Genomic DNA, 144,179 nt, shown 5'->3' with positions numbered 1-144,179 from the left:
CTAACCCTAGGTCCAATCGTAACCCTAACCGGATCTCTAACCCTAGCCCTCAACATAACCCTAACCCTAGGTCCAATCGTAACCCTAACCGGATCTCTAACCCTAGCCCTCAACATAACCCTAACCCTAGGTCCAATCGTAACCCTAACCTGATCTCTAACCCTAGCCCTCAACATAACCCTAACCCTAGGTCAAATCGTAACCCTAACCGGGTCTCTATCCCTAGCCCTCAACATAACCCTAACCCTAGGTCCAATCGTAACCCTAACCGGATCTCTAACCCTAGCCCTCAACATAACCCTAACCCTAGGTCCAATCGTAACCCTAACCGGATCTCTAACCCTAGCCCTCAACATAACATTAACCCTAGGTCCAATCGTAACCCTAACCGGATCTCTAACCCTAGCCCTCAACATAACCCTAACCCTAGGTCCAATCGTAACCCTAACCGGATCTCTAACCCTAGCCCTCAACATAACCCTAACCCTAGGTCCAATCGCGACCCTAACCGGATCTCTAACCCTAGCCCTCAACATAACCCTAAGCCTAGGTCCGATCGTAACCCTAACCGGATCTCTAACCCTAGCCCTCAACATAACCCTAATCCTAGGTCCAATCGTAACCCTAACCGGATCTCTAACCCTAGCCCTCAACATAACCCTAACCCTAGGTCCAATCGTAACCCTAACCGGATCTCTAACCCTAGCCCTCAACATAACCCTAACCCTAGGTCCAATCGTAACCCTAACCGGATCTCTAACCCTAGCCCTCAACATAACCCTAACCCGAGGTCCAATCGTAACCCTAACCGGATGTCTAAGCCTAGCCCTCAACATAACCCTAACCCGAGGTCCAATCGTAACCCTAACCGGATCTCTAACCCTAGCCCTCAACATAACCCTAACCCGAGGTCCAATCGTAACCCTAACCGGATCTCTAACCCTAGCCCTCAACATAACCCTAACCCTAGGTCCAATCGTAACCCTAACCGGATCTCTAACCCTAGCCCTCAACATAACCCTAACCCTAGGACCAATCTTAACCCTAACCGGATCTCTAACCCTAGCCCTCAACATAACCCTAACCCTAGGTCCAATCGTAACCCTAACCGGATCTCTAACCCTAGCCCTCAACATAACCCTAACCCTAGGTCCAATCGTAACCCTAAAAGGGTCTCTAACCCTAGCCCTCAACATAACCCTAACCCTAGGTCCAATCGCGACCCTAACCGGATCTCTAACCCTAGCCCTCAACATAACCCTAACCCTAGGTCCAATCGTAACCCTAAAAGGGTCTCTAACCCTAGCCCTCAACATAACCCTAACGCTAGGTCCAATCGCGACCCTAACCGGATCTCTAACCCTAGCCCTCAACATAACCCTAACCCTAGGTCCAATCGTAACCCTAACCGGGTCTCTATCCCTAGCCCTCAACATAACCCTAACCCTAGGTCCAATCGTAACCCTAACCGGATCTCTAACCCTAGCCCTCAACATAACCCTAACCCTAGGTCCAATCGTAACCCTAACCGGATCTCTAACCCTAGCCCTCAACATAACATTAACCCTAGGTCCAATCGTAACCCTAACCGGATCTCTAACCCTAGCCCTCAACATAACCCTAACCCTAGGTCCAATCGTAACCCTAACCGGATCTCTAACCCTAGCCCTCAACATAACCCTAACCCTAGGTCCAATCGTAACCCTAACCGGATCTCTAACCCTAGCCCTCAACATAACCCTAACCCTAGGTCCAATTGTAACCCTAACCGGATCTCTAACCCTAGCCCTCAACATAACCCTAACCCTAGGTCCTATCGTAACCCTAACCGGATCTCTAACCCTAGCCCTCAACATAACCCTAACCCTAGGTCCAATCGCGACCCTAACCGGATCTCTAACCCTAGCCCTCATCATAACGCTAACCCTAGGTCTAATCGTATCCCTAACCGGATCTCTAAACCTAGCCCTCAACATAACCCTAACCCTAGGTCCAATCGTAACCCTAACCGGATCTCTAACCCTAGCCCTCAACATAACCCTAACCCTAGGTCCAATCGTAACCCTAACCGGATCTCTAAACCTAGCCCTCAACATAACCCTAACCCTAGGTCCAATCGTAACCCTAACCGGGTCTCTAACCCTAGCCCTCAACATAACCCTAACCCTAGGTCCAATCGTAACCCTAAACAGATCTCTAACCCTAGCCCTCAACATAACCCTAACCCTAGGTCCAATCGTAACCCTAACCGGATCTCTAACCCTAGCCCTCAACATAACCCTAACCCTAGGTCCAATCGTAACCCTAACCGGATCTCTAACCCTAGCCCTCAACATAACCCTAACCCTAGGTCCAATTGTAACCCTAACCGGATCTCTAACCCTAGCCCTCAACATAACCCTAACCCTAGGTCCTATCGTAACCCTAACCGGATCTCTAACCCTAGCCCTCAACATAACCCTAACCCTAGGTCCAATCGCGACCCTAACCGGATCTCTAACCCTAGTCCTCAACATAACCCTAACCCTAGATCCAATCGTAACCCAAACCGGATCTCTAACCCTAGCCCTCAACATAACCCTAACCCTAGGTCCAATCGTAACCCTAACCGGATCTCTAACCCTAGCCCTCAACATAACCCTAACCCTAGGTCCAATCGTAACCCTAACCGGATCTGTAACCCTAACCCTCAACATAACCCTTACCCTAGGTCCAATCGTAACCCTAACCTGATCTCTAACCCTAGCCCTCAACATAACCCTAACCATAGGTCCAATCGTAACCCTAACAGGGTCTCTATCCCTAGCCCTCAACATAACCCTAACCCTAGGTCCAATCGTAACCCTAACCGGATCTCTAACCCTAGCCCTCAACATAACCCTAACCCTAGGTCCAATCGTAACCCTAACCGGATCTCTAACCCTAGCCCTCAACATAACATTAACCCTAGGTCCAATCGTAACCCTAACCGGATCTCTAACCCTAGCCCTCAACATAACCCTAACCCTAGGTCCAATCGTAACCCTAACCGGATCTCAAACCCTAGCCTTCAACATAACCCTAACCCTAGGTCCAATCGCGACCCTAACCGGATCTCTAACCCTAGCCCTCAACATAACCCTAAGCCTAGGTCCGATCGTAACCCTAACCGGATCTCTAACCCTAGCCCTCAACATAACCCTAACCCTAGGTCCAATCGTAACCCTAACCGGATCTCTAACCCTAGCCCTCAACATAACCCTAACGCTAGGTCCAATCGTAACACTAACCGGATCTCTAACCCTAGCCCTCAACATAACCCTAACCCTAGGTCCAATCGTAACCCTAACCGGATCTCTAACCCTAGCCCTCAACATAACCCTAACCCGAGGTCCAATCGTAACCCTAACCGGATTTCCAAGCCTAGCCCTCAACATAACCCTAACCCGAGGTCCAATCGTAACCCTAACCGGATCTCTAACCCTAGCCCTCAACATAACCCTAACCCGAGGTCCAATCGTAACCCTAACCGGATCTCTAACCCTAGCCCTCAACATAACCCTAACCCTAGGTCCAATCGTAACCCTAACCGGATCTCTAACCCTAGCCCTCAACATAACCCTAACCCTAGGACCAATCTTAACCCTAACCGGATCTCTAAACCTAGCCCTCAACATAACCCTAACCCTAGGTCCAATCGTAACCCTAACCGGAACTCTAACCCTAGCCCTCAACATAACCCTAACCCTAGGTCCAATCGTAACCCTAAAAGGGTCTCTAACCCTAGCCCTCAACATAACCCTAACGCTAGGTCCAATCGCGACCCTAACCGGATCTCTAACCCTAGCCCTCAACATAACCCTAACCCTAGGTCCAATCGTAACCCTAACCGGATCTCTAACCCTAGCCCTCAACATAACCCTAACCCTAGGTCCGATCGTAACCCTAACCGGATCTCTAACCCTAGCCCTCAACATAACCCTAACCCTAGGTCCAATCGTAACCCTAACCGGATCTCTAACCCTAGCCCTCAACATAACCCTAACCCTAGGTCCAATCGTAACCCTAACCGGATCTCTAACCCTAGCCCTCAACATAACCCTAACCCTAGGTCCAGTCGTAACCCTAACCGGATCTCTAACCCTAGCCCTCAACATAACCCTAACCCGAGGTCCAATCGTAACCCTAACCGGATGTCTAAGCCTAGCCCTCAACATAACCCTAACCCGAGGTCCAATCGTAACCCTAACCGGATCTCTAACCCTAGCCCTCAACATAACCCTAACCCGAGGTCCAATCGTAACCCTAACCGGATCTCTAAACCTAGCCCTCAACATAACCCTAACCCTAGGTCCAATCGTAACCCTAACCGGATCTCTAACCCTAGCCCTCAACATAACCCTAACCCTAGGACCAATCTTAACCCTAACCGGATCTCTAACCCTAGCCCTCAACATAACCCTAACCCTAGGTCCAATCGTAACCCTAACCGGATCTCTAACCCTAGCCCTCAACATAACCCTAACCCTAGGTCCAATCGTAACCCTAACCGGATCTCTAACCCTAGCCCTCAACATAACCCTAACCCTAGGTCCAATCGTAACCCTAACCTGATCTCTAACACTAGCCCTCAACATAACCCTAACCCTAGGTCAAATCGTAACCCTAACCGGGTCTCTATCCCTAGCCCTCAACATAACCCTAACCCTAGGTCCAATCGTAACCCTAACCGGATCTCTAACCCTAGCCCTCAACATAACCCTAACCCTAGGTCCAATCGTAACCCTAACCGGATCTCTAACCCTAGCCCTCAACATAACATTAACCCTAGGTCCAATCGTAACCCTAACCGGATCTCTAACCCTAGCCCTCAACATAACCCTAACCCTAGGTCCAATCGTAACCCTAACCGGATCTCTAACCCTAGCCCTCAACATAACCCTAACCCTAGGTCCAATCGCGACCCTAACCGGATCTCTAACCCTAGCCCTCAACATAACCCTAAGCCTAGGTCCGATCGTAACCCTAACCGGATCTCTAACCCTAGCCCTCAACATAACCCTAATCCTAGGTCCAATCGTAACCCTAACCGGATCTCTAACCCTAGCCCTCAACATAACCCTAACCCTAGGTCCAATCGTAACCCTAACCGGATCTCTAACCCTAGCCCTCAACATAACCCTAACCCTAGGTCCAATCGTAACCCTAACCGGATCTCTAACCCTAGCCCTCAACATAACCCTAACCCGAGGTCCAATCGTAACCCTAACCGGATGTCTAAGCCTAGCCCTCAACATAACCCTAACCCGAGGTCCAATCGTAACCCTAACCGGATCTCTAACCCTAGCCCTCAACATAACCCTAACCTGAGGTCCAATCGTAACCCTAACCGGATCTCTAACCCTAGCCCTCAACATAACCCTAACCCTAGGTCCAATCGTAACCCTAACCGGATCTCTAACCCTAGCCCTCAACATAACCCTAACCCTAGGACCAATCTTAACCCTAACCGGATCTCTAACCCTAGCCCTCAACATAACCCTAACCCTAGGTCCAATCGTAACCCTAACCGGATCTCTAACCCTAGCCCTCAACATAACCCTAACCCTAGGTCCAATCGTAACCCTAAAAGGGTCTCTAACCCTAGCCCTCAACATAACCCTAACCCTAGGTCCAATCGCGACCCTAACCGGATCTCTAACCCTAGCCCTCAACATAACCCTAACCCTAGGTCCAATCGTAACCCTAAAAGGGTCTCTAACCCTAGCCCTCAACATAACCCTAACGCTAGGTCCAATCGCGACCCTAACCGGATCTCTAACCCTAGCCCTCAACATAACCCTAACCCTAGGTCCAATCGTAACCCTAACCGGGTCTCTATCCCTAGCCCTCAACATAACCCTAACCCTAGGTCCAATCGTAACCCTAACCGGATCTCTAACCCTAGCCCTCAACATAACATTAACCCTAGGTCCAATCGTAACCCTAACCGGATCTCTAACCCTAGCCCTCAACATAACCCTAACCCTAGGTCCAATCGTAACCCTAACCGGATCTCTAACCCTAGCCCTCAACATAACCCTAACCCTAGGTCCAATCGCGACCCTAACCGGATCTCTAACCCTAACCCTCAACATAACCCTAACCCTAGGTCCGATCGTAACCCTAACCGGATCTCTAACCCTAGCCCTCAACATAACCCTAACCCTAGGTCCAATCGTAACCCAAACCGGATCTCTAACCCTAGCCCTCAACATAACCCTAACCCTAGGTCCAATCGTAACCCTAACCGGATCTCTAACCCTAGCCCTCAACATAACCCTAACCCTAGGTCCAATCGTAACCCTAACCGGATCTCTAACCCTAGCCCTCAACATAACCCTAACCCTAGGTCCAATCGTAACCCTAACCGGATCTCTAACCCTAGCCCTCAACATAACCCTAACCCTAGGTCCAATTGTAACCCTAACCGGATCTCTAACCCTAGCCCTCAACATAACCCTAACCCTAGGTCCTATCGTAACCCTAACCGGATCTCTAACCCTAGCCCTCAACATAACCCTAACCCTAGGTCCAATCGCGACCCTAACCGGATCTCTAACCCTAGTCCTCAACATAACCCTAACCCTAGATCCAATCGTAACCCAAACCGGATCTCTAACCCTAGCCCTCAACATAACCCTAACCCTAGGTCCAATCGTAACCCTAACCGGATCTCTAACCCTAGCCCTCAACATAACCCTAACCCTAGGTCCAATCGTAACCCTAACCGGATCTGTAACCCTAACCCTCAACATAACCCTTACCCTAGGTCCAATCGTAACCCTAACCTGATCTCTAACCCTAGCCCTCAACATAACCCTAACCATAGGTCCAATCGTAACCCTAACAGGGTCTCTATCCCTAGCCCTCAACATAACCCTAACCCTAGGTCCAATCGTAACCCTAACCGGATCTCTAACCCTAGCCCTCAACATAACCCTAACCCTAGGTCCAATCGTAACCCTAACCGGATCTCTAACCCTAGCCCTCAACATAACATTAACCCTAGGTCCAATCGTAACCCTAACCGGATCTCTAACCCTAGCCCTCAACATAACCCTAACCCTAGGTCCAATCGTAACCCTAACCGGATCTCAAACCCTAGCCTTCAACATAACCCTAACCCTAGGTCCAATCGCGACCCTAACCGGATCTCTAACCCTAGCCCTCAACATAACCCTAAGCCTAGGTCCGATCGTAACCCTAACCGGATCTCTAACCCTAGCCCTCAACATAACCCTAACCCTAGGTCCAATCGTAACCCTAACCGGATCTCTAACCCTAGCCCTCAACATAACCCTAACGCTAGGTCCAATCGTAACACTAACCGGATCTCTAACCCTAGCCCTCAACATAACCCTAACCCTAGGTCCAATCGTAACCCTAACCGGATCTCTAACCCTAGCCCTCAACATAACCCTAACCCGAGGTCCAATCGTAACCCTAACCGGATTTCCAAGCCTAGCCCTCAACATAACCCTAACCCGAGGTCCAATCGTAACCCTAACCGGATCTCTAACCCTAGCCCTCAACATAACCCTAACCCGAGGTCCAATCGTAACCCTAACCGGATCTCTAACCCTAGCCCTCAACATAACCCTAACCCTAGGTCCAATCGTAACCCTAACCGGATCTCTAACCCTAGCCCTCAACATAACCCTAACCCTAGGACCAATCTTAACCCTAACCGGATCTCTAAACCTAGCCCTCAACATAACCCTAACCCTAGGTCCAATCGTAACCCTAACCGGAACTCTAACCCTAGCCCTCAACATAACCCTAACCCTAGGTCCAATCGTAACCCTAAAAGGGTCTCTAACCCTAGCCCTCAACATAACCCTAACGCTAGGTCCAATCGCGACCCTAACCGGATCTCTAACCCTAGCCCTCAACATAACCCTAACCCTAGGTCCAATCGTAACCCTAACCGGATCTCTAACCCTAGCCCTCAACATAACCCTAACCCTAGGTCCGATCGTAACCCTAACCGGATCTCTAACCCTAGCCCTCAACATAACCCTAACCCTAGGTCCAATCGTAACCCTAACCGGATCTCTAACCCTAGCCCTCAACATAACCCTAACCCTAGGTCCAATCGTAACCCTAACCGGATCTCTAACCCTAGCCCTCAACATAACCCTAACCCTAGGTCCAGTCGTAACCCTAACCGGATCTCTAACCCTAGCCCTCAACATAACCCTAACCCGAGGTCCAATCGTAACCCTAACCGGATGTCTAAGCCTAGCCCTCAACATAACCCTAACCCGAGGTCCAATCGTAACCCTAACCGGATCTCTAACCCTAGCCCTCAACATAACCCTAACCCGAGGTCCAATCGTAACCCTAACCGGATCTCTAAACCTAGCCCTCAACATAACCCTAACCCTAGGTCCAATCGTAACCCTAACCGGATCTCTAACCCTAGCCCTCAACATAACCCTAACCCTAGGACCAATCTTAACCCTAACCGGATCTCTAACCCTAGCCCTCAACATAACCCTAACCCTAGGTCCAATCGTAACCCTAACCGGATCTCTAACCCTAGCCCTCAACATAACCCTAACCCTAGGTCCAATCGTAACCCTAACCGGATCTCTAACCCTAGCCCTCAACATAACCCTAACCCTAGGTCCAATCGTAACCCTAACCTGATCTCTAACACTAGCCCTCAACATAACCCTAACCCTAGGTCAAATCGTAACCCTAACCGGGTCTCTATCCCTAGCCCTCAACATAACCCTAACCCTAGGTCCAATCGTAACCCTAACCGGATCTCTAACCCTAGCCCTCAACATAACCCTAACCCTAGGTCCAATCGTAACCCTAACCGGATCTCTAACCCTAGCCCTCAACATAACATTAACCCTAGGTCCAATCGTAACCCTAACCGGATCTCTAACCCTAGCCCTCAACATAACCCTAACCCTAGGTCCAATCGTAACCCTAACCGGATCTCTAACCCTAGCCCTCAACATAACCCTAACCCTAGGTCCAATCGCGACCCTAACCGGATCTCTAACCCTAGCCCTCAACATAACCCTAAGCCTAGGTCCGATCGTAACCCTAACCGGATCTCTAACCCTAGCCCTCAACATAACCCTAATCCTAGGTCCAATCGTAACCCTAACCGGATCTCTAACCCTAGCCCTCAACATAACCCTAACCCTAGGTCCAATCGTAACCCTAACCGGATCTCTAACCCTAGCCCTCAACATAACCCTAACCCTAGGTCCAATCGTAACCCTAACCGGATCTCTAACCCTAGCCCTCAACATAACCCTAACCCGAGGTCCAATCGTAACCCTAACCGGATGTCTAAGCCTAGCCCTCAACATAACCCTAACCCGAGGTCCAATCGTAACCCTAACCGGATCTCTAACCCTAGCCCTCAACATAACCCTAACCTGAGGTCCAATCGTAACCCTAACCGGATCTCTAACCCTAGCCCTCAACATAACCCTAACCCTAGGTCCAATCGTAACCCTAACCGGATCTCTAACCCTAGCCCTCAACATAACCCTAACCCTAGGACCAATCTTAACCCTAACCGGATCTCTAACCCTAGCCCTCAACATAACCCTAACCCTAGGTCCAATCGTAACCCTAACCGGATCTCTAACCCTAGCCCTCAACATAACCCTAACCCTAGGTCCAATCGTAACCCTAAAAGGGTCTCTAACCCTAGCCCTCAACATAACCCTAACCCTAGGTCCAATCGCGACCCTAACCGGATCTCTAACCCTAGCCCTCAACATAACCCTAACCCTAGGTCCAATCGTAACCCTAAAAGGGTCTCTAACCCTAGCCCTCAACATAACCCTAACGCTAGGTCCAATCGCGACCCTAACCGGATCTCTAACCCTAGCCCTCAACATAACCCTAACCCTAGGTCCAATCGTAACCCTAACCGGGTCTCTATCCCTAGCCCTCAACATAACCCTAACCCTAGGTCCAATCGTAACCCTAACCGGATCTCTAACCCTAGCCCTCAACATAACATTAACCCTAGGTCCAATCGTAACCCTAACCGGATCTCTAACCCTAGCCCTCAACATAACCCTAACCCTAGGTCCAATCGTAACCCTAACCGGATCTCTAACCCTAGCCCTCAACATAACCCTAACCCTAGGTCCAATCGCGACCCTAACCGGATCTCTAACCCTAACCCTCAACATAACCCTAACCCTAGGTCCGATCGTAACCCTAACCGGATCTCTAACCCTAGCCCTCAACATAACCCTAACCCTAGGTCCAATCGTAACCCAAACCGGATCTCTAACCCTAGCCCTCAACATAACCCTAACCCTAGGTCCAATCGTAACCCTAACCGGATCTCTAACCCTAGCCCTCAACATAACCCTAACCCTAGGTCCAATCGTAACCCTAACCGGATCTCTAACCCTAGCCCTCAACATAACCCTAACCCGAGGTCCAATCGTAACCCTAACCGGATGTCTAAGCCTAGCCCTCAACATAACCCTAACCCGAGGTCCAATCGTAACCCTAACCGGATCTCTAACCCTAGCCCTCAACATAACCCTAACCCGAGGTCCAATCGTAACCCTAACCGGATCTCTAACCCTAGCCCTCAACATAACCCTAACCCGAGGTCCAATCGTAACCCTAACCGGATCTCTAACCCTAGCCCTCAACATAACCCTAACCCGAGGTCCAATCGTAACCCTAACCGGATCTCTAACCCTAGCCCTCAACATAACCCTAACCCGAGGTCCAATCGTAACCCTAACCGGATCTCTAACCCTAGCCCTCAACATAACCCTAACCCGAGGTCCAATCGTAACCCTAACCGGATCTCTAACCCTAGCCCTCAACATAACCTTAACCCTAGGTCCAATCGTAACCCTAACCGGGTCTCTATCCCTAGCCCTCAACATAACCCTAACCCTAGGTCCAATCGTAACCCTAACCGGATCTCTAACCCTAGCCCTCAACATAACCCTAACCCTAGGTCCAATCGTAACCCTAACCGGATCTCTAACCCTAGCCCTCAACATAACATTAACCCTAGGTCCAATCGTAACCCTAACCGGATCTCTAACCCTAGCCCTCAACATAACCCTAACCCTAGGTCCAATCGTAACCCTAACCGGATCTCTAACCCTAGCCCTCAACATAACCCTAACCCTAGGTCCAATCGTAACCCTAACCGGGTCTCTATACCTAGCCCTCAACATAACCCTAACCCGAGGTCCAATCGTAACCCTAACCGGATCTCTAACCCTAGCCCTCAACATAACCCTAACCCGAGGTCCAATCGTAACCCTAACCGGATCTCTAACCCTAGCCCTCAACATAACCCTAACCCTAGGTCCAATCGTAACCCTAACCGGATCTCTAACCCTAGCCCTCAACATAACCCTAACCCTAGGACCAATCTTAACCCTAACCGGATCTCTAACCCTAGCCCTCAACATAACCCTAACCCTAGGTCCAATCGTAACCCTAACCGGATCTCTAACCCTAGCCCTCAACATAACCTTAACCCTAGGACCAATCTTAACACTAACCGGATCTCTAACCCTAGCCCTCAACATAACCCTAACCCTAGGTCCAATCGTAACCCTAACCGGATCTCTAACCCTAGCCCTCAACATAACCCTAACCCTAGGTCCAATCGTAACCCTAACCGGATCTCTAACCCTAGCCCTCAACATAACATTAACCCTAGGTCCAATCGTAACCCTAACCGGATCTCTAACCCTAGCCCTCAACATAACCCTAACCCTAGGTCCAATCGTAACCCTAACCGGATCTCTAACCCTAGCCCTCAACATAACCCTAACCCTAGGTCCAATCGTAACCCTAACCGGGTCTCTATACCTAGCCCTCAACATAACCCTAACCCGAGGTCCAATCGTAACCCTAACCGGATCTCTAACCCTAGCCCTCAACATAACCCTAACCCGAGGTCCAATCGTAACCCTAACCGGATCTCTAACCCTAGCCCTCAACATAACCCTAACCCTAGGTCCAATCGTAACCCTAACCGGATCTCTAACCCTAGCCCTCAACATAACCCTAACCCTAGGACCAATCTTAACCCTAACCGGATCTCTAACCCTAGCCCTCAACATAACCCTAACCCTAGGTCCAATCGTAACCCTAACCGGATCTCTAACCCTAGCCCTCAACATAACCTTAACCCTAGGACCAATCTTAACCCTAACCGGATCTCTAACCCTAGCCCTCAACATAACCCTAACCCTAGGTCCAATCGTAACCCTAACCGGATCTCTAACCCTAGCCCTCAACATAACCCTAACCCTAGGTCCAATCGTAACCCTAACCTGATCTCTAACCCTAGCCCTCAACATAACCCTAACCCTAGGTCAAATCGTAACCCTAACCGGGTCTCTATCCCTAGCCCTCAACATAACCCTAACCCTAGGTCCAATCGTAACCCTAACCGGATCTCTAACCCTAGCCCTCAACATAACCCTAACCCTAGGTCCAATCGTAACCCTAACCGGATCTCTAACCCTAGCCCTCAACATAACATTAACCCTAGGTCCAATCGTAACCCTAACCGGATCTCTAACCCTAGCCCTCAACATAACCCTAACCCTAGGTCCAATCGTAACCCTAACCGGATCTCTAACCCTAGCCCTCAACATAACCCTAACCCTAGGTCCAATCGCGACCCTAACCGGATCTCTAACCCTAGCCCTCAACATAACCCTAAGCCTAGGTCCGATCGTAACCCTAACCGGATCTCTAACCCTAGCCCTCAACATAACCCTAATCCTAGGTCCAATCGTAACCCTAACCGGATCTCTAACCCTAGCCCTCAACATAACCCTAACCCTAGGTCCAATCGTAACCCTAACCGGATCTCTAACCCTAGCCCTCAACATAACCCTAACCCTAGGTCCAATCGTAACCCTAACCGGATCTCTAACCCTAGCCCTCAACATAACCCTAACCCGAGGTCCAATCGTAACCCTAACCGGATGTCTAAGCCTAGCCCTCAACATAACCCTAACCCGAGGTCCAATCGTAACCCTAACCGGATCTCTAACCCTAGCCCTCAACATAACCCTAACCCGAGGTCCAATCGTAACCCTAACCGGATCTCTAACCCTAGCCCTCAACATAACCCTAACCCTAGGTCCAATCGTAACCCTAACCGGATCTCTAACCCTAGCCCTCAACATAACCCTAACCCTAGGACCAATCTTAACCCTAACCGGATCTCTAACCCTAGCCCTCAACATAACCCTAACCCTAGGTCCAATCGTAACCCTAACCGGATCTCTAACCCTAGCCCTCAACATAACCCTAACCCTAGGTCCAATCGTAACCCTAAAAGGGTCTCTAACCCTAGCCCTCAACATAACCCTAACCCTAGGCCCAATCGCGACCCTAACCGGATCTCTAACCCTAGCCCTCAACATAACCCTAACCCTAGGTCCAATCGTAACCCTAAAAGGGTCTCTAACCCTAGCCCTCAACATAACCCTAACGCTAGGTCCAATCGCGACCCTAACCGGATCTCTAACCCTAGCCCTCAACATAACCCTAACCCTAGGTCCAATCGTAACCCTAACCGGGTCTCTATCCCTAGCCCTCAACATAACCCTAACCCTAGGTCCAATCGTAACCCTAACCGGATCTCTAACCCTAGCCCTCAACATAACCCTAACCCTAGGTCCAATCGTAACCCTAACCGGATCTCTAACCCTACCCTCAACATAACATTAACCCTAGGTCCAATCGTAACCCTAACCGGATCTCTAACCCTAGCCCTCAACATAACCCTAACCCTAGGTCCAATCGTAACCCTAACCGGATCTCTAACCCTAGCCCTCAACATAACCCTAACCCTAGGTCCAATCGCGACCCTAACCGGATCTCTAACCCTAACCCTCAACATAACCCTAACCCTAGGTCCGATCGTAACCCTAACCGGATCTCTAACCCTAGCCCTCAACATAACCCTAACCCTAGGTCCAATCGTAACCCAAACCGGATCTCTAACCCTAGCCCTCAACATAACCCTAACCCTAGGTCCAATCGTAACCCTAACCGGATCTCTAACCCTAGCCCTCAACATAACCCTAACCCTAGGTCCAATCGTAACCCTAACCGGATCTCTAACCCTAGCCCTCAACATAACCCTAACCCGAGGTCCAATCGTAACCCTAACCGGATGTCTAAGCCTAGCCCTCAACATAACCCTAACCCGAGGTCCAATCGTAACCCTAACCGGATCTCTAACCCTAGCCCTCAACATAACCCTAACCCGAGGTCCAATCGTAACCCTAACCGGATCTCTAACCCTAGCCCTCAACATAACCCTAACCCGAGGTCCAATCGTAACCCTAACCGGATCTCTAACCCTAGCCCTCAACATAACCCTAACCCGAGGTCCAATCGTAACCCTAACCGGATCTCTAACCCTAGCCCTCAACATAACCCTAACCCGAAGTCCAATCGTAACCCTAACCGGATCTCTAACCCTAGCCCTCAACATAACCCTAACCCGAGGTCCAATCGTAACCCTAACCGGATCTCTAACCCTAGCCCTCAACATAACCTTAACCCTAGGTCCAATCGTAACCCTAACCGGGTCTCTATCCCTAGCCCTCAACATAACCCTAACCCTAGGTCCAATCGTAACCCTAACCGGATCTCTAACCCTAGCCCTCAACATAACCCTAACCCTAGGTCCAATCGTAACCCTAACCGGATCTCTAACCCTAGCCCTCAACATAACATTAACCCTAGGTCCAATCGTAACCCTAACCGGATCTCTAACCCTAGCCCTCAACATAACCCTAACCCTAGGTCCAATCGTAACCCTAACCGGATCTCTAACCCTAGCCCTCAACATAACCCTAACCCTAGGTCCAATCGTAACCCTAACCGGGTCTCTATACCTAGCCCTCAACATAACCCTAACCCTAGGTCCAATCGTAACCCTAACCGGATCTCTAACCCTAGCCCTCAACATAACCCTAACCCTAGGTCCAATCGTAACCCTAACCGGATCTCTAACCCTAGCCCTCAACATAACATTAACCCTAGGTCCAATCGTAACCCTAACCGGATCTCTAAACCTAGCCCTCAACATAACCCTAACCCTAGGTCCAATCGTAACCCTAACCGGATCTCTAACCCTAGCCCTCAACATAACCCTAACCCTAGGTCCAATCGCGACCCTAACCGGATCTCTAACCCTAGCCCTCAACATAACCCTCACCCTAGGTCCGATCGTAACCCTAACCGGATCTCTAACCCTAGCCCTCAACATAACCCTAACCCTAGGTCCGATCGTAACCCTAACCGGATCTCTAACCCTAGTCCTCAACATAACCCTAACCCTAGGTCCAATCGTAACCCTAACCGGATCTCTAACCCTAGCCCTCAACATAACCCTAACCCTAGGTCCAATCGTAACCCTAACCGGATCTCTAACCCTAGCCCTCAACATAACCCTAACCCGAGGTCCAATCGTAACGCTAACCGGATGTCTAAGCCTAGCCCTCAACATAACCCTAACCCGAGGTCCAATCGTAACCCTAACCGGATCTCTAACCCTAGCCCTCAACATAACCCTAACCCGAGGTCCAATCGTAACCCTAACCGGATCTCTAACCCTAGCCCTCAACATAACCCTAACCCTAGGTCCAATCGTAACCCTAACCGGATCTCTAACCCTAGCCCTCAACATAACCCTAACCCTAGGACCAATCTTAACCCTAACCGGATCTCTAACCCTAGCCCTCAACATAACCCTAACCCTAGGTCCATTCGTAACCCTAACCGGATCTCTAACCCTAGCCCTCAACATAACCCTAACCCTAGGTCCAATCGTAACCCTAAAAGGGTCTCTAACCGTAGCCCTCAACATAACCCTAACCCTAGGTCCAATCGCGACCCTAACCGGATCTCTAACCCTAGCCCTCAACATAACCCTAACCCTAGGTCCAATCGTAACCCTAAGCGGATCTCTAACACTAGCCCTCAACAAAACCCTAACCCTAGGTCAAATCGTAACCCTAACCAGATCTCTAACCCTAGCCCTCAACATAACCCTAACCCTAGGTCCAATCGTAACCCTAACCAGATCTCTAACCCTAGCCCTCAACATAACCCTAACCCTAGGTCCAATCGCGACCCTAACCGGATCTCTAAACCTAGCCCTCAACATAACCCTAACCCTAGGTCCAATCGTAACCCTAACCGGATCTCTAACCCTAGCCCTCAACATAACCCTAACCCTAGGTCCAATCGTAACCCTAACCGGATCTCTAACCCTAGCCCTCAACATAACCCTAACCCTAGGTCCAATTGTAACCCTAACCGGATCTCTAACCCTAGCCCTCAACATAACCCTAACCCTAGGTCCTATCGTAACCCTAACCGGATCTCTAACCCTAGCCCTCAACATAACCCTAACCCTAGGTCCAATCGCGACCCTAACCGGATCTCTAACCCTAGCCCTCAACATAACGCTAACCCTAGGTCTAATCGTAACCCTAACCGGATCTCTAAACCTAGCCCTCAACATAACCCTAACCCTAGGTCCAATCGTAACCCTAACCGGATCTCTAACCCTAGCCCTCAACATAACCCTAACCCTAGGTCCAATCGTAACCCTAACCGGATCTCTAACCCTAGCCCTCAACATAACCCTAACCCTAGGTCCAATCGTAACCCTAACCGGGTCTCTAACCCTAGCCCTCAACATAACCCTAACCCTAGGTCCAATCGTAACCCTAACCGGATCTCTAAACCTAGCCCTCAACATAACCCTAACCCTAGGTCCAATCGTAACCCTAACCGGATCTCTAACCCTAGCCCTCAACATAACCCTAACCCTAGGTCCAATCGTAACCCTAACCGGATCTCTAACCCTAGCCCTCAACATAACCCTAACCCTAGGTCCAATTGTAACCCTAACCGGATCTCTAACCCTAGCCCTCAACATAACCCTAACCCTAGGTCCTATCGTAACCCTAACCGGATCTCTAACCCTTGCCCTCAACATAACCCTAACCCTAGGTCCAATCGCGACCCTAACCGGATCTCTAACCCTAGTCCTCAACATAACCCTAACCCTAGGTCCAATCGTAACCCTAACCGGATCTCTAACCCTAGCCCTCAACATAACCCTAACCCTAGGTCCAATCGTAACCCTAACCGGATCTCTAACCCTAGCCCTCAACATAACCCTAACCCTAGGTCCAATCGTAACCCTAACCGGATCTGTAACCCTAACCCTCAACATAACCCTTACCCTAGGTCCAATCGTAACCCTAACCTGATCTCTAACCCTAGCCCTCAACATAACCCTAACCATAGGTCCAATCGTAACCCTAACAGGGTCTCTATCCCTAGCCCTCATCATAACCCTAACCCTAGGTCCAATCGTAACCCTAACCGGATCTCTAACCCTAGCCCTCAACATAACCCTAACCCTAGGTCCAATCGTAACCCTAACCGGATCTCTAACCCTAGCCCTCAACATAACATTAACCCTAGGTCCAATCGTAACCCTAACCGGATCTCTAACCCTAGCCCTCAACATAACCCTAACCCTAGGTCCAATCGTAACCCTAACCGGATCTCAAACCCTAGCCTTCAACATAACCCTAACCCTAGGTCCAATCGCGACCCTAACCGGATCTCTAACCCTAGCCCTCAACATAACCCTAACCCTAGGTCCGATCGTAACCCTTACCGGATCTCTAACCCTAGCCCTCAACATAACCCTAACCCTAGGTCCAATCGTAACCCTAACCGGATCTCTAACCCTAGCCCTCAACATAACCCTAACCCTAGGTCCAATCGTAACCCTAACCGGATCTCTAACCCTAGCCCTCAACATAACCCTAACCCTAGGTCCAATCGTAACCCTAACCGGATCTCTAACCCTAGCCCTCAACATAACCCTAACCCGAGGTCCAATCGTAACCCTAACCGGATTTCCAAGCCTAGCCCTCAACATAACCCTAACCCGAGGTCCAATCGTAACCCTAACCGGATCTCTAACCCTAGCCCTCAACATAACCCTAACCCGAGGTCCAATCGTAACCCTAACCGGATCTCTAACCCTAGCCCTCAACATAACCCTAACCCTAGGTCCAATCGTAACCCTAACCGGATCTCTAACCCTAGCCCTCAACATAACCCTAACCCTAGGACCAATCTTAACCCTAACCGGATCTCTAAACCTAGCCCTCAACATAACCCTAACCCTAGGTCCAATCGTAACCCTAACCGGATCTCTAACCCTAGCCCTCAACATAACCCTAACCCTAGGTCCAATCGTAACCCTAAAAGGGTCTCTAACCCTAGCCCTCAACATAACCCTAACGCTAGGACCAATCGCGACCCTAACCGGATCTCTAACCCTAGCCCTCAACATAACCCTAACCCTAGGTCCAATCGTAACCCTAACCGGATCTCTAACCCTAGCCCTCAACATAACCCTAACCCTAGGTCCGATCGTAACCCTAACCGGATCTCTAACCCTAGCCCTCAACATAACCCTAACCCTAGGTCCAATCGTAACCCTAACCGGATCTCTAACCCTAGCCCTCAACATAACCCTAACCCTAGGTCCAATCGTAACCCTAACCGGATCTCTAACCCTAGCCCTCAACATAACCCTAACCCTAGGTCCAGTCGTAACCCTAACCGGATCTCTAACCCTAGCCCTCAACATAACCCTAACCCGAGGTCCAATCGTAACCCTAACCGGATGTCTAAGCCTAGCCCTCAACATAACCCTAACCCGAGGTCCAATCGTAACCCTAACCGGATCTCTAACCCTAGCCCTCAACATAACCCTAACCCGAGGTCCAATCGTAACCCTAACCGGATCTCTAACCCTAGCCCTCAACATAACCCTAACCCTAGGTCCAATCGTAACCCTAACCGGATCTCTAACCCTAGCCCTCAACATAACCCTAACCCTAGGACCAATCTTAACCCTAACCGGATCTCTAACCCTAGCCCTCAACATAACCCTAACCCTAGGTCCAATCGTAACCCTAACCGGATCTCTAACCATAGCCCTCAACATAACCCTAACCCTAGGTCCAATCGTAACCCTAACCGGATCTCTAACCCTAGCCCTCAACATAACCCTAACCCTAGGTCCAATCGTAACCCTAACCTGATCTCTAACCCTAGCCCTCAACATAACCCTAACCCTAGGTCAAATCGTAACCCTAACCGGGTCTCTATCCCTAGCCCTCAACATAACCCTAACCCTAGGTCCAATCGTAACCCTAACCGGATCTCTAACCCTAGCCCTCAACATAACCCTAACCCTAGGTCCAATCGTAACCCTAACCGGATCTCTAACCCTAGCCCTCAACATAACATTAACCCTAGGTCCAATCGTAACCCTAACCGGATCTCTAACCCTAGCCCTCAACATAACCCTAACCCTAGGTCCAATCGTAACCCTAACCGGATCTCTAACCCTAGCCCTCAACATAACCCTAACCCTAGGTCCAATCGCGACCCTAACCGGATCTCTAACCCTAGCCCTCAACATAACCCTAAGCCTAGGTCCGATCGTAACCCTAACCGGATCTCTAACCCTAGCCCTCAACATAACCCTAATCCTAGGTCCAATCGTAACCCTAACCGGATCTCTAACCCTAGCCCTCAACATAACCCTAACCCTAGGTCCAATCGTAACCCTAACCGGATCTCTAACCCTAGCCCTCAACATAACCCTAACCCTAGGTCCAATCGTAACCCTAACCGGATCTCTAACCCTAGCCCTCAACATAACCCTAACCCGAGGTCCAATCGTAACCCTAACCGGATGTCTAAGCCTAGCCCTCAACATAACCCTAACCCGAGGTCCAATCGTAACCCTAACCGGATCTCTAACCCTAGCCCTCAACATAACCCTAACCCGAGGTCCAATCGTAACCCTAACCGGATCTCTAACCCTAGCCCTCAACATAACCCTAACCCTAGGTCCAATCGTAACCCTAACCGGATCTCTAACCCTAGCCCTCAACATAACCCTAACCCTAGGACCAATCTTAACCCTAACCGGATCTCTAACCCTAGCCCTCAACATAACCCTAACCCTAGGTCCAATCGTAACCCTAACCGGATCTCTAACCCTAGCCCTCAACATAACCCTAACCCTAGGTCCAATCGTAACCCTAAAAGGGTCTCTAACCCTAGCCCTCAACATAACCCTAACCCTAGGTCCAATCGCGACCCTAACCGGATCTCTAACCCTAGCCCTCAACATAACCCTAACCCTAGGTCCAATCGTAACCCTAAAAGGGTCTCTAACCCTAGCCCTCAACATAACCCTAACGCTAGGTCCAATCGCGACCCTAACCGGATCTCTAACCCTAGCCCTCAACATAACCCTAACCCTAGGTCCAATCGTAACCCTAACCGGGTCTCTATCCCTAGCCCTCAACATAACCCTAACCCTAGGTCCAATCGTAACCCTAACCGGATCTCTAACCCTAGCCCTCAACATAACCCTAACCCTAGGTCCAATCGTAACCCTAACCGGATCTCTAACCCTAGCCCTCAACATAACATTAACCCTAGGTCCAATCGTAACCCTAACCGGATCTCTAACCCTAGCCCTCAACATAACCCTAACCCTAGGTCCAATCGTAACCCTAACCGGATCTCTAACCCTAGCCCTCAACATAACCCTAACCCTAGGTCCAATCGCGACCCTAACCGGATCTCTAACCCTAAACCTCAACATAACCCTAACCCTAGGTCCGATCGTAACCCTAACCGGATCTCTAACCCTAGCCCTCAACATAACCCTAACCCTAGGTCCAATCGTAACCCAAACCGGATCTCTAACCCTAGCCCTCAACATAACCCTAACCCTAGGTCCAATCGTAACCCTAACCGGATCTCTAACCCTAGCCCTCAACATAACCCTAACCCTAGGTCCAATCGTAACCCTAACCGGATCTCTAACCCTAGCCCTCAACATAACCCTAACCCGAGGTCCAATCGTAACCCTAACCGGATGTCTAAGCCTAGCCCTCAACATAACCCTAACCCGAGGTCCAATCGTAACCCTAACCGGATCTCTAACCCTAGCCCTCAACATAACCCTAACCCGAGGTCCAATCGTAACCCTAACCGGATCTCTAACCCTAGCCCTCAACATAACCCTAACCCTAGGTCCAATCGTAACCCTAACCGGATCTCTAACACTAGCCCTCAACATAACCCTAACCCTAGGACCAATCTTAACCCTAACCGGATCTCTAACCCTAGCCCTCAACATAACCCTAACCCTAGGTCCAATCGTAACCCTAACCGGATCTCTAACCCTAGCCCTCAACATAACCCTAACCCTAGGTCCAATCGTAACCCTAACCGGATCTCTAACCCTAGCCCTCAACATAACCCTAACCCTAGGTCCAATCGTAACCCTAACCTGATCTCTAACCCTAGCCCTCAACATAACCTTACCCTAGGTCCAATCATAACCCTAACCGGGTCTCTATCCCTAGCCCTCAACATAACCCTAACCCTAGGTCCAATCGTAACCCTAACCGGATCTCTAACCCTAGCCCTAAACATAACCCTAACCCTAGGTCCAATTGTAACCCTAACCGGATCTCTAACCCTAGCCCTCAACATAACCCTAACCCTAGGTCCTATCGTAACCCTAACCGGATCTCTAACCCTAGCCCTCAACATAACCCTAACCCTAGGTCCAATCGCGACCCTAACCGGATCTCTAACCCTAGCCCTCAACATAACCCTAACCCTAGGTCCAATCGTAACCCTAACCGGATCTCTAACCCTAGCCCTCAACATAACCCTAACCCTAGGTCCAATCGTAACCCTAACCGGATCTCTAACCCTAGCCCTCAACATAACCCTAACCCTAGGTCCAATCGTAACCCTAACCGGATCTCTAACCCTAGCCCTCAACATAACCCTAACCCTAGGTCCAATCGTAACCCTAACCGGATCTCTAACCCTAGCCCTCAACATAACCCTAACCCTAGGTCCAATTGTAACCCTAACCGGATCTCTAACCCTAGCCCTCAACATAACCCTAACCCTATGTCCTATCGTAACCCTAACCGGATCTCTAACCCTAGCCCTCAACATAACCCTAACCCTAGGTCCAATCGCGACCCTAACCGGATCTCTAACCCTAGCCCTCAACATAACCCTAACCCTAGGTCCAATCGTAACCCTAACCGGATCTCTAACCCTAGCCCTCAACATAACCCTAACCCTAGGTCCAATCGTAACCCTAACCGGATCTCTAACCCTAGCCCTCAACATAACCCTAACCCTAGGTCCAATCGTAACCCTAACCGGATCTCTAACCCTAGCCCTCAACATAACCCTAACCCTAGGTCCAATCGTAACCCTAACCGGATCTCTAACCCTAGCCCTCAACATAACCCTAACCCTAGGTCCAATCGTAACCCTAACCGGATCTCTAACCCTAGCCCTCAACATAACCCTAACCCTAGGTCCAATCGCGACCCTAACCGGATCTCTAACCCTAGCCCTCAACATAACCCTAACCCTAGGTCCGATCGTAACCCTAACCGGATCTCTAACCCTAGCCCTCAACATAACCCTAACCCTAGGTCCGATCGTAACCCTAACCGGATCTCTAACCCTAGCCCTCAACATAACCCTAACCTTAGGTCCGATCGTAACCCTAACCGGATCTCTATCCCTAGCCCTCAACATAACCCTAACCCTAGGTCCAATCGTAACCCTAACCGGATCTCTAACCCTAGCCCTCAACATAACCCTAACCCTAGGTCCAATCGTAACCCTAACCGGATCTCTAACCCTAGCCCTCAACATAACATTAACCCTAGGTCCAATCGTAACCCTAACCGGATCTCTAACCCTAGCCCTCAACATAACCCTAACCCTAGGTCCAATCGTAACCCTAACCGGATCTCTAACCCTAGCCCTCAACATAACCCTAACCCTAGGTCCAATCGCGACCCTAACCGGATCTCTAACCCTAGCCCTCAACATAACCCTAACCCTAGGTCCGATCGTAACCCTAACCGGATCTCTAACCCTAGCCCTCAACATAACCCTAACCCTAGGTCCGATCGTAACCCTAACCGGATCTCTAACCCTAGCCCTCAACATAACCCTAACCCTAGGTCCAGTCGTAACCCTAACCGGATCTCTAACCCTAGCCCTCAACATAACATTAACCCTAGGTCCAATCGTAACCCTAACCGGATCTCTAACCCTAGCCCTCAACATAACCCTAACCCTAGGTCCAATCGTAACCCTAACCGGATCTCTAACCCTAGCCCTCAACATAACCCTAACCCTAGGTCCAATCGCGACCCTAACCGGATCTCTAACCCTAGCCCTCAACATAACCCTAACCCTAGGTCCGATCGTAACCCTAACCGGATCTCTAACCCTAGCCCTCAACATAACCCTAACCCTAGGTCCGATCGTAACCCTAACCGGATCTCTAACCCTAGCCCTCAACATAACCCTAACCTTAGGTCCGATCGTAACCCTAACCGGATCTCTATCCCTAGCCCTCAACATAACCCTAACCCTAGGTCCAATCGTAACCCTAACCGGATCTCTAACCCTAGCCCTCAACATAACCCTAACCCTAGGTCCAATCGTAACCCTAACCGGATCTCTAACCCTAGCCCTCAACATAACATTAACCCTAGGTCCAATCGTAACCCTAACCGGATCTCTAACCCTAGCCCTCAACATAACCCTAACCCTAGGTCCAATCGTAACCCTAACCGGATCTCTAACCCTAGCCCTCAACATAACCCTAACCCTAGGTCCAATCGCGACCCTAACCGGATCTCTAACCCTAGCCCTCAACATAACCCTAACCCTAGGTCCGATCGTAACCCTAACCGGATCTCTAACCCTAGCCCTCAACATAACCCTAACCCTAGGTCCGATCGTAACCCTAACCGGATCTCTAACCCTAGTCCTCAACATAACCCTAACCCTAGGTCCAATCGTAACCCTAACCGGATCTCTAACCCTAGCCCTCAACATAACCCTAACCCTAGGTCCAATCGTAACCCTAACCGGATCTCTAACCCTAGCCCTCAACATAACCCTAACCCGAGGTCCAATCGTAACCCTAACCGGATGTCTAAGCCTAGCCCTCAACATAACCCTAACCCGAGGTCCAATCGTAACCCTAACCGGATCTCTAACCCTAGCCCTCAACATAACCCTAACCCGAGGTCCAATCGTAACCCTAACCGGATCTCTAACCCTAGCCCTCAACATAACCCTAACCCTAGGTCCAATTGTAACCCTAACCGGATCTCTAACCCTAGCCCTCAACATAACCCTAACCCTAGGTCCTATCGTAACCCTAACCGGATCTCTAACCCTAGCCCTCAACATAACCCTCACCCTAGGTCCAATCGTAACCCTAACCGGGTCTCTATCCCTAGCCCTCAACATAACCCTAACCCTAGGTCCAATCGTAACCCTAACCGGATCTCTAACCCTAGCCCTCAACATAACCCTAACCCTAGGTCCAATCGTAACCCTAACCGGATCTCTAACCCTAGCCCTCAACATAACATTAGCCCTAGGTCCAATCGTAACCCTAACCGGATCTCTAACCCTAGCCCTCAACATAACCCTAACCCTAGGTCCAATCGTAACCCTAACCGGATCTCTAACCCTAGCCCTCAACATAACCCTAACCCTAGGTCCAATCGCGACCCTAACCGGATCTCTAACCCTAGCCCTCAACATAACCCTAACCCTAGGTCCGATCGTAACCCTAACCGGATCTCTAACCCTAGCCCTCAACATAACCCTAACCCTAGGTCCAATCGTAACCCTAACCGGATCTCTAACCCTAGCCCAAACATAACCCTAACCCTAGGTCCAATCGTAACCCTAACCGTATCTCTAACCCTAGCCCTCAATATAACCCTAACCCTAGGTCCAATCGTAACCCTAACCGAGTCTCTAACCCTAGCCCTCAACATAACCCTAAACCTAGGTCCAATCGTAACCCTAACCGGATCTCTAACCCTAGCCCTCAACATAACCCTAACCCTAGGTCCAATCGTAACCCTAACCGGATCTCTAACCCTAGCCCTCAACATAACCCTAACCCTAGGTCCAATCGTAACCCTAACCGGATCTCTAACCCTAGCCCTCAACATAACCCTAACCCTAGGTCCAATCGTAACCCTAACCGGATCTCTAACCCTAGCCCTCAACATAACCCTAACCCTAGGTCCTATCGTAACCCTAACCGGATCTCTAACCCTAGCCCTCAACATAACCCTAACCCTAGGTCCAATCGCGACCCTAACCGGATCTCTAACCCTAGCCCTCAACATAACCCTAACCCTAGGTCCAATCGTAACCCTAACCGGATCTCTAACCCTAGCCCTCAACATAACCCTAACCCTAGGTCCAATCGTAACCCTAACCGGATCTCTAACCCTAGCCCTCAACATAACCCTAACCTTAGGTCCAATCGTAACCCTAACCGGATCTCTAACCCTAGCCCTCAACATAACCCTAACCCTAGGTCCAATCGTAACCCTAACCGGGTCTCTATCCCTAGCCCTCAACATAACCCTAACCCTAGGTCCAATCGTAACCCTAACCGGATCTCTAACCCTAGCCCTCAACATAACCCTAACCCTAGGTCCAATCGTAACCCTAACCGGATCTCTAACCCTAGCCCTCAACATAACATTAACCCTAGGTCCAATCGTAACCCTAACCGGATCTCTAACCCTAGCCCTCAACATAACCCTAACCCTAGGTCCAATCGTAACCCTAACCGGATCTCTAACCCTAGCCCTCAACATAACCCTAACCCTAGGTCCAATCGTAACCCTAACCGGGTCTCTATACCTAGCCCTCAACATAACCCTAACCCTAGGTCCAATCGTAACCCTAACCGGATCTCTAACCCTAGCCCTCAACATAACCCTAACCCTAGGTCCAATCGTAACCCTAACCGGATCTCTAACCCTAGCCCTCAACATAACATTAACCCTAGGTCCAATCGTAACCCTAACCGGATCTCTAAACCTAGCCCTCAACATAACCCTAACCCTAGGTCCAATCGTAACCCTAACCGGATCTCTAACCCTAGCCCTCAACATAACCCTAACCCTAGGTCCAATCGGGACCCTAACCGGATCTCTAACCCTAGCCCTCAACATAACCCTCACCCTAGGTCCGATCGTAACCCTAACCGGATCTCTAACCCTAGCCCTCAACATAACCCTAACCCTAGGTCCGATCGTAACCCTAACCGGATCTCTAACCCTAGCCCTCAACATAACCCTAACCCTAGGTCCAATCGTAACCCTAACCGGATCTCTAACCCTAGCCCTCAACATAACCCTAACCCTAGGTCCAATCGTAACCCTAACCGGATCTCTAACCCTAGCCCTCAACATAACCCTAACCCTAGGTCCAATCGTAACCCTAACCGGATCTCTAACCCTAGCCCTCAACATAACCCTAACCCTAGGTCCAATCGCGACCCTAACCGGATCTCTAACCCTAGCCCTCAACATAACCCTAACCCTAGGTCCGATCGTAACCCTAACCGGATCTCTAACCCTAGCCCTCAACATAACCCTAACCCTAGGTCCGATCGTAACCCTAACCGGATCTCTAACCCTAGTCCTCAACATAACCCTAACCCTAGGTCCAATCGTAACCCTAACCGGATCTCTAACCCTAGCCCTCAACATAACCCTAACCCTAGGTCCAATCGTAACCCTAACCGGATCTCTAACCCTAGCCCTCAACATAACCCTAACCCGAGGTCCAATCGTAACCCTAACCGGATGTCTAAGCCTAGCCCTCAACATAACCCTAACCCGAGGTCCAATCGTAACCCTAACCGGATCTCTAACCCTAGCCCTCAACATAACCCTAACCCGAGGTCCAATCGTAACCCTAACCGGATCTCTAACCCTAGCCCTCAACATAACCCTAACCCTAGGTCCAATTGTAACCCTAACCGGATCTCTAACCCTAGCCCTCAACATAACCCTAACCCTAGGTCCTATCGTAACCCTAACCGGATCTCTAACCCTAGCCCTCAACATAACCCTCACCCTAGGTCCAATCGTAACCCTAACCGGGTCTCTATCCCTAGCCCTCAACATAACCCTAACCCTAGGTCCAATCGTAACCCTAACCGGATCTCTAACCCTAGCCCTCAACATAACCCTAACCCTAGGTCCAATCGTAACCCTAACCGGATCTCTAACCCTAGCCCTCAACATAACATGAGCCCTAGGTCCAATCGTAACCCTAACCGAATCTCTAACCCTAGCCCTCAACATAACCCTAACCCTAGGTCCAATCGTAACCCTAACCGGATCTCTAACCCTAGCCCTCAACATAACCCTAACCCTAGGTCCAATCGCGACCCTAACCGGATCTCTAACCCTAGCCCTCAACATAACCCTAACCCTAGGTCCGATCGTAACCCTAACCGGATCTCTAACCCTAGCCCTCAACATAACCCTAACCCTAGGTCCAATCGTAACCCTAACCGGATCTCTAACCCTAGCCCAAACATAACCCTAACCCTAGGTCCAATCGTAACCCTAACCGTATCTCTAACCCTAGCCCTCAATATAACCCTAACCCTAGGTCCAATCGTAACCCTAACCGAGTCTCTAACCCTAGCCCTCAACATAACCCTAAACCTAGGTCCAATCGTAACCCTAACCGGATCTCTAACCCTAGCCCTCAACATAACCCTAACCCTAGGTCCAATCGTAACCCTAACCGGATCTCTAACCCTAGCCCTCAACATAACCCTAACCCTAGGTCCAATCGTAACCCTAACCGGATCTCTAACCCTAGCCCTCAACATAACCCTAACCCTAGGTCCAATCGTAACCCTAACCGGATCTCTAACCCTAGCCCTCAACATAACCCTAACCCTAGGTCCTATCGTAACCCTAACCGGATCTCTAACCCTAGCCCTCAACATAACCCTAACCCTAGGTCCAATCGCGACCCTAACCGGATCTCTAACCCTAGCCCTCAACATAACCCTAACCCTAGGTCCAATCGTAACCCTAACCGGATCTCTAACCCTAGCCCTCAACATAACCCTAACCCTAGGTCCAATCGTAACCCTAACCGGATCTCTAACCCTAGCCCTCAACATAACCCTAACCTTAGGTCCAATCGTAACCCTAACCGGATCTCTAACCCTAGCCCTCAACATAACCCTAACCCTAGGTCCAATCGTAACCCTAACCGGGTCTCTATCCCTAGCCCTCAACATAACCCTAACCCTAGGTCCAATCGTAACCCTAACCGGATCTCTAACCCTAGCCCTCAACATAACCCTAACCCTAGGTCCAATCGTAACCCTAACCGGATCTCTAACCCTAGCCCTCAACATAACATTAAGCCTAGGTCCAATCGTAACCCTAACCGGAACTCTAACCCTAGCCCTCAACATAACCCTAACCCTAGGTCCAATCGTAACCCTAACCGGATCTCTAACCCTAGCCCTCAACATAACCCTAACCCTAGGTCCAATCGTAACCCTAACCGGGTCTCTATACCTAGCCCTCAACATAACCCTAACCCTAGGTCCAATCGTAACCCTAACCGGATCTCTAACCCTAGCCCTCAACATAACCCTAACCCTAGGTCCAATCGTAACCCTAACCGGATCTCTAACCCTAGCCCTCAACATAACATTAACCCTAGGTCCAATCGTAACCCTAACCGGATCTCTAAACCTAGCCCTCAACATAACCCTAACCCTAGGTCCAATCGTAACCCTAACCGGATCTCTAACCCTAGCCCTCAACATAACCCTAACCCTAGGTCCAATCGCGACCCTAACCGGATCTCTAACCCTAGCCCTCAACATAACCCTCACCCTAGGTCCGATCGTAACCCTAACCGGATCTCTAACCCTAGCCCTCAACATAACCCTAACCCTAGGTCCGATCGTAACCCTAACCGGATCTCTAACCCTAGTCCTCAACATAACCCTAACCCTAGGTCCGATCGTAACCCTAACCGGATCTCTAACCCTAGCCCTCAACATAACCCTAACCCTAGGTCCAATCGTAACCCTAACCGGATCTCTAACCCTAGCCCTCAACATAACCCTAACCCTAGGTCCAATCGTAACCCTAACCGGATCTCTAACCCTAGCCCTCAACATAACCCTAACCCTAGGTCCAATCGCGACCCTAACCGGATCTCTAACCCTAGCCCTCAACATAACCCTAACCCTAGGTCCGATCGTAACCCTAACCGGATCTCTAACCCTAGCCCTCAACATAACCCTAACCCTAGGTCCGATCGTAACCCTAACCGGATCTCTAACCCTAGCCCTCAACATAACCCTAACCTTAGGTCCGATCGTAACCCTAACCGGATCTCTATCCCTAGCCCTCAACATAACCCTAACCCTAGGTCCAATCGTAACCCTAACCGGATCTCTAACCCTAGCCCTCAACATAACCCTAACCCTAGGTCCAATCGTAACCCTAACCGGATCTCTAACCCTAGCCCTCAACATAACATTAACCCTAGGTCCAATCGTAACCCTAACCGGATCTCTAACCCTAGCCCTCAACATAACCCTAACCCTAGGTCCAATCGTAACCCTAACCGGATCTCTAACCCTAGCCCTCAACATAACCCTAACCCTAGGTCCAATCGCGACCCTAACCGGATCTCTAACCCTAGCCCTCAACATAACCCTAACCCTAGGTCCGATCGTAACCCTAACCGGATCTCTAACCTTAGCCCTCAACATAACCCTAACCCTAGGTCCGATCGTAACCCTAACCGGATCTCTAACCCTAGCCCTCAACATAACCCTAACCCTAGGTCCAATCGTAACCCTAACCGGATCTCTAACCCTAGCCCTCAACATAACATTAACCCTAGGTCCAATCGTAACCCTAACCGGATCTCTAACCCTAGCCCTCAACATAACCCTAACCCTAGGTCCAATCGTAACCCTAACCGGATCTCTAACCCTAGCCCTCAACATAACCCTAACCCTAGGTCCAATCGCGACCCTAACCGGATCTCTAACCCTAGCCCTCAACATAACCCTAACCCTAGGTCCGATCGTAACCCTAACCGGATCTCTAACCCTAGCCCTCAACATAACCCTAACCCTAGGTCCGATCGTAACCCTAACCGGATCTCTAACCCTAGCCCTCAACATAACCCTAACCTTAGGTCCGATCGTAACCCTAACCGGATCTCTATCCCTAGCCCTCAACATAACCCTAACCCTAGGTCCAATCGTAACCCTAACCGGATCTCTAACCCTAGCCCTCAACATAACCCTAACCCTAGGTCCAATCGTAACCCTAACCGGATCTCTAACCCTAGCCCTCAACATAACATTAACCCTAGGTCCAATCGTAACCCTAACCGGATCTCTAACCCTAGCCCTCAACATAACCCTAACCCTAGGTCCAATCGTAACCCTAACCGGATCTCTAACCCTAGCCCTCAACATAACCCTAACCCTAGGTCCAATCGCGACCCTAACCGGATCTCTAACCCTAGCCCTCAACATAACCCTAACCCTAGGTCCGATCGTAACCCTAACCGGATCTCTAACCTTAGCCCTCAACATAACCCTAACCCTAGGTCCGATCGTAACCCTAACCGGATCTCTAACCCTAGCCCTCAACATAACCCTAACCCTAGGTCCAATCGTAACCCTAACCGGATCTCTAACCCTAGCCCTCAACATAACATTAACCCTAGGTCCAATCGTAACCCTAACCGGATCTCTAACCCTAGCCCTCAACATAACCCTAACCCTAGGTCCAATCGTAACCCTAACCGGATCTCTAACCCTAGCCCTCAACATAACCCTAACCCTAGGTCCAATCGCGACCCTAACCGGATCTCTAACCCTAGCCCTCAACATAACCCTAACCCTAGGTCCGATCGTAACCCTAACCGGATCTCTAACCCTAGCCCTCAACATAACCCTAACCCTAGGTCCGATCGTAACCCTAACCGGATCTCTAACCCTAGCCCTCAACATAACCCTAACCTTAGGTCCGATCGTAACCCTAACCGGATCTCTATCCCTAGCCCTCAACATAACCCTAACCCTAGGTCCAATCGTAACCCTAACCGGATCTCTAACCCTAGCCCTCAACATAACCCTAACCCTAGGTCCAATCGTAACCCTAACCGGATCTCTAACCCTAGCCCTCAACATAACATTAACCCTAGGTCCAATCGTAACCCTAACCGGATCTCTAACCCTAGCCCTCAACATAACCCTAACCCTAGGTCCAATCGTAACCCTAACCGGATCTCTAACCCTAGCCCTCAACATAACCCTAACCCTAGGTCCAATCGCGACCCTAACCGGATCTCTAACCCTAGCCCTCAACATAACCCTAACCCTAGGTCCGATCGTAACCCTAACCGGATCTCTAACCCTAGCCCTCAACATAACCCTAACCCTAGGTCCGATCGTAACCCTAACCGGATCTCTAACCCTAGTCCTCAACATAACCCTAACCCTAGGTCCAATCGTAACCCTAACCGGATCTCTAACCCTAGCCCTCAACATAACCCTAACCCTAGGTCCAATCGTAACCCTAACCGGATCTCTAACCCTAGCCCTCAACATAACCCTAACCCGAGGTCCAATCGTAACCCTAACCGGATGTCTAAGCCTAGCCCTCAACATAACCCTAACCCGAGGTCCAATCGTAACCCTAACCGGATCTCTAACCCTAGCCCTCAACATAACCCTAACCCGAGGTCCAATCGTAACCCTAACCGGATCTCTAACCCTAGCCCTCAACATAACCCTAACCCTAGGTCCAATTGTAACCCTAACCGGATCTCTAACCCTAGCCCTCAACATAACCCTAACCCTAGGTCCTATCGTAACCCTAACCGGATCTCTAACCCTAGCCCTCAACATAACCCTCACCCTAGGTCCAATCGTAACCCTAACCGGGTCTCTATCCCTAGCCCTCAACATAACCCTAACCCTAGGTCCAATCGTAACCCTAACCGGATCTCTAACCCTAGCCCTCAACATAACCCTAACCCTAGGTCCAATCGTAACCCTAACCGGATCTCTAACCCTAGCCCTCAACATAACATTAGCCCTAGGTCCAATCGTAACCCTAACCGGATCTCTAACCCTAGCCCTCAACATAACCCTAACCCTAGGTCCAATCGTAACCCTAACCGGATCTCTAACCCTAGCCCTCAACATAACCCTAACCCTAGGTCCAATCGCGACCCTAACCGGATCTCTAACCCTAGCCCTCAACATAACCCTAACCCTAGGTCCGATCGTAACCCTAACCGGATCTCTAACCCTAGCCCTCAACATAACCCTAACCCTAGGTCCAATCGTAACCCTAACCGGATCTCTAACCCTAGCCCTCAACATAACCCTAACCCTAGGTCCAATCGTAACCCTAACCGGATCTCTAACCCTAGCCCTCAACATAACCCTAACCCTAGGTCCAATCGCGACCCTAACCGGATCTCTAACCCTAGCCCTCAACATAACCCTAACCCTAGGTCCGATCGTAACCCTAACCGGATCTCTAACCCTAGCCCTCAACATAACCCTAACCCTAGGTCCGATCGTAACCCTAACCGGATCTCTAACCCTAGCCCTCAACATAACCCTAACCTTAGGTCCGATCGTAACCCTAACCGGGTCTCTATCCCTAGCCCTCAACATAACCCTAACCCTAGGTCCAATCGTAACCCTAACCGGATCTCTAACCCTAGCCCTCAACATAACCCTAACCCTAGGTCCAATCGTAACCCTAACCGGATCTCTAACCCTACCCTCAACATAACATTAACCCTAGGTCCAATCGTAACCCTAACCGGATCTCTAACCCTAGCCCTCAACATAACCCTAACCCTAGGTCCAATCGTAACCCTAACCGGATCTCTAACCCTAGCCCTCAACATAACCCTAACCCTAGGTCCAATCGCGACCCTAACCGGATCTCTAACCCTAACCCTCAACATAACCCTAACCCTAGGTCCGATCGTAACCCTAACCGGATCTCTAACCCTAGCCTTCATCATAACCCTAACCCTAGGTCCAATCGTAACCCAAACCGGATCTCTAACCCTAGCCCTCAACATAACCCTAACCCTAGGTCCAATCGTAACCCTAACCGGATCTCTAACCCTAGCCCTCAACATAACCCTAACCCTAGGTCCAATCGTAACCCTAACCGGATCTCTAACCCTAGCCCTCAACATAACCCTAACCCAAGGTCCAATCGTAACCCTAACCGGATGTCTAAGCCTAGCCCTCAACATAACCCTAACCCGAGGTCCAATCGTAACCCTAACCGGATCTCTAACCCTAGCCCTCAACATAACCCTAACCCGAGGTCCAATCGTAACCCTAACCGGATCTCTAACCCTAGCCCTCAACATAACCCTAACCCGAGGTCCAATCGTAACCCTAACCGGATCTCTAACCCTAGCCCTCAACATAACCCTAACCCGAGGTCCAATCGTAACCCTAACCGGATCTCTAACCCTAGCCCTCAACATAACCCTAACCCGAAGTCCAATCGTAACCCTAACCGGATCTCTAACCCTAGCCCTCAACATAACCCTAACCCGAGGTCCAATCGTAACCCTAACCGGATCTCTAACCCTAGCCCTCAACATAACCTTAACCCTAGGTCCAATCGTAACCCTAACCGGGTCTCTATCCCTAGCCCTCAACATAACCCTAACCCTAGGTCCAATCGTAACCCTAACCGGATCTCTAACCCTAGCCCTCAACATAACCCTAACCCTAGGTCCAATCGTAACCCTAACCGGATCTCTAACCCTAGCCCTCAACATAACATTAACCCTAGGTCCAATCGTAACCCTAACCGGATCTCTAACCCTAGCCCTCAACATAACCCTAACCCTAGGTCCAATCGTAACCCTAACCGGATCTCTAACCCTAGCCCTCAACATAACCCTAACCCTAGGTCCAATCGTAACCCTAACCGGGTCTCTATACCTAGCCCTCAACATAACCCTAACCCTAGGTCCAATCGTAACCCTAACCGGATCTCTAACCCTAGCCCTCAACATAACCCTAACCCTAGGTCCAATCGTAACCCTAACCGGATCTCTAACCCTAGCCCTCAACATAACATTAACCCTAGGTCCAATCGTAACCCTAACCGGATCTCTAAACCTAGCCCTCAACATAACCCTAACCCTAGGTCCAATCGTAACCCTAACCGGATCTCTAACCCTAGCCCTCAACATAACCCTAACCCTAGGTCCAATCGCGACCCTAACCGGATCTCTAACCCTAGCCCTCAACATAACCCTCACCCTAGGTCCGATCGTAACCCTAACCGGATCTCTAACCCTAGCCCTCAACATAACCCTAACCCTAGGTCCGATCGTAACCCTAACCGGATCTCTAACCCTAGTCCTCAACATAACCCTAACCCTAGGTCCAATCGTAACCCTAACCGGATCTCTAACCCTAGACCTCAACATAACCCTAACCCTAGGTCCAATCGTAACCCTAACCGGATCTCTAACCCTAGCCCTCAACATAACCCTAACCCGAGGTCCAATCCTAACGCTAACCGGATGTCTAAGCCTAGCCCTCAACATAACCCTAACCCGAGGTCCAATCGTAACCCTAACCGGATCTCTAACCCTAGCCCTCAACATAACCCTAACCCGAGGTCCAATCGTAACCCTAACCGGATCTCTAACCCTAGCCCTCAACATAACCCTAACCCTAGGTCCAATCGTAACCCTAACCGGATCTCTAACCCTAGCCCTCAACATAACCCTAACCCTAGGACCAATCTTAACCCTAACCGGATCTCTAACCCTAGCCCTCAACATAACCCTAACCCTAGGTCCATTCGTAACCCTAACCGGATCTCTAACCCTAGCCCTCAACATAACCCTAACCCTAGGTCCAATCGTAACCCTAAAAGGGTCTCTAACCCTAGCCCTCAACATAACCCTAACCCTAGGTCCAATCGCGACCCTAACCGGATCTCTAACCCTAGCCCTCAACATAACCCTAACCCTAGGTCCAATCGTAACCCTAACCGGATCTCTAACACTAGCCCTCAACAAAACCCTAACCCTAGGTCAAATCGTAACCCTAACCAGATCTCTAACCCTAGCCCTCAACATAACCCTAACCCTAGGTCCAATCGTAACCCTAACCAGATCTCTAACCCTAGCCCTCAACATAACCCTAACCCTAGGTCCAATCGCGACCCTAACCGGATCTCTAAACCTAGCCCTCAACATAACCCTAACCCTAGGTCCAATCGTAACCCTAACCGGATCTCTAACCCTAGCCCTCAACATAACCCTAACCCTAGGTCCAATCGTAACCCTAACCGGATCTCTAACCCTAGCCCTCAACATAACCCTAACCCTAGGTCCAATTGTAACCCTAACCGGATCTCTAACCCTAGCCCTCAACATAACCCTAACCCTAGGTCCTATCGTAACCCTAACCGGATCTCTAACCCTAGCCCTCAACATAACCCTAACCCTAGGTCCAATCGCGACCCTAACCGGATCTCTAACCCTAGCCCTCAACATAACGCTAACCCTAGGTCTAATCGTAACCCTAACCGGATCTCTAAACCTAGCCCTCAACATAACCCTAACCCTAGGTCCAATCGTAACCCTAACCGGATCTCTAACCCTAGCCCTCAACATAACCCTAACCCTAGGTCCAATCGTAACCCTAACCGGATCTCTAACCCTAGCCCTCAACATAACCCTAACCCTAGGTCCAATCGTAACCCTAACCGGGTCTCTAACCCTAGCCCTCAACATAACCCTAACCCTAGGTCCAATCGTAACCCTAACCGGATCTCTAACCCTAGCCCTCAACATAACCCTAACCCTAGGTCCAATCGTAACCCTAACCGGATCTCTAACCCTAGCCCTCAACATAACCCTAACCCTAGGTCCAATCGTAACCCTAACCGGATCTCTAACCCTAGCCCTCAACATAACCCTAACCCTAGGTCCAATTGTAACCCTAACCGGATCTCTAACCCTAGCCCTCAACATAACCCTAACCCTAGGTCCTATCGTAACCCTAACCGGATCTCTAACCCTTGCCCTCAACATAACCCTAACCCTAGGTCCAATCGCGACCCTAACCGGATCTCTAACCCTAGTCCTCAACATAACCCTAACCCTAGGTCCAATCGTAACCCTAACCGGATCTCTAACCCTAGCCCTCAACATAACCCTAACCCTAGGTCCAATCGTAACCCTAACCGGATCTCTAACCCTAGCCCTCAACATAACCCTAACCCTAGGTCCAATCGTAACCCTAACCGGATCTGTAACCCTAACCCTCAACATAACCCTTACCCTAGGTCCAATCGTAACCCTAACCTGATCTCTAACCCTAGCCCTCAACATAACCCTAACCATAGGTCCAATCGTAACCCTAACAGGGTCTCTATCCCTAGCCCTCATCATAACCCTAACCCTAGGTCCAATCGTAACCCTAACCGGATCTCTAACCCTAGCCCTCAACATAACCCTAACCCTAGGTCCAATCGTAACCCTAACCGGATCTCTAACCCTAGCCCTCAACATAACATTAACCCTAGGTCCAATCGTAACCCTAACCGGATCTCTAACCCTAGCCCTCAACATAACCCTAACCCTAGGTCCAATCGTAACCCTAACCGGATCTCAAACCCTAGCCTTCAACATAACCCTAACCCTAGGTCCAATCGCGACCCTAACCGGATCTCTAACCCTAGCCCTCAACATAACCCTAACCCTAGGTCCGATCGTAACCCTTACCGGATCTCTAACCCTAGCCCTCAACATAACCCTAACCCTAGGTCCAATCGTAACCCTAACCGGATCTCTAACCCTAGCCCTCAACATAACCCTAACCCTAGGTCCAATCGTAACCCTAACCGGATCTCTAACCCTAGCCCTCAACATAACCCTAACCCTAGGTCCAATCGTAACCCTAACCGGATCTCTAACCCTAGCCCTCAACATAACCCTAACCCGAGGTCCAATCGTAACCCTAACCGGATTTCCAAGCCTAGCCCTCAACATAACCCTAACCCGAGGTCCAATCGTAACCCTAACCGGATCTCTAACCCTAGCCCTCAACATAACCCTAACCCGAGGTCCAATCGTAACCCTAACCGGATCTCTAACCCTAGCCCTCAACATAACCCTAACCCTAGGTCCAATCGTAACCCTAACCGGATCTCTAACCCTAGCCCTCAACATAACCCTAACCCTAGGACCAATCTTAACCCTAACCGGATCTCTAAACCTAGCCCTCAACATAACCCTAACCCTAGGTCCAATCGTAACCCTAACCGGATCTCTAACCCTAGCCCTCAACATAACCCTAACCCTAGGTCCAATCGTAACCCTAAAAGGGTCTCTAACCCTAGCCCTCAACATAACCCTAACGCTAGGACCAATCGCGACCCTAACCGGATCTCTAACCCTAGCCCTCAACATAACCCTAACCCTAGGTCCAATCGTAACCCTAACCGGATCTCTAACCCTAGCCCTCAACATAACCCTAACCCTAGGTCCGATCGTAACCCTAACCGGATCTCTAACCCTAGCCCTCAACATAACCCTAACCCTAGGTCCAATCGTAACCCTAACCGGATCTCTAACCCTAGCCCTCAACATAACCCTAACCCTAGGTCCAATCGTAACCCTAACCGGATCTCTAACCCTAGCCCTCAACATAACCCTAACCCTAGGTCCAGTCGTAACCCTAACCGGATCTCTAACCCTAGCCCTCAACATAACCCTAACCCGAGGTCCAATCGTAACCCTAACCGGATGTCTAAGCCTAGCCCTCAACATAACCCTAACCCGAGGTCCAATCGTAACCCTAACCGGATCTCTAACCCTAGCCCTCAACATAACCCTAACCCGAGGTCCAATCGTAACCCTAACCGGATCTCTAACCCTAGCCCTCAACATAACCCTAACCCTAGGTCCAATCGTAACCCTAACCGGATCTCTAACCCTAGCCCTCAACATAACCCTAACCCTAGGACCAATCTTAACCCTAACCGGATCTCTAACCCTAGCCCTCAACATAACCCTAACCCTAGGTCCAATCGTAACCCTAACCGGATCTCTAACCATAGCCCTCAACATAACCCTAACCCTAGGTCCAATCGTAACCCTAACCGGATCTCTAACCCTAGCCCTCAACATAACCCTAACCCTAGGTCCAATCGTAACCCTAACCTGATCTCTAACCCTAGCCCTCAACATAACCCTAACCCTAGGTCAAATCGTAACCCTAACCGGGTCTCTATCCCTAGCCCTCAACATAACCCTAACCCTAGGTCCAATCGTAACCCTAACCGGATCTCTAACCCTAGCCCTCAACATAACCCTAACCCTAGGTCCAATCGTAACCCTAACCGGATCTCTAACCCTAGCCCTCAACATAACATTAACCCTAGGTCCAATCGTAACCCTAACCGGATCTCTAACCCTAGCCCTCAACATAACCCTAACCCTAGGTCCAATCGTAACCCTAACCGGATCTCTAACCCTAGCCCTCAACATAACCCTAACCCTAGGTCCAATCGCGACCCTAACCGGATCTCTAACCCTAGCCCTCAACATAACCCTAAGCCTAGGTCCGATCGTAACCCTAACCGGATCTCTAACCCTAGCCCTCAACATAACCCTAATCCTAGGTCCAATCGTAACCCTAACCGGATCTCTAACCCTAGCCCTCAACATAACCCTAACCCTAGGTCCAATCGTAACCCTAACCGGATCTCTAACCCTAGCCCTCAACATAACCCTAACCCTAGGTCCAATCGTAACCCTAACCGGATCTCTAACCCTAGCCCTCAACATAACCCTAACCCGAGGTCCAATCGTAACCCTAACCGGATGTCTAAGCCTAGCCCTCAACATAACCCTAACCCGAGGTCCAATCGTAACCCTAACCGGATCTCTAACCCTAGCCCTCAACATAACCCTAACCCGAGGTCCAATCGTAACCCTAACCGGATCTCTAACCCTAGCCCTCAACATAACCCTAACCCTAGGTCCAATCGTAACCCTAACCGGATCTCTAACCCTAGCCCTCAACATAACCCTAACCCTAGGACCAATCTTAACCCTAACCGGATCTCTAACCCTAGCCCTCAACATAACCCTAACCCTAGGTCCAATCGTAACCCTAACCGGATCTCTAACCCTAGCCCTCAACATAACCCTAACCCTAGGTCCAATCGTAACCCTAAAAGGGTCTCTAACCCTAGCCCTCAACATAACCCTAACCCTAGGTCCAATCGCGACCCTAACCGGATCTCTAACCCTAGCCCTCAACATAACCCTAACCCTAGGTCCAATCGTAACCCTAAAAGGGTCTCTAACCCTAACCCCCAACATAACCCTAACGCTAGGTCCAATCGCGACCCTAACCGGATCTCTAACCCTAGCCCTCAACATAACCCTAACCCTAGGTCCAATCGTAACCCTAACCGGGTCTCTATCCCTAGCCCTCAACATAACCCTAACCCTAGGTCCAATCGTAACCCTAACCGGATCTCTAACCCTAGCCCTCAACATAACCCTAACCCTAGGTCCAATCGTAACCCTAACCGGATCTCTAACCCTAGCCCTCAACATAACATTAACCCTAGGTCCAATCGTAACCCTAACCGGATCTCTAACCCTAGCCCTCAACATAACCCTAACCCTAGGTCCAATCGTAACCCTAACCGGATCTCTAACCCTAGCCCTCAACATAACCCTAACCCTAGGTCCAATCGCGACCCTAACCGGATCTCTAACCCTAACCCTCAACATAACCCTAACCCTAGGTCCGATCGTAACCCTAACCGGATCTCTAACCCTAGCCCTCAACATAACCCTAACCCTAGGTCCAATCGTAACCCAAACCGGATCTCTAACCCTAGCCCTCAACATAACCCTAACCCTAGGTCCAATCGTAACCCTAACCGGATCTCTAACCCTAGCCCTCAACATAACCCTAACCCTAGGTCCAATCGTAACCCTAACCGGATCTCTAACCCTAGCCCTCAACATAACCCTAACCCGAGGTCCAATCGTAACCCTAACCGGATGTCTAAGCCTAGCCCTCAACATAACCCTAACCCGAGGTCCAATCGTAACCCTAACCGGATCTCTAACCCTAGCCCTCAACATAACCCTAACCCGAGGTCCAATCGTAACCCTAACCGGATCTCTAACCCTAGCCCTCAACATAACCCTAACCCTAGGTCCAATCGTAACCCTAACCGGATCTCTAACCCTAGCCCTCAACATAACCCTAACCCTAGGACCAATCTTAACCCTAACCGGATCTCTAACCCTAGCCCTCAACATAACCCTAACCCTAGGTCCAATCGTAACCCTAACCGGATCTCTAACCCTAGCCCTCAACATAACCCTAACCCTAGGTCCAATCGTAACCCTAACCGGATCTCTAACCCTAGCCCTCAACATAACCCTAACCCTAGGTCCAATCGTAACCCTAACCTGATCTCTAACCCTAGCCCTCAACATAACCCTAACCCTAGGTCCAATCATAACCCTAACCGGGTCTCTATCCCTAGCCCTCAACATAACCCTAACCCTAGGTCCAATCGTAACCCTAACCGGATCTCTAACCCTAGCCCTAAACATAACCCTAACCCTAGGTCCAATTGTAACCCTAACCGGATCTCTAACCCTAGCCCTCAACATAACCCTAACCCTAGGTCCTATCGTAACCCTAACCGGATCTCTAACCCTAGCCCTCAACATAACCCTAACCCTAGGTCCAATCGCGACCCTAACCGGATCTCTAACCCTAGCCCTCAACATAACCCTAACCCTAGGTCCAATCGTAACCCTAACCGGATCTCTAACCCTAGCCCTCAACATAACCCTAACCCTAGGTCCAATCGTAACCCTAACCGGATCTCTAACCCTAGCCCTCAACATAACCCTAACCCTAGGTCCAATCGTAACCCTAACCGGATCTCTAACCCTAGCCCTCAACATAACCCTAACCCTAGGTCCAATCGTAACCCTAACCGGATCTCTAACCCTAGCCCTCAACATAACCCTAACCCTAGGTCCAATTGTAACCCTAACCGGATCTCTAACCCTAGCCCTCAACATAACCCTAACCCTATGTCCTATCGTAACCCTAACCGGATCTCTAACCCTAGCCCTCAACATAACCCTAACCCTAGGTCCAATCGCGACCCTAACCGGATCTCTAACCCTAGCCCTCAACATAACCCTAACCCTAGGTCCAATCGTAACCCTAACCGGATCTCTAACCCTAGCCCTCAACATAACCCTAACCCTAGGTCCAATCGTAACCCTAACCGGATCTCTAACCCTAGCCCTCAACATAACCCTAACCCTAGGTCCAATCGTAACCCTAACCGGATCTCTAACCCTAGCCCTCAACATAACCCTAACCCTAGGTCCAATCGTAACCCTAACCGGATCTCTAACCCTAGCCCTCAACATAACCCTAACCCTAGGTCCAATCGTAACCCTAACCGGATCTCTAACCCTAGCCCTCAACATAACCCTAACCCTAGGTCCAATCGCGACCCTAACCGGATCTCTAACCCTAGCCCTCAACATAACCCTAACCCTAGGTCCGATCGTAACCCTAACCGGATCTCTAACCCTAGCCCTCAACATAACCCTAACCCTAGGTCCGATCGTAACCCTAACCGGATCTCTAACCCTAGCCCTCAACATAACCCTAACCTTAGGTCCGATCGTAACCCTAACCGGATCTCTATCCCTAGCCCTCAACATAACCCTAACCCTAGGTCCAATCGTAACCCTAACCGGATCTCTAACCCTAGCCCTCAACATAACCCTAACCCTAGGTCCAATCGTAACCCTAACCAGATCTCTAACCCTAGCCCTCAACATAACATTAACCCTAGGTCCAATCGTAACCCTAACCGGATCTCTAACCCTAGCCCTCAACATAACCCTAACCCTAGGTCCAATCGTAACCCTAACCGGATCTCTAACCCTAGCCCTCAACATAACCCTAACCCTAGGTCCAATCGCGACCCTAACCGGATCTCTAACCCTAGCCCTCAACATAACCCTAACCCTAGGTCCGATCGTAACCCTAACCGGATCTCTAACCCTAGCCCTCAACATAACCCTAACCCTAGGTCCGATCGTAACCCTAACCGGATCTCTAACCCTAGCCCTCAACATAACCCTAACCCTAGGTCCAATCGTAACCCTAACCGGATCTCTAACCCTAGCCCTCAACATAACATTAACCCTAGGTCCAATCGTAACCCTAACCGGATCTCTAACCCTAGCCCTCAACATAACCCTAACCCTAGGTCCAATCGTAACCCTAACCGGATCTCTAACCCTAGCCCTCAACATAACCCTAACCCTAGGTCCAATCGCGACCCTAACCGGATCTCTAACCCTAGCCCTCAACATAACCCTAACCCTAGGTCCGATCGTAACCCTAACCGGATCTCTAACCCTAGCCCTCAACATAACCCTAACCCTAGGTCCGATCGTAACCCTAACCGGATCTCTAACCCTAGCCCTCCACATAACCCTAACCTTAGGTCCGATCGTAACCCTAACCGGATCTCTATCCCTAGCCCTCAACATAACCCTAACCCTAGGTCCAATCGTAACCCTAACCGGATCTCTAACCCTAGCCCTCAACATAACCCTAACCCTAGGTCCAATCGTAACCCTAACCGGATCTCTAACCCTAGCCCTCAACATAACATTAACCCTAGGTCCAATCGTAACCCTAACCGGATCTCTAACCCTAGCCCTCAACATAACCCTAACCCTAGGTCCAATCGTAACCCTAACCGGATCTCTAACCCTAGCCCTCAACATAACCCTAACCCTAGGTCCAATCGCGACCCTAACCGGATCTCTAACCCTAGCCCTCAACATAACCCTAACCCTAGGTCCGATCGTAACCCTAACCGGATCTCTAACCCTAGCCCTCAACATAACCCTAACCCTAGGTCCGATCGTAACCCTAACCGGATCTCTAACCCTAGTCCTCAACATAACCCTAACCCTAGGTCCAATCGTAACCCTAACCGGATCTCTAACCCTAGCCCTCAACATAACCCTAACCCTAGGTCCAATCGTAACCCTAACCGGATCTCTAACCCTAGCCCTCAACATAACCCTAACCCGAGGTCCAATCGTAACCCTAACCGGATGTCTAAGCCTAGCCCTCAACATAACCCTAACCCGAGGTCCAATCGTAACCCTAACCGGATCTCTAACCCTAGCCCTCAACATAACCCTAACCCGAGGTCAAATCGTAACCCTAACCGGATCTCTAACCCTAGCCCTCAACATAACCCTAACCCTAGGTCCAATTGTAACCCTAACCGGATCTCTAACCCTAGCCCTCAACATAACCCTAACCCTAGGTCCTATCGTAACCCTAACCGGATCTCTAACCCTAGCCCTCAACATAACCCTCACCCTAGGTCCAATCGTAACCCTAACCGGGTCTCTATCCCTAGCCCTCAACATAACCCTAACCCTAGGTCCAATCGTAACCCTAACCGGATCTCTAACCCTAGCCCTCAACATAACCCTAACCCTAGGTCCAATCGTAACCCTAACCGGATCTCTAACCCTAGCCCTCAACATAACATTAGCCCTAGGTCCAATCGTAACCCTAACCGGATCTCTAACCCTAGCCCTCAACATAACCCTAACCCTAGGTCCAATCGTAACCCTAACCGGATCTCTAACCCTAGCCCTCAACATAACCCTAACCCTAGGTCCAATCGCGACCCTAACCGGATCTCTAACCCTAGCCCTCAACATAACCCTAACCCTAGGTCCGATCGTAACCCTAACCGGATCTCTAACCCTAGCCCTCAACATAACCCTAACCCTAGGTCCAATCGTAACCCTAACCGGATCTCTAACCCTAGCCCAAACATAACCCTAACCCTAGGTCCAATCGTAACCCTAACCGTATCTCTAACCCTAGCCCTCAATATAACCCTAACCCTAGGTCCAATCGTAACCCTAACCGAGTCTCTAACCCTAGCCCTCAACATAACCCTAAACCTAGGTCCAATCGTAACCCTAACCGGATCTCTAACCCTAGCCCTCAACATAACCCTAACCCTAGGTCCAATCGTAACCCTAACCGGATCTCTAACCCTAGCCCTCAACATAACCCTAACCCTAGGTCCAATCGTAACCCTAACCGGATCTCTAACCCTAGCCCTCAACATAACCCTAACCCTAGGTCCAATCGTAACCCTAACCGGATCTCTAACCCTAGCCCTCAACATAACCCTAACCCTAGGTCCTATCGTAACCCTAACCGGATCTCTAACCCTAGCCCTCAACATAACCCTAACCCTAGGTCCAATCGCGACCCTAACCGGATCTCTAACCCTAGCCCTCAACATAACCCTAACCCTAGGTCCAATCGTAACCCTAACCGGATCTCTAACCCTAGCCCTCAACATAACCCTAACCCTAGGTCCAATCGTAACCCTAACCGGATCTCTAACCCTAGCCCTCAACATAACCCTAACCTTAGGTCCAATCGTAACCCTAACCGGATCTCTAACCCTAGCCCTCAACATAACCCTAACCCTAGGTCCAATCGTAACCCTAACCGGGTCTCTATCCCTAGCCCTCAACATAACCCTAACCCTAGGTCCAATCGTAACCCTAACCGGATCTCTAACCCTAGCCCTCAACATAACCCTAACCCTAGGTCCAATCGTAACCCTAACCGGATCTCTAACCCTAGCCCTCAACATAACATTAACCCTAGGTCCAATCGTAACCCTAACCGGATCTCTAACCCTAGCCCTCAACATAACCCTAACCCTAGGTCCAATCGTAACCCTAACCGGATCTCTAACCCTAGCCCTCAACATAACCCTAACCCTAGGTCCAATCGCGACCCTAACCGGATCTCTAACCCTAGCCCTCAACATAACCCTAACCCTAGGTCCGATCGTAACCCTAACCGGATCTCTAACCCTAGCCCTCAACATAACCCTAACCCTAGGTCCAATCGTAACCCTAACCGGATCTCTAACCCTAGCCCAAACATAACCCTAACCCTAGGTCCAATCGTAACCCTAACCGTATCTCTAACCCTAGCCCTCAATATAACCCTAACCCTAGGTCCAATCGTAACCCTAACCGAGTCTCTAACCCTAGCCCTCAACATAACCCTAAACCTAGGTCCAATCGTAACCCTAACCGGATCTCTAACCCTAGCCCTCAACATAACCCTAACCCTAGGTCCAATCGTAACCCTAACCGGATCTCTAACCCTAGCCCTCAACATAACCCTAACCCTAGGTCCAATCGTAACCCTAACCGGATCTCTAACCCTAGCCCTCAACATAACCCTAACCCTAGGTCCAATCGTAACCCTAACCGGATCTCTAACCCTAGCCCTCAACATAACCCTAACCCTAGGTCCTATCGTAACCCTAACCGGATCTCTAACCCTAGCCCTCAACATAACCCTAACCCTAGGTCCAATCGCGACCCTAACCGGATCTCTAACCCTAGCCCTCAACATAACCCTAACCCTAGGTCCAATCGTAACCCTAACCGGATCTCTAACCCTAGCCCTCAACATAACCCTAACCCTAGGTCCAATCGTAACCCTAACCGGATCTCTAACCCTAGCCCTCAACATAACCCTAACCTTAGGTCCAATCGTAACCCTAACCGGATCTCTAACCCTAGCCCTCAACATAACCCTAACCCTAGGTCCAATCGTAACCCTAACCGGGTCTCTATCCCTAGCCCTCAACATAACCCTAACCCTAGGTCCAATCGTAACCCTAACCGGATCTCTAACCCTAGCCCTCAACATAACCCTAACCCTAGGTCCAATCGTAACCCTAACCGGATCTCTAACCCTAGCCCTCAACATAACATTAACCCTAGGTCCAATCGTAACCCTAACCGGATCTCTAACCCTAGCCCTCAACATAACCCTAACCCTAGGTCCAATCGTAACCCTAACCGGATCTCTAACCCTAGCCCTCAACATAACCCTAACCCTAGGTCCAATCGTAACCCTAACCGGGTCTCTATACCTAGCCCTCAACATAACCCTAACCCTAGGTCCAATCGTAACCCTAACCGGATCTCTAACCCTAGCCCTCAACATAACCCTAACCCTAGGTCCGATCGTAACCCTAACCGGATCTCTAACCCTAGCCCTCAACATAACCCTAACCCTAGGTCCAATCGTAACCCTAACCGGATCTCTAACCCTAGCCCTCAACATAACCCTAACCCTAGGTCCAATCGTAACCCTAACCGGATCTCTAACCCTAGCCCTCAACATAACCCTAACCCTAGGTCCAATCGCGACCCTAACCGGATCTCTAACCCTAGCCCTCAACATAACCCTAACCCTAGGTCCGATCGTAACCCTAACCGGATCTCTAACCCTAGCCCTCAACATAACCCTAACCCTAGGTCCGATCGTAACCCTAACCGGATCTCTAACCCTAGCCCTCAACATAACCCTAACCTTAGGTCCGATCGTAACCCTAACCGGGTCTCTATCCCTAGCCCTCAACATAACCCTAACCCTAGGTCCAATCGTAACCCTAACCGGATCTCTAACCCTAGCCCTCAACATAACCCTAACCCTAGGTCCAATCGTAACCCTAACCGGATCTCTAACCCTACCCTCAACATAACATTAACCCTAGGTCCAATCGTAACCCTAACCGGATCTCTAACCCTAGCCCTCAACATAACCCTAACCCTAGGTCCAATCGTAACCCTAACCGGATCTCTAACCCTAGCCCTCAACATAACCCTAACCCTAGGTCCAATCGCGACCCTAACCGGATCTCTAACCCTAACCCTCAACATAACCCTAACCCTAGGTCCGATCGTAACCCTAACCGGATCTCTAACCCTAGCCTTCAACATAACCCTAACCCTAGGTCCAATCGTAACCCAAACCGGATCTCTAACCCTAGCCCTCAACATAACCCTAACCCTAGGTCCAATCGTAACCCTAACCGGATCTCTAACCCTAGCCCTCAACATAACCCTAACCCTAGGTCCAATCGTAACCCTAACCGGATCTCTAACCCTAGCCCTCAACATAACCCTAACCCGAGGTCCAATCGTAACCCTAACCGGATGTCTAAGCCTAGCCCTCAACATAACCCTAACCCGAGGTCCAATCGTAACCCTAACCGGATCTCTAACCCTAGCCCTCAACATAACCCTAACCCGAGGTCCAATCGTAACCCTAACCGGATCTCTAACCCTAGCCCTCAACATAACCCTAACCCGAGGTCCAATCGTAACCCTAACCGGATCTCTAACCCTAGCCCTCAACATAACCCTAACCCGAGGTCCAATCGTAACCCTAACCGGATCTCTAACCCTAGCCCTCAACATAACCCTAACCCGAAGTCCAATCGTAACCCTAACCGGATCTCTAACCCTAGCCCTCAACATAACCCTAACCCGAGGTCCAATCGTAACCCTAACCGGATCTCTAACCCTAGCCCTCAACATAACCTTAACCCTAGGTCCAATCGTAACCCTAACCGGGTCTCTATCCCTAGCCCTCAACATAACCCTAACCCTAGGTCCAATCGTAACCCTAACCGGATCTCTAACCCTAGCCCTCAACATAACCCTAACCCTAGGTCCAATCGTAACCCTAACCGGATCTCTAACCCTAGCCCTCAACATAACATTAACCCTAGGTCCAATCGTAACCCTAACCGGATCTCTAACCCTAGCCCTCAACATAACCCTAACCCTAGGTCCAATCGTAACCCTAACCGGATCTCTAACCCTAGCCCTCAACATAACCCTAACCCTAGGTCCAATCGTAACCCTAACCGGGTCTCTATACCTAGCCCTCAACATAACCCTAACCCTAGGTCCAATCGTAACCCTAACCGGATCTCTAACCCTAGCCCTCAACATAACCCTAACCCTAGGTCCAATCGTAACCCTAACCGGATCTCTAACCCTAGCCCTCAACATAACATTAACCCTAGGTCCAATCGTAACCCTAACCGGATCTCTAAACCTAGCCCTCAACATAACCCTAACCCTAGGTCCAATCGTAACCCTAACCGGATCTCTAACCCTAGCCCTCAACATAACCCTAACCCTAGGTCCAATCGCGACCCTAACCGGATCTCTAACCCTAGCCCTCAACATAACCCTCACCCTAGGTCCGATCGTAACCCTAACCGGATCTCTAACCCTAGCCCTCAACATAACCCTAACCCTAGGTCCGATCGTAACCCTAACCGGATCTCTAACCCTAGTCCTCAACATAACCCTAACCCTAGGTCCAATCGTAACCCTAACCGGATCTCTAACCCTAGACCTCAACATAACCCTAACCCTAGGTCCAATCGTAACCCTAACCGGATCTCTAACCCTAGCCCTCAACATAACCCTAACCCGAGGTCCAATCCTAACGCTAACCGGATGTCTAAGCCTAGCCCTCAACATAACCCTAACCCGAGGTCCAATCGTAACCCTAACCGGATCTCTAACCCTAGCCCTCAACATAACCCTAACCCGAGGTCCAATCGTAACCCTAACCGGATCTCTAACCCTAGCCCTCAACATAACCCTAACCCTAGGTCCAATCGTAACCCTAACCGGATCTCTAACCCTAGCCCTCAACATAACCCTAACCCTAGGACCAATCTTAACCCTAACCGGATCTCTAACCCTAGCCCTCAACATAACCCTAACCCTAGGTCCATTCGTAACCCTAACCGGATCTCTAACCCTAGCCCTCAACATAACCCTAACCCTAGGTCCAATCGTAACCCTAAAAGGGTCTCTAACCCTAGCCCTCAACATAACCCTAACCCTAGGTCCAATCGCGACCCTAACCGGATCTCTAACCCTAGCCCTCAACATAACCCTAACCCTAGGTCCAATCGTAACCCTAACCGGATCTCTAACACTAGCCCTCAACAAAACCCTAACCCTAGGTCAAATCGTAACCCTAACCAGATCTCTAACCCTAGCCCTCAACATAACCCTAACCCTAGGTCCAATCGTAACCCTAACCAGATCTCTAACCCTAGCCCTCAACATAACCCTAACCCTAGGTCCAATCGCGACCCTAACCGGATCTCTAAACCTAGCCCTCAACATAACCCTAACCCTAGGTCCAATCGTAACCCTAACCGGATCTCTAACCCTAGCCCTCAACATAACCCTAACCCTAGGTCCAATCGTAACCCTAACCGGATCTCTAACCCTAGCCCTCAACATAACCCTAACCCTAGGTCCAATTGTAACCCTAACCGGATCTCTAACCCTAGCCCTCAACATAACCCTAACCCTAGGTCCTATCGTAACCCTAACCGGATCTCTAACCCTAGCCCTCAACATAACCCTAACCCTAGGTCCAATCGCGACCCTAACCGGATCTCTAACCCTAGCCCTCAACATAACGCTAACCCTAGGTCTAATCGTAACCCTAACCGGATCTCTAAACCTAGCCCTCAACATAACCCTAACCCTAGGTCCAATCGTAACCCTAACCGGATCTCTAACCCTAGCCCTCAACATAACCCTAACCCTAGGTCCAATCGTAACCCTAACCGGATCTCTAACCCTAGCCCTCAACATAACCCTAACCCTAGGTCCAATCGTAACCCTAACCGGGTCTCTAACCCTAGCCCTCAACATAACCCTAACCCTAGGTCCAATCGTAACCCTAACCGGATCTCTAACCCTAGCCCTCAACATAACCCTAACCCTAGGTCCAATCGTAACCCTAACCGGATCTCTAACCCTAGCCCTCAACATAACCCTAACCCTAGGTCCAATCGTAACCCTAACCGGATCTCTAACCCTAGCCCTCAACATAACCCTAACCCTAGGTCCAATTGTAACCCTAACCGGATCTCTAACCCTAGCCCTCAACATAACCCTAACCCTAGGTCCTATCGTAACCCTAACCGGATCTCTAACCCTTGCCCTCAACATAACCCTAACCCTAGGTCCAATCGCGACCCTAACCGGATCTCTAACCCTAGTCCTCAACTTAACCCTAACCCTAGGTCCAATCGTAACCCTAACCGGATCTCTAACCCTAGCCCTCAACATAACCCTAACCCTAGGTCCAATCGTAACCCTAACCGGATCTCTAACCCTAGCCCTCAACATAACCCTAACCCTAGGTCCAATCGTAACCCTAACCGGATCTGTAACCCTAACCCTCAACATAACCCTTACCCTAGGTCCAATCGTAACCCTAACCTGATCTCTAACCCTAGCCCTCAACATAACCCTAACCATAGGTCCAATCGTAACCCTAACAGGGTCTCTATCCCTAGCCCTCATCATAACCCTAACCCTAGGTCCAATCGTAACCCTAACCGGATCTCTAACCCTAGCCCTCAACATAACCCTAACCCTAGGTCCAATCGTAACCCTAACCGGATCTCTAACCCTAGCCCTCAACATAACATTAACCCTAGGTCCAATCGTAACCCTAACCGGATCTCTAACCCTAGCCCTCAACATAACCCTAACCCTAGGTCCAATCGTAACCCTAACCGGATCTCAAACCCTAGCCTTCAACATAACCCTAACCCTAGGTCCAATCGCGACCCTAACCGGATCTCTAACCCTAGCCCTCAACATAACCCTAACCCTAGGTCCGATCGTAACCCTTACCGGATCTCTAACCCTAGCCCTCAACATAACCCTAACCCTAGGTCCAATCGTAACCCTAACCGGATCTCTAACCCTAGCCCTCAACATAACCCTAACCCTAGGTCCAATCGTAACCCTAACCGGATCTCTAACCCTAGCCCTCAACATAACCCTAACCCTAGGTCCAATCGTAACCCTAACCGGATCTCTAACCCTAGCCCTCAACATAACCCTAACCCGAGGTCCAATCGTAACCCTAACCGGATTTCCAAGCCTAGCCCTCAACATAACCCTAACCCGAGGTCCAATCGTAACCCTAACCGGATCTCTAACCCTAGCCCTCAACATAACCCTAACCCGAGGTCCAATCGTAACCCTAACCGGATCTCTAACCCTAGCCCTCAACATAACCCTAACCCTAGGTCCAATCGTAACCCTAACCGGATCTCTAACCCTAGCCCTCAACATAACCCTAACCCTAGGACCAATCTTAACCCTAACCGGATCTCTAAACCTAGCCCTCAACATAACCCTAACCCTAGGTCCAATCGTAACCCTAACCGGATCTCTAACCCTAGCCCTCAACATAACCCTAACCCTAGGTCCAATCGTAACCCTAAAAGGGTCTCTAACCCTAGCCCTCAACATAACCCTAACGCTAGGACCAATCGCGACCCTAACCGGATCTCTAACCCTAGCCCTCAACATAACCCTAACCCTAGGTCCAATCGTAACCCTAACCGGATCTCTAACCCTAGCCCTCAACATAACCCTAACCCTAGGTCCGATCGTAACCCTAACCGGATCTCTAACCCTAGCCCTCAACATAACCCTAACCCTAGGTCCAATCGTAACCCTAACCGGATCTCTAACCCTAGCCCTCAACATAACCCTAACCCTAGGTCCAATCGTAACCCTAACCGGATCTCTAACCCTAGCCCTCAACATAACCCTAACCCTAGGTCCAGTCGTAACCCTAACCGGATCTCTAACCCTAGCCCTCAACATAACCCTAACCCGAGGTCCAATCGTAACCCTAACCGGATGTCTAAGCCTAGCCCTCAACATAACCCTAACCCGAGGTCCAATCGTAACCCTAACCGGATCTCTAACCCTAGCCCTCAACATAACCCTAACCCGAGGTCCAATCGTAACCCTAACCGGATCTCTAACCCTAGCCCTCAACATAACCCTAACCCTAGGTCCAATCGTAACCCTAACCGGATCTCTAACCCTAGCCCTCAACATAACCCTAACCCTAGGACCAATCTTAACCCTAACCGGATCTCTAACCCTAGCCCTCAACATAACCCTAACCCTAGGTCCAATCGTAACCCTAACCGGATCTCTAACCATAGCCCTCAACATAACCCTAACCCTAGGTCCAATCGTAACCCTAACCGGATCTCTAACCCTAGCCCTCAACATAACCCTAACCCTAGGTCCAATCGTAACCCTAACCTGATCTCTAACCCTAGCCCTCAACATAACCCTAACCCTAGGTCAAATCGTAACCCTAACCGGGTCTCTATCCCTAGCCCTCAACATAACCCTAACCCTAGGTCCAATCGTAACCCTAACCGGATCTCTAACCCTAGCCCTCAACATAACCCTAACCCTAGGTCCAATCGTAACCCTAACCGGATCTCTAACCCTAGCCCTCAACATAACATTAACCCTAGGTCCAATCGTAACCCTAACCGGATCTCTAACCCTAGCCCTCAACATAACCCTAACCCTAGGTCCAATCGTAACCCTAACCGGATCTCTAACCCTAGCCCTCAACATAACCCTAACCCTAGGTCCAATCGCGACCCTAACCGGATCTCTAACCCTAGCCCTCAACATAACCCTAAGCCTAGGTCCGATCGTAACCCTAACCGGATCTCTAACCCTAGCCCTCAACATAACCCTAATCCTAGGTCCAATCGTAACCCTAACCGGATCTCTAACCCTAGCCCTCAACATAACCCTAACCCTAGGTCCAATCGTAACCCTAACCGGATCTCTAACCCTAGCCCTCAACATAACCCTAACCCTAGGTCCAATCGTAACCCTAACCGGATCTCTAACCCTAGCCCTCAACATAACCCTAACCCGAGGTCCAATCGTAACCCTAACCGGATGTCTAAGCCTAGCCCTCAACATAACCCTAACCCGAGGTCCAATCGTAACCCTAACCGGATCTCTAACCCTAGCCCTCAACATAACCCTAACCCGAGGTCCAATCGTAACCCTAACCGGATCTCTAACCCTAGCCCTCAACATAACCCTAACCCTAGGTCCAATCGTAACCCTAACCGGATCTCTAACCCTAGCCCTCAACATAACCCTAACCCTAGGACCAATCTTAACCCTAACCGGATCTCTAACCCTAGCCCTCAACATAACCCTAACCCTAGGTCCAATCGTAACCCTAACCGGATCTCTAACCCTAGCCCTCAACATAACCCTAACCCTAGGTCCAATCGTAACCCTAAAAGGGTCTCTAACCCTAGCCCTCAACATAACCCTAACCCTAGGTCCAATCGCGACCCTAACCGGATCTCTAACCCTAGCCCTCAACATAACCCTAACCCTAGGTCCAATCGTAACCCTAAAAGGGTCTCTAACCCTAACCCCCAACATAACCCTAACGCTAGGTCCAATCGCGACCCTAACCGGATCTCTAACCCTAGCCCTCAACATAACCCTAACCCTAGGTCCAATCGTAACCCTAACCGGGTCTCTATCCCTAGCCCTCAACATAACCCTAACCCTAGGTCCAATCGTAACCCTAACCGGATCTCTAACCCTAGCCCTCAACATAACCCTAACCCTAGGTCCAATCGTAACCCTAACCGGATCTCTAACCCTAGCCCTCAACATAACATTAACCCTAGGTCCAATCGTAACCCTAACCGGATCTCTAACCCTAGCCCTCAACATAACCCTAACCCTAGGTCCAATCGTAACCCTAACCGGATCTCTAACCCTAGCCCTCAACATAACCCTAACCCTAGGTCCAATCGCGACCCTAACCGGATCTCTAACCCTAACCCTCAACATAACCCTAACCCTAGGTCCGATCGTAACCCTAACCGGATCTCTAACCCTAGCCCTCAACATAACCCTAACCCTAGGTCCAATCGTAACCCAAACCGGATCTCTAACCCTAGCCCTCAACATAACCCTAACCCTAGGTCCAATCGTAACCCTAACCGGATCTCTAACCCTAGCCCTCAACATAACCCTAACCCTAGGTCCAATCGTAACCCTAACCGGATCTCTAACCCTAGCCCTCAACATAACCCTAACCCGAGGTCCAATCGTAACCCTAACCGGATGTCTAAGCCTAGCCCTCAACATAACCCTAACCCGAGGTCCAATCGTAACCCTAACCGGATCTCTAACCCTAGCCCTCAACATAACCCTAACCCGAGGTCCAATCGTAACCCTAACCGGATCTCTAACCCTAGCCCTCAACATAACCCTAACCCTAGGTCCAATCGTAACCCTAACCGGATCTCTAACCCTAGCCCTCAACATAACCCTAACCCTAGGACCAATCTTAACCCTAACCGGATCTCTAACCCTAGCCCTCAACATAACCCTAACCCTAGGTCCAATCGTAACCCTAACCGGATCTCTAACCCTAGCCCTCAACATAACCCTAACCCTAGGTCCAATCGTAACCCTAACCGGATCTCTAACCCTAGCCCTCAACATAACCCTAACCCTAGGTCCAATCGTAACCCTAACCGGATCTCTAACCCTAGCCCTCAACATAACCCTAACCCTAGGTCCAATCGTAACCCTAACCGGATCTCTAACCCTAGCCCTCAACATAACCCTAACCCTAGGTCCAATCGCGACCCTAACCGGATCTCTAACCCTAGCCCTCAACATAACCCTAACCCTAGGTCCAATCGTAACCCTAACCGGATCTCTAACCCTAGCCCTCAACATAACCCTAACCCTAGGTCCAATCGTAACCCTAAAAGGGTCTCTAACCCTAGCCCTCAACATAACCCTAACGCTAGGACCAATCGCGACCCTAACCGGATCTCTAACCCTAGCCCTCAACATAACCCTAACCCTAGGTCCAATCGTAACCCTAACCGGATCTCTAACCCTAGCCCTCAACATAACCCTAACCCTAGGTCCGATCGTAACCCTAACCGGATCTCTAACCCTAGCCCTCAACATAACCCTAACCCTAGGTCCAATCGTAACCCTAACCGGATCTCTAACCCTAGCCCTCAACATAACCCTAACCCTAGGTCCAATCGTAACCCTAACCGGATCTCTAACCCTAGCCCTCAACATAACCCTAACCCTAGGTCCAGTCGTAACCCTAACCGGATCTCTAACCCTAGCCCTCAACATAACCCTAACCCGAGGTCCAATCGTAACCCTAACCGGATGTCTAAGCCTAGCCCTCAACATAACCCTAACCCGAGGTCCAATCGTAACCCTAACCGGATCTCTAACCCTAGCCCTCAACATAACCCTAACCCGAGGTCCAATCGTAACCCTAACCGGATCTCTAACCCTAGCCCTCAACATAACCCTAACCCTAGGTCCAATCGTAACCCTAACCGGATCTCTAACCCTAGCCCTCAACATAACCCTAACCCTAGGACCAATCTTAACCCTAACCGGATCTCTAACCCTAGCCCTCAACATAACCCTAACCCTAGGTCCAATCGTAACCCTAACCGGATCTCTAACCATAGCCCTCAACATAACCCTAACCCTAGGTCCAATCGTAACCCTAACCGGATCTCTAACCCTAGCCCTCAACATAACCCTAACCCTAGGTCCAATCGTAACCCTAACCTGATCTCTAACCCTAGCCCTCAACATAACCCTAACCCTAGGTCAAATCGTAACCCTAACCGGGTCTCTATCCCTAGCCCTCAACATAACCCTAACCCTAGGTCCAATCGTAACCCTAACCGGATCTCTAACCCTAGCCCTCAACATAACCCTAACCCTAGGTCCAATCGTAACCCTAACCGGATCTCTAACCCTAGCCCTCAACATAACATTAACCCTAGGTCCAATCGTAACCCTAACCGGATCTCTAACCCTAGCCCTCAACATAACCCTAACCCTAGGTCCAATCGTAACCCTAACCGGATCTCTAACCCTAGCCCTCAACATAACCCTAACCCTAGGTCCAATCGCGACCCTAACCGGATCTCTAACCCTAGCCCTCAACATAACCCTAAGCCTAGGTCCGATCGTAACCCTAACCGGATCTCTAACCCTAGCCCTCAACATAACCCTAATCCTAGGTCCAATCGTAACCCTAACCGGATCTCTAACCCTAGCCCTCAACATAACCCTAACCCTAGGTCCAATCGTAACCCTAACCGGATCTCTAACCCTAGCCCTCAACATAACCCTAACCCTAGGTCCAATCGTAACCCTAACCGGATCTCTAACCCTAGCCCTCAACATAACCCTAACCCGAGGTCCAATCGTAACCCTAACCGGATGTCTAAGCCTAGCCCTCAACATAACCCTAACCCGAGGTCCAATCGTAACCCTAACCGGATCTCTAACCCTAGCCCTCAACATAACCCTAACCCGAGGTCCAATCGTAACCCTAACCGGATCTCTAACCCTAGCCCTCAACATAACCCTAACCCTAGGTCCAATCGTAACCCTAACCGGATCTCTAACCCTAGCCCTCAACATAACCCTAACCCTAGGACCAATCTTAACCCTAACCGGATCTCTAACCCTAGCCCTCAACATAACCCTAACCCTAGGTCCAATCGTAACCCTAACCGGATCTCTAACCCTAGCCCTCAACATAACCCTAACCCTAGGTCCAATCGTAACCCTAAAAGGGTCTCTAACCCTAGCCCTCAACATAACCCTAACCCTAGGTCCAATCGCGACCCTAACCGGATCTCTAACCCTAGCCCTCAACATAACCCTAACCCTAGGTCCAATCGTAACCCTAAAAGGGTCTCTAACCCTAACCCCCAACATAACCCTAACGCTAGGTCCAATCGCGACCCTAACCGGATCTCTAACCCTAGCCCTCAACATAACCCTAACCCTAGGTCCAATCGTAACCCTAACCGGGTCTCTATCCCTAGCCCTCAACATAACCCTAACCCTAGGTCCAATCGTAACCCTAACCGGATCTCTAACCCTAGCCCTCAACATAACCCTAACCCTAGGTCCAATCGTAACCCTAACCGGATCTCTAACCCTAGCCCTCAACATAACATTAACCCTAGGTCCAATCGTAACCCTAACCGGATCTCTAACCCTAGCCCTCAACATAACCCTAACCCTAGGTCCAATCGTAACCCTAACCGGATCTCTAACCCTAGCCCTCAACATAACCCTAACCCTAGGTCCAATCGCGACCCTAACCGGATCTCTAACCCTAACCCTCAACATAACCCTAACCCTAGGTCCGATCGTAACCCTAACCGGATCTCTAACCCTAGCCCTCAACATAACCCTAACCCTAGGTCCAATCGTAACCCAAACCGGATCTCTAACCCTAGCCCTCAACATAACCCTAACCCTAGGTCCAATCGTAACCCTAACCGGATCTCTAACCCTAGCCCTCAACATAACCCTAACCCTAGGTCCAATCGTAACCCTAACCGGATCTCTAACCCTAGCCCTCAACATAACCCTAACCCGAGGTCCAATCGTAACCCTAACCGGATGTCTAAGCCTAGCCCTCAACATAACCCTAACCCGAGGTCCAATCGTAACCCTAACCGGATCTCTAACCCTAGCCCTCAACATAACCCTAACCCGAGGTCCAATCGTAACCCTAACCGGATCTCTAACCCTAGCCCTCAACATAACCCTAACCCTAGGTCCAATCGTAACCCTAACCGGATCTCTAACCCTAGCCCTCAACATAACCCTAACCCTAGGACCAATCTTAACCCTAACCGGATCTCTAACCCTAGCCCTCAACATAACCCTAACCCTAGGTCCAATCGTAACCCTAACCGGATCTCTAACCCTAGCCCTCAACATAACCCTAACCCTAGGTCCAATCGTAACCCTAACCGGATCTCTAACCCTAGCCCTCAACATAACCCTAACCCTAGGTCCAATCGTAACCCTAACCTGATCTCTAACCCTAGCCCTCAACATAACCCTAACCCTAGGTCCAATCATAACCCTAACCGGGTCTCTATCCCTAGCCCTCAACATAACCCTAACCCTAGGTCCAATCGTAACCCTAACCGGATCTCTAACCCTAGCCCTAAACATAACCCTAACCCTAGGTCCAATTGTAACCCTAACCGGATCTCTAACCCTAGCCCTCAACATAACCCTAACCCTAGGTCCTATCGTAACCCTAACCGGATCTCTAACCCTAGCCCTCAACATAACCCTAACCCTAGGTCCAATCGCGACCCTAACCGGATCTCTAACCCTAGCCCTCAACATAACCCTAACCCTAGGTCCAATCGTAACCCTAACCGGATCTCTAACCCTAGCCCTCAACATAACCCTAACCCTAGGTCCAATCGTAACCCTAACCGGATCTCTAACCCTAGCCCTCAACATAACCCTAACCCTAGGTCCAATCGTAACCCTAACCGGATCTCTAACCCTAGCCCTCAACATAACCCTAACCCTAGGTCCAATCGTAACCCTAACCGGATCTCTAACCCTAGCCCTCAACATAACCCTAACCCTAGGTCCAATTGTAACCCTAACCGGATCTCTAACCCTAGCCCTCAACATAACCCTAACCCTATGTCCTATCGTAACCCTAACCGGATCTCTAACCCTAGCCCTCAACATAACCCTAACCCTAGGTCCAATCGCGACCCTAACCGGATCTCTAACCCTAGCCCTCAACATAACCCTAACCCTAGGTCCAATCGTAACCCTAACCGGATCTCTAACCCTAGCCCTCAACATAACCCTAACCCTAGGTCCAATCGTAACCCTAACCGGATCTCTAACCCTAGCCCTCAACATAACCCTAACCCTAGGTCCAATCGTAACCCTAACCGGATCTCTAACCCTAGCCCTCAACATAACCCTAACCCTAGGTCCAATCGTAACCCTAACCGGATCTCTAACCCTAGCCCTCAACATAACCCTAACCCTAGGTCCAATCGTAACCCTAACCGGATCTCTAACCCTAGCCCTCAACATAACCCTAACCCTAGGTCCAATCGCGACCCTAACCGGATCTCTAACCCTAGCCCTCAACATAACCCTAACCCTAGGTCCGATCGTAACCCTAACCGGATCTCTAACCCTAGCCCTCAACATAACCCTAACCCTAGGTCCGATCGTAACCCTAACCGGATCTCTAACCCTAGCCCTCAACATAACCCTAACCTTAGGTCCGATCGTAACCCTAACCGGATCTCTATCCCTAGCCCTCAACATAACCCTAACCCTAGGTCCAATCGTAACCCTAACCGGATCTCTAACCCTAGCCCTCAACATAACCCTAACCCTAGGTCCAATCGTAACCCTAACCGGATCTCTAACCCTAGCCCTCAACATAACATTAACCCTAGGTCCAATCGTAACCCTAACCGGATCTCTAACCCTAGCCCTCAACATAACCCTAACCCTAGGTCCAATCGTAACCCTAACCGGATCTCTAACCCTAGCCCTCAACATAACCCTAACCCTAGGTCCAATCGCGACCCTAACCGGATCTCTAACCCTAGCCCTCAACATAACCCTAACCCTAGGTCCGATCGTAACCCTAACCGGATCTCTAACCCTAGCCCTCAACATAACCCTAACCCTAGGTCCGATCGTAACCCTAACCGGATCTCTAACCCTAGCCCTCAACATAACCCTAACCCTAGGTCCAATCGTAACCCTAACCGGATCTCTAACCCTAGCCCTCAACATAACATTAACCCTAGGTCCAATCGTAACCCTAACCGGATCTCTAACCCTAGCCCTCAACATAACCCTAACCCTAGGTCCAATCGTAACCCTAACCGGATCTCTAACCCTAGCCCTCAACATAACCCTAACCCTAGGTCCAATCGCGACCCTAACCGGATCTCTAACCCTAGCCCTCAACATAACCCTAACCCTAGGTCCGATCGTAACCCTAACCGGATCTCTAACCCTAGCCCTCAACATAACCCTAACCCTAGGTCCGATCGTAACCCTAACCGGATCTCTAACCCTAGCCCTCCACATAACCCTAACCTTAGGTCCGATCGTAACCCTAACCGGATCTCTATCCCTAGCCCTCAACATAACCCTAACCCTAGGTCCAATCGTAACCCTAACCGGATCTCTAACCCTAGCCCTCAACATAACCCTAACCCTAGGTCCAATCGTAACCCTAACCGGATCTCTAACCCTAGCCCTCAACATAACATTAACCCTAGGTCCAATCGTAACCCTAACCGGATCTCTAACCCTAGCCCTCAACATAACCCTAACCCTAGGTCCAATCGTAACCCTAACCGGATCTCTAACCCTAGCCCTCAACATAACCCTAACCCTAGGTCCAATCGCGACCCTAACCGGATCTCTAACCCTAGCCCTCAACATAACCCTAACCCTAGGTCCGATCGTAACCCTAACCGGATCTCTAACCCTAGCCCTCAACATAACCCTAACCCTAGGTCCGATCGTAACCCTAACCGGATCTCTAACCCTAGTCCTCAACATAACCCTAACCCTAGGTCCAATCGTAACCCTAACCGGATCTCTAACCCTAGCCCTCAACATAACCCTAACCCTAGGTCCAATCGTAACCCTAACCGGATCTCTAACCCTAGCCCTCAACATAACCCTAACCCGAGGTCCAATCGTAACCCTAACCGGATGTCTAAGCCTAGCCCTCAACATAACCCTAACCCGAGGTCCAATCGTAACCCTAACCGGATCTCTAACCCTAGCCCTCAACATAACCCTAACCCGAGGTCAAATCGTAACCCTAACCGGATCTCTAACCCTAGCCCTCAACATAACCCTAACCCTAGGTCCAATTGTAACCCTAACCGGATCTCTAACCCTAGCCCTCAACATAACCCTAACCCTAGGTCCTATCGTAACCCTAACCGGATCTCTAACCCTAGCCCTCAACATAACCCTCACCCTAGGTCCAATCGTAACCCTAACCGGGTCTCTATCCCTAGCCCTCAACATAACCCTAACCCTAGGTCCAATCGTAACCCTAACCGGATCTCTAACCCTAGCCCTCAACATAACCCTAACCCTAGGTCCAATCGTAACCCTAACCGGATCTCTAACCCTAGCCCTCAACATAACATTAGCCCTAGGTCCAATCGTAACCCTAACCGGATCTCTAACCCTAGCCCTCAACATAACCCTAACCCTAGGTCCAATCGTAACCCTAACCGGATCTCTAACCCTAGCCCTCAACATAACCCTAACCCTAGGTCCAATCGCGACCCTAACCGGATCTCTAACCCTAGCCCTCAACATAACCCTAACCCTAGGTCCGATCGTAACCCTAACCGGATCTCTAACCCTAGCCCTCAACATAACCCTAACCCTAGGTCCAATCGTAACCCTAACCGGATCTCTAACCCTAGCCCAAACATAACCCTAACCCTAGGTCCAATCGTAACCCTAACCGTATCTCTAACCCTAGCCCTCAATATAACCCTAACCCTAGGTCCAATCGTAACCCTAACCGAGTCTCTAACCCTAGCCCTCAACATAACCCTAAACCTAGGTCCAATCGTAACCCTAACCGGATCTCTAACCCTAGCCCTCAACATAACCCTAACCCTAGGTCCAATCGTAACCCTAACCGGATCTCTAACCCTAGCCCTCAACATAACCCTAACCCTAGGTCCAATCGTAACCCTAACCGGATCTCTAACCCTAGCCCTCAACATAACCCTAACCCTAGGTCCAATCGTAACCCTAACCGGATCTCTAACCCTAGCCCTCAACATAACCCTAACCCTAGGTCCTATCGTAACCCTAACCGGATCTCTAACCCTAGCCCTCAACATAACCCTAACCCTAGGTCCAATCGCGACCCTAACCGGATCTCTAACCCTAGCCCTCAACATAACCCTAACCCTAGGTCCAATCGTAACCCTAACCGGATCTCTAACCCTAGCCCTCAACATAACCCTAACCCTAGGTCCAATCGTAACCCTAACCGGATCTCTAACCCTAGCCCTCAACATAACCCTAACCTTAGGTCCAATCGTAACCCTAACCGGATCTCTAACCCTAGCCCTCAACATAACCCTAACCCTAGGTCCAATCGTAACCCTAACCGGGTCTCTATCCCTAGCCCTCAACATAACCCTAACCCTAGGTCCAATCGTAACCCTAACCGGATCTCTAACCCTAGCCCTCAACATAACCCTAACCCTAGGTCCAATCGTAACCCTAACCGGATCTCTAACCCTAGCCCTCAACATAACATTAACCCTAGGTCCAATCGTAACCCTAACCGGATCTCTAACCCTAGCCCTCAACATAACCCTAACCCTAGGTCCAATCGTAACCCTAACCGGATCTCTAACCCTAGCCCTCAACATAACCCTAACCCTAGGTCCAATCGTAACCCTAACCGGGTCTCTATACCTAGCCCTCAACATAACCCTAACCCTAGGTCCAATCGTAACCCTAACCGGATCTCTAACCCTAGCCCTCAACATAACCCTAACCCTAGGTCCAATCGTAACCCTAACCGGATCTCTAACCCTAGCCCTCAACATAACATTAACCCTAGGTCCAATCGTAACCCTAACCGGATCTCTAAACCTAGCCCTCAACATAACCCTAACCCTAGGTCCAATCGTAACCCTAACCGGATCTCTAACCCTAGCCCTCAACATAACCCTAACCCTAGGTCCAATCGCGACCCTAACCGGATCTCTAACCCTAGCCCTCAACATAACCCTCACCCTAGGTCCGATCGTAACCCTAACCGGATCTCTAACCCTAGCCCTCAACATAACCCTAACCCTAGGTCCGATCGTAACCCTAACCGGATCTCTAACCCTAGCCCTCAACATAACCCTAACCCTAGGTCCAATCGTAACCCTAACCGGATCTCTAACCCTAGCCCTCAACATAACCCTAACCCTAGGTCCAATCGTAACCCTAACCGGATCTCTAACCCTAGCCCTCAACATAACCCTAACCCTAGGTCCAATCGTAACCCTAACCGGATCTCTAACCCTAGCCCTCAACATAACCCTAACCCTAGGTCCAATCGCGACCCTAACCGGATCTCTAACCCTAGCCCTCAACATAACCCTAACCCTAGGTCCGATCGTAACCCTAACCGGATCTCTAACCCTAGCCCTCAACATAACCCTAACCCTAGGTCCGATCGTAACCCTAACCGGATCTCTAACCCTAGTCCTCAACATAACCCTAACCCTAGGTCCAATCGTAACCCTAACCGGATCTCTAACCCTAGCCCTCAACATAACCCTAACCCTAGGTCCAATCGTAACCCTAACCGGATCTCTAACCCTAGCCCTCAACATAACCCTAACCCGAGGTCCAATCGTAACCCTAACCGGATGTCTAAGCCTAGCCCTCAACATAACCCTAACCCGAGGTCCAATCGTAACCCTAACCGGATCTCTAACCCTAGCCCTCAACATAACCCTAACCCGAGGTCCAATCGTAACCCTAACCGGATCTCTAACCCTAGCCCTCAACATAACCCTAACCCTAGGTCCAATTGTAACCCTAACCGGATCTCTAACCCTAGCCCTCAACATAACCCTAACCCTAGGTCCTATCGTAACCCTAACCGGATCTCTAACCCTAGCCCTCAACATAACCCTCACCCTAGGTCCAATCGTAACCCTAACCGGGTCTCTATCCCTAGCCCTCAACATAACCCTAACCCTAGGTCCAATCGTAACCCTAACCGGATCTCTAACCCTAGCCCTCAACATAACCCTAACCCTAGGTCCAATCGTAACCCTAACCGGATCTCTAACCCTAGCCCTCAACATAACATTAGCCCTAGGTCCAATCGTAACCCTAACCGGATCTCTAACCCTAGCCCTCAACATAACCCTAACCCTAGGTCCAATCGTAACCCTAACCGGATCTCTAACCCTAGCCCTCAACATAACCCTAACCCTAGGTCCAATCGCGACCCTAACCGGATCTCTAACCCTAGCCCTCAACATAACCCTAACCCTAGGTCCGATCGTAACCCTAACCGGATCTCTAACCCTAGCCCTCAACATAACCCTAACCCTAGGTCCAATCGTAACCCTAACCGGATCTCTAACCCTAGCCCAAACATAACCCTAACCCTAGGTCCAATCGTAACCCTAACCGTATCTCTAACCCTAGCCCTCAATATAACCCTAACCCTAGGTCCAATCGTAACCCTAACCGAGTCTCTAACCCTAGCCCTCAACATAACCCTAAACCTAGGTCCAATCGTAACCCTAACCGGATCTCTAACCCTAGCCCTCAACATAACCCTAACCCTAGGTCCAATCGTAACCCTAACCGGATCTCTAACCCTAGCCCTCAACATAACCCTAACCCTAGGTCCAATCGTAACCCTAACCGGATCTCTAACCCTAGCCCTCAACATAACCCTAACCCTAGGTCCAATCGTAACCCTAACCGGATCTCTAACCCTAGCCCTCAACATAACCCTAACCCTAGGTCCTATCGTAACCCTAACCGGATCTCTAACCCTAGCCCTCAACATAACCCTAACCCTAGGTCCAATCGCGACCCTAACCGGATCTCTAACCCTAGCCCTCAACATAACCCTAACCCTAGGTCCAATCGTAACCCTAACCGGATCTCTAACCCTAGCCCTCAACATAACCCTAACCCTAGGTCCAATCGTAACCCTAACCGGATCTCTAACCCTAGCCCTCAACATAACCCTAACCTTAGGTCCAATCGTAACCCTAACCGGATCTCTAACCCTAGCCCTCAACATAACCCTAACCCTAGGTCCAATCGTAACCCTAACCGGGTCTCTATCCCTAGCCCTCAACATAACCCTAACCCTAGGTCCAATCGTAACCCTAACCGGATCTCTAACCCTAGCCCTCAACATAACCCTAACCCTAGGTCCAATCGTAACCCTAACCGGATCTCTAACCCTAGCCCTCAACATAACATTAACCCTAGGTCCAATCGTAACCCTAACCGGATCTCTAACCCTAGCCCTCAACATAACCCTAACCCTAGGTCCAATCGTAACCCTAACCGGATCTCTAACCCTAGCCCTCAACATAACCCTAACCCTAGGTCCAATCGTAACCCTAACCGGGTCTCTATACCTAGCCCTCAACATAACCCTAACCCTAGGTCCAATCGTAACCCTAACCGGATCTCTAACCCTAGCCCTCAACATAACCCTAACCCTAGGTCCAATCGTAACCCTAACCGGATCTCTAACCCTAGCCCTCAACATAACATTAACCCTAGGTCCAATCGTAACCCTAACCGGATCTCTAAACCTAGCCCTCAACATAACCCTAACCCTAGGTCCAATCGTAACCCTAACCGGATCTCTAACCCTAGCCCTCAACATAACCCTAACCCTAGGTCCAATCGCGACCCTAACCGGATCTCTAACCCTAGCCCTCAACATAACCCTCACCCTAGGTCCGATCGTAACCCTAACCGGATCTCTAACCCTAGCCCTCAACATAACCCTAACCCTAGGTCCGATCGTAACCCTAACCGGATCTCTAACCCTAGCCCTCAACATAACCCTAACCCTAGGTCCAATCGTAACCCTAACCGGATCTCTAACCCTAGCCCTCAACATAACCCTAACCCTAGGTCCAATCGTAACCCTAACCGGATCTCTAACCCTAGCCCTCAACATAACCCTAACCCTAGGTCCAATCGTAACCCTAACCGGATCTCTAACCCTAGCCCTCAACATAACCCTAACCCTAGGTCCAATCGCGACCCTAACCGGATCTCTAACCCTAGCCCTCAACATAACCCTAACCCTAGGTCCGATCGTAACCCTAACCGGATCTCTAACCCTAGCCCTCAACATAACCCTAACCCTAGGTCCGATCGTAACCCTAACCGGATCTCTAACCCTAGCCCTCAACATAACCCTAACCTTAGGTCCGATCGTAACCCTAACCGGATCTCTATCCCTAGCCCTCAACATAACCCTAACCCTAGGTCCAATCGTAACCCTAACCGGATCTCTAACCCTAGCCCTCAACATAACCCTAACCCTAGGTCCAATCGTAACCCTAACCGGATCTCTAACCCTAGCCCTCAACATAACATTAACCCTAGGTCCAATCGTAACCCTAACCGGATCTCTAACCCTAGCCCTCAACATAACCCTAACCCTAGGTCCAATCGTAACCCTAACCGGATCTCTAACCCTAGCCCTCAACATAACCCTAACCCTAGGTCCAATCGCGACCCTAACCGGATCTCTAACCCTAGCCCTCAACATAACCCTAACCCTAGGTCCGATCGTAACCCTAACCGGATCTCTAACCTTAGCCCTCAACATAACCCTAACCCTAGGTCCGATCGTAACCCTAACCGGATCTCTAACCCTAGCCCTCAACATAACCCTAACCCTAGGTCCAATCGTAACCCTAACCGGATCTCTAACCCTAGCCCTCAACATAACATTAACCCTAGGTCCAATCGTAACCCTAACCGGATCTCTAACCCTAGCCCTGAACATAACCCTAACCCTAGGTCCAATCGTAACCCTAACCGGATCTCTAACCCTAGCCCTCAACATAACCCTAACCCTAGGTCCAATCGCGACCCTAACCGGATCTCTAACCCTAGCCCTCAACATAACCCTAACCCTAGGTCCGATCGTAACCCTAACCGGATCTCTAACCCTAGCCCTCAACATAACCCTAACCCTAGGTCCGATCGTAACTCTAACCGGATCTCTAACCCTAGCCCTCAACATAACCCTAACCTTAGGTCCGATCGTAACCCTAACCGGATCTCTATCCCTAGCCCTCAACATAACCCTAACCCTAGGTCCAATCGTAACCCTAACCGGATCTCTAACCCTAGCCCTCAACATAACCCTAACCCTAGGTCCAATCGTAACCCTAACCGGATCTCTAACCCTAGCCCTCAACATAACATTAACCCTAGGTCCAATCGTAACCCTAACCGGATCTCTAACCCTAGCCCTCAACATAACCCTAACCCTAGGTCCAATCGTAACCCTAACCGGATCTCTAACCCTAGCCCTCAACATAACCCTAACCCTAGGTCCAATCGCGACCCTAACCGGATCTCTAACCCTAGCCCTCAACATAACCCTAACCCTAGGTCCGATCGTAACCCTAACCGGATCTCTAACCCTAGCCCTCAACATAACCCTAACCCTAGGTCCGATCGTAACCCTAACCGGATCTCTAACCCTAGTCCTCAACATAACCCTAACCCTAGGTCCAATCGTAACCCTAACCGGATCTCTAACCCTAGCCCTCAACATAACCCTAACCCTAGGTCCAATCGTAACCCTAACCGGATCTCTAACCCTAGCCCTCAACATAACCCTAACCCGAGGTCCAATCGTAACCCTAACCGGATGTCTAAGCCTAGCCCTCAACATAACCCTAACCCGAGGTCCAATCGTAACCCTAACCGGATCTCTAACCCTAGCCCTCAACATAACCCTAACCCGAGGTCCAATCGTAACCCTAACCGGATCTCTAACCCTAGCCCTCAACATAACCCTAACCCTAGGTCCAATTGTAACCCTAACCGGATCTCTAACCCTAGCCCTCAACATAACCCTAACCCTAGGTCCTATTGTAACCCTAACCGGATCTCTAACCCTAGCCCTCAACATAACCCTCACCCTAGGTCCAATCGTAACCCTAACCGGGTCTCTATCCCTAGCCCTCAACATAACCCTAACCCTAGGTCCAATCGTAACCCTAACCGGATCTCTAACCCTAGCCCTCAACATAACCCTAACCCTAGGTCCAATCGTAACCCTAACCGGATCTCTAACCCTAGCCCTCAACATAACATTAGCCCTAGGTCCAATCGTAACCCTAACCGGATCTCTAACCCTAGCCCTCAACATAACCCTAACCCTAGGTCCAATCGTAACCCTAACCGGATCTCTAACCCTAGCCCTCAACATAACCCTAACCCTAGGTCCAATCGCGACCCTAACCGGATCTCTAACCCTAGCCCTCAACATAACCCTAACCCTAGGTCCGATCGTAACCCTAACCGGATCTCTAACCCTAGCCCTCAACATAACCCTAACCCTAGGTCCAATCGTAACCCTAACCGGATCTCTAACCCTAGCCCTCAACATAACCCTAACCCTAGGTCCAATCGTAACCCTAACCGGATCTCTAACCCTAGCCCTCAACATAACCCTAACCCTAGGTCCAATCGCGACCCTAACCGGATCTCTAACCCTAGCCCTCAACATAACCCTAACCCTAGGTCCGATCGTAACCCTAACCGGATCTCTAACCCTAGCCCTCAACATAACCCTAACCCTAGGTCCGATCGTAACCCTAACCGGATCTCTAACCCTAGCCCTCAACATAACCCTAACCTTAGGTCCGATCGTAACCCTAACCGGATCTCTATCCCTAGCCCTCAACATAACCCTAACCCTAGGTCCAATCGTAACCCTAACCGGATCTCTAACCCTAGCCCTCAACATAACCCTAACCCTAGGTCCAATCGTAACCCTAACCGGATCTCTAACCCTAGCCCTCAACATAACATTAACCCTAGGTCCAATCGTAACCCTAACCGGATCTCTAACCCTAGCCCTCAACATAACCCTAACCCTAGGTCCAATCGTAACCCTAACCGGATCTCTAACCCTAGCCCTCAACATAACCCTAACCCTAGGTCCAATCGCGACCCTAACCGGATCTCTAACCCTAGCCCTCAACATAACCCTAACCCTAGGTCCGATCGTAACCCTAACCGGATCTCTAACCTTAGCCCTCAACATAACCCTAACCCTAGGTCCGATCGTAACCCTAACCGGATCTCTAACCCTAGCCCTCAACATAACCCTAACCCTAGGTCCAATCGTAACCCTAACCGGATCTCTAACCCTAGCCCTCAACATAACATTAACCCTAGGTCCAATCGTAACCCTAACCGGATCTCTAACCCTAGCCCTCAACATAACCCTAACCCTAGGTCCAATCGTAACCCTAACCGGATCTCTAACCCTAGCCCTCAACATAACCCTAACCCTAGGTCCAATCGCGACCCTAACCGGATCTCTAACCCTAGCCCTCAACATAACCCTAACCCTAGGTCCGATCGTAACCCTAACCGGATCTCTAACCCTAGCCCTCAACATAACCCTAACCCTAGGTCCGATCGTAACCCTAACCGGATCTCTAACCCTAGCCCTCAACATAACCCTAACCTTAGGTCCGATCGTAACCCTAACCGGATCTCTATCCCTAGCCCTCAACATAACCCTAACCCTAGGTCCAATCGTAACCCTAACCGGATCTCTAACCCTAGCCCTCAACATAACCCTAACCCTAGGTCCAATCGTAACCCTAACCGGATCTCTAACCCTAGCCCTCAACATAACATTAACCCTAGGTCCAATCGTAACCCTAACCGGATCTCTAACCCTAGCCCTCAACATAACCCTAACCCTAGGTCCAATCGTAACCCTAACCGGATCTCTAACCCTAGCCCTCAACATAACCCTAACCCTAGGTCCAATCGCGACCCTAACCGGATCTCTAACCCTAGCCCTCAACATAACCCTAACCCTAGGTCCGATCGTAACCCTAACCGGATCTCTAACCCTAGCCCTCAACATAACCCTAACCCTAGGTCCGATCGTAACCCTAACCGGATCTCTAACCCTAGTCCTCAACATAACCCTAACCCTAGGTCCAATCGTAACCCTAACCGGATCTCTAACCCTAGCCCTCAACATAACCCTAACCCTAGGTCCAATCGTAACCCTAACCGGATCTCTAACCCTAGCCCTCAACATAACCCTAACCCGAGGTCCAATCGTAACCCTAACCGGATGTCTAAGCCTAGCCCTCAACATAACCCTAACCCGAGGTCCAATCGTAACCCTAACCGGATCTCTAACCCTAGCCCTCAACATAACCCTAACCCGAGGTCCAATCGTAACCCTAACCGGATCTCTAACCCTAGCCCTCAACATAACCCTAACCCTAGGTCCAATTGTAACCCTAACCGGATCTCTAACCCTAGCCCTCAACATAACCCTAACCCTAGGTCCTATCGTAACCCTAACCGGATCTCTAACCCTAGCCCTCAACATAACCCTCACCCTAGGTCCAATCGTAACCCTAACCGGGTCTCTATCCCTAGCCCTCAACATAACCCTAACCCTAGGTCCAATCGTAACCCTAACCGGATCTCTAACCCTAGCCCTCAACATAACCCTAACCCTAGGTCCAATCGTAACCTTAACCGGATCTCTAACCCTAGCCCTCAACATAACATTAGCCCTAGGTCCAATCGTAACCCTAACCGGATCTCTAACCCTAGCCCTCAACATAACCCTAACCCTAGGTCCAATCGTAACCCTAACCGGATCTCTAACCCTAGCCCTCAACATAACCCTAACCCTAGGTCCAATCGCGACCCTAACCGGATCTCTAACCCTAGCCCTCAACATAACCCTAACCCTAGGTCCGATCGTAACCCTAACCGGATCTCTAACCCTAGCCCTCAACATAACCCTAACCCTAGGTCCAATCGTAACCCTAACCGGATCTCTAACCCTAGCCCAAACATAACCCTAACCCTAGGTCCAATCGTAACCCTAACCGTATCTCTAACCCTAGCCCTCAATATAACCCTAACCCTAGGTCCAATCGTAACCCTAACCGAGTCTCTAACCCTAGCCCTCAACATAACCCTAAACCTAGGTCCAATCGTAACCCTAACCGGATCTCTAACCCTAGCCCTCAACATAACCCTAACCCTAGGTCCAATCGTAACCCTAACCGGATCTCTAACCCTAGCCCTCAACATAACCCTAACCCTAGGTCCAATCGTAACCCTAACCGGATCTCTAACCCTAGCCCTCAACATAACCCTAACCCTAGGTCCAATCGTAACCCTAACCGGATCTCTAACCCTAGCCCTCAACATAACCCTAACCCTAGGTCCTATCGTAAACCTAACCGGATCTCTAACCCTAGCCCTCAACATAACCCTAACCCTAGGTCCAATCGCGACCCTAACCGGATCTCTAACCCTAGCCCTCAACATAACCCTAACCCTAGGTCCAATCGTAACCCTAACCGGATCTCTAACCCTAGCCCTCAACATAACCCTAACCCTAGGTCCAATCGTAACCCTAACCGGATCTCTAACCCTAGCCCTCAACATAACCCTAACCTTAGGTCCAATCGTAACCCTAACCGGATCTCTAACCCTAGCCCTCAACATAACCCTAACCCTAGGTCCAATCGTAACCCTAACCGGGTCTCTATCCCTAGCCCTCAACATAACCCTAACCCTAGGTCCAATCGTAACCCTAACCGGATCTCTAACCCTAGCCCTCAACATAACCCTAACCCTAGGTCCAATCGTAACCCTAACCGGATCTCTAACCCTAGCCCTCAACATAACATTAACCCTAGGTCCAATCGTAACCCTAACCGGATCTCTAACCCTAGCCCTCAACATAACCCTAACCCTAGGTCCAATCGTAACCCTAACCGGATCTCTAACCCTAGCCCTCAACATAACCCTAACCCTAGGTCCAATCGTAACCCTAACCGGATCTCTAACCCTAGCCCTCAACATAACCCTAACCCTAGGTCCAATCGCGACCCTAACCGGATCTCTAACCCTAGCCCTCAACATAACCCTAACCCTAGGTCCGATCGTAACCCTAACCGGATCTCTAACCCTAGCCCTCAACATAACCCTAACCCTAGGTCCGATCGTAACCCTAACCGGATCTCTAACCCTAGCCCTCAACATAACCCTAACCTTAGGTCCGATCGTAACCCTAACCGGATCTCTATCCCTAGCCCTCAACATAACCCTAACCCTAGGTCCAATCGTAACCCTAACCGGATCTCTAACCCTAGCCCTCAACATAACCCTAACCCTAGGTCCAATCGTAACCCTAACCGGATCTCTAACCCTAGCCCTCAACATAACATTAACCCTAGGTCCAATCGTAACCCTAACCGGATCTCTAACCCTAGCCCTCAACATAACCCTAACCCTAGGTCCAATCGTAACCCTAACCGGATCTCTAACCCTAGCCCTCAACATAACCCTAACCCTAGGTCCAATCGCGACCCTAACCGGATCTCTAACCCTAGCCCTCAACATAACCCTAACCCTAGGTCCGATCGTAACCCTAACCGGATCTCTAACCCTAGCCCTCAACATAACCCTAACCCTAGGTCCGATCGTAACCCTAACCGGATCTCTAACCCTAGTCCTCAACATAACCCTAACCCTAGGTCCAATCGTAACCCTAACCGGATCTCTAACCCTAGCCCTCAACATAACCCTAACCCTAGGTCCAATCGTAACCCTAACCGGATCTCTAACCCTAGCCCTCAACATAACCCTAACCCGAGGTCCAATCGTAACCCTAACCGGATGTCTAAGCCTAGCCCTCAACATAACCCTAACCCGAGGTCCAATCGTAACCCTAACCGGATCTCTAACCCTAGCCCTCAACATAACCCTAACCCGAGGTCCAATCGTAACCCTAACCGGATCTCTAACCCTAGCCCTCAACATAACCCTAACCCTAGGTCCAATTGTAACCCTAACCGGATCTCTAACCCTAGCCCTCAACATAACCCTAACCCTAGGTCCTATCGTAACCCTAACCGGATCTCTAACCCTAGCCCTCAACATAACCCTCACCCTAGGTCCAATCGTAACCCTAACCGGGTCTCTATCCCTAGCCCTCAACATAACCCTAACCCTAGGTCCAATCGTAACCCTAACCGGATCTCTAACCCTAGCCCTCAACATAACCCTAACCCTAGGTCCAATCGTAACCTTAACCGGATCTCTAACCCTAGCCCTCAACATAACCCTAACCCTAGGTCCAATCGTAACCCTAACCGGATCTCTAACCCTAGCCCTCAACATAACCCTAACCCTAGGACCAATCTTAACCCTAACCGGATCTCTAACCCTAGCCCTCAACATAACCCTAACCCTAGGTCCAATCGTAACCCTAACCGGATCTCTAACCCTAGCCCTCAACATAACCCTAACCCTAGGTCCAATCGTAACCCTAACCGGATCTCTAACCCTAGCCCTCATCATAACCCTAACCCTAGGTCCAATCGTAACCCTAACCTGATCTCTAACCCTAGCCCTCAACATAACCCTAACCCTAGGTCCAATCATAACCCTAACCGGGTCTCTATCCCTAGCCCTCAACATAACCCTAACCCTAGGTCCAATCGTAACCCTAACCGGATCTCTAACCCTAGCCCTCAACATAACCCTAACCCTAGGTCCAATTGTAACCCTAACCGGATCTCTAACCCTAGTCCTCAACATAACCCTAACCCTAGGTCCTATCGTAACCCTAACCGGATCTCTAACCCTAGCCCTCAACATAACCCTAACCCTAGGTCCAATCGCGACCCTAACCGGATCTCTAACCCTAGCCCTCAACATAACCCTAACCCTAGGTCCAATCGTAACCCTAACCGGATCTCTAACCCTAGCCCTCAACATAACCCTAACCCTAGGTCCAATCGTAACCCTAACCGGATCTCTAACCCTAGCCCTCAACATAACCCTAACCCTAGGTACAATCGTAACCCTAACCGGATCTCTAACCCTAGCCCTCAACATAACCCTAACCCTAGGTCCAATCGTAACCCTAACCGGATCTCTAACCCTAGCCCTCAACATAACCCTAACCCTAGGTCCAATTGTAACCCTAACCGGATCTCTAACCCTAGCCCTCAACATAACCCTAACCCTAGGTCCTATCGTAACCCTAACCGGATCTCTAACCCTAGCCCTCAACATAACCCTAACCCTAGGTCCAATCGCGACCCTAACCGGATCTCTAACCCTAGCCCTCAACATAACCCTAACCCTAGGTCCAATCGTAACCCTAACCGGATCTCTAACCCTAGCCCTCAACATAACCCTAACCCTAGGTCCAATCGTAACCCTAACCGGATCTCTAACCCTAGCCCTCAACATAACCCTAACCCTAGGTCCAATCGTAACCCTAACCGGGTCTCTATCCCTAGCCCTCAACATAACCCTAACCCTAGGTCCAATCGTAACCCTAACCGGATCTCTAACCCTAGCCCTCAACATAACCCTAACCCTAGGTCCAATCGTAACCCTAACCGGATCTCTAACCCTAGCCCTCAACATAACATTAACCCTAGGTCCAATCGTAACCCTAACCGGATCTCTAACCCTAGCCCTCAACATAACCCTAACCCTAGGTCCAATCGTAACCCTAACCGGATCTCTAACCCTAGCCCTCAACATAACCCTAACCCTAGGTCCAATCGCGACCCTAACCGGATCTCTAACCCTAGCCCTCAACATAACCCTAACCCTAGGTCCGATCGTAACCCTAACCGGATCTCTAACCCTAGCCCTCAACATAACCCTAACCCTAGGTCCGATCGTAACCCTAACCGGATCTCTAACCCTAGTCCTCAACATAACCCTAACCCTAGGTCCAATCGTAACCCTAACCGGATCTCTAACCCTAGCCCTCAACATAACCCTAACCCTAGGTCCAATCGTAACCCTAACCGGATCTCTAACCCTAGCCCTCAACATAACCCTAACCCGAGGTCCAATCGTAACCCTAACCGGATGTCTAAGCCTAGCCCTCAACATAACCCTAACCCGAGGTCCAATCGTAACCCTAACCGGTTCTCTAACCCTAGCCCTCAACATAACCCTAACCCGAGGTCCAATCGTAACCCTAACCGGATCTCTAACCCTAGCCCTCAACATAACCCTAACCCTAGGTCCAATCGTAACCCTAACCGGATCTCTAACCCTAGCCCTCAACATAACCCTAACCCTAGGACCAATCTTAACCCTAACCGGATCTCTAACCCTAGCCCTCAACATAACCCTAACCCTAGGTCCAATCGTAACCCTAACCGGATCTCTAACCCTAGCCCTCAACATAACCCTAACCCTAGGTCCAATCGTAACCCTAAAAGGGTCTCTAACCCTAGCCCTCAACATAACCCTAACCCTAGGTCCAATCGCGACCCTAACCGGATCTCTAACCCTAGCCCTCAACATAACCCTAACCCTAGGTCCAATCGTAACCCTAACCGGATCTCTAACACTAGCCCTCAACAAAACCCTAACCCTAGGTCAAATCGTAACCCTAACCAGATCTCTAACCCTAGCCCTCAACATAACCCTAACCCTAGGTCCAATCGTAACCCTAACCAGATCTCTAACCCTAGCCCTCAACATAACCCTAACCCTAGGTCCAATCGCGACCCTAACCGGATCTCTAAACATAGCCCTCAACATAACCCTAACCCTAGGTCCAATCGTAACCCTAACCGGATCTCTAACCCTAGCCCTCAACATAACCCTAACCCTAGGTCCAATCGTAACCCTAACCGGATCTCTAACCCTAGCCCTCAACATAACCATAACCCTAGGTCCAATTGTAACCCTAACCGGATCTGTAACCCTAGCCCTCAACATAACCCTAACCCTAGGTCCTATCGTAACCCTAACCGGATCTCTAACCCTAGCCCTCAACATAACCCTAACCCTAGGTCCAATCGCGACCCTAACCGGATCTCTAACCCTAGCCCTCAACATAACCCTAACCCTAGGTCCAATCGTAACCCTAACCGGATCTCTAACCCTAGCCCTCAACATAACCCTAACCCTAGGTCCAATCGTAACCCTAACCGGATCTCTAACCCTAGCCCTCAACATAACCCTAACCCTAGGTCCAATCGTAACCCTAACCGGATCTCTAACCCTAGCCCTCAACATAACCCTAACCCTAGGTCCAATCGTAACCCTAACCGGGTCTCTAACCCTAGCCCTCAACATAACCCTAACCCTAGGTCCAATCGTAACCCTAACCGGATCTCTAACCCTAGCCCTCAACATAACCCTAACCCTAGGTCCAATCGTAACCCTAACCGGATCTCTAACCCTAGCCCTCAACATAACCCTAACCCTAGGTCCAATCGTAACCCTAACCGGATCTCTAACCCTAGCCCTCAACATAACCCTAACCCTAGGTCCAATTGTAACCCTAACCGGATCTCTAACCCTAGCCCTCAACATAACCCTAACCCTAGGTACTATCGTAACCCTAACCGGATCTCTAACCCTAGCCCTCAACATAACCCTAACCCTAGGTCCAATCGCGACCCTAACCGGATCTCTAACCCTAGCCCTCAACATAACCCTAACCCTAGGTCCAATCGCGACCCTAACCGGATCTCTAACCCTAACCCTCAACATAACCCTAACCCTAGGTCCGATCGTAACCCTAACCGGATCTCTAACCCTAGCCCTCAACATAACCCTAACCCGAGGTCCAAACGTAACCCTAACCGGATGTCTAAGCCTAGCCCTCAACATAACCCTAACCCGGGTTCCAATCGTAACCCTAACCGGATCTCTAACCCTAGCCCTCAACATAACCCTAACCCGAGGTCCAATCGTAACCCTAACCGGATCTCTAACCCTAGCCCTCAACATAACCCTAACCCTAGGTCCAATCGTAACCCTAACCGGATCTCTAACCCTAGCCCTCAACATAACCCTAACCCTAGGACCAATCTTAACCCTAACCGGATTTCTAACCCTAGCCCTCAACATAACCCTAACCCTAGGTCCAATCGTAACCCTAACCCGATCTCTAACCCTAGCCCTCAACATAACCCTAACCCTAGGTCCAATCGTAACCCTAACCTGATCTCTAACCCTAGCCCTCAACATAACCCTAACCCTAGGTCCAATCGTAACCCTAACCGGGTCTCTATCCCTAGCCCTCAACATAACCCTAACCCTAGGTCCAATCGTAACCCTAACCGGATCTCTAACCCTAGCCCTCAACATAACCCTAACCCTAGGTCCAATCGTAACCCTAACCGGATCTCTAACCCTAGCCCTCAACATAACATTAACCCTAGGTCCAATCGTAACCCTAACCGGATCTCTAACCCTAGCCCTCAACATAACCCTAACCCTAGGTCCAATCGTAACCCTAACCGGATCTCTAACCCTAGCCCTCAACATAACCCTAACCCTAGGTCCAATCGCGACCCTAACCGGATCTCTAACCCTAGCCCTCAACATAACCCTAAACCTAGGTCCGATCGTAACCCTAACCGGATCTCTAACCCTAGCCCTCAACATAACCCTAATCCTAGGTCCAATCGTAACCCTAACCGGATCTCTAACCCTAGCCCTCAACATAACCCTAACCCTAGGTCCAATCGTAACCCTAACCGGATCTCTAACCCTAGCCCTCAACATAACCCTAACCCTAGGTCCAATCGTAACCCTAACCGGATCTCTAACCCTAGCCCTCAACATAACCCTAACCCGAGGTCCAATCGTAACCCTAACCGGATGTCTAAGCCTAGCCCTCAACATAACCCTAACCCGAGGTCCAATCGTAACCCTAACCGGATCTCTAACCCTAGCCCTCAACATAACCCTAACCCGAGGTCCAATCGTAACCCTAACCGGATCTCTAACCCTAGCCCTCAACATAACCCTAACCCTAGGTCCGATCGTAACCCTAACCGGATCTCTAACCCTAGCCCTCAACATAACCCTAACCCTAGGACCAATCTTAACCCTAACCGGATCTCTAACCCTAGCCCTCAACATAACCCTAACCCTAGGTCCAATCGTAAACCTAACCGGATCTCTAACCCTAGCCCTCAACATAACCCTAACCCTAGGTCCAATCTTAACCCTAAAAGGGTCTCTAACCCTAGCCCTCAACATAACCCTAACGCTAGGTCCAATCGCGACCCTAACCGGATCTCTAACCCTAGCCCTCAACATAACCCTAACCCTAGGTCCAATCGTAACCCTAACCGGGTCTCTATCCCTAGCCCTCAACATAACCCTAACCCTAGGTCCAATCGTAACCCTAACCGGATCTCTAACCCTAGCCCTCAACATAACCCTAACCCTAGGTCCAATCGTAACCCTAACCGGATCTCTAACCCTAGCCCTCAACATAACATTAACCCTAGGTCCAATCGTAACCCTAACCGGATCTCTAACCCTAGCCCTCAACATAACCCTAACCCTAGGTCCAATCGTAACCCTAACCGGATCTCTAACCCTAGCCCTCAACATAACCCTAACCCTAGGTCCAATCGCGACCCTAACCGGATCTCTAACCCTAGCCCTCAACATAACCCTAACCCTAGGTCCGATCGTAACCCTAACCGGATCTCTAACCCTAGCCCTCAACATAACCCTAACCCTAGGTCCGATCGTAACCCTAACCGGATCTCTAACCCTAGCCCTCAACATAACCCTAATCCTAGGTCCAATCGTAACCCTAACCGGATCTCTAACCCTAGCCCTCAACATAACCCTAACCCTAGGTCCAATCCTAATCCTAACCGGATCTCTAACCCTAGCCCTCAACATAACCCTAACCCTAGGTCCAATCGTAACCCTAACCGGATCTGTAACCCTAGCCCTCAACATAACCCTAACCCGAGGTCCAATCGTAACCCTAACCGGATGTCTAAGCCTAGCCCTCAACATAACCCTAACAAGAGGTCCAATCGTAACCCTAACCGGATCTCTAACCCTAGCCCTCAACATAACCCTAACCCGAGGTCCAATCGTAACCCTAACCGGATCTCTAACCCTAGCCCTCAACATAACCCTAACCCTAGGTCCAATGGTAACCCTAACCGGATCTCTAACCCTAGCCGTCAACATAACCCTAACCCTAGGTCCAAACGTAACCCTAACCGGATCTCTAACCCTAGCCCTCAACATAACCCTAACCCGAGGTCCAATCGTAACCCTAACCGGATGTCTAAGCCTAGCCCTCAACATAACCCTAACCCGAGGTCCAATCGTAACCCTAACCGGATCTCTAACCCTAGCCCTCAACAAAACCCTAACCCGAGGTCCAATCGTAACCCTAACCGGATCTCTAACCCTAGCCCTCAACATAACCCTAACCCTAGGTCCAAACGTAACCCTAACCGGATCTCTAACCCTAGCCCTCAACATAACCCTAACCCTAGGTCCAATCGTAACCCTAACCGGATCTCTAACCCTAGCCCTCAACATAACCCTAACCCGAGGTCCAATCGTAACCCTAACCGGATGTCTAAGCCTAGCCCTCAACATAACCCTAACCCGAGGTCCAATCGTAACCCTAACCGGATCTCTAACCCTAGCCCTCAACATAACCCTAACCCGAGGTCCAATCGTAACCCTAACCGGATCTCTAACCCTAGCCCTCAACATAACCCTAACCCTAGGTCCAATCGTAACCCTAACCGGATCTCTAACCCTAGCCCTCAACATAACCCTAACCCTAGGACCAATCTTAACCCTAACCGGATCTCTAACCCTAGCCCTCAACATAACCCTAACCCTAGGTCCAATCGTAACCCTAACCGGATCTCTAACCCTAGCCCTCAACATAACCCTAACCCTAGGTCCAATCGTAACCCTAAAAGGGTCTCTAACCCTAGCCCTCAACATAACCCTAACCCTAGGTCCAATCGCGACCCTAACCGGATCTCTAACCCTAGCCCTCAACATAACCCTAACCCTAGGTCCAATCGTAACCCTAAAAGGGTCTCTAACCCTAGCCCTCAACATAACCCTAACGCTAGGTCCAATCGCGACCCTAACCGGATCTCTAACCCTAGCCCTCAACATAACCCTAACCCTAGGTCCAATCGTAACCCTAACCGGGTCTCTATCCCTAGCCCTCAACATAACCCTAACCCTAGGTCCAATCGTAACCCTAACCGGATCTCTAACCCTAGCCCTCAACATAACCCTAACCCGAGGTCCAATCGTAACCCTAACCGGATCTCTAACCCTAGCCCTCAACATAACCCTAACCCTAGGTCCAATCGTAACCCTAACCGGATCTCTAACCCTAGCCCTCAACATAACATTAACCCTAGGTCCAATCGTAACCCTAACCGGATCTCTAACCCTAGCCCTCAACATAACCCTAACCCTAGGTCCAATCGGAACCCTAACCGGATCTCTAACCCTAGCCCTCAACATAACCCTAACCCTAGGTCCAATCGCGACCCTAACCGGATCTCTAACCCTAACCCTCAACATAACCCTAACCCTAGGTCCGATCGTAACCCTAACCGGATCTCTAACCCTAGCCCTCAACATAACCCTAACCCTAGGTCCAATCGTAACCCTAACCGGATCTCTAACCCTAGCCCTCAACATAACCCTAACCCTAGGTCCAATCGCGACCCTAACCGGATCTCTAACCCTAGCCCTCAACATAACCCTAACCCTAGGTCCGATCGTAACCCTAACCGGATCTGTAACCCTAGCCCTCAACATAACCCTAACCCTAGGTCCAATCGTAACCCTAACCGGATCTCTAACCCTAGCCCTCAACATAACCCTAACCCTAGGTCCAATCGTAACCCTAACCGGATCTCTAACCCTAGCCCTCAACATAACCCTAACCCTAGGTCCAATCGTAACCCTAACCGGATCTCTAACCCTAGCCCTCAACATAACCCTAACCCGAGGTCCAATCGTAACCCTAACCGGATGTCTAAGCCTAGCCCTCAACATAACCCTAACCCTAGGTCCAATCGTAACCCTAACCGGATCTCTAACACTAGCCCTCAACAAAACCCTAACCCTAGGTCAAATCGTAACCCTAACCAGATCTCTAACCCTAGCCCTCAACATAACCCTAACCCTAGGTCCAATCGTAACCCTAACCAGATCTCTAACCCTAGCCCTCAACATAACCCTAACCCTAGGTCCAATCGCGACCCTAACCGGATCTCTAAACATAGCCCTCAACATAACCCTAACCCTAGGTCCAATCGTAACCCTAACCGGATCTCTAACCCTAGCCCTCAACATAACCCTAACCCTAGGTCCAATCGTAACCCTAACCGGATCTCTAACCCTAGCCCTCAACATAACCATAACCCTAGGTCCAATTGTAACCCTAACCGGATCTGTAACCCTAGCCCTCAACATAACCCTAACCCTAGGTCCTATCGTAACCCTAACCGGATCTCTAACCCTAGCCCTCAACATAACCCTAACCCTAGGTCCAATCGCGACCCTAACCGGATCTCTAACCCTAGCCCTCAACATAACCCTAACCCTAGGTCCAATCGTAACCCTAACCGGATCTCTAACCCTAGCCCTCAACATAACCCTAACCCTAGGTCCAATCGTAACCCTAACCGGATCTCTAACCCTAGCCCTCAACATAACCCTAACCCTAGGTCCAATCGTAACCCTAACCGGATCTCTAACCCTAGCCCTCAACATAACCCTAACCCTAGGTCCAATCGTAACCCTAACCGGGTCTCTAACCCTAGCCCTCAACATAACCCTAACCCTAGGTCCAATCGTAACCCTAACCGGATCTCTAACCCTAGCCCTCAACATAACCCTAACCCTAGGTCCAATCGTAACCCTAACCGGATCTCTAACCCTAGCCCTCAACATAACCCTAACCCTAGGTCCAATCGTAACCCTAACCGGATCTCTAACCCTAGCCCTCAACATAACCCTAACCCTAGGTCCAATTGTAACCCTAACCGGATCTCTAACCCTAGCCCTCAACATAACCCTAACCCTAGGTACTATCGTAACCCTAACCGGATCTCTAACCCTAGCCCTCAACATAACCCTAACCCTAGGTCCAATCGCGACCCTAACCGGATCTCTAACCCTAGCCCTCAACATAACCCTAACCCTAGGTCCAATCGCGACCCTAACCGGATCTCTAACCCTAACCCTCAACATAACCCTAACCCTAGGTCCGATCGTAACCCTAACCGGATCTCTAACCCTAGCCCTCAACATAACCCTAACCCGGGTTCCAATCGTAACCCTAACCGGATCTCTAACCCTAGCCCTCAACATAACCCTAACCCGAGGTCCAATCGTAACCCTAACCGGATCTCTAACCCTAGCCCTCAACATAACCCTAACCCTAGGTCCAATCGTAACCCTAACCGGATCTCTAACCCTAGCCCTCAACATAACCCTAACCCTAGGACCAATCTTAACCCTAACCGGATTTCTAACCCTAGCCCTCAACATAACCCTAACCCTAGGTCCAATCGTAACCCTAACCCGATCTCTAACCCTAGCCCTCAACATAACCCTAACCCTAGGTCCAATCGTAACCCTAACCTGATCTCTAACCCTAGCCCTCAACATAACCCTAACCCTAGGTCCAATCGTAACCCTAACCGGGTCTCTATCCCTAGCCCTCAACATAACCCTAACCCTAGGTCCAATCGTAACCCTAACCGGATCTCTAACCCTAGCCCTCAACATAACCCTAACCCTAGGTCCAATCGTAACCCTAACCGGATCTCTAACCCTAGCCCTCAACATAACATTAACCCTAGGTCCAATCGTAACCCTAACCGGATCTCTAACCCTAGCCCTCAACATAACCCTAACCCTAGGTCCAATCGTAACCCTAACCGGATCTCTAACCCTAGCCCTCAACATAACCCTAACCCTAGGTCCAATCGCGACCCTAACCGGATCTCTAACCCTAGCCCTCAACATAACCCTAAACCTAGGTCCGATCGTAACCCTAACCGGATCTCTAACCCTAGCCCTCAACATAACCCTAATCCTAGGTCCAATCGTAACCCTAACCGGATCTCTAACCCTAGCCCTCAACATAACCCTAATCCTAGGTCCAATCGTAACCCTAACCGGATCTCTAACCCTAGCCCTCAACATAACCCTAACCCTAGGTCCAATCGTAACCCTAACCGGATCTCTAACCCTAGCCCTCAACATAACCCTAACCCGAGGTCCAATCGTAACCCTAACCGGATGTCTAAGCCTAGCCCTCAACATAACCCTAACCCGAGGTCCAATCGTAACCCTAACCGGATCTCTAACCCTAGCCCTCAACATAACCCTAACCCGAGGTCCAATCGTAACCCTAACCGGATCTCTAACCCTAGCCCTCAACATAACCCTAACCCTAGGTCCGATCGTAACCCTAACCGGATCTCTAACCCTAGCCCTCAACATAACCCTAACCCTAGGACCAATCTTAACCCTAACCGGATCTCTAACCCTAGCCCTCAACATAACCCTAACCCTAGGTCCAATCGTAAACCTAACCGGATCTCTAACCCTAGCCCTCAACATAACCCTAACCCTAGGTCCAATCTTAACCCTAAAAGGGTCTCTAACCCTAGCCCTCAACATAACCCTAACGCTAGGTCCAATCGCGACCCTAACCGGATCTCTAACCCTAGCCCTCAACATAACCCTAACCCTAGGTCCAATCGTAACCCTAACCGGGTCTCTATCCCTAGCCCTCAACATAACCCTAACCCTAGGTCCAATCGTAACCCTAACCGGATCTCTAACCCTAGCCCTCAACATAACCCTAACCCTAGGTCCAATCGTAACCCTAACCGGATCTCTAACCCTAGCCCTCAACATAACATTAACCCTAGGTCCAATCGTAACCCTAACCGGATCTCTAACCCTAGCCCTCAACATAACCCTAACCCTAGGTCCAATCGTAACCCTAACCGGATCTCTAACCCTAGCCCTCAACATAACCCTAACCCTAGGTCCAATCGCGACCCTAACCGGATCTCTAACCCTAGCCCTCAACATAACCCTAACCCTAGGTCCGATCGTAACCCTAACCGGATCTCTAACCCTAGCCCTCAACATAACCCTAACCCTAGGTCCGATCGTAACCCTAACCGGATCTCTAACCCTAGCCCTCAACATAACCCTAATCCTAGGTCCAATCGTAACCCTAACCGGATCTCTAACCCTAGCCCTCAACATAACCCTAACCCTAGGTCCAATCCTAATCCTAACCGGATCTCTAACCCTAGCCCTCAACATAACCCTAACCCTAGGTCCAATCGTAACCCTAACCGGATCTGTAACCCTAGCCCTCAACATAACCCTAACCCGAGGTCCAATCGTAACCCTAACCGGATGTCTAAGCCTAGCCCTCAACATAACCCTAACCCGAGGTCCAATCGTAACCCTAACCGGATCTCTAACCCTAGCCCTCAACATAACCCTAACCCGAGGTCCAATCGTAACCCTAACCGGATCTCTAACCCTAGCCCTCAACATAACCCTAACCCTAGGTCCAATGGTAACCCTAACCGGATCTCTAACCCTAGCCCTCAACATAACCCTAACCCTAGGTCCAAACGTAACCCTAACCGGATCTCTAACCCTAGCCCTCAACATAACCCTAACCCGAGGTCCAATCGTAACCCTAACCGGATGTCTAAGCCTAGCCCTCAACATAACCCTAACCCGAGGTCCAATCGTAACCCTAACCGGATCTCTAACCCTAGCCCTCAACAAAACCCTAACCCGAGGTCCAATCGTAACCCTAACCGGATCTCTAACCCTAGCCCTCAACATAACCCTAACCCTAGGTCCAAACGTAACCCTAACCGGATCTCTAACCCTAGCCCTCAACATAACCCTAACCCTAGGTCCAATCGTAACCCTAACCGGATCTCTAACCCTAGCCCTCAACATAACCCTAACCCGAGGTCCAATCGTAACCCTAACCGGATGTCTAAGCCTAGCCCTCAACATAACCCTAACCCGAGGTCCAATCGTAACCCTAACCGGATCTCTAACCCTAGCCCTCAACATAACCCTAACCCGAGGTCCAATCGTAACCCTAACCGGATCTCTAACCCTAGCCCTCAACATAACCCTAACCCTAGGTCCAATCGTAACCCTAACCGGATCTCTAACCCTAGCCCTCAACATAACCCTAACCCTAGGACCAATCTTAACCCTAACCGGATCTCTAACCCTAGCCCTCAACATAACCCTAACCCTAGGTCCAATCGTAACCCTAACCGGATCTCTAACCCTAGCCCTCAACATAACCCTAACCCTAGGTCCAATCGTAACCCTAAAAGGGTCTCTAACCCTAGCCCTCAACATAACCCTAACCCTAGGTCCAATCGCGACCCTAACCGGATCTCTAACCCTAGCCCTCAACATAACCCTAACCCTAGGTCCAATCGTAACCCTAAAAGGGTCTCTAACCCTAGCCCTCAACATAACCCTAACGCTAGGTCCAATCGCGACCCTAACCGGATCTCTAACCCTAGCCCTCAACATAACCCTAACCCTAGGTCCAATCGTAACCCTAACCGGGTCTCTATCCCTAGCCCTCAACATAACCCTAACCCTAGGTCCAATCGTAACCCTAACCGGATCTCTAACCCTAGCCCTCAACATAACCCTAACCCGAGGTCCAATCGTAACCCTAACCGGATCTCTAACCCTAGCCCTCAACATAACCCTAACCCTAGGTCCAATCGTAACCCTAACCGGATCTCTAACCCTAGCCCTCAACATAACATTAACCCTAGGTCCAATCGTAACCCTAACCGGATCTCTAACCCTAGCCCTCAACATAACCCTAACCCTAGGTCCAATCGGAACCCTAACCGGATCTCTAACCCTAGCCCTCAACATAACCCTAACCCTAGGTCCAATCGCGACCCTAACCGGATCTCTAACCCTAACCCTCAACATAACCCTAACCCTAGGTCCGATCGTAACCCTAACCGGATCTCTAACCCTAGCCCTCAACATAACCCTAACCCTAGGTCCAATCGTAACCCTAACCGGATCTCTAACCCTAGCCCTCAACATAACCCTAACCCTAGGTCCAATCGCGACCCTAACCGGATCTCTAACCCTAGCCCTCAACATAACCCTAACCCTAGGTCCGATCGTAACCCTAACCGGATCTGTAACTCTAGCCCTCAACATAACCCTAACCCTAGGTCCAATCGTAACCCTAACCGGATCTCTAACCCTAGCCCTCAACATAACCCTAACCCTAGGTCCAATCGTAACCCTAACCGGATCTCTAACCCTAGCCCTCAACATAACCCTAACCCTAGGTCCAATCGTAACCCTAACCGGATCTCTAACCCTAGCCCTCAACATAACCCTAACCCGAGGTCCAATCGTAACCCTAACCGGATGTCTAAGCCTAGCCCTCAACATAACCCTAACCCGGGTTCCAATCGTAACCCTAACCGGATCTCTAAACCTAGCCCTCAACATAACCCTAACCCGAGGTCCAATCGTAACCCTAACCGGATCTCTAACCCTAGCCCTCAACATAACCCTAACCCTAGGTCCAATCGTAACCCTAACCAGATCTCTAACCCTAGCCCTCAACATAACCCTAACCCTAGGACCAATCTTAACCCTAACCGGATTTCTAACCCTAGCCCTCAACATAACCCTAACCCTAGGTCCAATCGTAACCCTAACCGGATCTCTAACCCTAGCCCTCAACATAACCCTAACCCTAGGTCCAATCGTAACCCTAACCGGATCTCTAACCCTAGCCCTCAACATAACCCTAACCCTAGGTCCAATCGTAACCCTAACCGGGTCTCTATACCTAGCCCTCAACATAACCCTAACCCTAGGTCCAATCGTAACCCTAACCGGATCTCTAACCCTAGCCCTCAACATAACCCTAACCCTAGGTCCAATCGTAACCCTAACCGGATCTCTAACCCTAGCCCTCAACATAACATTAACCCTAGGTCCAATCGTAACCCTAACCGGATCTCTAACCCTAGCCCTCAACATAACCCTAACCCTAGGTCCAATCGTAACCCTAACCGGATCTCTAACCCTAGCCCTCAACATAACCCTAACCCTAGGTCCAATCGCGACCCTAACCGGATCTGTAACCCTAGCCCTCAACATAACCCTAAGCCTAGGTCCGATCGTAACCCTAACCGGATCTCTAACCCTAGCCCTCAACATAACCCTAATCCTAGGTCCAATCGTAACCCTAACCGGATCTCTAACCCTAGCCCTCAACATAACCCTAACCCTAGGTCCAATCGTAACCCTAACCGGATCTCTAACCCTAGCCCTCAACATAACCCTAACCCTAGGTCCAATCGTAACCCTAACCGGATCTCTAACCCTAGCCCTCAACATAACCCTAACCCGAGGTCCAATCGTAACCCTAACCGGATGTCTAAGCCTAGCCCTCAACATAACCCTAACCCTAGGTCCAATCGTAACCCTAACCGGATCTCTAACCCTAGCCCTCAACATAACCATAACCCTAGGTCCAATTGTAACCCTAACCGGATCTGTAACCCTAGCCCTCAACATAACCCTAACCCTAGGTCCTATCGTAACCCTAACCGGATCTCTAACCCTAGCCCTCAACATAACCCTAACCCTAGGTCCAATCGCGACCCTAACCGGATCTCTAACCCTAGCCCTCAACATAACCCTAACCCTAGGTCCAATCGTAACCCTAACCGGATCTCTAACCCTAGCCCTCAACATAACCCTAACCCTAGGTCCAATCGTAACCCTAACCGGATCTCTAACCCTAGCCCTCAACATAACCCTAACCCTAGGTCCAATCGTAACCCTAACCGGATCTCTAACCCTAGCCCTCAACATAACCCTAACCCTAGGTCCAATCGTAACCCTAACCGGGTCTCTAACCCTAGCCCTCAACATAACCCTAACCCTAGGTCCAATCGTAACCCTAACCGGATCTCTAACCCTAGCCCTCAACATAACCCTAACCCTAGGTCCAATCGTAACCCTAACCGGATCTCTAACCCTAGCCCTCAACATAACCCTAACCCTAGGTCCAATCGTAACCCTAACCGGATCTCTAACCCTAGCCCTCAACATAACCCTAACCCTAGGTCCAATTGTAACCCTAACCGGATCTCTAACCCTAGCCCTCAACATAACCCTAACCCTAGGTACTATCGTAACCCTAACCGGATCTCTAACCCTAGCCCTCAACATAACCCTAACCCTAGGTCCAATCGCGACCCTAACCGGATCTCTAACCCTAGCCCTCAACATAACCCTAACCCTAGGTCCAATCGCGACCCTAACCGGATCTCTAACCCTAACCCTCAACATAACCCTAACCCTAGGTCCGATCGTAACCCTAACCGGATCTCTAACCCTAGCCCTCAACATAACCCTAACCCGAGGTCCAAACGTAACCCTAACCGGATGTCTAAGCCTAGCCCTCAACATAACCCTAACCCGGGTTCCAATCGTAACCCTAACCGGATCTCTAACCCTAGCCCTCAACATAACCCTAACCCGAGGTCCAATCGTAACCCTAACCGGATCTCTAACCCTAGCCCTCAACATAACCCTAACCCTAGGTCCAATCGTAACCCTAACCGGATCTCTAACCCTAGCCCTCAACATAACCCTAACCCTAGGACCAATCTTAACCCTAACCGGATTTCTAACCCTAGCCCTCAACATAACCCTAACCCTAGGTCCAATCGTAACCCTAACCCGATCTCTAACCCTAGCCCTCAACATAACCCTAACCCTAGGTCCAATCGTAACCCTAACCTGATCTCTAACCCTAGCCCTCAACATAACCCTAACCCTAGGTCCAATCGTAACCCTAACCGGGTCTCTATCCCTAGCCCTCAACATAACCCTAACCCTAGGTCCAATCGTAACCCTAACCGGATCTCTAACCCTAGCCCTCAACATAACCCTAACCCTAGGTCCAATCGTAACCCTAACCGGATCTCTAACCCTAGCCCTCAACATAACATTAACCCTAGGTCCAATCGTAACCCTAACCGGATCTCTAACCCTAGCCCTCAACATAACCCTAACCCTAGGTCCAATCGTAACCCTAACCGGATCTCTAACCCTAGCCCTCAACATAACCCTAACCCTAGGTCCAATCGCGACCCTAACCGGATCTCTAACCCTAGCCCTCAACATAACCCTAAACCTAGGTCCGATCGTAACCCTAACCGGATCTCTAACCCTAGCCCTCAACATAACCCTAATCCTAGGTCCAATCGTAACCCTAACCGGATCTCTAACCCTAGCCCTCAACATAACCCTAATCCTAGGTCCAATCGTAACCCTAACCGGATCTCTAACCCTAGCCCTCAACATAACCCTAACCCTAGGTCCAATCGTAACCCTAACCGGATCTCTAACCCTAGCCCTCAACATAACCCTAACCCGAGGTCCAATCGTAACCCTAACCGGATGTCTAAGCCTAGCCCTCAACATAACCCTAACCCGAGGTCCAATCGTAACCCTAACCGGATCTCTAACCCTAGCCCTCAACATAACCCTAACCCGAGGTCCAATCGTAACCCTAACCGGATCTCTAACCCTAGCCCTCAACATAACCCTAACCCTAGGTCCGATCGTAACCCTAACCGGATCTCTAACCCTAGCCCTCAACATAACCCTAACCCTAGGACCAATCTTAACCCTAACCGGATCTCTAACCCTAGCCCTCAACATAACCCTAACCCTAGGTCCAATCGTAAACCTAACCGGATCTCTAACCCTAGCCCTCAACATAACCCTAACCCTAGGTCCAATCTTAACCCTAAAAGGGTCTCTAACCCTAGCCCTCAACATAACCCTAACGCTAGGTCCAATCGCGACCCTAACCGGATCTCTAACCCTAGCCCTCAACATAACCCTAACCCTAGGTCCAATCGTAACCCTAACCGGGTCTCTATCCCTAGCCCTCAACATAACCCTAACCCTAGGTCCAATCGTAACCCTAACCGGATCTCTAACCCTAGCCCTCAACATAACCCTAACCCTAGGTCCAATCGTAACCCTAACCGGATCTCTAACCCTAGCCCTCAACATAACATTAACCCTAGGTCCAATCGTAACCCTAACCGGATCTCTAACCCTAGCCCTCAACATAACCCTAACCCTAGGTCCAATCGTAACCCTAACCGGATCTCTAACCCTAGCCCTCAACATAACCCTAACCCTAGGTCCAATCGCGACCCTAACCGGATCTCTAACCCTAGCCCTCAACATAACCCTAACCCTAGGTCCGATCGTAACCCTAACCGGATCTCTAACCCTAGCCCTCAACATAACCCTAACCCTAGGTCCGATCGTAACCCTAACCGGATCTCTAACCCTAGCCCTCAACATAACCCTAATCCTAGGTCCAATCGTAACCCTAACCGGATCTCTAACCCTAGCCCTCAACATAACCCTAACCCTAGGTCCAATCCTAATCCTAACCGGATCTCTAACCCTAGCCCTCAACATAACCCTAACCCTAGGTCCAATCGTAACCCTAACCGGATCTGTAACCCTAGCCCTCAACATAACCCTAACCCGAGGTCCAATCGTAACCCTAACCGGATGTCTAAGCCTAGCCCTCAACATAACCCTAACCCGAGGTCCAATCGTAACCCTAACCGGATCTCTAACCCTAGCCCTCAACATAACCCTAACCCGAGGTCCAATCGTAACCCTAACCGGATCTCTAACCCTAGCCCTCAACATAACCCTAACCCTAGGTCCAATGGTAACCCTAACCGGATCTCTAACCCTAGCCCTCAACATAACCCTAACCCTAGGTCCAAACGTAACCCTAACCGGATCTCTAACCCTAGCCCTCAACATAACCCTAACCCGAGGTCCAATCGTAACCCTAACCGGATGTCTAAGCCTAGCCCTCAACATAACCCTAACCCGAGGTCCAATCGTAACCCTAACCGGATCTCTAACCCTAGCCCTCAACATAACCCTAACCCTAGGTCCAATCGTAACCCTAAAAGGGTCTCTAACCCTAGCCCTCAACATAACCCTAACCCTAGGTCCAATCGCGACCCTAACCGGATCTCTAACCCTAGCCCTCAACATAACCCTAACCCTAGGTCCAATCGTAACCCTAAAAGGGTCTCTAACCCTAGCCCTCAACATAACCCTAACGCTAGGTCCAATCGCGACCCTAACCGGATCTCTAACCCTAGCCCTCAACATAACCCTAACCCTAGGTCCAATCGTAACCCTAACCGGGTCTCTATCCCTAGCCCTCAACATAACCCTAACCCTAGGTCCAATCGTAACCCTAACCGGATCTCTAACCCTAGCCCTCAACATAACCCTAACCCGAGGTCCAATCGTAACCCTAACCGGATCTCTAACCCTAGCCCTCAACATAACCCTAACCCTAGGTCCAATCGTAACCCTAACCGGATCTCTAACCCTAGCCCTCAACATAACATTAACCCTAGGTCCAATCGTAACCCTAACCGGATCTCTAACCCTAGCCCTCAACATAACCCTAACCCTAGGTCCAATCGGAACCCTAACCGGATCTCTAACCCTAGCCCTCAACATAACCCTAACCCTAGGTCCAATCGCGACCCTAACCGGATCTCTAACCCTAACCCTCAACATAACCCTAACCCTAGGTCCGATCGTAACCCTAACCGGATCTCTAACCCTAGCCCTCAACATAACCCTAACCCTAGGTCCAATCGTAACCCTAACCGGATCTCTAACCCTAGCCCTCAACATAACCCTAACCCTAGGTCCAATCGCGACCCTAACCGGATCTCTAACCCTAGCCCTCAACATAACCCTAACCCTAGGTCCGATCGTAACCCTAACCGGATCTCTAACCCTAGCCCTCAACATAACCCTAACCCTAGGTCCAATCGTAACCCTAACCGGATCTCTAACCCTAGCCCTCAACATAACCCTAACCCTAGGTCCAATCGTAACCCTAACCGGATCTCTAACCCTAGCCCTCAACATAACCCTAACCCTAGGTCCAATCGTAACCCTAACCGGATCTCTAACCCTAGCCCTCAACATAACCCTAACCCTAGGTCCAATCGTAACCCTAACCGGGTCTCTATACCTAGCCCTCAACATAACCCTAACCCTAGGTCCAATCGTAACCCTAACCGGATCTCTAACCCTAGCCCTCAACATAACCCTAACCCTAGGTCCAATCGTAACCCTAACCGGATCTCTAACCCTAGCCCTCAACATAACATTAACCCTAGGTCCAATCGTAACCCTAACCGGATCTCTAACCCTAGCCCTCAACATAACCCTAACCCTAGGTCCAATCGTAACCCTAACCGGATCTCTAACCCTAGCCCTCAACATAACCCTAACCCTAGGTCCAATCGCGACCCTAACCGGATCTGTAACCCTAGCCCTCAACATAACCCTAAGCCTAGGTCCGATCGTAACCCTAACCGGATCTCTAACCCTAGCCCTCAACATAACCCTAATCCTAGGTCCAATCGTAACCCTAACCGGATCTCTAACCCTAGCCCTCAACATAACCCTAACCCTAGGTCCAATCGTAACCCTAACCGGATCTCTAACCCTAGCCCTCAACATAACCCTAACCCTAGGTCCAATCGTAACCCTAACCGGATCTCTAACCCTAGCCCTCAACATAACCCTAACCCGAGGTCCAATCGTAACCCTAACCGGATGTCTAAGCCTAGCCCTCAACATAACCCTAACCCGAGGTCCAATCGTAACCCTAACCGGATCTCTAACCCTAACCCTCAACATAACCCTAACCCGAGGTCCAATCGTAACCCTAACCGGATGTCTAAGCCTAGCCCTCAACATAACCCTAACCCGAGGTCCAATCGTAACCCTAACCGGATCTCTAACCCTAGCCCTCAACATAACCCTAACCCGAGGTCCAATCGTAACCCAAACCGGATCTCTAACCCTAGCCCTCAACATAACCCTAACCCTAGGTCCAATCGTAACCCTAACCGGATCTCTAACCCTAGCCCTCAACATAACCCTAACCCTAGGACCAATCTTAACCCTAACCGGATCTCTAACCCTAGCCCTCAACATAACCCTAACCCTAGGTCCAATCGTAACCCTAACCGGATCTCTAACCCTAGCCCTCAACATAACCCTAACCCTAGGTCCAATCGTAACCCTAACCGGATCTCTAACCCTAGCCCTCAACATAACCCTAACCCTAGGTCCAATCGTAACCCTAACCAGGTCTCTATCCCTAGCCCTCAACATAACCCTAACCCTAGGTCCAATCGTAACCCTAACCGGATCTCTAACCCTAGCCCTCAACATAACCCTAACCCTAGGTCCAATCGCGACCCTAACCGGATCTCTAACCCTAGCCCTCAACATAACCCTAAGCCTAGGTCCGATCGTAACCCTAACCGGATCTCTAACCCTAGCCCTCAACATAACCCTAATCCTAGGTCCAATCGTAACCCTAACCGGATCTCTAACCCTAGCCCTCAACATAACCCTAACCCTAGGTCCAATCGTAACCCTAACCGGATCTCTAACCCTAGCCCTCAACATAACCCTAACCCTAGGTCCAATCGTAACCCTAACCGGATCTCTAACCCTAGCCCTCAACATAACCCTAACCCGAGGTCCAATCGTAACCCTAACCGGATGTCTAAGCCTAGCCCTCAACATAACCCTAACCCGAGGTCCAATCGTATCCCTAACCGGATCTCTAACCCTAGCCCTCAACATAACCCTAACCCGAGGTCCAATCGTAACCCTAACCGGATCTCTAACCCTAGCCCTCAACATAACCCTAACCCTAGGTCCAATCGTAACCCTAACCGGATCTCTAACCCTAGCCCTCAACATAACCCTATCCCTAGGACCAATCTTAACCCTAACCGGATCTCTAACCCTAGCCCTCAACATAACCCTAACCCTAGGTCCAATCGTAAACCTAACCGGATCTCTAACCCTAGCCCTCAACATAACCCTAACCCTAGGTCCAATCTTAACCCTAAAAGGGTCTCTAACCCTAGCCCTTAACATAACCCTAACGCTAGGTCCAATCGCGACCCTAACCGGATCTCTAACCCTAGCCCTCAACATAACCCTAACCCTAGGTCCAATCGTAACCCTAACCGGGTCTCTATCCCTAGCCCTCAACATAACCCTAACCCTAGGTCCAATCGTAACCCTAACCGGATCTCTAACCCTAGCCCTCAACATAACCCTAACCCTAGGTCCAATCGTAACCCTAACCGGATCTCTAACCCTAGCCCTCAACATAACATTAACCCTAGGTCCAATCGTAACCCTAACCCGATCTCTAACCCTAGCCCTCAACATAACCCTAACCCTAGGTCCAATCGTAACCCTAACCGGATCTCTAACCCTAGCCCTCAACATAACCCTAACCCTAGGTCCAATCGCGACCCTAACCGGATCTCTAACCCTAGCCCTCAACATAACCCTAACCCTAGGTCCGATCGTAACCCTAACCGGATCTCTAACCCTAGCCCTCAACATAACCCTAACCCTAGGTCCGATCGTAACCCTAACCGGATCTCTAACCCTAGCCCTCAACATAACCCTAATCCTAGGTCCAATCGTAACCCTAACCGGATCTCTAACCCTAGCCCTCAACATAACCCTAACCCTAGGTCCAATCGTAATCCTAACCGGATCTCTAACCGTAGCCCTCAACATAACGCTAACCCTAGGTCCAATCGTAACCCTAACCGGATCTCTAACCCTAGCCCTCAACATAACCCTAACCCGAGGTCCAATCGTAACCCTAACCGGATGTCTAAGCCTAGCCCTCAACATAACCCTAACCCGAGGTCCAATCGTAACCCTAACCGGATCTCTAACCCTAGCCCTCAACATAACCCTAACCCGAGGTCCAATCGTTACCCTAACCGGATCTCTAACCCTAGCCCTCAACATAACCCTAACCCTAGGCCCAATGGTAACCCTAACCGGATCTCTAACCCTAGCCCTCAACATAACCCTAACCCTAGGTCCAAACGTAACCCTAACCGGATCTCTAACCCTAGCCCTCAACATAACCCTAACCCGAGGTCCAATCGTAACCCGGATGTCTAAGCCTAGCCCTCAACATAACCCTAACCCGAGGTCCAATCGTAACCCTAACCGGATCTCTAACCCTAGCCCTCAACATAACCCTAACCCGAGGTCCAATAGTAACCCTAACCGGATCTCTAACCCTAGCCCTCAACATAACCCTAACCCTAGGTCCAATCGTAACCCTAACCGGATCTCTAACCCTAGCCCTCAACATAACCCTAACCCTAGGTCCAATCGTAACCCTAACCGGATCTCTAACCCTAGCCCTCAACATAACCCTAACCCTAGGTCCAATCGTAACCCTAACCGGATCTCTAACCCTAGCCCTCAACATAACCCTAACCCGAGGTCCAATCGTAACCCTAACCGGATGTCTAAGCCTAGCCCTCAACATAACCCTAACCCGAGGTCCAATCGTAACCCTAACCGGATCTCTAACCCTAGCCCTCAACATAACCCTAACCCAAGGTCCAATCGTAACCCTAACCGGATCTCTAACCCTAGCCCTCAACATAACCCTAACCCTAGGTCCAATCGTAACCCTAACCGGATATCTAACCCTAGCCCTCAACATAACCCTAACCCTAGGACCAATCTTAACCCACACCGGATCTCTAACCCTAGCCCTCAACATAACCCTAACCCTAGGTCCAATCGTAACCCTAACCGGATCTCTAAGCCTAGCCCTCAACATAACCCTAACCCTAGGTCCAATCGTAACCCTAAAAGGGTCTCTAACCCTAGCCCTCAACATAACCCTAACCCTAGGTCCAATCGCGACCCTAACCGGATCTCTAACCCTAGCCCTCAACATAACCCTAACCCTAGGTCCAATCGTAACCCTAAAAGGGTCTCTAACCCTAGCCCTCAACATAACCCTAACGCTAGGTCCAATCGCGACCCTAACCGGATCTCTAACCCTAGCCCTCAACATAACCCTAACCCTAGGTCCAATCGTAACCCTAACCGGGTCTCTATCCCTAGCCCTCAACATAACCCTAACCCTAGGTCCAATCGTAACCCTAACCGGATCTCTAACCCTAGCCCTCAACATAACCCTAACCCTAGGTCCAATCGCGACCCTAACCGGATCTCTAACCCTAGCCCTCAACATAACCCTAACCCTAGGTCCGATCGTAACCCTAACCGGATCTCTAACCCTAGCCCTCAACATAACCCTAACCCTAGGTCCAATCGTAACCCTAACCGGATCTCTAACCCTAGCCCTCAACATAACCCTAACCCTAGGTCCAATCGTAACCCTAACCGGATCTCTAACCCTAGCCCTCAACATAACCCTAACCCTAGGTCCAATCGTAACCCTAACCGGATCTCTAACCCTAGCCCTCAACATAACCCTAACCCGAGGTCCAATCGTAACCCTAACCGGATGTCTAAGCCTAGCCCTCAACATAACCCTAACCCGGGTTCCAATCGTAACCCTAACCGGATCTCTAAACCTAGCCCTCAACATAACCCTAACCCGAGGTCCAATCGTAACCCTAACCGGATCTCTAACCCTAGCCCTCAACATAACCCTAACCCTAGGTCCAATCGTAACCCTAACCAGATCTCTAACCCTAGCCCTCAACATAACCCTAACCCTAGGACCAATCTTAACCCTAACCGGATCTCTAACCCTAGCCCTCAACATAACCCTAACCCTAGGTCCAATCGTAACCCTAACCGGATCTCTAACCCTAGCCCTCAACATAACCCTAACCCTAGGTCCAATCGTAACCCTAACCGGATCTCTAACCCTAGCCCTCAACATAACCCTAACCCTAGGTCCAATCGTAACCCTAACCGGGTCTCTATACCTAGCCCTCAACATAACCCTAACCCTAGGTCCAATCGTAACCCTAACCGGATCTCTAACCCTAGCCCTCAACATAACCCTAACCCTAGGTCCAATCGTAACCCTAACCGGATCTCTAACCCTAGCCCTCAACATAACATTAACCCTAGGTCCAATCGTAACCCTAACCGGATCTCTAACCCTAGCCCTCAACATAACCCTAACCCTAGGTCCAATCGTAACCCTAACCGGATCTCTAACCCTAGCCCTCAACATAACCCTAACCCTAGGTCCAATCGCGACCCTAACCGGATCTGTAACCCTAGCCCTCAACATAACCCTAAGCCTAGGTCCGATCGTAACCCTAACCGGATCTCTAACCCTAGCCCTCAACATAACCCTAATCCTAGGTCCAATCGTAACCCTAACCGGATCTCTAACCCTAGCCCTCAACATAACCCTAACCCTAGGTCCAATCGTAACCCTAACCGGATCTCTAACCCTAGCCCTCAACATAACCCTAACCCTAGGTCCAATCGTAACCCTAACCGGATCTCTAACCCTAGCCCTCAACATAACCCTAACCCGAGGTCCAATCGTAACCCTAACCGGATGTCTAAGCCTAGCCCTCAACATAACCCTAACCCGAGGTCCAATCGTAACCCTAACCGGATCTCTAACCCTAACCCTCAACATAACCCTAACCCGAGGTCCAATCGTAACCCTAACCGGATGTCTAAGCCTAGCCCTCAACATAACCCTAACCCGAGGTCCAATCGTAACCCTAACCGGATCTCTAACCCTAGCCCTCAACATAACCCTAACCCGAGGTCCAATCGTAACCCAAACCGGATCTCTAACCCTAGCCCTCAACATAACCCTAACCCTAGGTCCAATCGTAACCCTAACCGGATCTCTAACCCTAGCCCTCAACATAACCCTAACCCTAGGACCAATCTTAACCCTAACCGGATCTCTAACCCTAGCCCTCAACATAACCCTAACAGTAGGTCCAATCGTAACCCTAACCGGATCTCTAACCCTAGCCCTCAACATAACCCTAACCCTAGGTCCAATCGTAACCCTAACCGGATCTCTAACCCTAGCCCTCAACATAACCCTAACCCTAGGTCCAATCGTAACCCTAACCGGGTCTCTATCCCTAGCCCTCAACATAACCCTAACCCTAGGTCCAATCGTAACCCTAACCGGATCTCTAACCCTAGCCCTCAACATAACCCTAACCCTAGGTCCAATCGCGACCCTAACCGGATCTCTAACCCTAGCCCTCAACATAACCCTAAGCCTAGGTCCGATCGTAACCCTAACCGGATCTCTAACCCTAGCCCTCAACATAACCCTAATCCTAGGTCCAATCGTAACCCTAACCGGATCTCTAACCCTAGCCCTCAACATAACCCTAACCCTAGGTCCAATCGTAACCCTAACCGGATCTCTAACCCTAGCCCTCAACATAACCCTAACCCTAGGTCCAATCGTAACCCTAACCGGATCTCTAACCCTAGCCCTCAACATAACCCTAACCCGAGGTCCAATCGTAACCCTAACCGGATGTCTAAGCCTAGCCCTCAACATAACCCTAACCCGAGGTCCAATCGTATCCCTAACCGGATCTCTAACCCTAGCCCTCAACATAACCCTAACCCGAGGTCCAATCGTAACCCTAACCGGATCTCTAACCCTAGCCCTCAACATAACCCTAACCCTAGGTCCAATCGTAACCCTAACCGGATCTCTAACCCTAGCCCTCAACATAACCCTATCCCTAGGACCAATCTTAACCCTAACCGGATCTCTAACCCTAGCCCTCAACATAACCCTAACCCTAGGTCCAATCGTAAACCTAACCGGATCTCTAACCCTAGCCCTCAACATAACCCTAACCCTAGGTCCAATCTTAACCCTAAAAGGGTCTCTAACCCTAGCCCTCAACATAACCCTAACGCTAGGTCCAATCGCGACCCTAACCGGATCTCTAACCCTAGCCCTCAACATAACCCTAACCCTAGGTCCAATCGTAACCCTAACCGGGTCTCTATCCCTAGCCCTCAACATAACCCTAACCCTAGGTCCAATCGTAACCCTAACCGGATCTCTAACCCTAGCCCTCAACATAACCCTAACCCTAGGTCCAATCGTAACCCTAACCGGATCTCTAACCCTAGCCCTCAACATAACATTAACCCTAGGTCCAATCGTAACCCTAACCCGATCTCTAACCCTAGCCCTCAACATAACCCTAACCCTAGGTCCAATCGTAACCCTAACCGGATCTCTAACCCTAGCCCTCAACATAACCCTAACCCTAGGTCCAATCGCGACCCTAACCGGATCTCTAACCCTAGCCCTCAACATAACCCTAACCCTAGGTCCGATCGTAACCCTAACCGGATCTCTAACCCTAGCCCTCAACATAACCCTAACCCTAGGTCCGATCGTAACCCTAACCGGATCTCTAACCCTAGCCCTCAACATAACCCTAATCCTAGGTCCAATCGTAACCCTAACCGGATCTCTAACCCTAGCCCTCAACATAACCCTAACCCTAGGTCCAATCGTAATCCTAACCGGATCTCTAACCGTAGCCATCAACATAACGCTAACCCTAGGTCCAATCGTAACCCTAACCGGATCTCTAACCCTAGCCCTCAACATAACCCTAACCCGAGGTCCAATCGTAACCCTAACCGGATGTCTAAGCCTAGCCCTCAACATAACCCTAACCCGAGGTCCAATCGTAACCCTAACCGGATCTCTAACCCTAGCCCTCAACATAACCCTAACCCGAGGTCCAATCGTTACCCTAACCGGATCTCTAACCCTAGCCCTCAACATAACCCTAACCCTAGGCCCAATGGTAACCCTAACCGGATCTCTAACCCTAGCCCTCAACATAACCCTAACCCTAGGTCCAAACGTAACCCTAACCGGATCTCTAACCCTAGCCCTCAACATAACCCTAACCCGAGGTCCAATCGTAACCCGGATGTCTAAGCCTAGCCCTCAACATAACCCTAACCCGAGGTCCAATCGTAACCCTAACCGGATCTCTAACCCTAGCCCTCAACATAACCCTAACCCGAGGTCCAATAGTAACCCTAACCGGATCTCTAACCCTAGCCCTCAACATAACCCTAACCCTAGGTCCAATCGTAACCCTAACCGGATCTCTAACCCTAGCCCTCAACATAACCCTAACCCTAGGTCCAATCGTAACCCTAACCGGATCTCTAACCCTAGCCCTCAACATAACCCTAACCCTAGGTCCAATCGTAACCCTAACCGGATCTCTAACCCTAGCCCTCAACATAACCCTAACCCGAGGTCCAATCGTAACCCTAACCGGATGTCTAAGCCTAGCCCTCAACATAACCCTAACCCGAGGTCCAATCGTAACCCTAACCGGATCTCTAACCCTAGCCCTCAACATAACCCTAACCCAAGGTCCAATCGTAACCCTAACCGGATCTCTAACCCTAGCCCTCAACATAACCCTAACCCTAGGTCCAATCGTAACCCTAACCGGATATCTAACCCTAGCCCTCAACATAACCCTAACCCTAGGACCAATCTTAACCCACACCGGATCTCTAACCCTAGCCCTCAACATAACCCTAACCCTAGGTCCAATCGTAACCCTAACCGGATCTCTAACCCTAGCCCTCAACATAACCCTAACCCTAGGTCCAATCGTAACCCTAAAAGGGTCTCTAACCCTAGCCCTCAACATAACCCTAACCCTAGGTCCAATCGCGACCCTAACCGGATCTCTAACCCTAGCCCTCAACATAACCCTAACCCTAGGTCCAATCGTAACCCAAAAAGGGTCTCTAACCCTAGCCCTCAACATAACCCTAACGCTAGGTCCAATCGCGACCCTAACCGGATCTCTAACCCTAGCCCTCAACATAACCCTAACCCTAGGTCCAATCGTAACCCTAACCGGGTCTCTATCCCTAGCCCTCAACATAACCCTAACCCTAGGTCCAATCGTAACCCTAACCGGATCTCTAACCCTAGCCCTCAACATAACCCTAACCCTAGGTCCAATCGTAACCCTAACCGGATCTCTAACCCTAGCCCTCAACATAACCCTAACCCTAGGTCCAATCGCGACCCTAACCGGATCTCTAACCCTAACCCTCAACATAACCCTAACCCTAGGTCCGATCGTAACCCTAACCGGATCTCTAACCCTAGCCCTCAACATAACCCTAACCCTAGGTCCAATCGTAACCCTAACCGGATCTCTAACCCTAGCCCTCAACATAACCCTAACCCTAGGTCCAATCGTAACCCTAACCGGATCTCTAACCCTAGCCCTCAACATAACCCTAACCCGAGGTCCAATCGTAACCCTAACCGGATGTCTAAGCCTAGCCCTCAACATAACCCTAACCCGAGGTCCAATCGTAACCCTAACCGGATCTCTAACCCTAGCCCTCAACATAACCCTAACCCGAGGTCCAATCGTAACCCAAACCGGATCTCTAACCCTAGCCCTCAACATAACCCTAACCCTAGGTCCAATCGTAACCCTAACCGGATCTCTAACCCTAGCCCTCAACATAACCCTAACCCTAGGTCCAATCGTAACCCTAACCTGATCTCTAACCCTAGCCCTCAACATAACCCTAACCCTAGGACCAATCTTAACCCACACCGGATCTCTAACCCTAGCCCTCAACATAACCCTAACCCTAGGTCCAATCGTAACCCTAACCGGATCTCTAACCCTAGCCCTCAACATAACCCTAACCCTAGGTCCAATCGTAACCCTAAAAGGGTCTCTAACCCTAGCCCTCAACATAACCCTAACCCTAGGTCCAATCGCGACCCTAAGCGGATCTCTAACCCTAGCCCTCAACATAACCCTAACCCTAGGTCCAATCGTAACCCTAAAAGGGTCTCTAACCCTAGCCCTCAACATAACCCTAACGCTAGGTCCAATCGCGACCCTAACCGGATCTCTAACCCTAGCCCTCAACATAACCCTAACCCTAGGTCCAATCGTAACCCTAACCGGGTCTCTATCCCTAGCCCTCAACATAACCCTAACCCTAGGTCCAATCGTAACCCTAACCGGATCTCTAACCCTAGCCCTCAACATAACCCTAACCCTAGGTCCAATCGTAACCCTAACCGGATCTCTAACCCTAGCCCTCAACATAACATTAACCCTAGGTCCAATCGTAACCCTAACCGGATCTCTAACCCTAGCCCTCAACATAACCCTAACCCTAGGTCCAATCGTAACCCTAACCGGATCTCTAACCCTAGCCCTCAACATAACCCTAACCCTAGGTCCAATCGCGACCCTAACCGGATCTCTAACCCTAACCCTCAACATAACCCTAACCCTAGGTCCGATCGTAACCCTAACCGGATCTCTAACCCTAGCCCTCAACATAACCCTAACCCTAGGTCCAATCGTAACCCAAACCGGATCTCTAACCCTAGCCCTCAACATAACCCTAACCCTAGGTCCAATCGTAACCCTAACCGGATCTCTAACCCTAGCCCTCAACATAACCCTAACCCTAGGTCCAATCGTAACCCTAACCGGATCTCTAACCCTAGCCCTCAACATAACCCTAACCCGAGGTCCAATCGTAACCCTAACCGGATGTCTAAGCCTAGCCCTCAACATAACCCTAACCCGAGGTCCAATCGTAACCCTAACCGGATCTCTAACCCTAGCCCTCAACATAACCCTAACCCTAGGTCCAATCGTAACCCTAACCGGATCTCTAACCCTAGCCCTCAACATAACCCTAACCCGAGGTCCAATCGTAACCCTAACCGGATGTCTAAGCCTAGCCCTCAACATAACCCTAACCCTAGGTCCAATCGTAACCCTAACCGGATCTCTAACCCTAGCCCTCAACATAACCCTAACCCTAGGTCCAATCGTAACCCTAACCTGATCTCTAACCCTAGCCCTCAACATAACCCTAACCCTAGGTCCAATCATAACCCTAACCGGGTCTCTATCCCTAGCCCTCAACATAACCCTAACCCGAGGTCCAATAGTAACCCTAACCGGATCTCTAACCCTAGCCCTCAACATAACCCTAACCCTAGGTCCAATCGTAACCCTAACCGGATCTCTAACCCTAGCCCTCAACATAACCCTAACCCTAGGTCCAATCGTAACCCTAACCGGATCTCTAACCCTAGCCCTCAACATAACCCTAACCCTAGGTCCAATCGTAACCCTAACCGGATCTCTAACCCTAGCCCTCAACATAACCCTAACCCTAGGTCCAATCGTAACCCTAACCGGATCTCTAACCCTAGCCCTCAACATAACCCTAACCCGAGGTCCAATCGTAACCCTAACCGGATGTCTAAGCCTAGCCCTCAACATAACCCTAACCCGAGGTCCAATCGTAACCCTAACCGGATCTCTAACCCTAGCCCTCAACATAACCCTAACCCGAGGTCCAATCGTAACCCAAACCGGATCTCTAACCCTAGCCCTCAACATAACCCTAACCCTAGGTCCAATCGTAACCCTAACCGGATCTCTAACCCTAGCCCTCAACATAACCCTAACCCTAGGTCCAATCGTAACCCTAACCTGATCTCTAACCCTAGCCCTCAACATAACCCTAACCCTAGGACCAATCTTAACCCACACCGGATCTCTAACCCTAGCCCTCAACATAACCCTAACCCTAGGTCCAATCGTAACCCTAACCGGATCTCTAACCCTAGCCCTCAACATAACCCTAACCCTAGGTCCAATCGTAACCCTAAAAGGGTCTCTAACCCTAGCCCTCAACATAACCCTAACCCTAGGTCCAATCGCGACCCTAACCGGATCTCTAACCCTAGCCCTCAACATAACCCTAACCCTAGGTCCAATCGTAACCCTAAAAGGGTCTCTAACCCTAGCCCTCAACATAACCCTAACGCTAGGTCCAATCGCGACCCTAACCGGATCTCTAACCCTAGCCCTCAACATAACCCTAACCCTAGGTCCAATCGTAACCCTAACCGGGTCTCTATCCCTAGCCCTCAACATAACCCTAACCCTAGGTCCAATCGTAACCCTAACCGGATCTCTAACCCTAGCCCTCAACATAACCCTAACCCTAGGTCCAATCGTAACCCTAACCGGATCTCTAACCCTAGCCCTCAACATAACATTAACCCTAGGTCCAATCGTAACCCTAACCGGATCTCTAACCCTAGCCCTCAACATAACCCTAACCCTAGGTCCAATCGTAACCCTAACCGGATCTCTAACCCTAGCCCTCAACATAACCCTAACCCTAGGTCCAATCGCGACCCTAACCGGATCTCTAACCCTAACCCTCAACATAACCCTAACCCTAGGTCCGATCGTAACCCTAACCGGATCTCTAACCCTAGCCCTCAACATAACCCTAACCCTAGGTCCAATCGTAACCCAAACCGGATCTCTAACCCTAGCCCTCAACATAACCCTAACCCTAGGTCCAATCGTAACCCTAACCGGATCTCTAACCCTAGCCCTCAACATAACCCTAACCCTAGGTCCAATCGTAACCCTAACCGGATCTCTAACCCTAGCCCTCAACATAACCCTAACCCGAGGTCCAATCGTAACCCTAACCGGATGTCTAAGCCTAGCCCTCAACATAACCCTAACCCGAGGTCCAATCGTAACCCTAACCGGATCTCTAACCCTAGCCCTCAACATAACCCTAACCCTAGGTCCAATCGTAACCCTAACCGGATCTCTAACCCTAGCCCTCAACATAACCCTAACCCGAGGTCCAATCGTAACCCTAACCGGATGTCTAAGCCTAGCCCTCAACATAACCCTAACCCTAGGTCCAATCGTAACCCTAACCGGATCTCTAACCCTAGCCCTCAACATAACCCTAACCCTAGGTCCAATCGTAACCCTAACCTGATCTCTAACCCTAGCCCTCAACATAACCCTAACCCTAGGTCCAATCATAACCCTAACCGGGTCTCTATCCCTAGCCCTCAACATAACCCTAACCCGAGGTCCAATAGTAACCCTAACCGGATCTCTAACCCTAGCCCTCAACATAACCCTAACCCTAGGTCCAATCGTAACCCTAACCGGATCTCTAACCCTAGCCCTCAACATAACCCTAACCCTAGGTCCAATCGTAACCCTAACCGGATCTCTAACCCTAGCCCTCAACATAACCCTAACCCTAGGTCCAATCGTAACCCTAACCGGATCTCTAACCCTAGCCCTCAACATAACCCTAACCCGAGGTCCAATCGTAACCCTAACCGGATGTCTAAGCCTAGCCCTCAACATAACCCTAACCCGAGGTCCAATCGTAACCCTAACCGGATCTCTAACCCTAGCCCTCAACATAACCCTAACCCGAGGTCCAATCGTAACCCTAACCGGATCTCTAACCCTAGCCCTCAACATAACCCTAACCCTAGGTCCAATCGTAACCCTAACCGGATCTCTAACCCTAGCCCTCAACATAACCCTAACCCTAGGACCAATCTTAACCCACACCGGATCTCTAACCCTAGCCCTCAACATAACCCTAACCCTAGGTCCAATCGTAACCCTAACCGGATCTCTAACCCTAGCCCTCAACATAACCCTAACCCTAGGTCCAATCGTAACCCTAAAAGGGTCTCTAACCCTAGCCCTCAACATAACCCTAACCCTAGGTCCAATCGCGACCCTAACCGGATCTCTAACCCTAGCCCTCAACATAACCCTAACCCTAGGTCCAATCGTAACCCTAAAAGGGTCTCTAACCCTAGCCCTCAACATAACCCTAACGCTAGGTCCAATCGCCACCCTAACCGGATCTCTAACCCTAGCCCTCAACATAACCCTAACCCTAGGTCCAATCGTAACCCTAACCGGATCTCTAACCCTAGCCCTCAACATAACCCTAACCCGAGGTCCAATCGTAACCCTAACCGGATGTCTAAGCCTAGCCCTCAACATAACCCTAACCCGAGGTCCAATCGTAACCCTAACCGGATCTCTAACCCTAGCCCTCAACATAACCCTAACCCGAGGTCCAATCGTAACCCAAACCGGATCTCTAACCCTAGCCCTCAACATAACCCTAACCCTAGGTCCAATCGTAACCCTAACCGGATCTCTAACCCTAGTCCTCAACATAACCCTAACCCTAGGACCAATCTTAACCCTAACCGGATCTCTAACCCTAGCCCTCAACATAACCCTAACCCTAGGTCCAATCGTAACCCTAACCGGATCTCTAACCCTAGCCCTCAACATAACCCTAACCCTAGGTCCAATCGTAACCCTAACCGGATCTCTAACCCTAGCCCTCAACATAACCCTAACCCTAGGTCCAATCGTAACCCTAACCTGATCTCTAACCCTAGCCCTCAACATAACCCTAACCCTAGGTCCAATCATAACCCTAACCGGGTCTCTATCCCTAGCCCTCAACATAACCCTAAACCTAGGTCCAATCATAACCCTAACCGGATCTCTAACCCTAGCCCTCAACATAACCCTAACCCTAGGTCCAATTGTAACCCTAACCGGATCTCTAACCCTAGCCCTCAACATAACCCTAACCCTAGGTCCTATCGTAACCCTAACCGGATCTCTAACCCTAGCCCTCAACATAACCCTAACCCTAGGTCCAATCGCGACCCTAACCGGATCTCTAACCCTAGCCCTCAACATAACCCTAACCCTAGGTCCAATCGTAACCCTAACCGGATCTCTAACCCTAGCCCTCAACATAACCCTAACCCTAGGTCCAATCGTAACCCTAACCGGATCTCTAACCCTAGCCCTCAACATAACCCTAACCCTAGGTCCAATCGTAACCCTAACCGGATCTCTAACCCTAGCCCTCAACATAACCCTAACCCTAGGTCCAATCGTAACCCTAACCGGATCTCTAAACCTAGCCCTCAACATAACCCTAACCCTAGGTCCAATCGTAACCCTAACCGGGTCTCTATCCCTAGCCCTCAACATAACCCTAACCCTAGGTCCAATCGTAACCCTAACCGGATCTCTAACCCTAGCCCTCAACATAACCCTAACCCTAGGTCCAATCGTAACCCTAACCGGATCTCTAACCCTAGCCCTCAACATAACATTAACCCTAGGTCCAATCGTAACCCTAACCGGATCTCTAACCCTAGCCCTCAACATAACCCTAACCCTAGGTCCAATGGTAACCCTAACCGGATCTCTAACCCTAGCCCTCAACATAACCCTAACCCTAGGTCCAATCGCGACCCTAACCGGATCTCTAACCCTAGCCCTCAACATAACCCTAACCCTAGGTCCAATCGTAACCCTAACCGGATCTCTAACCCTAGCCCTCAACATAACCCTAACCCTAGGTCCAATCGTAACCCTAACCGGATCTCTAACCCTAGCCCTCAACATAACCCTAACCCTAGGTCCAATCGTAACCCTAACCTGATCTCTAACCCTGGCCCTCAACATAACCCTAACCCTAGGTCCAATCGTAACCCTAACCGGATCTCTAACCCTAGCCCTCAACATAACCCTAACCCGAGGTCCAATCGTAACCCTAACCGGATGTCTAAGCCTAGCCCTCAACATAACCCTATCACGAGGTCCAATCGTAACCCTAACCGGATCTCTAACCCTAGCCCTCAACATAACCCTAACCCGAGGTCCAATCGTAACCCTAACCGGATCTCTAACCCTAGACCTCAACATAACCCTAACCCTAGGACCAATCTTAACCCTAACCGGATCTCTAACCCTAGCCCTCAACATAACCCTAACCCTAGGTCCAATCGTAACCCTAACCGGATCTCTAACCCTAGCCCTCAACATAACCCTAACCCTAGGTCCAATCGTAACCCTAACCGGATCTCTAACCCTAGCCCTCAACATAACCCTAACCCTAGGTCCAATCGTAACCCTAACCGGATCTCTAACCCTAGCCCTCAACATAACCCTAACCCTAGGTCCAATCGTAACCCTAACCGGATCTCTAACCCTAGCCCTCAACATAACCCTAACCCTAGGTCCAATCGTAACCCTAACCGGGTCTCTATCCCTAGCCCTCAACATAACCCTAACCCTAGGTCCAATCGTAACCCTAACCGGATCTCTAACCCTAGCCCTCAACATAACCCTAACCCTAGGTCAAATCGTAACCCTAACCGGATCTCTAACCCTAGCCCTCAACATAACATTAACCCTAGGTCCAATCGTAACCCTAACCGGATCTCTATCCCTAGCCCTCAACATAACCCTAACCCTAGGTCCAATCGTAACCCTAACCGGATCTCTAAACCTAGCCCTCAACATAACCCTAACCCTAGGTCCAATCGCGACCCTAACCGGATCTCTAACCCTAGCCCTCAACATAACCCTAACCCTAGGTCCAATCGTAACCCTAACCGGATGTCTAACCCTAGCCCTCAACATAACCCTAACCCTAGGTCCAATCGTAACCCTAACCGGATCTCTAACCCTAGCCCTCAACATAACCCTAACCCTAGGTCCAATCGTAACCCTAACCGGATCTCTAACCCTGGCCCTCAACATAACCCTAACCCTAGGTCCAATCGTAACCCTAACCGGATCTCTAACCCTAGCCCTCAACATAACCCTAACCCGAGGTCCAATCGTAACCCTAACCGGATGTCTAAGCCTAGCCCTCAACATAACCCTAACCCGAGGTCCAATCGTAACCCTAACCGGATCTCTAACCCTAGCCCTCAACATAACCCTAACCCGAGGTCCAATCGTAACCCTAACCGGATCTCTAACCCTAGCCCTCAACATAACCCTAACCCTAGGTCCAATCGCGACCCTAACCGGATCTCTAACCCTAGCCCTCAACATAACCCTAACCCTAGGTCCAATCGTAACCCTAACCGGATCTCTAACACTAGCCCTCAACAAAACCCTAACCCTAGGTCAAATCGTAACCCTAACCAGATCTCTAACCCTAGCCCTCAACATAACCCTAACCCTAGGTCCAATCGTAACCCAAACCGGATCTCTAACCCTAGCCCTCAACATAACCCTAACCCTAGGTCCAATCGTAACCCTAACCGGATCTCTAACCCTAGCCCTCAACATAACCCTAACCCTAGGTCCAATCGTAACCCTAACCGGATCTCTAACCCTAGCCCTCAACATAACCCTAACCCGAGGTCCAATCGTAACCCTAACCGGATGTCTAAGCCTAGCCCTCAACATAACCCTAACCCGAGGTCCAATCGTAACCCTAACCGGATCTCTAACCCTAGCCCTCAACATAACCCTAACCCGAGGTCCAATCGTAACCCTAACCGGATCTCTAACCCTAGCCCTCAACATAACCCTAACCCTAGGACCAATCTTAACCCTAACCGGATCTCTAACCCTAGCCCTCAACATAACCCTAACCCTAGGTCCAATCGTAACCCTAACCGGATCTCTAACCCTAGCCCTCAACATAACCCTAACCCTAGGTCCAATCGTAACCCTAACCGGATCTCTAACCCTAGCCCTCAACATAACCCTAACCCTAGGTCCAATCGTAACCCTAAGCTGATCTCTAACCCTAGCCCTCAACATAACCCTAACCCTAGGTCCAATCATAACCCTAACCGGGTCTCTATCCCTAGCCGTCAACATAACCCTAAACCTAGGTCCAATCGTAACCCTAACCGGATCTCTAACCCTAGCCCTCAACATAACCCTAACCCTAGGTCCAATTGTAACCCTAACCGGATCTCTAACCCTAGCCCTCAACATAACCCTAACCCTAGGTCCGATCGTAACCCTAACCGGATCTCTAACCCTAGCCCTCAACATAACCCTAACCCTAGGTCCAATCGCGACCCTAACCGGATCTCTAACCCTAGCCCTCAACATAACCCTAACCCTAGGTCCAATCGTAACCCTAACTGGATCTCTAACCCTAGCCCTCAACATAACCCTAACCCTAGGTCCAATCGTAACCCTAACCGGATCTCTAACCCTAGCCCTCAACATAACCCTAACCCTAGGTCCAATCGTAACCCTAACCGGATCTCTAACCCTAGCCCTCAACATAACCCTAACCCTAGGTCCAATCGTAACCCTAACCGGATCTCTAAACCTAGCCCTCAACATAACCCTAACCCTAGGTCCAATCGTAACCCTAACCGGGTCTCTATCCCTAGCCCTCAACATAACCCTAACCCTAGGTCCAATCGTAACCCTAACCGGATCTCTAACCCTAGCCCTCAACATAACCCTAACCCTAGGTCCAATCGTAACCCTAACCGGATCTCTAACCCTAGCCCTCAACATAACATTAACCCTAGGTCCAATCGTAACCCTAACCGGATCTCTAACCCTAGCCCTCAACATAACCCTAACCCTAGGTCCAATCGTAACCCTAACCGGATCTCTAACCCTAGCCCTCAACATAACCCTAACCCTAGGTCCAATCGCGACCCTAACCGGATCTCTAACCCTAGCCCTCAACATAACCCTAACCCTAGGTCCAATCGTAACCCTAACCGGATCTCTAACCCTAGCCCTCAACATAACCCTAACCCTAGGTCCAATCGTAACCCTAACCGGATCTCTAACCCTAGCCCTCAACATAACCCTAACCCTAGGTCCAATCGTAACCCTAACCGGATCTCTAACCCTGGCCCTCAACATAACCCTAACCCTAGGTCCAATCGTAACCCTAACCGGATCTCTAACCCTAGCCCTCAACATAACCCTAACCCGAGGTCCAATCGTAACCCTAACCGGATGTCTAAGCCTAGCCCTCAACATAACCCTAACACGAGGTCCAATCGTAACCCTAACCGGATCTCTAACCCTAGCCCTCAACATAACCCTAACCCGAGGTCCAATCGTAACCCTAACCGGATCTCTAACCCTAGACCTCAACATAACCCTAACCCTAGGACCAATCTTAACCCTAACCGGATCTCTAACCCTAGCCCTCAACATAACCCTAACCCTAGGTCCAATCGTATCCCTAACCGGATCTCTAACCCTAGCCCTCAACATAACCCTAACCCTAGGTCCAATCGTAACCCTATCCGGATCTCTAACCCTAGCCCTCAACATAACCCTAACCCTAGGTCCAATCGTAACCCTAACCGAATCTCTAACCCTAGCCCTCAACATAACCCTAACCCTAGGTCCAATCGTAACCCTAACCGGATCTCTAACCCTAGCCCACAACATAACCCTAACCCTAGGTCCAATCGTAACCCTAACCGGGTCTCTATCCCTAGCCCCCAACATAACCCTAACCCTAGGTCCAATCGTAACCCTAACCGGATCTCTAACCCTAGCCCTCAACATAACCCTAACCCTAGGTCAAATCGTAACCCTAACCGGATCTCTAACCCTAGCCCTCAACATAACATTAACCCTAGGTCCAATCGTAACCCTAACCGGATCTCTATCCCTAGCCCTCAACATAACCCTAACCCTAGGTCCAATCGTAACCCTAACCGGATCTCTAAACCTAGCCCTCAACATAACCCTAACCCTAGGTCCAATCGCGACCCTAACCGGATCTCTAACCCTAGCCCTCAACATAACCCTAACCCTAGGTCCAATCGTAACCTTAACCGGATCTCTAACCCTAGCCCTCAACATAACCCTAACCCTAGGTCCAATCGTAACCCTAACCGGATCTCTAACCCTAGCCCTCAACATAACCCTAACCCTAGGTCCAATCGTAACCCTAACCGGATCTCTAACCCTGGCCCTCAACATAACCCTAACCCTAGGTCCAATCGTAACCCTAACCGGATCTCTAACCCTAGCCCTCAACATAACCCTAACCCGAGGTCCAATCGTAACCCTAACCGGATGTCTAAGCCTAGCCCTCAACATAACCCTAACCCGAGGTCCAATCGTAACCCTAACCGGATCTCTAACCCTAGCCCTCAACATAACCCTAACCCTAGGTCCAATCGTAACCCTAACCGGATCTCTAACCCTAGCCCTCAACATAACCCTAACCCTAGGTCCAATCGTAACCCTAACCGGATCTCTAACCCTAGACCTCAACATAACCCTAACCCTAGGTCCAATCGTAACCCTAACCGGATCTCTAAACCTAGCCCTCAACATAACCCTAACCCTAGGTCCAATCGTAACCCTAACCGGGTCTCTATCCCTAGCCCTCAACATAACCCTAACCCTAGGTCCAATCGTAACCCTAACCGGATCTCTAACCCTAGCCCTCAACATAACCCTAACCCTAGGTCCAATCGTAACCCTAACCGGATCTCTAACCCTAGCCCTCAACATAACATTAACCCTAGGTCCAATCGTAACCCTAACCGGATCTCTAACCCTAGCCCTCAACATAACCCTAACCCTAGGTCCAATCGTAACCCTAACCGGATCTCTAACCCTAGCCCTCAACATAACCCTAACCCTAGGTCCAATCGCGACCCTAACCGGATCTCTAACCCTAGCCCTCAACATAACCCTAACCCTAGGTCCAATCGTAACCCTAACCGTATCTCTAACCCTAGCCCTCAACATAACCCTAACCCTAGGTCCAATCGTAACCCTAACCGGATCTCTAACCCTAGCCCTCAACATAACCCTAACCCTAGGTCCAATCGTAACCCTAACCGGATCTCTAACCCTGGCCCTCAACATAACCCTAACCCTAGGTCCAATCGTAACCCTAACCGGATCTCTAACCCTAGCCCTCAACATAACCCTAACCCGAGGTCCAATCGTAACCCTAACCGGATGTCTAAGCCTAGCCCTCAACATAACCCTAACACGAGGTCCAATCGTAACCCTAACCGGATCTCTAACCCTAGCCCTCAACATAACCCTAACCCGAGGTCCAATCGTAACCCTAACCGGATCTCTAACCCTAGACCTCAACATAACCCTAACCCTAGGACCAATCTTAACCCTAACCGGATCTCTAACCCTAGCCCTCAACATAACCCTAACCCTAGGTCCAATCGTATCCCTAACCGGATCTCTAACCCTAGCCCTCAACATAACCCTAACCCTAGGTCCAATCGTAACCCTAACCGGATCTCTAACCCTAGCCCTCAACATAACCCTAACCCTAGGTCCAATCGTAACCCTAACCGAATCTCTAACCCTAGCCCTCAACATAACCCTAACCCTAGGTCCAATCGTAACCCTAACCGGATCTCTAACCCTAGCCCTCAACATAACCCTAACCCTAGGTCCAATCGTAACCCTAACCGGGTCTCTATCCCTAGCCCTCAACATAACCCTAACCCTAGGTCCAATCGTAACCCTAACCGGATCTCTAACCCTAGCCCTCAACATAACCCTAACCCTAGGTCAAATCGTAACCCTAACCGGATCTCTAACCCTAGCCCTCAACATAACATTAACCCTAGGTCCAATCGTAACCCTAACCGGATCTCTATCCCTAGCCCTCAACATAACCCTAACCCTAGGTCCAATCGTAACCCTAACCGGATCTCTAAACCTAGCCCTCAACATAACCCTAACCCTAGGTCCAATCGCGACCCTAACCGGATCTCTAACCCTAGCCCTCAACATAACCCTAACCCTAGGTCCAATCGTAACCTTAACCGGATCTCTAACCCTAGCCCTCAACATAACCCTAACCCTAGGTCCAATCGTAACCCTAACCGGATCTCTAACCCTAGCCCTCAACATAACCCTAACCCTAGGTCCAATCGTAACCCTAACCGGATCTCTAACCCTGGCCCTCAACATAACCCTAACCCTAGGTCCAATCGTAACCCTAACCGGATCTCTAACCCTAGCCCTCAACATAACCCTAACCCGAGGTCCAATCGTAACCCTAACCGGATGTCTAAGCCTAGCCCTCAACATAACCCTAACCCGAGGTCCAATCGTAACCCTAACCGGATCTCTAACCCTAGCCCTCAACATAACCCTAACCCGAGGTCCAATCGTAACCCTAACCGGATCTCTAACCCTAGACCTCAACATAACCCTAACCCTAGGACCAATCTTAACCCTAACCGGATCTCTAACCCTAGCCCTCAACATAACCCTAACCCTAGGTCCAATCGTAACCCTAACCGGATCTCTAACCCTAGCCCTCAACATAACCCTAACCCTAGGTCCAATCGTAACCCTAAAAGGGTCTCTAACCCTAGCCCTCAACATAACCCTAACCCTAGGTCCAATCGCGACCCTAACCGGATCTCTAACCCTAGCCCTCAACATAACCCTAACCCTAGGTCCAATCGTAACCCTAACCGGATCTCTAACACTAGCCCTCAACAAAACCCTAACCCTAGGTCAAATCGTAACCCTAACCAGATCTCTAACCCTAGCCCTCAACATAACCCTAACCCTAGGTCCAATCGTAACCCTAACCGGGTCTCTAACCCTAGCCCTCAACATAACCCTAACCCTAGGTCCAATCGTAACCCTAACCGGATCTCTAACCCTAGCCCTCAACATAACCCTAACCCTAGGTCCAATCGTAACCCTAACCGGATCTCTAACCCTAGCCCTCAACATAACCCTAACCCTAGGTCCAATCGTAACCCTAACCGGATCTCTAACCCCAGCCCTCAACATAACCCTAACCCTAGGTTCAATCGTAACCCTAACCGGGTCTCTAACCCTAGCCCTCAACATAACCCTAACCCTAGGTCCAATCGTAACCCTAACCGGATCTCTAACCCTAGCGCTCAACATAACCCTAACCCTAGGTCCAATCGTAACCCTAACCGGATCTCTAACCCTAGCCCTCAACATAACCTTAACCCTAGGTCCAATCGTAACCCTAACCGGATCTCTAACCCTAGCCCTCAACATAACCCTAACCCTAGGTCCAATCGTAACCCTAACCGGATCTCTAAACCTAGCCCTCAACATAACCCTAACCCTAGGTCCAATCGTAACCCTAACCGGGTCTCTATCCCTAGCCCTCAACATAACCCTAACCCTAGGTCCAATCGTAACCCTAACCGGATCTCTAACCCTAGCCCTCAACATAACCCTAACCCTAGGTCCAATCGTAACCCTAACCGGATCTCTAACCCTAGCCCTCAACATAACATTAACCCTAGGTCCAATCGTAACCCTAACCGGATCTCTAACCCTAGCCCTCAACATAACCCTAACCCTAGGTCCAATCGTAACCCTAACCGGATCTCTAACCCTAGCCCTCAACATAACCCTAACCCTAGGTCCAATCGCGACCCTAACCGGATCTCTAACCCTAGCCCTCAACATAACCCTAACCCTAGGTCCAATCGTAACCCTAACCGTATCTCTAACCCTAGCCCTCAACATAACCCTAACCCTAGGTCCAATCGTAACCCTAACCGGATCTCTAACCCTAGCCCTCAACATAACCCTAACCCTAGGTCCAATCGTAACCCTAACCGGATCTCTAACCCTGGCCCTCAACATAACCCTAACCCTAGGTCCAATCGTAACCCTAACCGGATCTCTAACCCTAGCCCTCAACATAACCCTAACCCGAGGTCCAATCGTAACCCTAACCGGATGTCTAAGCCTAGCCCTCAACATAACCCTAACACGAGGTCCAATCGTAACCCTAACCGGATCTCTAACCCTAGCCCTCAACATAACCCTAACCCGAGGTCCAATCGTAACCCTAACCGGATCTCTAACCCTAGACCTCAACATAACCCTAACCCTAGGACCAATCTTAACCCTAACCGGATCTCTAACCCTAGCCCTCAACATAACCCTAACCCTAGGTCCAATCGTAACCCTAACCGGATCTCTAACCCTAGCCCTCAACATAACCCTAACCCTAGGTCCAATCGTAACCCTAAAAGGGTCTCTAACCCTAGCCCTCAACATAACCCTAACCCTAGGTCCAATCGCGACCCTAACCGGATCTCTAACCCTAGCCCTCAACATAACCCTAACCCTAGGTCCAATCGTAACCCTAACCGGATCTCTAACACTAGCCCTCAACAAAACCCTAACCCTAGGTCAAATCGTAACCCTAACCAGATCTCTAACCCTAGCCCTCAACATAACCCTAACCCTAGGTCCAATCGTAACCCTAACCGGGTCTCTAACCCTAGCCCTCAACATAACCCTAACCCTAGGTCCAATCGTAACCCTAACCGGATCTCTAACCCTAGCCCTCAACATAACCCTAACCCTAGGTCCAATCGTAACCCTAACCGGATCTCTAACCCTAGCCCTCAACATAACCCTAACCCTAGGTCCAATCGTAACCCTAACCGGATCTCTAACCCCAGCCCTCAACATAACCCTAACCCTAGGTTCAATCGTAACCCTAACCGGGTCTCTAACCCTAGCCCTCAACATAACCCTAACCCTAGGTCCAATCGTAATCCTAACCGGATCTCTAACCCTAGCGCTCAACATAACCCTAACCCTAGGTCCAATCGTAACCCTAACCGGATCTCTAACCCTAGCCCTCAACATAACCTTAACCCTAGGTCCAATCGTAACCCTAACCGGATCTCTAACCCTAGCCCTCAACATAACCCTAACCCTAGGTCCAATCGTAACCCTAACCGGATCTCTAACCCTAGCCCTCAACATAACCCTAACCCTAGGTCCAATCGTAACCCTAACCGGGTCTCTAACCCTAGCCCTCAACATAACCCTAACCCTAGGTCCAATCGTAACCCTAACCGGATCTCTAACCCTAGCCCTCAACATAACCCTAACCCTAGGTCCAATCGTAACCCTAACCGGATCTCTAACCCTAGCCCTCAACATAACCCTAACCCTAGGTCCAATCGTAACCCTAACCGGATCTCTAACCCTAGCCCTCAACATAACCCTAACCCTAGGTCCAATCGTAACCCTAACCGGGTCTCTAACCCTAGCCCTCAACATAACCCTAACCCTAGGTCCAATCGTAACCCTAACCGGATCTCTAACACTAGCCCTCAACAAAACCCTAACCCTAGGTCAAATCGTAACCCTAACCGGATCTCTAACCCTAGCCCTCAACATAACCCTAACCCTAGGTCCAATCGTAACCCTAACCAGATCTCTAACCCTAGCCCTCAACATAACCCTAACCCTAGGTCCAATCGCGACCCTAACCGGATCTCTAAACCTAGCCCTCAACATAACCCTAACCCTAGGTCCAATCGCGACCCTAACCGGATCTCTAACCCTAGCCCTCAACATAACCCTAACCCTAGGTCCAATCGCGACCCTAACCGGATCTCTAACCCTAGCCCTCAACATAACCCTAACCCTAGGTCCAATCGTGACCCTAACCGGATCTCTAACCCTAGCCCTCAACATAACCCTAACCCTAGGTCCAATCGTAACCCTAACCGGATCTCTAACCCTAGCCCTCAACATAACCCTAACCCTAGGTCCAATCGTAACCCTAACCGGATCTCTAACCCTAGCGCTCAACATAACGCTAACCCTAGGTCCAATCGTAACCCTAACCGGATCTCTAACCCTAGCGCTCAACATAACCCTAACCCTAGGTCCAATCGTAACCCTAACCGGATCTCTAACCCTAGCCCTCAACATAACCCTAACCCTAGGTCCAATCGTGACCCTAACCGGATCTCTAACCCTAGCCCTCAACATATCCCTAACCCTAAGTCCAATCGTGACCCTAACCGGATCTCTAACCTTAGCCCTCAACATAACCCTAACCCTCGGTGCAATCGTAACCCTAACCGGATCTCTAACCCGAGCCCTCAACATAACCCTAACCCTAGGTCCAATCCGAACCCTAACCGGATCTCTATCCCTAGCCCTCAACATAACCCTAAACCTAGGTCCAATCCGAACCCTAACCCGATCTCTAACCCTAGCCCTCAACATAACCCTAACCCTAGGTCCAATCCGAACCCTAACCGGATCTCTAACCCTAACCCTCAAGATAACCCTACCCCTGGGTCCAATCCTAACCCTAACCGGATCTCTAACCCTTGCCCTCTACATAACCCTAACCCTAGGTCCAAACCTAACCCTAACCGGATCTCTAACCCTAGCCCTCAACATAACCCTAACCCTAGGTCCAATCTTAACCCTAACTGGATCTCTAACCCTAGCCCTCAACATAACCCTAACCCTAGGTCCAATCCTAACCCTAACTGGATCTCTAACCCTAGCCCTCAATATAACCCTAAGGCTAGGTGCAATCCTAACCCTAACCGGATCTCTAACCCTAGCCCTCAACATAACCCTAACCCTAGGTCCAATCCTAACCCTAACTGGATCTCTAACCCTAGCCCTCAATGTAACCCTAACCCTAGGTGCTATCGTTACCCTAACCAGATCTCTAACCCTAGCCCTCAACATAAACCTAACTCTAGGTCCAATCCTAACGCTAACTGTCTCTCTAACACTAGCCCTCAACATAACCCTAACCCTAGGTCCAATCCTAACCCTAACTGGATCTCTAACCCTAGCCTTCAACATAACTCTAACCCTAGGTCCAATCCTTACACTAACCGTCTCTCTAACCCTAGCCCTCAACCGAACCCTAACCCTACATCTAATCCCATCTCTTATCATCTCCCTAACCCTAGCCCTCTACATAACCCTAAGCGTAGGTTTAATTCTCACCGTGACTGTCTCCCTCTCCCTAGCCCTGAACATAATCCTAACACTAGGACTAATCCTCACCGTAACCGTTTCTTTCACTTTACCCCTCAACATAACCCTAACCTTAGGTGTAATCGTAGCGCTATTCATCTCCTATCTGTAGCGCTCAACATAAACGTAACCCTAGGTCTAACTCAAACCCTAACTATCGTCCTCATCGTAGCCCTCAACTTAACACTATCCGAAGTTCTAAATCTTACCTTAACCATCTCCCAAACCCTATCCCTGACCATAACCCTAACCCCAGGTCTAATCCTAACCCTAACCATCTCCTAACTCTAGCCCTCAACATCATCCTCACTCGAGGTCTAGTCCGAACCCTGACCATATTCCTAACCCTACCCCTGAACATAACCCTAACCCCGTGTCTGTTCGTATCCCTAATCATCTGCCTAAATCTAGCCCTCAACATAACCCTAACCCTAGGTCTAATCCCATCCCTTATCATCTCCCTAACCTTAGCTCTCTACTTAACCCTAACCGTAGGTCTAATCCTCACCCTAACTGTCTCCCTGTCCCTAGCCCTTAACATAACACTAACACTAGGTTTAATCCTAACCGTCACCATCTCCCTAACCCTAATACTCAAGATAACCCTATCATTCGGTTTAATCCTATCCCTAATCATATTACTAACCCTAGCCCTCAACATAACATTGACCCTAGGTATAATCCTCACCCTAACCCATTTCTCTAACCCTAGCCCTCAACCTAACCCTAACACGAGGTATAATTTTTACCCTAACCGTCTCCCTAACCCAGCCCTCAACATAACCCTAACCCTCCATCTAATCCTAACCCTAACATTTTCCCTAACCATAGCCCTCAACATAACCGTAAGCCTATGTCTTATCCTAACCCTAACCATCTACCTAACCCTAACCCCCAACATAATCCTAACCGTAGGACCTATCCTAAACCTACCAAGCTCCCTAACCCCAGCCCTCAACACAACCTTAACCCTAGGTCTAATCCTAACCCTAACCATCTGCCTAACCCTAGCCCTCAACATAACCCGATCCCTAGGTACAATCCTAACCGTAACCGTCTCCCTAACCCTAGCCCTCAACATAACCCTAATCCTAGGTCTAATCCTCACCCTAATCATCCTCCTAACCCTAACCCTCAACATAACCCTAAGCCTTGTCAAATCCTAACTCTTTCTCTCTCCTTCCTTAGCCCTAATCCTCAACCTAACCCTAACCCTAGGTCTAATCCTGACCCTAACCATATTGGTAACCCTAACCGTAAACGTATCCGTAACCCTAGGTCTAATCCTAACCATAATCATATCACTAAACCTAACCCAAACCTAACTCTAACACTAAGTCTATTCCTAACCCTAACCATATCCTTAACCCTAACCCTAACCCTTACCCTAAGCCTTACCCTAACCCTAGTTCTAATTGTAACTCTAACCATGGCCCTAACCCTACCCCTAACCCTAACCCTAACCCTAGGTCTAATTTTAACCCTAACCATATTCCTGCAGGAGCCCTTCTGTGGATCAAGCCTGAAATGCAGGGTTGTGCCCTTTCCTGGAATGAAAGTGTGTTCTCCTGGCTCATTGGTTGTTAGTGAACCACTGAGCCATTTTGGCAGAGCTCCAATATCTTTGATGTTTTCCTTGGACCCTATAGTGTAGGAAGTTAGTTGCACTTTATTACAGTCTTCCAAAAATTCTCCGCAAGCTTAGATGTACTGAATTTAATATCTCTAAACTTTGACACAATAAAATGATTTACTTATACCTCCTTGTAGGTAAGCAATATAAATTTTGCTATTGGGAAACACCCATTGAGAACACCTTCGAGCAACATATTATGCTAATTTTCAAAATAGCGAGGATGCATAGACCTTGGCCATTTAATTTTTTGTTTGCTAATTCCAACCTGTCTTAAAGAAGTTTCCAGAAAACTTTAGGGAACCAGACGGTACATGTGTAACAAGAATTTATAAATGCCCAGCCCTGTCTCATGGAGATTTTTCAAAGAAGTAGACTGAATGAAGTTGTTGAGTAGCTCAGGGGCATAGTGTAACTCCAGTTAGCATCATATTATCAAATTGTGACCCTCACCAGACAACATTAAAAATGCTCTCTTTCTCAGCAAATTATCCCTTTCCTTTAACCTTCTTTTTCCTGTCTTTGTCACCTGTGTGGTAAAGACAAGACTTCTGGGTGTGTCTGTGTCTGCTTAGGATACTTTAATGTTACAGATTGCTTAGACCTACCCATGGACAAAATTGAATGCTTTGTTTTCAAGCCCAGGTTATCAAGAGACTTCAAAGACTTTTGAAACATCAAATCCTTGATTTTATACACACACACACACACACACACACACACACACACAATTCCTAAATGGTAAATACAGGCTGTGTAATGCGTTAATAAGGTCAGGGATGCTAGGTCCTAACCAACTGCCATGCTTTTAAAAATAGCCTACAGGAATTTAGCTACTATCTTAGTCTGCTTGGGCTGCCACAGTAAAATATCACAGATTTTCTGAAGGCTGGAAATCTGAGATTAGCATGCCAGCATGGCTGGTTTCTGCTGAGATACCTCTTTCTGGCTTTCAGATGGCCACCTTCTAGCTGCACATTCACACAGCCTGTCCCTCATGTAGAGAAAGCTCTCTGGTGTCTGTAATAAGGGCACTAATCCTATCAGATCAGGAGCCTACCTTTCTGACGTCATTTAACCTTACTTTCTTCTTAGAGGCTCCATCTCCAAATACAGCCACACTAGGTTTTACTACTTCAACGTATGAATTTTGGAGAAATACAAACATTCATGCCATTAGAGGCACTATTTTATTTGTGACAGAAAGAGGAAGAAAACTATATAAAATGCCTTTGAAAATCCAACAGTTCCTTAAGGGGAAGCATAAATATATCTAGAGAAGTAGAAGAGTACACATTTTCAGCCCATGTTTTGTTGAACAAAGATGAGAAGGCTAATGGGAGAGAGAAGGGACAAATAAAAAAAAGAAAATTACACCCAATTAATTGGAATATTGCCTTTAGAATTAAATATACACTGAAACATGAAAGAAAATCAGAACTGACAGCTTATAAGTGATTTAATTGTCTGTCTTATATGAGCATGTCTTAATGAAGGAATTTATTCAACAACTTTCAATTTATTTTCAGATTAAACTGCAAATTGCTGCTTCTACTTTTTCCAGGCAGCTCGAAGTTTGAATTTCTGTCAGAGCTGCCAAGAAAAGCCAATGCATGCACCAAACAAATCAACACTGTCGGTTTACTGTGGCCACATTATGAGGAATTAGTCCTAATGAGGAGTGACTGCCTGAAGGAGGCAACTCAGGCAAGGAGGGAGCTCATGAGCGCTTACCTTGAAAGGAAGCTTCATGCTGAGTTGTGTATAAAGTAAGATTTTTAAAAGTCAAATATGAAATAGGATATAAAGTATAAGAGTGCAGAAGGTCATTGACATTTACTGAGAGAAGATTGTATTTAATCTAAATGATAACAATGTGTCTGTCATTGATGGAATTTCAGGAAGGGAAATAATTGGGCCCAAACAGTGAGCATGCAGTCACTGTAAAGAAAGTTAATGGTAAACTTTAGAAAGAAATGACCAGACAAGGGGAATTTTGAGAGCTAATTATATGAAGGTAAGGATACTATAGTGAGTACTTTACTGATGATAAGAAAAGAAAGAGGAAAGTTAAGATATGTGAAATTAAAACAACAGGATTTCGAAAATAACAGGTGGTTTAAACTGAAATAATAAAATGGTGAGCTGATTACAATACTGATGATAAGCATCAAATTAGGCAATGAAGAGGTTTCAGGACAAAAGGTCAGTTGATACATATTAATATTGCTCACATAGACTTGTTTTTATTAATTTAGAAATACATTTTATTTGAGTATCTTATTGTAAATGCTATTTCAAATTATTCTGCCTAGAAATATTTTAATAGTTTTATGCATTTAGAAATCTACTATAATTTCTACCTGCTATAATCTACTAATATCAACTCTAGGGCAATAGATATCAGACCACAGAAATTAAGACAGAAGTTGCTTTTAAGATATAACCTGCAATATTTCCCATACTTTAATTTTTAGAGTAGATATTTACTTTAGAATATTAATATGGAGTTAGAGTATTAGAAAGTGAGGGTTGTTATAATAAAAATCTCCTCTCCCTCTTTTAAAAAAGTAAATCACTTTTGTGTGCCAAGGCCTAGCTTTGTCATAGTCTTTTCAGGGGAATTCATCTCCCTACTATGTGGTAGGTTTCCTTGTACCCTAATGCTCACTCACAGTAATGTTCAAGTTGACCTGGGATATTTCTCTTAAGTGCTGTTTGTAACTATGTAATGGTATTCCAATTTGAACTTAAGGTTCATTCACCTATATTAGATATATGATTTGCAAATAATTTCTCCTAATCTGTGGTTTGTCTTTTCATTCTCTTTAATGAAGCAAAATGTTTTAATTTAGCTAAGGTTTATTTTATCAATTTATTACTTATTTTAACTTGGGCTTTTTAATCCTGCCTAAGAAATCTTATTTTCTCCCAGGCTAAAAAAGAATTTATTCTATATGTTTCAAAAAGTTTTAGTTTAGGTCTATAGTCTATTAAGGATAGAGTTTAAGTATATGCTCCATTTATGCTTAATTTTCAAGTATGGTGTGATGTGGTCATCAGGTTTATTTATTTTTTTCATGTTGATATACAGTTGTTCCTATACCCTTTGTTGAAAAGGTTATACTTTTTCCATTAAATTACTTTCATAGTTTTTAAGAAATCAATGATCTGTGTGTGCCAATTTCTTGCCTCTTTATTTTGTTTTATTGATCTATATGTTCAGAATTATGCTAAAACTACAATGCCTTAAAATTGCTTTTTCCAACTGCTCTCAATGTTTATTTGATGTCTTCTATATGCTCTGAGGTAAGACAGACATTTTATATGTACTGAGGTCCTATGACTTAAAGGTCACAAGCCTACATTAGATGTTTATAGTTTTTTATCTGAAAGTAGGTAACATAAATTCTCGGATTTGTTTGCTGTATATTTTCAAAACTATTTTGACTGTTGTAAAAATATTTTGTGCTTCTTTATAAGTTTAAAATCAGTGTGTCAATTTCTACAAAAGAATGCTGGTGTTTTATTGAGATAGGTTTAATCTCTATATCCATTTGGAGGGAATTTACATTTTTATGATATCCAACCATCTAATCCATTAACATAGTATAGCTTTCAATTTGTAATTGTTACTAATATATAGAATATATTTAATTTTTATAGTGCTCTTACAAATTTTTATTTAATTTATTGGGTTGACATTGGTTAATAAAATTATATAGGTTTCAGTTGTACAATTCTATAATACTTCATCTGTATATTGTATTGTATTGTGTGTTCTCCCCAAGTCAAGTTTCCTTCGATCACCATTTATCCCACATTTACCCTCTTCTAACTCCTATCTCTATGAGATAAGCATCTTTTTTACCCAGTCCCCCAAACCTCCTCCACTCTAACAGCTTTCAGGTTGTTTTCTGTATCTATGAGTCTGTTTCCTTTTGCTTGTTAGTTTATTTTATTCATTAGATTCCACATATAAGTGAAATCATATGGTACTTCTCTTTCTCTGACTGGCTTATTTCATTTAACATAATATTGTGCAGGTCTATCCATGCTGTTGCAAAAGATAAGATTTCCTTTTTTTTACAGCAATGTAGTATTCCATTGTATAAATGTACCACAACTTTTTTATCCACTCATCTACTGATGAACAAATTGGTCTGCTTCCAAATCTTGGTTATTGTAAATAACACTGCAATGAACACAGGGGTGTATATAGTCTTTCAAATTCGTGTTTTGGATTTCTTTGGATATATTCCCAGAAGTGGAATTGATAGTTAATAGGTAGTTCCATTTTTAACTTTTTTAGGAAACTCTATACTGCTTTCCACAGTGGCTGCACCAATCTGCATTCCTACCAATAGCGCACAAGGGTTCCCTTTTCTCCACATCCTTGCCAACAGTTGTTGTTCGTTGATTTATTGATGATAGCCATTCTCACAGGTGTGAGGTAGTATCACATTGTGGTTTTAATTTGCTTTTCTTTGATTATTAGTGACGTTGAACATTCTTTCATATGTCTATTGGCAATCTGTATGTCCTTTTTGGAGAAGTGTCTATTCAAGTCTTTTGCCCATTTCTTATTTGGATTGTTTACATATAAAACTACATATTAATATATAAAATATATTTAGAAATCTTAAGTACAAAAATATGTTTAGAAATCATAAGTACAATTGAAAGTAATAAAAACAGTAAGAGGATTGAATAATACTCCAACATGAATATCAAGTCTGACTCAATAGTTCTAGAGTGAAAGATGAGAGCCCCATTTCTAACAGCCTCCAAGAGAATGCCAAACTGCTAAACTGCTTCTTACATTTTGAGTTCTCACAAACAGAGTGAAGAGGTGTTTGTTCAGGAAAAAAACCTCTGATGGATTACATTTAAATAGATTCACAAATTGATACCTTAACAATAGAGCCCCCAAAATCTATGAAGGGAAAAATGGCAGTTCTACAATAAAAGTCAGAGACATCAATACCCTACTTGTAATAATGAGCAGAATAACCAGACAAAAGGTCAATAAGGAAATTGAAGATCTGAACAATGCTATAAGCCAGTTGAACATAGCAGACATAAACAGAATATCCTACCCAACAACATCACAATACACACTCTTCTCAAGAGCTCATGGAGCATTCTTCAGAACAGACCATGTCAGGGCACAAAAAAAGTCATAATGAGTTTTTAAATATTGAAATAACACAAATAATCTTTTCTGACCCTGACAGCATAAAGCTAGTAATGAATTACAGAAAGAAAATGGAAATATACTCTTTAGTGAATGGGTCAAGGAAGATATTGCAAGGGAAATTAAAAAAACAACAAGCTTGGGATGAATGTAAATAAAACATTCCAAAGTTTGTGGGATGCAGTGGAAGCAGGGCTCAGAGGAAAATTATAGCTGTGAATGCCTACATTAAAAAGGAAGTGAGGTCTCAAACGAGGGAGGAGCAAACTAAACAGGCAGCTAGCAGACGAAAGGCAATAATAAAAGATTAGACCAGAGATAAATCAAATAAAGAATAGAAAATTAGGCATTTACTTTAATCAATATAAAAAACAATAAAAGGTAATTATAAACTCCAGGATAAAAATGTTGAGGCCTCTGTGCGAAGCTCGAAATGGTAAGATTTCGAGCTAATTATGGAATTTAAGTGAAGATAATCCATTAACCTGCATCTTTTTTGTTGTTGTTATTAAATATATCTTTATTGATTTCAGAGAGAGGAAGGGAGAGGGAGAGGGAGAGAGAAACATCAATGATGAGAGTCATTGATCAGCTGCCTCCTGCACACCCGCCACTGGGGATCAAGCCTGCAACCCAGGCATGTGCCCTGACTGGGAATCGAACCTCTATCTCCTGGATCATAGGTTGATCCTCAACCGCTGAGCCATGCCCAGCTAGGCAACCTGCGTCTTTTTTTTTTTTTTTAAATATATCTTTATTGATTTCAGAGAGAGGAAAGAAGAGGGAGAGAGATAGAAACATTAATGATGAGAGAGTTATTGATTGAGCCCACAACCTGGGCATGTGCCCTGACCAGGAATTGAACCCCGATCGCGTGGATCCTAGGTTGACGCTCAACCACTGAGCCACACCTGGCCGGGCTGCATCTTTTCTATTCAAGTGAAACAGGTCCTGTGCTGTTAAAATTATGAGGAAGAAAACATAATTGTTAAAAACTAATTGACTCTACAGTAAACAATAATTATAACATAAATTTGAATTGATTTTCAGTTGTTAGAATGAACCCATAGACAGAAAATAATAGACACTATAATTTAAAAAGAGCTTGAAGGAGATAAAATGTAAATGTGACAAGCTGATAATATAAAAGTAAAGGTACAATATAGAAGTAGGCAGCAGATTTGGAGGGTAGAGAAGAGGTTAGGTAAGAGGAGACAAACTGGCATTCTTGTATCGTAGAATGGAGAGGAAAGAAAGCCATATTGTAGTTGAAGGAAAAGGAAGTTGAGCATATTAATATGTAAGCAATAGAAAAACAAAAGATAAAATATAGCTACAAGTAGGTGGAGTGAAAGAAGGGATTCCGGGTGATAATGTCTGAGTAAGTTGGTACTTCCATTTTTTTTTTTTTTTTTTTTACTTCAGGAATTTAAAGTCTAAAACTTAGAAGTAAAAAAAATGGTGAAATCATATTATTTGGGGTCATGAGCCTATGCACAAAATTAAAGAGCAGAAATGCTTAGTAGGAACAGAAATTCTAGGGTTGCAGATGTGTAGAGCAAGGAACAACTGATTTTTATCATTAATTTTCCAGTAGTAGTAAATTTTTTTCCAAAAATTAAATTGATTTGTAAAATGAGTAAAAGAGAAAAATAATTGAAGAGTGGTTGAGAAGGAGCATTGATTTGGGGTGATGAACATACAATACAATATACAGATGATGTATTATAGAATTGAACACCTAAAACCTATATCCTTTTATTAACCAATGTCACCCCAATAAATTCCATTATAAAATATATCAAAGAAAAAGAAAAGGCCCAGCCAGGAGTGGCTCAGAGGTTGAGCGTCGACCTAGGATCCAGGCGATCGGGGTTCGATTCCCGGTCAGGGCACATGCCCGGGTTGTGGGCTGCAGCTAATCAATGACTCTCATTGATGTTTCTATCTCTCTCTCTTTCCCTCTCCCTTCCTCTCTCTGAAATCAATAAAGATATATTTTTTAAAAAAGGAAAAGAAAAAGAAAAGGAAAAGAATGGTTCAATAAGTAAAAGAAAAACATTATCTCAAAAAAGTGTCCAGATGATTGTTTAAACTCCCTAAAAGAACAGGTTGTCAGCGACTTCTCAATATAGTGAGCAGGTAACCAGATAGTGCCCTGAATGGGAAGAATTATATTATGCCAAAGGCTTGCAGGACTTACAACTGCAATCAGGAAGTTCAATAATTTCCTTTCTTCACGAGGCAGACAACCAACCAGCCAGAGAACCAGCTGTCTTGGAGAAACCATCTCTCACTGTCATTTCGTATTGTTCCTGAGGTCATAATCAATGCAGTACTTTATCAAATAAAACTAAGAAGAGCAAGCATTGAAATGAAAGAGACCAGATAATCATTATTTTCAGATGACATATAACCTGAAAAAGTGAAATGAATTAGATGATAAGTTAGTTTAATGAAATAGTAAAAACCGGGATAAATATACCAAATTCAATAGTACTCATTCATATCAGCCACATCTGGTTAATATACAGCATGTAAAAAGATAGCATCTGAAACAAATAAGTATATGAATCTACAGAAAAAAGCAAACTATGTTAAACTTTTGAAACAGTGGAATACATGAACATTCCCAACTTTTATATCTATTTATTCCACTGTCTATTGATATCATTTTTTGTTTCAAAATCCAAACATACATTTCTGAAGATTATTTTACTTTACTTTCCAGTTAACCACAACACTTTTATGAAGACATCTTCATTTTTTATTGCTATTACACTACACCATCCAAGTGTCTACTTCTGACTTATCTTTTTTCACTTGCTTTCTGTTCGCCACCTACTCAATTTTAAATATTAAACTTATTAGAGTATAGTTCTTATTCCCTTTTTCTTATCACTCTACAAACTCATCCCATGCCAAAATACGAATGCCAGCCTACACCACTCTCCTAAAGCTTAGAAGGACTCCACTTATATATTCCTCACATATTCCAAATGCCGCATTTCACACAAGGGATTTATAATCTCCCCAACTTCATATACCAGGGTGTGACGTCAGCAGCCATTCACCTGTACAGGTCTGGATTCTGAGTGTGTTATCTGATTAATCTCTTGCTGGTCCCTCACTCATCTAATCTAGCGTACAGTTTTATAAATAATTCTTTCTGGATGTACCCGAAATTGGTCAATTCTTATCTTCACTTATGCAATTCTAGTTACAGCTGCCACTATCTTCCACATGGATGAATGCCCAGGGCTCCAAGTTATTCTCTCCTCTCCTCATTTTTGATACCCCATAACTCTTTTTCTATAAGCAACAGTAACCAATATGTAAATCTCACTGTTACTCTCCTGCTTAAATAATTTCAATGGTTCATCATCTCTCCTTAGAACAAAGTCTAAACTTAAAATAGCTGCTATGACCATCAGTTGCTGTATTTCCAATTTAGTATTATTTATTCCCCAACATACTCCATATAGTTAGCAATTCAGCCACATTGAATTTCTTTCGGTCCCTTGAAATTGTCATATGATTTTTCCCCCTGGTTTGGGCATGCTGTTTCCTATGTTTAGAATACCCTTTTCTACATACACTGCTTCGACAGTTATTCATATTCATTGTTTAGGTCTCATTTTAAATCACTTCATTGTGCAATATTGTGATTTACAAAAAAATATGTATTTGGCCATTAGATGACCAAAATATATTTCTCATATATATTTGGGCTTCTTCAGGGTTCTTGGGTCACAGGTTCCAAAACCCTCAGGTTAAGAGTGATAAAGGTGTCTTTTATTATGTTAATAAGACTTTTCAAAAGCCTTTACATAACCTATAAATGGGGCTAGTTGCCAAGGATACCAACTAAAATAAAGGGGTTACATTTTCAGTCTCCCTTGCCCCCCTTCCACCCTACTCCAGTGACCCATCACCTGGGAGAAAAGGAGAGGGCCTGGAGGTTGAATCGATCACCAACAGCCTATAGTTTAGTCAATCATACCTATGCAAAGAAGGTTCTGTAGAAGAAACCCAAAGGCAATGGGTTTGCAGAGCTTCCGGGTTGATGAAACAGAGAGGTACTGGAAAGTGGCATGCTTGGAGATGGCATGCAAACTTTATTCCCTTTCCGCTTACCTTGCCTTATGCATCTCTTTTATCTAGTTGTTACTGTGTTATATCCTTTTATAATAAACCAGTGACCTAGTAAATAAAATATTTCTCTGGTTTCTGAGAGCCACTCTAGCAAATTAATCAAACCAAGGAGGGGGTCGTGGGAACTTCTGATTTATAGCCAGTTGGTCAGAAGTACAGATAACAGCCTGGGCTTTTGACTGGACTCTGAAATGGGGGAGGAGAGAAGTCTTGTAGGACTGACCCCTTACCTGCGTATCAGACACTATCTCAGAGCAGATAGTGTCAGAATTTAAACTTCAGTACACTCAGCTGGTGTCTGGACAATAATGGAGGTGAGGGAGATAAACTCTCAGCTCCACACATTGGAATTGGGTCCAGAAATTCAAAAGAACTGACTATGTAAAAGTGCATCTTCTTTCTGGATATTTCTGCAGCATACTCCACTTTCCTTTATCACCTGTATTATCATCATATCTCCCACTTGGTTGTAAACTATTACATGGCAAGAGTTATGTCTATTTTGTTAATTCTGGTCTGCCTCTGGCTACATTAAACTTGACACTTTTTAAACATTCAACCTTGCTTCGTAATTGATAGAGACACATTTTCCTCAGTCTCTTCAGCCCTTACCTATAAAATTCAATTCCATAGTAACCCTGCCATTTTCTTCATTCCCAATAAACAGATTGTCCTGTTTATGTTCCAGTCTGTCAACCACGTGTACTCTTGCTCTGAAATGCTCTGACTGGACATTGGCTATTCACTTCCTCTCACATATTTTTAACTTTTTCTTTCTGGTAGAGACTATACTGCAAATTACCTTGCTTATTTAAAATATCAACCTTTTAGGTTCTCTTTTCTTTGAGGTACTGCCCTCTCTCTTTTCCTTCAGCATCAAGACTGCCATTAAAGTCTCTGAAATTGCTGCCTCCATGCTTCCTTACCTTCTACTTAGTACTAGAAGCAAATAAATTTACTAAAACAAGTATTAAACTAAAAATGTTTAACTTCCATGGCTGAAAGTATTTTTGTAAGTAAGCCTTTTGTAGCCAAAAGACCCATCTTAGAGGATGATATTTAAACTACTAGCAGCATGGATAGGTAGAAAAGACACCATTTCCACCATTAAAGAGTTTTGCAAGCATTTTATACACCAAGTCGGGGGAAGGGAGAAGAGAGAGATAATCTAAAAGAATTTACATGAGCTATAGGTAAAGGGCGAGGGGAGGTATAAGGGGCCAGCTCTGGGATAGCAGAGTTTGCATAAAAACTGTCTGCTCTTGTGGATTGCCTGGGGGACTGCAGCTGGGAACATAAGCTAAGCCAGCCAAATGCTGGACTGGATTTTAATATGGACCAGAAATTCTGGGCAGTGGCATTAATTCTGGCCCTGTTGAAGACAAGATTGGACTTCTTCCATGGCAAGACAGAGATGGGACCTTGGAGGGGAGCCTCTTAGTTTTACATCATCAATAAAGTTTTCCATGAAACCCCATCCTCCTGTGGGGTCCTCAGGAAATTATTTTTCTCTCTGCACCCCAAGAACTCCACTTCCACTAATAACAGGGGCAGCACTCCAGGAAGCCCTTGTCAAGTCAGGGCTGACATTTGTTCCAGTTACCACAGAACCTCAGGAATCAGCTGAGACCATAAATTCATTTCATTTAAATGGTCTAATGGGAGGGCCTCTGGATCCATTTAGATTTAAGGTCATGGCTTTCTAATTTCTTTACTTGTAGATGTTACTACATCTGTCTCTTTTGAATAAAAGCAAGTGCATTTTTATATGTGTACACACACACACACATGCACACACATACCAAACAAATTTTATCTCATAAATCAAAGGGAACCACCCAGCCAATCATTTTATTGTGGACATTTGTATCTATGGAGGTTGTGAGTTACTTTAATTTGCATTCTAAAGAGAAGACAGAAAATTCTCAGTGAAATGAAAAACAGTGAGTTTTTGCTGGTTCAATAAAGCAAAACAATGAGGTAAGACACTGATTTTTTTTTCCCTCTTTTACAATATTTGTACTTCTGAAGGTTAGCAGATTTGTGCGGGGGCAACATCTGTCAGTGATATTTTGGTTTGAAGACTCAAAGCTAAAAAACATGAAAACTTGGTGAGAAGCAGGAGCCTACCTGACAGAGTGAAAAGGTCAGTGTTCACGCTTCATCCCTCCACAAGCACACAGACCGCTGGAGTGCACTGTAGGAAAGTCCTGTCGGAAGAAACAGCGCTAGAAGCAACCCTTGATGAGACCTGCAACTGTGATCATAATAACTGTGCTACCAAATCTAATGAAAATTATTTTGGAATTCATCCTTGAAATGTTTATGGCAAAGTACCCATTCCTTCCATGCTGTTAGTCAATAGTCTCTGAAAAAGTATTGTGGAAGGAATGTGAGTTTAACTCCTTTTCATTTGATGTATCTGCTAAGTTAATAGACAAGAAAAAAAGAAAAAAAAATACAGTCCAGACACAGCAATCCATCCATGGGCAAATGAGAGAGAAAAGAAGTCTGTCTGATGAAGGCATATCTCAGGCAATATGTTATTCTGACACAAATGCTACAATTCCCTGATGTTATTTGTTTAAAGGAGAAGCTGCTTGATTGACATTATCCATGGACGGCTAGTGCTGGTGTGCTGGAGATCTTGGGCTCCCACGTCCATTTCTACTTTGGAGCCATCTCTTCTCCTCCAGGGAGCAGGTATGAAATCTGGCACTACAACTGCACCCCTGAAGAAGGCGATGCTTCCGCTGGTGCACAGCACATGTTAGTTCAGGCATATCTGTGAGAAGATGATGACCTTACAGCAGCTGATGTCTTTCAAAGAACAGACAGATGGCAGAAACGAGCCTGACAACACCAAGATGGAGAATAAAAAGTCGGGGGCAAACAAAACCATTTCAGTCTGGTTCACACTGAGATGCACTTTGTCATTGGGCTTTGGTGTCAAGGAAATTCTAAACAAGATGAGTTTGGCAGCTAATTTATAGGTTACATCTCCCACACTCCAGGACATATTGATAATTTAACATGTACATATCAGGAATTTCTTCTGACATTACAGTTAGGGCCTATGGGAAGCTTCCCACTGATTCCATCATCTGTATTTCTCCCTTTCCAAAGACAGAGCAGGCTTCTCAAATCCAAGTTGACTTGTCTGTTCTCTCTTCTCTCCAGACTCAGAGTAAATAGATATTGATCAAGAATGTGGAGAGATTTTTTCCCCTGAAGAAAGTTTAGTCAGTAGAATGGTCTAAATTTTTTTCTTAAAAAAATTAAATTAAATTTATTGGGGTGACATTGGTTAATAAGATGACATAGGTTTCAAAAGTACATTTCTACGATACATGATTTGTATATTGCATTGCATGCCCATCACTCAAAGAAAAATTAAATCTCTTATATGGCTGGTGTTGCTCAGTGGTTGAACATTGATCCATGAACAAGGAGGTCAAGGTTCGATTCCTGCAGGGCACATGCCAGGGTTTCGGGATTGATCCTCAGTAGGGGGTGTGCAGGAGGCAGCCAATCCATGATTCTCTCTCATCATTGATGTTTCTATCTCTCTCTCCCTATCCCTTCCTCTCTCTGAAATAAAAAAATATTTAAAAAATTTCTTATAATTCTTATCAGAAAAAGAATAGATATATGTTGCAGCCTCACCGCACCAGTCCTAAAATAGGTGAAATATTCACAAATTGTTTTTCAGAATATTCTGAAAATATCCATGAACTATTTAGCATTATGAACAATTATTATTTTAGAAGTAAAACCATCTCTGTTATTTTCTGACCTATTTATATTCTGAATTTCACTGTCTTTCAGAAACATATTCTATTTTCTACAAAATATCTTTCACTTTCTATCTGATATTTTGAAATAATTTGTTCACCTTGTCTAATTTTCAGAAAATCAGGTTTCTCCTAGTTAGAGTGTCTGTCCTTGCTCACTTTACATCTTTGGACTTCTTTAACTAGGAAAGAGATTGACAACCAGAACTTTAAACTGCCTTTTTTTTTCCTGGCTTACCTCTTTTTTTCCATTCAATATTGAAGTTCCAGGAAATGCTCTACTTAGGAAGCTCAACACTTAAGCTCAGGTTCCTTTATAATCCTCACTTCATACCATCATCACCTAAAGGATTGTATTGAAAATCAATATGATTTCTCAGCCTTATCATTGCTTGATCCTCTCAATTATTTTATTTGGAAAATCTTTAAGATCATCTATGTGTCAGGCATTGTGAAAATCTCTTTGGAGAAAAAGTAAGTAAACATGGTAACCTCAGAACTATCCCAATGTGTAAGGAAAGGAGTTTTACTTCCTACAACTCAGATGTCCTTTCCATTCCATAGCAGACTGACCTGGCTTACAAAATTCATCACCTGCATTTTTTCCCCCTAAGTGCTTTCTTTCACAGCAAGATCCCCTCTGCCTTACCCGAAGCAAGCTAGACATGCCAGAGATGGTTTCTGGAAAGAGTACTCAATTAATGGCTGGCAGGAGTTAGTATATTGATATGCTGTCTCCCTTTTCCTTTGGATGGGACAATTCTGAGACTCACGTTCACTGTATCCCACAACTCCTCAGTGAAAATTAGATTTTATTGCTTAGAGTGGCAATTTGCTTTATAGCATCCATTTGATTGGCAATTTTCTCTTCACTTTCTCACTTCTTAGTTCAGGATCCCCAAGAAGCAGAAGCTGAGCCAATGATTCAAACACAAATCACTTATTTGGAAGGTGCAAGAAACATTGGCAAGGGAATAGAGAAATGCTACAAGGAAGGAACCTATCCATTCAAGTGTGCATTACTAAGCTTGCAACCACTATATTTCCTTAACTCTGGGGGGAAATAAAAAATTCTTGCCTCAGAGTTGTGTCAATCAAGGGAAGAGAGAGCTGGGATTATACATCAACTCTCATTAATTATTGATTGAGGGCTTCTTGGGTTCATTTAATTCCCTGGCACTTCTGCCCTGCCAATTACACAAGCAGTGTTCTACAAATTGGGAAAAACACTTATGCATAGAAAGGGAACATGCTTTGGGAGGGAAAGGTGGGGAAGAGTCAGGAAATGTCTCCCAAAAAAAGATAAAGGTTGACATAAAGTTTTTAGGACCAGTAGGAGTTAGGTAAACGAAGACAGGGAGAAGAGGACAGGTGCCAAAAACATTTCATCATGTGGTAGATGAAATGCTTCAAGGGCAGGGTCATGGCAGTTGTCTGGCCCAGATGCAGGAAATAAGGATATGTGTTTGCTTACAGAGAATTAAAAACAATAATAATGCCAACTAGAAATTAGCCCAATTTTTATTATTATATGCATTCTCAATTCTTAAAAATATCAGCGATAATATATTTTATCTGTTTTCTTAACTATTTCTGCAGTTACATAATACATATGCACACTACATATATGCACATTTTTATTATGTATTCATTAATAAACATGTTACTTTACACATGTTACTTTGGAGAACCTATAGTCATTTAATGCTCAGGTACATATATTTGTTTCAAAAGTTTGTAATATTTTGAATGATTTGAGCTTTATTCTGGTTTAATTTGTGTCTTCAACAAATATAGTGCTTTATATTCCTGCATTTAAAATTTAGATTCAAAATAGGAGTTAAAGCACAGTGATGGTAAGATGAAGAAACAGCAAACTAATTCCTTCTATTCTGCCGTTGGGAATGCCAGGATACATGTCAAAGGATGTTATGAAGGAAACTCTTACACTGCCAAAAAATAAAATGGCTAATATTTAAATGACTTGATTGTTTTTATTATAAATTGGACACTATAGCAAATAATGTCAGTATTTGCTATCTCTCAGGCTGTGTGTGTGTGTGTGTGTGTGTTTTAACAGAAAAGCAAAAGCTTTGGAAGTGTTTAACAAATATGTTAGAATTTTGGGGATGTTATCTGATAAATTGCATTAAATCCATAGATAAATTTGTGTAAATTTGACAAATTTTCTATATTGATTCTTCCAGTTTGTGTTCACAGTATATTTCTTCACTTAATTAGGTGTTCTTTGTTTCATCCACATTTTGTGGTTATAACATTCAAATCCTGTACACATTGTCAGATTTATACCCCAAATTTTTATTTTGGAGCAACGATAAATCATATTTTTTTATTTCTAATTCCATTTGTTTATGGCAGTAAATTATACTAATTAAATTGAAGTATGTGTGTCAAAATTATATTCTATATAATGTTCTAGGGAGTGTTATTTATGCATTGCAGATTCCTTCGGGTTTTCCATAAAGATATTTGTGTCCCCTGTAAATAGGAAAAGTTTTTTCTTGCTTTCCAATTTCTGTGTCTTTCATTCAGGTTCTTTCCCTGTTATGCTGGCTAGGATTTCCACTACCAGGTTGGGTAATAGTGGAGAGAACAGGCATTCATAGTGACAAAGCATTAAACTATTTCATAGTTAACTTTGATGTTATAGCTTTAGTTTATCGTAGTTGCCCTTAATCCTCCTAAGAAGTCCCTTCTAATCTTAGCTGATTGAGAATTGTGAATCATTAATGGAGTTGAGTTCTGTCACATGATTTTCTGTATCAATTCACATTATCATAGGCTTTTTTCCCCCTTTCTCTAACTAAGGTAGATTGAATTAGTTTATTTTAAATATTGAACCATCTTGTCATCTCAGGAAAAAACCAACTTGGTCATAATGTATTATTATTTTTTATATATTGCTATATTCTATTTACTAATATTTTTGAAGATTTTGTGTGTATATCAGTGAGGACTGGGGTCTGTAGTTTTACTTTTCCAGTACTATCTTTATTTGGTTTAGGTATCAGGGTGTATTAGTTTTCTATCGCGCTGCCTAACAAATTTACACACACTTAGTGACTTAAAAAGATAGCCATTTAATTTCTCAGAGATTGTTTTGGGGTGGAGATTAAAGACTAAACACAGCATAATTGGTTTCTCTGCTCAGGGTCTCACAGGCTGAAAATCAAGGTGTGAATTAGGCTGCATTCTCATTGAGAGCTTGGGTTCCTCTTCCAAGCTCAAATTACTATTGGCAAAAGCAATTTCCTTTCAGCTGTGGAACTGAAGCCTGTATCTTCAAACACAGCAAAAGAACAGCTCTTTGATCACCTCTTTTAAAGGCTCATATGATTAAGACCACTCTGGTTATACTCCCTATTGATTAACTCAAAGTTAAGAAATTGTCAACCTAATCATGGGAATGAATCTTCCAGCTTATTCATAGATCATGTTTACACTCCAGGGGAGGGACATATACAGGGCATGTACACCAGAGGTCAAGAATGGTAGGTGCCAGTATAGAATTCTGTTTACCAATATCAAATTCATAAGGTGAAATGGAAATTTTTCATTCCTCTTTTTTTTTTTTTTCTGAAATAGATTGTATGGAATTGTTACTACTTCTTATGTAAGTTTTGTGAGTGAAAACATCTGAGTTTGGAAATTTCTTATTCAGAAGGGTTTTTTTTTGTTTTTAGTATATATTTAATTTCATTTATAATTATATACTAGTTATATTATCTATTTCATCTTTGATGAATTTTGTAGTTTGTAGTTTTAAAGGAATGGATAATTTTATTATCTTTCAGAATTTATGCACATGAAGTTTTGAAAAATTTCCTCATTAAGTACCTGATGTCTGAAGAAACAGGGGTCTCTAGTGATATTACCTATTTTATTCCTGATATTGATAAGTTGTACCTTTTCCCGTTTTTTTTATCAGTATGGATAGAAGATTATGAATTTTATTGAACTCTTTAGAGAAACATATTTTAGTTTCAATCATTCTTATTTGTTTTCAGTTATCAATTTCATATATTTCTGCTCTTTGTTACTTCCTTTAGTCTCTTGCCTAAAGATAATAGTGAAACAATAAGGATGAGCCCAAAATTACAGTTCTAGGTTTGATAAAGAAAGTAAATCGTCTACATTAGAGTGAAAAGTTTGTACAGGAGACACTTTCAAGAAGTTGATACTAAGAATACATGACATGTTTGATGATCTTAAGAGAAGGTTTATATTTATCTTAGATTGGAAATGAATTACTAATCAAAATATAGAAAACAAATCAAATTTGCTACAAAAAATCGTGTAACTATAAATATGGCCTACCTAACTGGTGTTTACATAGAAATAATAATATACTTTATGTACATTTATGTCACCAAAAATTATACTATAACTACTGTGGGATATAGAATGTGATGTTCAACACACAATCCGTTTCCTCCTGGGTGCATAGAAAGAGTGAACAGTCCAGTCTTCTTGAGTCTATGAATGGCTAAATTATTATTTCTGACTAATGGACAGAAATAATGTACGTCACTTCCAGGTGTGGTCCTAAAACATCTCCAGGTTTCCTCCACCATCTTGCTTTCCCCTCACATTTGGCTGAATGAGGAGGGTATGACAGAGGTCTAAGCTGGAACAGCTGGTACCCTTGAGTATTTGAAAAAGGAAAACTTCCCAGGGGATCATGCAACCAAGAATAACTACATTAGATTTGCTTGAAAAATAAATGTTATACTAAGTCACAGAGCTCTTTTTTTTTTTTTTTTTTTTTGTACAAGAGCTAGTATTCCTTTGCTTAACTAATACAGAAATTGAAACTAGAGTTCCACCATAGGCCTGTGGCTTGCCCTCCCTTCCTCATTTCCTCCCTCCTTCCCTTTCTCCCTTCTTTCCCTCCTTCCAACTTTGTGGAGATATTTTGAAACCGCTTATTTACTTATCTGATAAAAAAAAAAAAAAAGCCATAGGAAAAGAGAATTTTTAGAAGAAGGAGGTATAATTGATAAAAATTTGCCTGAATTGTTCACAAAGCACAGATAATCTCCATCTGGATCTCAATCAGAAGGGAAGAAACCTCATCTGTTGACAAAGGAGAAAATCCCAGTATCTCTATTTCTACTGCACTTCTACTCCCCACACCCTTCTCCCCAGCTTGGTTGCAAACATACAATCTTCCAAACTTTAAGTACTGCAATTACGCTTTGGGACTGCAACCACCTATCTCGTTTCCTCATTTCCTCCCCCTTCATCAGCAACAAAACTGCCAATCCCTCATTTCTCCAAGGTCTTTTGTTACAATTTTTTAAAAAATTAAGAAGGCTACATTCTTAATAAAATCCAAGGCCTCCTTCTTATCTTGGTAATGCAACATTCCTGTTTATTTTTCCTCCCTCTAAATTCATTTCCTAAGTATTGTTTGATATATTTTTAAAGTTTTGCATATGGATTCAATAAAAATCCATGCTGCTTAACTTCATCTCCTCACTTAATTTTAGAAACCTGTCTGGGTCTTGACTGCATGTTGCAAATTTTGGGGAACTAAGGTGATTTCAACATTCAACTTTGTTTCCACATGCTTCTTTCTTCCTCCTATACAAACTTTAACTTATATAACACTTTCCCAAAAATGTTGCAATATTATCAGTTGCTGTTTTTTCCTTGTGACTGAGTCCATAGTCTTTTCTTTGCCTCTATAGCCTTTTGTATCTCCAGGATTTTATTATGTTCACCATGTCCTTCTTAAAAGAACCCCATCTCTTGGTTTTATTTCTCATTATTTTTCTGTTTCCTCAAACTTCAAAGATAAATCAAAATGTCCCTCAAAGTTTGGTTTATTTTCCCAAAGTCTACATTTTTAAGTGAGATGGTCTTCTTTTGTACTCATAGTTACACACTGAATTTGTAAAGAAAAGTAAATGGCTTTTCATCTTGGCCAACATCTAGCAAGGCTTCAAAAGTGAATATTTTTCAGAGATGTTATTTTCACTACTTATCTCTGGACATTTGGAATCATTTGGAAATAATATTATAGCAAGCATTACCAGTAAAAATGAAAAGACTGTACTGCTTTGATTCATAATAAAGGGGACATAACGGGTTGATTACCGAAGAAGACAGAAGTTGACAAAGCTAGAACTAGTTACGAGAGTTGCATGTGTGCAGCTAGGCCTGAAATTAAGGGATTTGTAACCCACAGGCCGTGCTATTATTAGTATCAACAGAAAGTAAAGCATTTAACTAAATTATGGCTATATCAAACTTGGGCAGCAATAAGACAGACCATAATAATTGTCATATTTATAAAGGCTTATTATAAAAAAATAGAACAATAAACTAAGATTGAAGTACAAAATAAAGATTCAGGCTCAAAATAAATTAAAACTTCTGCCTCTCTGTAAAGGTCATTAGATTCTGGTTAGACTTAATTAGGAAATTAAAAACACACACCTGAGAAGTCTTATTTCTTTGAGGTTTTTTAATAACAGGATTTTCATTGGTCTATATGACCTGGCATAAATATAGGGCAAGGAGTTGGTTGAACTAAGCAGGTTCTTGAGAAATTGGTCCTGTTATATGCTAAGAATAAGGAGGATTAACATAATCTCATAGCCCCGGCAGGGTTTCTCAGTGGTTGGGGCATCATCCCACACACCAGGTTGTGGGTTCTATTCCTAGTCAGGGCACAAACCTAGGTTTGCAGGCTCGATCCCCATTTGGGGCGGATACAGGAGGCAACTGATTGATATTTCTCTCTCACATAGATGTTTCTCTCTTTAAGAATCAATAAAACATTTCCTCAGGTGAGGATTAAAAAAAAGATATATATATATATGTACCCCTATGTTCATTCACGTTGACCCAGACATGGAGACAACCAAAGCTTCCCTTGATAGATGATTGGATAAAGAAGATGTGGTACATATACAATAGAGCTCAGTTATAAGAAAAGACAAAATACTGCCATTTGTGACAACAGGGATGGACCTTGAGAATACTATGCTAAGTGAAATAAGTCAGTCAGAAAAAGCTAAGAACCATATGATTTCACTCATATGTGGCATATAAAACTGAAACTCATGGACACAGACAACAGTGTGGTGGTTAGCAGGGGGAAGGGGGTGAGGGAGTGTTAGGGGTGGAAGGGGTCTAATATATGATGACAGGACATGATTTGACTTTGAGTGTTGGGCACACAGTGCAATATATAGATCTTGTATCATAGAAATGTACACTTGAAATCTATATGATTCTGTTGACCAATGTTGCCCCGATAAATGTAATAAAAATGAACAGTCAAAAAAAGATGTTTTATGTAAAACAAAATATAAATAAAATATTAAAATATTTAATTTCTCTCTTGACTCCAAAAAAAAAGAAGGAAACATTTTCTTTCCTTTTTATTTTTTTAGATACATAGAGAATACATGAAAATTATGACAATATATATTTGCGATAAGTAAACATTACAAACTTCACAAAGAAAACAGAATTTCCTGGTAAAATTCTTTAGTTCTTTTATTGGTGTTTTGCCATGGGAAGGTAATTTTTTAATTTAAATTTAATTTTTCATTTTTTTTCCTAGATAGTAATCAATAATCTAATTAGAGAGGCAATGTGCATGTGTCAGGGTGTGTGCCTAATTTAGGGAAAATATTATTATTATTAATACCTTATTTATGCTTAAGAAATATTATTTTTCCACTGGGACATATACAGAGAGAGAAGCTCACTATTCATTCCTGGTATAACAGAGAACCATATCACTGACCTAGAGTGAAAAACCCTGCCTCATGCAAGCACAAACCTTTGATCTATCCAAAACACTAACAACATTATTTTTGTCACAGATTCATTGAATTTCAAATCTGGTCTCCATAAATCACTTATAGCTTTAAGCAATCCTCACAGGCAGCCTCATTCCATATCTACATGTCCTTTTGGGGCAGATTTCTAACCGCATCTCCATTTCATCAGAATAGGAGAGAGACTGAATATCAATTTCTTTCAAAAAATTTTGTCCCTAGACACATGTAACCATAGTCAACAAAGACTGTGCTAGAAAAAGGAAAACCCATTCACAATCAGTTGCTCCTTTTGTGCCAAATGAATTCATTTGGGACTGCACTTATGGGCATTGGTAGAATGAGGCAGCAAATGCACTACCTGAATATTTTGGAATTCAACCTGAGTAAACCTTCTTAAGAGAATACAAAGTGCTGGAACTCTAAGCAAGACAATGTTAAGAATAAATTTCGGAGACTTTTACAAGGAGGAAAAGGTGCCATTCTGAAGGACAACTTTTGTTTGACATCCCCAGAATGTAACCGTGGCAGTAAGAATTGCTGTGGGGATAAAACGTTCTGGCTAATGAAACAATAGCTTTCTCAGCTCAGTGCTGCAGACTAAGACGGGGCCGAGGGAAACCACCGGGGCCTCCAGCAGTCAATGCTACACTCTCATCCTTGGCTTGTATTTGATCACAGGTATGCCTACAGTGGCTTGTAGCAGAGTGAAAGATCCATGGCCTAATCAAAAAGAAACTACGTCCTTGGTGAGGATGATTATGATAATACAATTATTATTTCTAACCTTGGGGATGACGTTCCAGTTTAAAGGTTGCCCCTTCAAATACTGTGTCTGAAGTGTAAGTGATGGCCTTCAATAGTTTCCCTACATCCAGATGGTCAGTATAGTTTTTTAGTTAATAGTTATTGAAAAGCACACTGAGGAGCCGTCATATGTAAAAACTGTCCTAGAGTTCCACAAGTAGAGCAAATCATCACCTGAAAAAAATTCAAAAACCAAGAAAGGATTTAAAGAAAAATGAACTAAGAAACAGGCTGAATTATAATGATGTAAAATGTAGAGAATTTCAACTATGCTGGACTCAGAAAGTGTAGATTGACCACCAATAACTTAACGGCAGATTTAAAAAAATGTTGTGATTTCTTTTGTGTGTATGTAGATACACAATTAACTATTTGTGATATGACAGCAATAAATAAATTGAGTCACATACAGTACCGCAAGTATCTATATTTTTTCATTAATGCATTCATGCCATTCTCATATTATTTATATCACTGTAGTTGACACTACTGAAATAGAAACAAAAATTCTATCCTTCCCCATGGAAAGCTGTGATTTTTAATTTTGTGTGTCAACTTGGCTAGACTATGGTGGCCAGTTGTTTGGCCAAATGCCAGTTTAAATGTGGCTGTGAAGTAATTTTAAAAATGTGATTAATATTTAAATCGGTAGACTTTGAGTAAGCAAATTACCTTTCATAATGAGGTGGGCCTCCTCCATTCCATCAAATGCCCTAAAAAAATGACTGAAGTCCCCCAAACAAGAAGGAATTCTGCCTCCAGACTGCTTTTAGGTTTGAATTTATAATGCATCTGTGCATAAGCCATGAACACAGACAATAGTGTGGTGAAGGCCTGCTGGGAGCGGAAGCAGGGGAGATGGGGTCAAAGGGGGCATAAAAAGGGGATATCTGTAATACTTTCAACAACCAAGATAAATTAAGAAGAAAAAAAAAGAATGGAGCATCAACTCTTCTTTGGGTCTCTAGCCTGTCAGTCTGGTTTGCAGATTTTTGCAGATTTTGGGTTTACTAGTCCTTGTAATTACACGACCTAATTGCCTATAATCTATCTCTCTCCCTCCCTCCCTTCCTCCCCCCTCCCGTCAGTACACACACACACACACACACACACACACACACACACACACATCCTATTGGTCTGTTTCTTTGGAGAACTCTAATACAGGAACTCATTCATACTCACTGTGCACTCCCTAAAATTAAAATTGCCTCTTTTATTCCTCTTTCTAATATTATGGTCAGTTTCTTTTATGTGCTATTAATATTCAAAATTAAGAGCTTTCAGAATACGGCATTCCTAGAGAGCTTGTCCTTTATTCAATAATTATTCACTGAATTTGAACTAAATGCAGACATCATTCCAGCAGCTAAAGATATAGTGATGAAAAAGACAAATTTCTTGCCTTAAGTAGTTTCCATTCTTGTATAAACCAGTCAGGGACTCCTGAAAAGTCACTAAATTTTTTAAAGCAATTTATATTAAATGGTATCTAATGTTAATATAAATGTTTCTATATAAAAGTAAGGCGCTTCTAGTTTAAGCATATATATTTCATGACTGTATTTAATGATTTGAAAGCTTTCACCTAGTATTTAGTATATATATGGAATTTTGAGTATATGAGAATTATTTGAATAATTCATTATTTTGTTGACTCATTCCATTTATACATTTCTTATATGTCTACATAATATTTAGAGCAGCTTGAAGAGAGGCCCAGCCATTGTAATCACAATTTATGTAGTTAATAGTGTAAAACTCTAAAGAAATAACCAGATACATCGATAACAGTTTTTCCTTATTAAAATTTAAACTTGGATTATAATTTTGCACAGGAAATAACTTAATTTAAGTGGTTTTTATAAAGTAGCTGCATTTCCAATTCACATTCTGTTTCTAATTCCTGCTACTGGCCCTAATTGTGGGCTTCATTATTTCTTATTAGGGCTAGACTAACAGCCTCTAAAAGGTCTCCTTTCACCTCTAGGCTCTGCCATCTTAAATTCAGGCTATGCACTGTATGAATATGTAATTCCTTACTCAAAAGCTTTCAGTGATTTCATATCACACACAGAATAAAATTCAGATATCTCCACTCTTAACCTGAACCCTTTATAACATTCACACCCAACTCTCCAGTCTTAGATTAACTTCATTTTACCATTTTACTATGCCCATTTCTGCACATTGTATATACAGCTAGCTTTCAGAGTTTTCTTTGTGTGTGCATATATTTAAAATCACTTGAATTATTTCTTTTATTTTTGCTCAAACTTCTCTCCTTCAAATGGCTGCTACTCAAAATCCAATATTTCCTTTAACATATATTTCAAATTACAGTCTAAAAAGCCTTCTTCAGTTCTTTGAATCCATCTTTTTTGTTTTCTATACTAAAAGCAATCACTATTATATTATCCTTTCTTGTATAGGAATTACTTATACATTTGTCTTTCTTTCCAACTAAACTCACCAAGTTCCATTTATTTTGTATTTTTCCCAAGGCATTGCAAAAGAATTGTTTGATAATCACTTGTAAAGTCAAGGTTCTTAAGTAAACACTTTTAAGAAAAGTGAATTTTCTTTAAAAGTCAAAACAACCAAATATATGGAGTTGAGTAGCAAAGTTTTCAAGACAGATATCTGAAATTCCCATTTCTCTCAATAAATAGGAGCAAGTTGGAAATATATTTTGAACTTGACAACTAAACTATTAAAACCAATTTATAGTGGCTGATACTACCCACCTATGGATGTTCCTTAATATCTGGTTATTTCTCA

Source organism: Miniopterus schreibersii (assembly GCF_964146895.1).
Source record: "Miniopterus schreibersii genome assembly, chromosome: 6".
Taxonomy (NCBI): domain Eukaryota; kingdom Metazoa; phylum Chordata; class Mammalia; order Chiroptera; family Miniopteridae; genus Miniopterus; species Miniopterus schreibersii.
Note: the sequence above shows the minus strand (reverse complement) of the source record.